This window comes from Ylistrum balloti, unplaced genomic scaffold (assembly GCF_031769215.1).
Source record: "Ylistrum balloti isolate Yb309-2 unplaced genomic scaffold, AGI_CSIRO_Ybal_v1 Utg370516, whole genome shotgun sequence".
Taxonomy (NCBI): domain Eukaryota; kingdom Metazoa; phylum Mollusca; class Bivalvia; order Pectinida; family Pectinidae; genus Ylistrum; species Ylistrum balloti.
The window spans coordinates 328,931-473,109 of NW_026782331.1; the positions used below are offsets into that span (position 1 = coordinate 328,931).

General features: G+C 34.9%; 2 protein-coding genes across 2 annotated transcripts; one reads left to right on the plus strand and one right to left on the minus strand.

The window, feature by feature from the left end:
• Nucleotides 1-16,308: 16,308 nt before the first annotated feature.
• LOC132555806 (potassium voltage-gated channel subfamily A member 1-like) lies at nt 16,309-21,172 on the minus strand. Its single transcript, XM_060220169.1, has 2 exons — nt 20,899-21,172; nt 16,309-18,140 (listed from the first exon to the last, which is right to left on the minus strand). Exons 1-2 carry the CDS (start codon nt 21,170-21,172, stop codon nt 16,681-16,683), a joined length of 1,734 nt encoding a protein of 577 aa, XP_060076152.1. The 3' UTR covers nt 16,309-16,680.
• Nucleotides 19,159-114,270, plus strand: LOC132555807 (U1 small nuclear ribonucleoprotein 70 kDa-like). Its single transcript, XM_060220170.1, has 10 exons — nt 19,159-19,667; nt 25,741-25,803; nt 30,238-30,292; nt 40,280-40,344; nt 74,832-74,894; nt 97,657-97,738; nt 101,924-102,025; nt 110,079-110,151; nt 111,214-111,368; nt 112,214-114,270. The coding sequence occupies exons 1-10, from the start codon at nt 19,524-19,526 to the stop codon at nt 112,576-112,578; spliced, it is 1,167 nt and encodes a 388-aa protein (XP_060076153.1). The 5' UTR covers nt 19,159-19,523; the 3' UTR covers nt 112,579-114,270.
• Nucleotides 114,271-144,179: the final 29,909 nt, after the last annotated feature.

Sequence of the window (144,179 nt, forward strand, 5' to 3'; positions counted from 1 at the left end):
GGGGTGAAGTGTATTGCACCATCACACAGCCATGATAGAACAAGATGGTGTGTTATCTCAGCTACTTGTGAAACACACACCATCTGTGGTAGGGATCATATTATTGTGCTACAACAGTCTGATGCTTACTGCCAAATCCATGTATGTAAATAAAGTAAAGTTTTAAACCATCAAATGTGTACAAATTTGTAACCTGAAGCAAAAAAAATGAACAGTTTAAGTGTCTGTCTTAATTACATTTGTGAATTAATGATTTTATCATCCTTTATAACCACACAGTGAGTATATCCTCTTAATGTTTGCCCGTGTTTGTTTCTTTCAGCTATTGAATTCAAATTCCATTACAGAATTTAATGAAAATGGAACTCAGACACATGTATATGAATTAAATTCTGTCTGATTGTTTCCATTTTACTCCAGTAAGTTTCTAAATTTTCAAATTGGATACCTTATAGATTGCTAACACAGAAAGTATAGAGAAATGAATTCAGCCCTGAATGTAACACTTGAAATAAATGAGATTTTGTATTGGAACCATCACTGTAAATTGATTCCTCAGTGGAATGTAGAATTACTTGTTATGCTGTGAGAGATATAAAATTATCTCAGGTTAGCAACACAAGAGAAACCTTCAGAACCAACCGTTTACAAAGGGAGTAATATTACCGAGTGTTTTTTTCAACAATAAGCATATACATTTCAACTACAAACACATTTGATTTGGCACAATCAATTTTTACAGCAATATGATTTTTTTATTTGCAAATTAGCCCAACAAGGAATTAGTGCACTTACAATTATTAGGGCAATCATTTTCTGGTGCAATATTTTGATTATGAAAATATCAAAATCCCTACTTAGATATGTACATCTATAGTGCAATATTAGGGACCTAAACTTTTATCAAAATTTTTTATTTTCATTCAAATACACAGTACACAACAAGAGGTCATATATAACTTTCTGTACATACAGTATATAACAATCATTGCATAAAAAGCACATGCAGGAATACCTTGAAAATGATGGCACAACATTATACAAGTATCATCAACTTCAATTATTTCATTTCAATGGAATTCTCTCATTTCTACAGAAACTGTGACAGTTGTGATTTTGGCTTATTACCAGACACAGGCTTATTGCTGGATAAAATTGTCGGAATTTCAAGCGAAACTGGAACGAATGTGGATCAAACTGGCTTATTACCAAGCATGGGCGTATGATGCCTGAAGAATATGGTATTGAGAATACAAAATCTTTCTCCATATTAAAGTAATGTTCACTAAATAGTTGTCTACTTTCTAGGTACAGTTGCTGTATCTCTTTTAAAAGCTATTTGAAGGAGTTGACTTTAAGACTTCCTGTTCTAAAAGTAGTTTGACCACTCAAGAATATCTGACTACCACACACAAATTAAAATTGCCTTTTCTACAATCAAGTTGTTACTTTTTCTGTCTAATTTCAGAAGGCTGTACGTATGTATCCTGTTTCCATACATAAATAAATATCTTTTTCAAAGGTTATTGGTTGTGAAATATTGAATGATTATTGTGATGTAAGAGAATAATATGTGAGTATTTGACAGTTGGTTGATTTTCTTTGCTACAAAATCTCTATAGCTGCTAAACAAAACTGGTTCTCGTTTGCTGCCACTGTGTTATTGGATGTTGCGGACATTACAACCTGTCAAATTGTATTGATTCACGCCCCAACATACAACAAGTGGAGATCAATACCGCTGTTTACATTATATTCTGTCAATATTTTGTACATACAGAGGTTAAAATGAATAAATATAAAGGCATTAACGGCCGAATCGAAGAGAAATAAAGAATTACATTGAGTGGCAGCCTCAGTTCTAATTGAGGTAATCACATGTATTAGTCATTCTTCTCATTTGTAACGATACATCATACCTAACACACAACACCAGGAAATCATTTAACAGACATACATTTTGATATATGACTTCAATATATGCATATTTTTACACAAAAGACCATTGATTTATCAAAAAAAGTTCCAGTATGAACAGATTTCAGAATAACACCAGATTTGGATACAAATAAATTCTCATGTATACATGATTCTACATTTTACTAAATTCACTTCAAAACTCATTTCAGTCATATATCAATTAAATGAAAATGGATTTGACTTTTGGCAGGCATAAAATTGTTGTGACCTTGAATTTGAGAGGGCAAAGCATCATTTTGACCTCTTGACTGGACTGTACTGGACTGGATTGACTTCGCTGTTTTTGAGAATGGTTTGTCATTCGGAGTAAATAAAATTAATTTGACCTTTGAAGAGCTGGGAATTGGACTCTGCAGAACTCTATGGTGTACAGGACTGGTTTGACCTCTGGACTGTCTAAGTTCGGTTTGACCTCCAGAATGTGCAGCATTTAACACTGATAATAACCAGTAATTGGGCGGAAAATGGGGAACCACTATTATGCCAAACTTGTCTGAACTTCCACCTTCTCTGACAAATGTCAAACTTAAAATAGGATATATGATGATAGTCAGGCTACCAAAAATCAATCTCACTTTCCTTCCTGACATCCTACAACCACGTACATTATCTTGATGAACTCCAATGTGTATTTATAAACTGTACTTCATTGACAAATGACCTCTGCAATCCACTATTTGTTGACTTATCTATGACCTTTGACTTTAATGACCTATACATCTCTAATGTCATGACCTACAGTCACTATGTATGTAATATCCCAGTTCCTCTGTATGCTATGTTTATCATTCCATGAACAGTAAAGATCATTATTTACCCCAGTATATGAGAATAACAAAAGACTGGGAATACAAGAATTTCTGTATCTAAGTAATATTAAAACCAGGCTGTCATCTCGTCTCAAAACTACCTACATCATTATAAATCCTGAAGCACATTACATTATACTAACAATACTCTACATTGTGAGTGAGAAGGTGACAGTATAGCTAAGTATGTTAAGGAAGAGAATGTTTATTCCCACGTATTTATTGATTCATTATGGAAATTTCCTATATATATGAACATGTATATAAAATTATTGGCTGTATGTAAGGCACGTAAATACACTCAAAGTCTAGGCTGACGCTCGAAGTCTAGGCTGACGCTCGCAGTCTAGGCTGACAATCGAAGTCTAGGGGCTGACACTCGAAGTCTAGGCTGACACTCTAAGTCTAGGGGCTGATACTCAAAGTCTAGGCTGACACTCGAAGTCTAGGCTGACACTCGAAGTCTAGGCTGATATTACATGTACAAAAGATTTTTTAAAACCAGCCTTTTTGCATTCATATTCTGATGAAAATCACAATAGTGGTTCCTGTATTCAAAACAAACATAACTGTAATGGTTACCATTACCATTCCATGATAATATGCTTATTATTAATAATGTGCTAACAACAGTACAAAAGTAAATGCAGTTCATGAAATCATAAATGTCATTTGACAGTTTGAACACTAACTTTATATAAATTCACTTTGCTCTTTGTGACAGTGAATTATTTCAACATGGTAATGAGTGACTGTTAGTAGGTTCTCATATTCAAGATGCAAGTTTGAAACTTACAAATTCAATAGAAACCTTCTGGAATTTCTTGATTTGAAAGACATTGAATAGAATTTATGTTAACAATGAATGCCAATTGAACGCAAAAGTTATTGCAATAGATTAAAACTGTCAAGCTTGATATATAAAGCACAGATTTTGTAACTACAGTAGTTAGTTAACAGCTATAATTCATAACAATTACCGAGACGTCTTGACTAAGTTCACGACCTACATGCAAATTGCTATTTAACGGATTTTTAATCAATATGAAAAAAGAATTCTATGCAGATCCATTTAAAATATCAATTCTGAAGAATTTACACATAAATATGATATGTCCAATAGTATGGTCAGAATACAATTTTTGCCAATGCCAGCTGGCACAGATTTCTGTCCCAGCATAATGATTAGGGCCAGCTCTGTACACTGGGGAGCAAGGTAACATGAAATTAGCATACCTACATATACTGAAATATAACACGTACCGTAAATACCCTTAGATAATCAACAATATCCTGCAATAAACTTTGCATGTCTTAATATCGAAAAAAAATAACATGATCCATCATCTGTAAACAGGAACGACATAAATATTTTTCAGTTCTGATGTACCCAAAATATTCCAGTAATTCTGTGAATTGAACCAACAGATTTTAGAGCTAATTACTATCACCGAGTGCTGCCAAATGATCCACATCAAATGTGTGGTACATTTACTACCTAATGCTGTGCTTGATGCTCATCATGATCAGTAGAGCTGTGTTTGAATGGCAATATATATATCTCCTATATCTTATCAGGAGCAGACATATCATAACAAACTATACCAATCATGTGCGGACAGATACACTGGTATAGACTCATCAAAACCTTCAGTCTACATTCCTCTGGGCTGCAACCATGGAACTCCCAATGAAGCATTCCAAATTTTAGAACTCCAATTCTTATTCAAGGAATTCAAACTGAAACTCAAATCAAGATATTCGGAAGCATCATTGAACTTCTCCAGTATTGCTGGGAGCAGACAGACATGATCCATTAAAAAAAAAATACCGATACTCCGATAATACAAAAAATCGGTTATTTACACTGAAACTCAGTGTATACAGGAGTTTCAGTGAACTGTGGTCTTGCTGGGCTTAGCTGATAAAGTAATGGTTATCCCTACATAGAACAAGTCAAGACATACAAATAGATCTTTAAGTGCAGAATCTCAATTTGTCAGGACTGCCTTTTAGAAAACAAACCAATTCAGCTGATGATAATGGATGTTACCTGTAATAACATGGGGTGTGGTACCCTTAAGTTGGCTCAGTATCATCTGCAAGCCATCCATTGTTAACCTACCATATTCATTCCAGAGTTAACCCATGGACAAATATATTGCCTCTATGAGGGAAAGAGAGGTTATTAAAGGGCTATGACATCAACAATAGCTGACATTTCCAGTGAAAGATTGTAAAGATGACACACAGGTGAATAATAGCACATAGTTTTAAACAGCACCAAGTAATGAAAAGGATTCAGTGATGCTAAAGGCCTAAATTTTAAAGCCAAGGAAGAGACTAAGGAAAATTCAAAGTATTCAAAAGAAAAGTCAAAATCTTTATAGGGAGGTGTCCCAGCCCCTTAATTCAACAAATTTCAAAATTTTCATATTATTTGATAATTTTAGAACAATGTTAAGTACATGTGTATATAACCAACAGGTACTGGGTTATTTCTAAAGGTACTCATAGTCTACTTGAACAGTTTCAGAATCCTTGTGTTTAGAAAGTGATGCGTAACTTTGGAATTTTTTAACATATATATTTTTTATTATCCATATGCCAGTTTCAAAGAGCCTTTGATAAAGGATGTTTTATATGTGTAAATAGGGAGATTGCAATGATATCTATACAGAAACTCACATTATTTTTTCCCTAGAGACAACAGAAAATCACAGTGTGACTATCCATACATAGAAACCATAGGCATTATATCTCAACTGGTGTAAAATGACAGGAGAGTCAAGTTAACATGAGACTGGGTCGAATGATGACTCAAATCAACTAATTCATATATACAAGTACAATATATTTACTTACAGAGGGACAGAACACAGTGGAACAAATAAACATCCTTAATTTCAATTTTCATTTTTTGCATTTGCCTGTTGGAATCTGATGCCAGTACTCTTTGGTACCAATATTCATTCAAAAATGGTGTTACCTATAAAAATTAATCAATGTTTTCGGTTCTATGTCCTCATTGTGAGTTTTGTTAAGTCTGAAGATGATCTCCAGATTCCCCTGTATGACATCTAATAGACAAGGGATCAGGTTACTTTTCACTTCCTTTCACATCTATTGTTAATATACAATTATACAATTACTGTGCCGTAATGTCATTACCAGATCAATATATAGCCAGACGTTTCTGTATGGTATTGGAGTTCTCAACCTTGTCTGGAACAGAGAATCTCAGGGAAGACCTCTCTGGGTACCAAAACCAACCTCCATAGTTATAGTGTCTTATACCCACGGAATAGAACATCTCTTTATAAATTCACCTATTTAATAGCTACAATAAAAATATATCCCTTAACCATCTGCATTCAAAATATATCCATTTAACATCTAACTTGACATGAAATGCTTTTTCTATTTGGCACTGCAATCAAAGCCAATGCACAGCAACAAAAATCTCCAGTTAAATGCTTAAAATGCTAGAAAATGGTGAAAGTATACCACATTTATATCAATAAATAACTGAATGTTTCAGATTATATTAAGTTTATTTTTACATTAGTCTGCACAGTAAAATCAACAGTATCTGGTATATTTATCTACCTTTTATATAGGTAAATTGCATAATTAATACAATGAGAAATAACACTATATGTATCTAGGCATTATCACCAAATGTAACCTGTGTATCTTTTGAAAGTGTCAGCAAGGCATTAATGAATTCCAATAGACCATGAAGATTTCTAGTTTTATTGCTACACACCTAGAAAAGGGTGGAAACACTAATTACCTACACTAATTAGTGATAAAGAGAGCCCCCAGTGTGATCTTTAATGAAAGTAATCTAGAAACTTACTGCAGTGAATGGATCTACAGGGAAAGGAGAATGACCCTTGGGTCACTGCGGATATCATGTATCACACTGATGTGTTGATAGCAATTTTGGTTTGTTTGCTAGGTTTACCATCCATTGTCCAGCCAGGGTCATTTTAAGGCAGGGTCTTTTTGTTTTAGCTGGTGACTACCCCAATGAACAATATATGGGAGGCCCATTTCTGCACCATATTTTTGTAAAGAGCATTTTTCTCTTATTTGCTTTTTCTGCATAGAGATGTTTACAATAAACAACATATTAAAAGACACAACTTTCACTCACACTACCTCACATCCTGGGAAGAATAGATTTTTCCTGTGAATGAACAAGTAGTACTACAGGTCTGTTACATAATATATAATGTGGAAAATATTTTTGTATACAGTTGATAATTCCAAATTCTTTTAATGATCATTATTTCATTGAACATTTCAACATTACTTCATTGAAACATATTCGAATGGACTAGGCAATAGATCTCACAACTGACTATGGCCTTGCTACAAGTACAAATAAATGCGAACTGTGTTTAATAATTACTGATTGAGATGAGCCAGAGTTGTACATCACACCAGCTAAGATGGGTGGTGCTGTCTATAGAGTTTGAAACAACTGCATGCAGGTTTGAAGGCATTCATTCTAACACCTAAATAGAGTCTTAAACTAATTATATATAGCTAATTAAGAACTGCTCCATGTTGAATCTGTACCAGAAGTACAAAAAATATTAGTCTGTACTTGATTTAAAAGCTGTAAAGAACACAACTGGGATGAAAATAAACATTTTTTCTTAAAAATGGTTTTTGCTAGCTAGGATTTGAATTTTTAATACTGATTATATAGTTCATTTCTTGAATTTGTTTTGATTTGTGTATGTATGTATGTACATATATATGTATGTATGTAGTATGTATGTGTGTATGTGCATGCGTGCGTGCGTGCGTGCGTGTGTGTGTGTGTGTGTGTATGTATGTATGTAGTATGCATGTGTGTATGTGCATGCATGCGTGCGTGCGTGCATGTGTGCATGTGTATGTATGTGTGTGTGTGTGTGTGTGTGTGTGCGTGTGTGCGTGCGTGCGTGCGCGTGCGTGCGTGCATGTGTGCATATATGTATGTATTGTAAAATATACAAACCTCCAAAAGCATATACCAATGCCTCCACACCCTCATCATCACCCACCACACCTGAATAGTTGTAATACAGCTTTTCCTAATCACCATGACATGACACTTGACCTCTAAGTAAAGAGTGATAAGGACAAAAAGATATCTACAAAGATTGAATGTTTTTTGTGTCTGTGTATAAGTCAGTCAAAGACCAATTTACTTATACTATTGACAAAGTGGTCTTCTTACATGTATAATATGGTATGAATCATATGCAAGTGAGAGGTGATTTGTAAGTTTGGTGATGGGGGTGTATTATGGAATCTAGGCTAAGAAGACCCCATGTGTTGATGATGACCATAACAAAAGGTCAAGAATCCAGTGCTATCTGGTCCACACTGATGAGGGAAGGTCAAGAATTCAGTGCTATCAGCTGCTAGATGATCAAATTTCAGAAGACTACACCCTCTAATGATAAGGAGGATGGTACCAACAGAGATCACGAGATCAGTAAAGCAATACACACAAATTTCTACTGACCACTTTTCTAGGGAAAATACATTCGTTTCTCAATTCCGGTAATTTCACCCCTCAACCACTCCTCCTCCCCTAATAATGGACATCTTACTCATGTTGAAAATTTGGAAGTATTTATCTTCTGGAAAATTGACCAATAGTTTACATGTCTATTTATTACAGCACTACAATTTGAATTGCACAGATCCCATAACCTTTATATTGTGGTCTGTGCAATAGAAATTGCAGCTTTATTATCCAGACATGTACCAACTTCCAAAAGTTTTTCCTTGCCCTTGCACATTAAAGCTGGTCTACCGTTTTGTTAGGATCTAGCTAAGACAAAATATCTTTTCTTTGTAAATAGGGTCTATGTACCATACAATTATGTAGAATTGGTTGTGAAAAGTTTTCAATTTGAATCATTGTATATGCATGTCCATGCTACATGGGCAAAAAAAAATGTCTGCTGTGTTTATCTGAAATTACTAACATAACTCATGCATATAAGTAAATTTGAATCTGTTTTCTCTGCACAAATAGAAACAATTATCTAAGGCTCCTGTATAAACAATTTCCAAGGTTTTAAATGGCAATGGACAAAGATTTTCAGACAACAAATAAATCTTTGACATATTAATTACATATTTACAAATGTGTTTTATGATTATATTTGATTGGTTTTGCATCATACATTCCTCCTTCGATTGATGCCAGGTGCCACACAACAGTGACATATATTTTTTGTAATTTTTAAAAACGATTTTGATTATATTCAATGTGTGTTTTTATCAGATGTATAAATTTCTTGTAGCCCTCTCTTCTGCTAATTTACTTGACTACACGGACATAATCAATTCATCTTTGCCAGTAAATCAATATCTGATCCAATAAATGATATTCAAGAAAATTTATAACTATCAAAAAATATAAATGTGTTTTTCATTGTCAAATATTTGATTGGTAAACAACATCAACAGTTGATCAACATCAAAATATGATGAATTAAAACCAGTTATTGTAATATCTATATATATGTTTACACAAATTAGTTGTTTTTCTTACAAAAGACAAACAAGTTGAAAATTAAAAAAAAAAATCCTTATCAACTTATCAATGGATTGCCACAATGATTTCACACACTATGAGTATAGAGTTTGGCTTATATCGACTGATTCAATCAAGAAATTGATGTTTATGTCAAAACAAGACCGATAACATCCTTGGTTATATATAAAATAAGACATTCCAATGATCCTTTACAATCTTATTCAAGGTCATTCTACTCCACAGTCTCATAAACTGATTGGAACTTTTCCTAAAATGCGATACATGATCCTGACCTAGAAAAGCCATTTGCCTAATCATTAAATGAAGCATTTAATATGATTATTTCAGTAAAAGTCCTTGACTTCACCAATTGTTATAAAGAAAATTAATTGAAAGCTAGCTAACTCACATTGAACAGTGATAATCAGGAGTTAATCTAAAATGTGGGGATTGCCGCGGTGCTACCCATTGTGGAAAAAGGGGAGTAACGTTTCTCGTCTAATTAGAGTAATGGAGAAATTTTGGACAGCTTTCTTGGTCAGAATTCAAATGATGAAAAAATGTGTTTAAAGTAATCCCTGCATAATCAACATACAAAATTAGATAATTCCATACAGTTTAATGATAAAAGATTATTTTTTCAGTCTTTCCTAGTGGTGTGTCTTTAAATAAATGTGCTTCCTGTGTCAATTACTACTGTCCAGCACCGTTATTAGGTCCTACATGGTATATACCTCCCCTGGTACAGGAATGTAGCTGTACTACCTGAGGTAGAAGTCTGGTGGTGTATATACCTTTACCAAACTACTAGATGTTTCCCACATGATATTCCATCTCTACATCATCTAAATATAACACCAGGCCAGACTAGGCCTCATATATTGTTTTCAGTCAACAATCTTCACATATCACACAGAAGACAATGAACATAATCGGGTATCATTATACCTGAGCTCAGAGTTTCCCCAAATCTGATTTTTTTTCCTTTGCCATTCTACAATGATATGATCCCAACATAATTGTATCACATATGTTATGATAAACAAACCAGAAACACACAAATTATATCAAAACATGATACAGTTTACCAAGCTAGCCTTGCTCCTTCCATATCAACTTCTCTTCAAATTCTGCACATGCCCTACCAAATAAACTTTGCAGTGAAGACCAACTGATCACAATATTTTCCAATTATTATCATATTCCATTACAACCCCCCACCCCACCCACCAAAAAAAATACTACCAAAACCTTCCATTTGGATTTCATTTCTTAACTTTTTACAGAGATTATCATAACTGGAGTTAAGAAGTGATTCAGTTGATTCCTAAATAAGCATGTTCAGATTATTTAGGAAACAGAGAAGGAGGATTTCACTCACTACAACAGTACCTTGCAATTGTGAATGCAAATAAAAAAAGACACTCTCAATAATCCTAGATTTCCCCATAAATAATCCTAGATTTCCCCGTAAATAATCCTAGATTGCCCCATAAATAATCCCAGATTTCCCTGTAAATAATCTTAGATTGCCCCATAAATAATCCCAGATTTCCCCATAAATAATCCTAAATTTCCCCAGAAATAATCCCAGATTTCCCCGTAAATAATCCTAGATTCCTTGAATGGTGACAAAGTAAACTGTTCTGAGAATGGAATGTGATAACATGTTTGGACTGAGAAATGTTGTTACATCAAAGATTATTATTATCAATGAATTTTTCAGGCTTAAACAAGGTGTACTGGTAATGTTGTGAGGTATTTTCATATTAAGTGTGTTTGGCCTGAATGTGGTGTGTTGATAATGTTGAGCGTATAACCTATTCATAAGTAATGCTTGGCCTAAATGAGGTGTGTTGATAATGTTGAGCACATAACCAATTTCTGAGTTTGTTTGGCCTGAACAACATGTGTTGGTACTTATCTTACAATGTGTATAGACAAAAACATTGCCTAATTGTTGACAGTTTTGGGTCAAAACCTGCAGAACAATGCTACAAATATACAGATAAAATAAAAGATTATTATGAAAACCAGTTTGTTGAATGACATAATATGACATTCACCAAGATTCAATACCATAATTAGCCTTCAGCCAGTTAAGATACGATATATATCATATATTTGTATTTATCTTGTTTACCACACCAGAGGACTTACTGGTAAGGTAATTAAGCACTTGAAGGAGAGTAACAAATTAATCATATGTAACAGAGGTAATTATATATTTCAATGACTACACTACCATTCACTACCATTGGATCTCTGGTTTACTAGTCTTTCGCTCAACTGATCAAGCTTAATAGAAGATCTCTCTAGCTGAGTGGTATATAGTGGCTAATATTTACCAGGGTTACCTTCTCTGGGATCCCCCTTCAATAAAGAACTTGTCCTCACGTTTCCAAGGGTTACATTTTCACTTGTGGGGCATCATTGGGGCATTGCTAAGTATTTTTGTTGAGTCTCTACATATGAGCACCAAAGTAACAGTAGGTACTAGTTATTACAATGTTTCATGTAGGATTCATACCCAGAACCACTGGTTTATAAGTCTTACACTCAACTGTTCGAGTCCAAAAGAAAATTTTTCTTACTAATATACTATGATTTGTATTTACCAGAGTTACATATATGTCATCAATTACATAATGTAGTGAAACAAATATATACAGAGGAAATCTAATTCTGCAAACCTTTCAGTAATGTTCACTATTTTTGACGTCCTTATTGATAAAGAAACACAAACGATGAAGGGAGACAACTCGTAACAAAGGATTCCAAGCAGAAATCTCCAATTGTATAAAAATATATGTGCAATGAAATTCATTGGAAAAAAAGGCACTCATACCCTTTCTGGGTCTTAAAATTAGTCATCTTCAACACAATTTCTGTAAAGAAGAGGAACACAAAGATTCAAAAGTTACTATAGGTAGCACAGCATCAACTTAGTTTTGTGAAGAGTGTGATATTGTATGGATGACTATATGGCCCATATGTCCTGGACATGATCTTATTGACAAACCCTTCATGACATGAGTATTGGATGGCAAGTATTCATTTATATGCAAAAACATGACTGTTGAAAGAGCTGACCAAAAACAATCAGAACACATCATATTGTCTACAAGTTTGATAAACTTGAAAACGGTCTGTTGATAATGGATTGTATAATTAATGGCTGCAAAGACCGAATTGCATATCTGAGTTGCATAGGGATTAATATTTCCTTATACGGATGGTAGAGTAAATAAGTCCCGCGCAAGTAAATTGAAAATCCACACTCATTATTATATAATGACCCAGCGCCCCAATTACCAGCTGGTTATGCATTACAATTTCTAGATATTACATCATTAATATTATATATTCATTACACTGATCATCTCCCTAATCCCGACACCAACAGGTCCATCTTAAAATACCAAATAACCTTCTTCATTTAGTAGAAGTACACAACATTCCTGTTTGCCTAAGAGCTTATATATATATATATGGAGGCAAATCTTCAGACAGACCAACATTCTATGGAAATTCTGGACACATGATTGGATCAACATTTACCTTGTGTGTATGAAATACCTTTCAGTAATCTTTAGACAATGGGTGGCCTTCAATATCAAAGCATGCTCAACTATTTCAAAATAACCTTATTGTCAAATTAAAAAAAAATCTTCATAAATTTTTAGTTGTACAGTTTTGGAAACTATCCAATTTTTTCATAATAAAGTCAAAATGTGATATGAAAAATATGCTAACGTAAAGTACATTGTACAAAATATTTATCCCCAAAACTAACAATGCTTTTTAACAATAATATCCCGGTCCCTACCACTTTTAGATCATAAGCCGACGCGTACGTTAAAATCTCCACATTCATTGCCACTTTGGTCTTGCCAAAGATTTACTTTCAAATTAATTACACTGTATTATGTGTATACAATTCTTTTCAAAGTATTATGGGCTAGAATATTTATATTATGTATTTAAGAAAGTCTGTTGTTTCCATTGTGTGTACATTGAGAGTCCTATCCAGAATACTGTAACTCTATTGAGATGTTTACTATGCTTTACAAACTTGAAAACTCATTGTTAAAAAAATACAATGTCATTTAAATTTACTATGGCACTGGAATTGAACAGAAATATTTTGTACACAATATTAATATGAGAATACCTCTAGACAAATGTGTTCATCAATATGAGTCTGGGTTTCAAAGCCATTGATAACTCAACATTCTACACCTTTTACATGTATGTACGGTTGTGTCAGTCGATATATATTGAGTTTTTTTAAATATAGTTCTGGAAGGTTATGTTTTCAAGAATTTCAATATATGCGAGAATCAATTTTGAATGTTTGTAAGGTTATGCTGTACACAAGCCCCGTAATTGTTGTAATAAGTATAGGTATTGAGGTATGGAATTGAACTTCACCTGTAAGATATTAAAAAGTCTGCTTTTATTTTAATTTTCTCCTTGCTTTTTAGCATGGACCTATCCAGTAAAATACAGTAAAATACGATGAGGTATTGTAAAAGCAAAAATGAAAACTCTTATACAGAAATCGATAAAAAAAATATATATATGTATATATATATATATATACTATATTTATTTTTTGTTAATGATAAATATAACCATTACTTGTAGCTTGGATCTTTTGATTTTATTCTTAATACCCTCTGCACTGAGCTTGTCTACTACGGTAAAACTATGTTTCAATACTTTACACACAACAGGTGCCCCTTGCACAAGAAAGATGTGTGTAATCTCTTCAACTAACTGCACTTGCTATACAGTTTGTATACTCCACAAGAAAACTTGTTGCAGGGTATTTCTTTCAAAACTTCAAAAACATTTGAACACCAAACAGTCAGAAATAAAATGGTTGAAAATGGATTTGATGCAGCAACAGAAAAATATGATGTTTTATGTATGAACAATAACTAATCAAGCCACGTAAAAATGACATTTGAAATTTAACTGAGGAAAATTTGAATGAAAAAACTTATTAGATGAATCAAGGTACCAGCACAAACAGGAAACTAAAAAATAATACAAAACTTGTTTCTGTGATTAAATACCAAATTATAATTATCAGTTTTCCACTTACAGGTAGAATATCAAAATTTAGTTCTGTTGCGTCAATCTAGAACCTGACTAACACATAATCAGTATTGTAAGCACATGAACAGATGGTTTTTAATGCCTCATATCCATATCTCAGCTGACATTGTCGATTACAAATGTACTCCAAGGTTTCTGGTTTTCCACCACTATAGTTGATGAAATCATCTTTAGATACTAGATAAATGAATAATGAGGTATGAATTAAATCCGATCGAACTCTAGATTTGAATTACAAAGGCATCACAAAGATTCCCGATCTGAATTACAAAGGCAAAATAAGACATGATTTAAAAACCTTTTTGACTTGGTTTCAAAAACAGTATATCATGTGCATACAAGTGTGAAGGGTATCACACAACTAGTAGGTATGATAAAAGTATACTCACCCCTTTGATGGAGAGATAAAGCTGTTGATCTTTAGGTGCGAAGATCTCGTTCATATATCGTTGTCATCACTGTATTGTTGTTCTTCTCCGTACTTCCATGTTCTATCTTAACCTTTGCAGCAAACGGCAGTTTTAACTTTGTATTTAAAATATATTGTTCTTATGATTCACTAACAGACTGACTGATTCTTTGAAGGTTAAAAAAAATGTGGGAAAAAAGTCTTAAAACATATTATGTCTGTAACTCAGACATACGATTATCAGTAATACATTAAGATACCAAAATTAAGAAAAAAAAACTGCATAGATTTAATATAGTGCATCAATTTCCACTATCCTTAATAAGTGCAACAAAGATGCTATTATATATATATCTATATATACGGTATGTTACAACTGTTTTTGGTGTTCCCCCCAATATTCATAAAGTATGGAATCAAATGACCGTTCTTTGCATTATCTATATACAAATGCTTGATATATATATGAATGTAATATATATTACATTTTCATAAGCTCTTCGATTGGGAAGCACAATTCTTCAGCACTCAGTTTTCTCCATCTATCCAAACATGAATCCAAAGACTGTTGACTATGTGTATTTCAACATGTCAAAACACTCCATTCAATTTCTTGTTTTTTAAATATCCCGTTTTGGAAAGATGTCTTAATCTATTAACACACATCCTTCAATTTGAATCTAATTCTTGTGAATTCCATTCTTTATCATTAATCCATGAAACTTTAATCCAAAATGACACAGCATCTTTCAAAATGTGAACAATGAAATTGCGACATTTTACTAGGAGTTAATACGGTATCCGATATTTATATCACACGGGAAAGATGGTTGGCAAGTGTTCAAAGATAAGAACAGTTGTTCTGATCGCAGGCTGGGATCTCAACATGGAAATGATGATGAGTAATGAGAGCTAATTAATATCACGTTGGAGAATAATAAAAAAATCACTGTATCTTGGTTGCAGGCTTGCAAAGCACATACATACATTGTTCCACCAATGATTTGGATAGGTCTCCTCAGGAGACCGTTTGCAATCGCTTATGGTGTTGCAAGTTTTTTCCACATAAGTAATTATACATATGTAGTAACCTCCAGGTTAGGAGAAGGGGTTTGTTTCCCTCGGTAGTGCAAGTGTCATGTACATTAATCTCCACTCTGGAACGGAGGGAGGAAGGGTATAGGAATGGTAACAGTTTGGTTATTTGTTCATGGTGTATCGACGCAAGTCAAATGAAGACCAGTCCAACATCTTAACGTATACAAAACACATCTTCCACAGTAAAGAGTCTCCATGACAGTACTCTCACATCAGTTAATCCATATGAGAAACTGTCATACCTCCATAAAACACATTATCATAAAGGGTACCGATTGAAACGAGTACACTTTGGTCAAATGGTAACATCACAAATAGATATCACGTGATTTAGATTCAGGTTGTTGTAGAATTCACTGTCTGTCTTAGATGATGGTTTCCAAGATTTTTTGCTTTGTTTTTTCAAAAGTCTTGAAGTTTAAAATTATTACCTAAGTGGACAACCTGCGGAATAACACGTTCGAAGAATACTTCTTCATGGGTTTTCTTTGTCTTAATTATATTTCTAATCGCTCAAATTTACATGTCTTAAGTCAATTCATTCTGTAGATTTTTATTTTGAAAGCTGAACTTTTTTGTTTTACTACTATTCAGTGATATTTGGAGGGAGACCATATACATACTAAAAACATATTCTGTTCACCATACATTCATAACGACGGTTCCATCTCATCACAACGTCCGAAATATATAGGCTTTAGTCAAACATCTGTTTCAATACTTAGGTTGTTTATGCTGGAAGGATTGTTCACTTTGCTTGTATGGTTTTCTTTTGTTCGGTCGTTGCTAAGGTTGAAGCTACTACCTTCCTCCATTTCCATCATATTGTCCGAGCCACTATAATTAGAAGCCAGTGAATTCTTCTTGCTGTTTGAAAAGTTTGGACAGGATTGAACATGATGGTACGAGGACTTATCATCTCCTTCTGTTTCTCTGTGATAAAAGTAATTAAAGTTGGACACAATAACAGGCACTGGCAATGCAATGGTCAACACACCGGCAATGGCACACAACGAACCCACAAGCTTACCCCACACTCCTATAGGCCGCATGTCACCATATCCAACTGTTGTCATAGTGACAACAGCCCACCAGAATGCGTCTGGTATACTTCGAAAATGAGTATGTTCTGCATCAGCTTCAGCAAAGTATACTGCACTTGAGAACAAAATAACACCAATAAAAAGGAAGAAAATGAGCAGTCCAAGTTCTCTCATACTGGCCTTTAATGTCTGTCCCAAGATTTGAAGACCTTTAGAATGCCTTGATAATTTAAATATTCTGAAAACCCTAACTAACCTTATGACCCTCAAAATGGCTAACGACATTGCCTGGTTATTGCTTTTGCTCTCATCTGCGATCACCGTACCAAGCGTAATAAAGTATGGAATGATTGCCACGATATCAATGAAATTCATAATATTTTTGAAGAAACACAGCTTGTTGGGACAGGAAGCATAACGTACAAGCAATTCAAATGTGAACCATATAATACAGCATGTTTCTATGATGAAGAATGGCTCATTGAACTTGGGAATATCATCTTCCTCTATCTTTTCTGAGGTATTTGATCCTGCTGTTTGGTTAACTAACCTGTAATGTTTGAATTCTGGTAATGTTTCTAAGCAAAAGATCACAATCGATAAAAGGATCACTAGCACTGAAAAGATTGCTATCAATCGGGCTGCGGTTGAGCTTTCTGGGTACTCAAATAGAAGCCATACCCGTCTTTGGAATTCATTCTGAGGTAAAGGTCTCTCTTCCTCTTTAATAAATCCTTCATCTTCCCTGAATTTTTCAATTGCATTATCACCAAGTTCATAAAATTTCATTTCCTCCGAAAAGACATCCAAAGGAACATTGACAGGCCTCCTGAGCCTGCCCCCACTTTGGTAGTAGTAAAGAATTGCATCGAAACAAGGTCGATTCCTGTCGAAAAAGTACTCATTTCGAAGTGGATCGTAGTAACGGTTACGTTTTTGAGGGTTACCTAATAGTGTCTCTGGAAACTGGTTGAGTGTTTTCAGTTGAGTTTCAAACCGCAGACCACTGACGTTTATCACCACTCGTTCACAGCACTCATAATCACTGCCGTGTCCCTGTGGACCCATACCGTCGTCATCATCAGAAGGCTTTGGAAAGGACCTGGAATTTTGAACACAATCGTGATTGTTTTTCGACAGAAGTGGTCGTTGTGAACTGTGTATGACATTGTAATTAGGTGGACCCCCATTGCCATGAGGATCAAAACCTACCATAGCAGCCTCCATGATGATTTTTGATTGGTTTTCTAAATCTGTCACACAAAATGCTTTAACTTTCACAGTTCAGTGTTTTAAAGTTTGTATATAGTTACAGTTTAAATTACATGCTTGGTTTTAACTGTTCATTCATTGTTAACGATGCTTATGTGAATGACACGACCAGTTAATGTACTGAAAATGCCAAACCCCACAACATTGAATGAACATATTCATATACCACTGTCTGCAATAATATTTACCAAAAAGATCTATAAAGATGGGCGATCAATTAATCTTGATCACAAATATTATTGAAATTCGATTCGCCGGTGAAAAGGAAAACAAACCAAGCATGTCACAATTGTGGAGCAGTCTTACGGTAAATCATCACTCCGTGTTCCGTTATAAATTCCGATCCAGAAGAATTAAAAAAAAAACATTAAAGATGAAAATCATCAAACTTTGCAACGATCAGTAATGCCTGTCGTCATACAATACATAGCTATGGTAGATACTAGTCCTGCAGGCAGTAAGGATAGCACAATAGTGTTATTTCTGTACACAAGTCAGTCTAAATGTCAGCTTCGTCTGCAAACACGATAAAACTGTATCTTGGTAATCGAGGGATTTCCCATCAAATCCGAATCAGTAGTGGTGACTGTTATTCCTTTTGTACATGCATGGAGGTAGTAGGTTTGGATACGCATGCTAATACTCAATCACAATTAACAACAAACCGTAATTCATGCAAAGTTTTCGCCCACTACCTCCGTTCTGTTTACCCTAGGTTGACACGAATCTTGATAATTCATGCACATGTGTGCTAGTACTGTCAAATCGATCGACCAATGAAATTTGGCGTAACAAAGAAGCTTGGAGATCTACCGACAGACGAAAATAACTTCTAACAGGTGCCTTCAGTTCCAGCTAAATTATGTTCAGTACATGAATATTTATATGGCTATCCTACTTTTTGTTTCTGATTACAAAACACACGATTCACCGAGTGAAATATACAAATAACATTGGATTAAAATATATTTATCAGATCAGTGTTTGAGAAATTATTTACTGCGGACGGAGGCTTACCACATTCCCAGAGGTACGTCATCAAAAGCTTAGACAATTTAAACGTAGCACAGACGTTGTGTGGTGCTGTTTTCAGGGAGAAGGTAAAAAACATGTGCAGCACAAAAGCCCGGTGAGATGCGTGGAAAATAATTGATTGTGAGGGTCGATAAAGGAAACACGATTTGAAAAAAAACATTAACAACTAAAAAGAAGCAAAGCATCTCAGAAAAATGACTGCATTTTTGCCACCAAATCTACTCGCACTTTTCGCCGCTAGAGACCCAATAACATATCTACCACCGGCTGACAAACAAAGCCACGAGAAGAGAAGAGTGCCTTATGGCGGAGTGGCAGTATTTCTTAACGAGTTTGAGGTAAATTTACATTGATATATATATTATATTTTGTCATGGCATGAAATCGTCTTAACGTTTAGAAATAATTTCACATAATGTTTGTCAAACATGTACAATGCTACACTTACAGTGTTTCCAAAATGGCGGACACCAGGGTTGCCATGATAATTTCAGCATGTGATCTGTGTGCCAAGTCGAGTAGCAAAATACCGAGAATAGTAATCCTCGATAGAATACACAAAATTGCAATCAGCTCACGTCATTTTAGTGCACAGCTTTGTTAAAACCAGCAGCAACAGCGGTGACACACAATCAGTGTAGTGATGTATACCATCCCTGTTCTGTCCTCTTACATTTCCAACAGAGATTGAACGAGATACATCTTTCCGCATCGACTCGCTAGTACACCAATGCACACCAGAAAATCAGTAATGGTACACTCCGCTCACATCGTTAATGTTTACATTCTCTTTGGTATCTGTGAATGATAATCTAAGAATGGGAGTCGCCTCTTGTCACTAATTGCAAGCCTCTGCTATCGGGGCCGAGCTGATGCCTGTATGTATAAATAATTCACACATTCCTCCTGCTAGCTTAGCATAATTTAATTGAACCTTTCCACCTTTGGAGAAATTCTGATTGATCTCTCCTCCACATAACAATAATCCCAGGTGTTTTTTAGCTGGTACTACTCTACAAGCTCTAGTGATAAAGTGGAACGCTCCTACAGATTTCAGAATAGTGGTTCGTGTGTGTTATTTGTAGTGGCAAATTTGTTTTAACTGGAACAGTTACATGTACACACAAGTAACAGAGAAAGAGCCCAAAATCAATGGTACAACCTGCAATGCGCAATTACCACCTCCAAATGGAGGTACTCGGCGTGACACACTAACGGCTCTAAAATTGATTATCTGGTGCATGTATATAATGTTTGCTCTTTGGTTTGAACAATGTGTACAGTTATTGAAGACATTTGGTTCTGTTGCAATTATCGTTGGACCGGAACACGTTCTAAAAATGACCCAGAGCTGGAGGCCAAGAGGGATAGCGTTTTTCGGTCTTTGGTAAAAGATGTGGTGTAGAAACCAAAGCTAGTTATTGATCTGTTCTGCCAGAAAAGAAAACAGCTTACAGTGCATAGATTAACCCACTAATTACTTGTATTAGGTGTAAAGACAGAGATTGGAAGCAACATGAAAGCAAATAAAATGAGTAGGGTTTGGCACTTACCGTGGATATGGTTGTTGGTCGAGCAGTGGCGTGGTTGTGTCGTCTTTTGAGTCCAGACAGTCATCATTATTTAGGTGACAATTTTTGTTGGCAATGTCCTGTGTAATGCCGACGACTATTATTGCATCACATTTTCCATTGTTTCCTCCACCTGTACTAATGGTGTCATTATATGAAGGCGGGTTGGAGTCGGGCGAGGAGACTGGCGGAGATGTTGACACGTCTTGTCTTTGAGATTGTTGTTGTTGTTGGTCTTTACACGTTTGTTTTTCAGTTGATTTTTGTTGCATTTTGAAAATATTTGGAAGACATGTTGATTTACTACTATCCTCACCTCCTCCACCTCCACCTCGTGAAGAATCAGAAACTGAACTCGACCTTCCACTGTTGGGTGCAGATTTACTTCTCCGTATCCGTCTTGCTGCCTGAACTCTCTCTAATCGTTGTGATTCAACAGCGTCGAGGTCTTTAGGCTGAGGAAGAAATACACAAGAATTGACAGCTTTTATAAATGAGTGAGATTGGTAAAGTCCAGTTAATAAAGTATGCGACTTTTACCTGCTTTGTTAAGCTACTGGTGCCAAAAGACTCGGAAAGTCTTATTAGAATAGTACTGAAGTATACTTCAACTTGAATGTTGAGTGAGAGTGTGTGTGTGTGTGCATTATAATGGTGTGTACCGGTCTAGAGAGAAGGCGATATATTGATTAGCCCCAAGTAAAGAAGGAAAGTCAAGTGAATTTTATAGATCTATCCGGTGGCATGCATTTGTTGATGTCTTCGACAAATTTAATTTATGTTGCATACATTAGGAACATCTTTTTTTTAAAACAGAGCTGTAAATGTGAGGTCTAGAGGACCTAGAATCATTGGTCCTATGTAGAAAGGATGCTTATGTAAATAAGGACAAGGGTATAGGTATATTTAGTGTGTTAGGATGTAATAATGATATGTCTGTCTTCTGGTAATGGGCTATTGATTGTTAATCAGCATGGATATAGCTGAAGCAGTTTTTCTAATGATAGTGTAATGGTTAGTAGTGACCCCCTCATAACATCCATATAGGAATACATATTTTAAGGAAAAATGCTTTGTGATGAAAAGCAGAACAGGAAAAATTGAAATACAAATTCTTAATATTTCAATCAATATTGTCTAGCAGCTCCTGTGCTTTGCTCATGATTGTTTAGTCAATAGATGCAGACAAACATATTTAGCCAATGCAATTGACAACATAAGATATTTTATGCATGTATGAGAAAGAACAAATGCTATCATATTTCTTCATCGACCTCACAACACACTACAGGAATACAGGTATATAGACATTTTCTAGTTAGAAGTCAAACAGGTGTTCACATTGTTCTTTACATTACCTGTCACATTCTTTGGACAAGAAACATTAAAAATATCTAAATAAACAATGTTTGTTGAAATGAATAACAATTGCAGTTATGTAACATTCATTGCTGCAGAAATTAAAGGAAAAATTAAAATTTGACAATTCAAAATATACCACCTGTAACCTTATAATTGTCGATTTATGTCTCTAGACATCAAATACAGAGGTTTAAAGAAACATCTTAGATTACTTGAAAACAGTGATATTTTTTTTCATTACTGTTGTTTTTGTGTGAATTGATCTGAAAAGTGTTAGGGATGAATATTTGATATGATCATATATTTATGAATTTGGAAACAAAATTTGAAGTTTTGAGGTCAACATTTATAGTATTCATTACTGTAAGTCAGCTATTTGAATGAAAATTGTTTCAGGTAAACTTGATACAAATCATTTCAATGTTTTTTCTATGGAATCTATAAAATGATAACCATTTGCACCATACATAATAGAACACAACAACATTGTACTTTGATAGGGATAGTATGTCTATGCAGGTGTTTTTTCACTCATCTGGAAAATGGCTTTTTTATCTCACTTTGGGAAGAAACTTGATCAATAGGGAGAAAAATTCAAGGAGTAAACAATATCTGTGAAATAATTTCCAATTTGGAATGGGTCCCATATTCATCCACACTAAAGAAAAGCCCTCCAATAAAGGTCACTCGAGGAAGCAGAGAGAGGTAGTCCTTATACTCAGGTGGCCTTTATATAGAGGGTCAATCACTTTGAATTGCATTACATTGGAAACCAAAAAGTGGCCTTACAGGCTGGTGGCCTTTGTAGAATCGTGATGTTAAGGCAAGTTTGGGTGTATACAATTTTTTTTCCTTTTTGAAGTCTAAACACTGATTTTGATCAATAGCTTGTAGCTGATTTCTTTACATAAATTCACAACACAACCATACATTTCCATCCCAATTGATCAATTTTCTTCCCGAAATGAGACAAAAAGTACCTGTCCTAAACTAGTGAAAAAACCCATTACAGCTGGCTCGATCAACCTTTTGCTCATCAGGTAATGGTGTAAGGACAGTGGTGATAGTTTGTCATTATCTATGCAATTTTTTTTTTAGTCAAATCTCTCAAGAATTCTGGTAAAATAATGATGGATTGTATATCATCACTGTCAAAACCTTTAAACACAAAGTTATCATCGCATTGATTGATGATGCTGAGTACTGAAGCCATGATGGCTTTATCAGTGATACCAGTGACAATTTAAAATTCTCGGTTAATTTATTCAAAACTATTTATAGTAAACATATGCTGATTTTTCATTGGTTTGAAAGTTGGATATTTTATATTTAGATTATAAAGTGTGAGAATAGGGGGCGCTGTTCAATCATACAATATGCAGCAGCGATAAGCAACAGTCAGTGTGACGTCCAGAGGCTTGCAGAGATCATGTAGGGACATTCAGAGTAGTTTACATGGGAATGGTGCAGAGGTATCCAAACGTGCTTGCATGTGCCTAAAGAATACATAATTAAATATGTATCTAAATTTCAGCATGTAATTAATATACCAAAAAACACAGAAACAAAAACAAATTTTTGGGGTGATTGCAGATCTATTACTGGTAAAACCAGTATGTTGCTATCTATCTGTCACACACAAAAACACATACAAATATAATACTAAACTAATGTTTAGTTGAAGTAGGAGCTGCACACATTATATAATGCAACAACCTTTTAGGATGGTCTATAATGTGGACCCTGCCAGTAACTAAGTAATATGTAAGGGAAACATATGTAGGTTTACACGCCCTCCATCTGTCTTTTTGTCCTGCCTTTATCAGGCGGTGCAACTGAAATGGGCTTTCATTCATCTTTCTATCAGTCCATCTATCCAATGAGTCACTGTACAGTACACCCTTTCTTGTTCACCACTAGGACTGGTGTTGATGTAAGGTGAGAATTCATTCATATGATGAGCATTGGTCCAGGTTGACCAATCAAATTAAAATGTTGCCATATTGTTATTGGTGAAAGTGATATCACATCTTTGTACATGTTGTTTTTTACTCTTTGAAGTTTCTGAACCTAACAAGATTAAAATTACCCAATTAAAGAAAGATATCCAAGTAAAGTTGAATATGAATGAGAGACCATTTGATCAGACATTACCTCCATGGAAAGTCAAAGAGGGTCTAATAGGTTCCAAGCCCCTCAAAACTGAGATAGACCTCTCAGCTCCCATGATTTTCCCTGCACCTTTAGGAATGGTGACATGTTATGTTCCTGACCTCATTTTATAACTTATAATCCATAGTCCATTATTGATACTGAATAAAAGTTGTTGACTCAAGACATTTTGGACTAAGGATATCATGTCATGTTTCGCCTTATGAGTTACGAGATGTTAATTCCAGAATACCATTGGTCAGTTGATAACTACCTACAGAAGGCTTTTATAGGGCCAAAACTATTTAGGTCAACAAAGTCATCATTATAATTGTATCATACTGAGGTTACTACTAATGAAGGCCTTGATATTATAGTTCCTTTATGCCACCCTTTAATTGAAGAAGCCTGTTTCGCTGATGGCTTGATGCTTACATTATCTTCTATTTCATACCATCTTGTCCCATTTGTTTTATCGCAGCACTGTACCTGTTGTTTATCTTACAACTTGCAGATTTGTAGTAACATGTTCTACTTTCTTGTGATACCTGGTCTCCAGTCTCCCTCTCCACTATAACACACAAACCCAATCCACTAGTGTATCCTCATTTTTTGTGATATTACTTCCCTTCCTCCCAGTGTTTATAGTATTTCTGCCTTAGAACTCTCTGGTACTGCTAGGTATTTACTGGTGATGTTGGTTTCACTTGGTATTTACCTGTGATGTTGGTTCCCCTAGGTATTTACCTGTGACATTGACTCCCCAAGGTATAATCAACTTCAGTGTTGCCCCCTGCTCAAATATAAGATGCCTCCCTGTTAGGTCTTGATGTATTAATGTTATTTGTACTTTTTAAGTTCACCGGTAATAATATCAGTACTTACCTTATTGGACCTCTGTTAGTTACCTATGTCACCCCTCCCTCTGCTGTCCCCACCCTTTACCCATTCACATTGTGGAGACAAGTCTCATTCCCTGTTTATAGGATGTGTTTAGTGTTAAGGTACTTTATAAAGCTTTATCAGTTCTTATTCCATGTATACTACTTGATCTGAGTTGTTGAGAACAGAAACATCCATGATGTATAATTTGGAATTTTTTCTGGTGAAACATTTAAATGATATATTGTCAATGATTAAACAATGTTTGTTAACTCTGACTAGTAACAGAGGTGTCTTATTTTGAAGTATACTTGGGTGTCCAAACTGACCGTTTTTTGGGTACTGGAGACTTTTACAGACCTAATACCTTATTAATGTTAATCCAGTTATAGATGTACTAGAGACATTGTTTCATTTAAGGTTTATATTTTCTGTATTTATACAGGACCCCAAAGACACACCACCACCAACACGAGTGGAGACTAAGGATGAACGGAAAGAAAGGAAGGTAACAACACTTTTATCATCTTTTGTAAATTTTTTGTAAAATTGTGTCAGGATTAATAAAGTTATGATTTGATATCATGTTGTTATTTCCAACCTCAATAGGTTTTCAGCTATTCATGTATGTAATTGCTGCAGATCTGCCTTCTTTTAGATGTATGTATAAGCATGAAATAATGATAAGATAAAATTGCTTTGAATTCAATACATAGCAGTGATACTAAAGATTGCAAAGTTCTTAGTACTTTCATCAGTTTGTCTCCTTAATATTAACAATTAGTAATAGGATGGCACTCTCGCATATATTTTAACAGTAAAGCTAAAAGAGAAGAATAATTAAAAGTAGAAAGAGGAGGGGATGGGGTGCATCGGAATCGAAAGACGTGTTTTGTGAAAAGAGCATAAAAAGAATTACATGACTGGAGGGTGAAATTTGTTGGAATAATGTGATTAGTGATCACAAATATTCAAGATTATATATATCTATTACCGGTGTTACAAACTCACTTGATATCCCTGGGTCAACCCAATATTTATACCACCAGTGGGTGATTCACCCATTTGACCTATCAGGTTATCAAATACATTGCATTTTTCCTTCAAGTTACATTGCTTTTGAAAATAACATATATTAGTAATTACAGTTATGAACTCATATTCACACGCCGGCCATGATACGATGCCAAACATCAACACCTGTGAAAATTATACATGTTAGAACATACACACACTGCAGCTTCACTAAAAATATCTTAATATCCCTATAATCTATTTATAGAAAGCATATTTTGTAGTATGAATTATTGGGAATATCCGAGAGTATTACTAGGCTATAATGTAATAGGAGACACCTACCTGTTCATTAACTAGACAAGGTTGTCATGACCTACCTGTCTCTGCTAGTCAATGCTGTACATCATTATCAGGCTCACCAAGTACTTGTTGGTGCTCCTGTTGGCAATATAGCTAGTGCAAAAGTAGATTCCTTATTGTAACCAAAAATAACTTTTTCTCATAAAATTTGGAGCAGGCCAATATCTGGTGTGATCATTAGACTGTTCTATCACAATTCTTAAGATATCTAGTTTAGAAATCGGGCGTTTGTGAACAAAAGGTATATTTTTCATGCATAGTTTGTTTCACAGATCTTTGACTGAGAAATTAACCTTATGATAATACTGATACTGGAGGTTGAAGTTGCACATCTAGCTTGATAATGTAAAGCCATTTTCTCCTCTGTTATCTTAAACAGATATGCGCAGGGGGCCAGAAATGTTTTCTGAATCCCTTACAACAGTCTGTTTGAAATAAAAACTTTCACATGTCGATGTTAAAAGAATCGTGGCAACTTACCTCATATAGACCGGCCCATATTTACCAGTGATTTCCACACAGACAGCTTTTTGATTAACTCTAATTTCCAACAGAAATATCTCAGAGACAGTTATGTGTATAAAGAAAGCTGATAAAGTCTCTTAGATTTTCCAAGGTAATGACTTCGACCGTCTTCAACTTAATCATAATGGGTTGGTTGATGACCAGCGAAAAATTTCCTACGTTGAAATATCGAAGGGTATGTTGGAAGGTAAAATTGCAAAACAAGTTTAGATACTCTCAGCATCCGAAAGAAAATGTCTTGCGCAGACATGAAGAGTTATACTGATCACCTGTAGTATATATCTGTCGAAGTTGTGTGTGCATGTATAAATATATATACACTGCAAGAAAATGGAGGAATCTGGTTTCAGTTTTTTTTACAGAGAGAATAAACAGACTCATCATAAATGTGTTTGTACCATCACTGTAACATTAACCAAATCATTGAGTATGTATACAAACCTACAAACCAAAGAGACAGACTTGTGAGATTTTTTCCCATTTTTTTTTAAAGGAAAAATGAATTTAATGACATTTGATATTGAAGAATAAAAGAAACATATAAACACCTGTAAACCTGACAAATGTTTTAGCCACAAATGTATTTGTTGTACTTCAAAAAACGATTTTCAATTTACCTGAGAATCAATTTGATAAAACATGTTGATCCAAAGACTCGTTATTGATGTGTCTATCCTGTGCAAGATGGTAGTAAACTAGTGATATTAAGGGAGCCCAGTTAGGTGACCCAGGAATACCTAATCCTTTATTTAAACATTGGTCTTTAAAGAACAGGTTTAAAGATTTTACTTTGTAAACAGAACAAAAGTTTGAACACTCATTTTTTTTTTTTGAGTAAAATTTCCGTTAGACACTTAAAACTGAAATGTGTTCCCTGACACTGAGTAGTGAAATCAATCCGATCCTCATTCTTGAAGAGTGTGCCATACAGCCGACACCGCTACCTTACTACACAAAAGCTTCCAGTAAACATTTTTGTTTTGATTAAAGTGACAAGCAAATTATTGTAGTTATTTATTTTTACTTTTTATTGTAAACAAATGTCTGAAAATTTAAAACACCATGATGAATAGCTGCAAAATATGTTTAAAAAATGTTTTGAGTTCAGGAGGTTCACATGTTAATGGGATGATGCTATTTAAAGCAACATGGTCAAAACAGATCTATTACTTTACAATTAAGTTACTGGAACTTTAAAGGGTTGGCCTACCTGATGATGTTTACTGTTTCATATCTATAAATAGCCCACAGAAATTGTCACCGTTCATTTTTTGAAGACAAGTTGGATCTGTTTATGGACATAGTACGTGTGTAGGAGTATATCTGGTTATTGATGTTTGCATGTTTTAGACGATAGAAGTGTTTCTAAAATAGTTGTAAGGAGTGAAGTATAAAAGAATGCTTATTCTGGTCCATGTCTTTAAATTGAAGAAACCACACTCTAAGAGTAAAATATATTGGTAGTGTTAGTGTTATTTATGCAAACATTGAAAACAACCACAAACATTAGAAATGATACTCTTATATACATGTTAATACCATAAACTATACTTAAACATTGTGTAACAGTTTTATAATTCAATATTATATCTCTAAAACATAATCATTATCAATTTCATAAAATAAATTGACAGTTTTAAATATAGATCTATATCATAGTGTGTGATATTCTGTTGTATCATTTGTTCATTAAGTACAGACTTATACACCAAGTAGAGTATATATATATGATAATACAAACAGCCTTATCATCACAATACCTCAAACTGCTTTACGTGTATAAAATGTTAGTTTATTAAGTCATCATTTGTTTAAGATTGAACAGTTTAACAATGCCCTTTGACCTTTCGTAAGCAACATGTGAAAATATTGGTCCATATATGGTCAATGAAGCATAAAATGATTTATTCAGATGCAGCAATAAATGTAACATAGATGATCATTTCAAGTGCTACATGAAAATAAATGAGAAAAAATAGCATCATGATTGATTAAATACTTAATGAAACTTAAATACATTTTTATCTCGTACTCATAGACTTCAAGGACCCTGTTTGATTTTAAGTTTTTTGTTTGTCTCGTCCATATTTTTCTTCAAACATCTGATCTCACTTAAATCGAATACTAGAATAACTCGGAAGTTTTCCAACAGTCCAGTCAACTTTGAAATAACGAAATTTGACTGAACAATGTCTGTTACATCTTGGTCTGATCACACAGTGAGATGTCGGAATACAATGGGCTAGACCTGGATGTATAGGAACCAACAATATTCAATTCATTTGGGTGTATTGCCAATAGAATAGACATATGTAGCAAATCCAATAGGAAAGTTAAATTGTAAATAAGACAGGAAATCTTTAAAGGAATTGCAAAAGTCGAACAAGAAATTCCTGTGCATCCACTGAGTATTGACTTTCTCAGTGCAAATCGGAGACCAGAAGTAATTCTTAAGATTCTTTACGATATGCTGGTTTAGTCTGTCGCAGACATAAGACTACTTTCCACTTAGGAAGCATTGGTTTAAAACAAAAAGGGAAAAAAAATGGACATAATGCTTTTGGTGAATTCTTGTTTCTGAATATGGGCACTTTGTGATGCATTTAAAAATTTGCCAACAAAAATTTGAATTAGTTAAATAATTTTTTTTTTTGTGTCGTTCCATTCCATCTTAAAGAAAAAACTTTATTCCTGATCAAATTCCTTCTTTAAAGATGATGGAGATGTTTTCCCCAGTTTTATGTTAGCTTCACATGTTACTTTGAGAAAAAGATATAAAAAATATGAAAGGTTACTGATATGATATGTCAATAATGATAACTATTACAACAGTCTGTTTCACAAGATGGTGGAATTGGAGGTGAAGGATAAAGCATAATATGATGGTGTGTAATGGCCACTGAATAGAGTTTCAATTCTAAATGTTTACCAAAATGTTTACCTATGTTTTGCTGTAACTGTTGTAGATATTTGATGTGCTCTGATATAAATCTAGTTTTGAAAAACTGCTATTACAATGGAAACATCTATCTTTTGACAGAGGAAAGAGAGGGCTGAACAGATTGCGTACAAGCTAGAACAAGACCTGGCTTTGTGTAAGTATACAGACAGTATATGGCAGTGCTGACCAATAACTCTCTCCTCAGGAATCACATTCACAATTTTGTCAAGACAGTCCAGACGTCTAATGGGACATGCCAAAGTTGGCCTGACAGATGACTACCACTTCTGATTCCTACAGATCAAAGAACCACAAAATTCGACCAAAGCATTTACAGGCAAGATGTAACCAGACTATATTGAGCATCTCCATCTCTCTGCCACTTCTGACCGCAACCATTATACCAATCTATCTGTGTAAATTAACATTGATATAGCAATATAAAAGCTGGATATATTCTTCTGTTCCAGTTTAAATGCTGTTGTCTACTACAATCACGATACATTGTCATGTAGTAAATCTTATCAGTTTTGGTCAGTGATATTGAAATCTTGTCAATAAAACAAAAAAACACACATTTTTATATAATGATAGATTCAAACAAAGCAACAGATATGTTAAGTTATTGATTTACAAGACAATCAAAATATAGCCTTTGAAAATATCCGAAGTAAAATTTGAATTTATTTTCTTAACCTCTTTAAGTTGGATTTAAAAGATCTCTCATTGTCAGACAGAATTAAGTTTGTTGTTCACATCTCAATAACAGGGGCTGTTCTTCAATAAAGCCATCTGTGACACTGCATTTCAGTGGGGAAAAAAACTGCAATTCTCAGTAAATGTGCTGAGGGCAGGGCAGCTTCGTAAATATACAAAGGGAAGCCAAGCTTAGTAAATGTATAGAGGGCAAGCAAAGCTCAGTAACTGTATTGAGGGAAGGTCAACTTGGTATATGTATAGAGGGAAGGCCAGCTCAGTATACAGGGCTCTCGATCTACCAAATTTGGGGCCGATATTCAACCCCATTCCCAATGCAAAATAAATAGTATCTTTTTTTCCCAATTTAGACCCCAAGTTTTCCCAATTCTGAGGAAAACACCATTATTTTTCTAAATTCTAAGGGCCCCGGGCCCCGGGCCCCAGTCCCAAAATGGGGTGTGAGAGCCATAGTATATATATACTGACGAAAGGCCAGCTTGATAAGGTGCTTTGTACAGAGATCACACTATTCTGATTATGTATTAAGGATTGGGTTGGGCACAGTCTAATTCTACAATTGTCTTCTATATGAAGACCCCAAATGGTGGTTATCTGTTCATCAAGAGTTTGGGTAATTACATGATGATCTGTTATAGAAGTAAGACATCATCAATACATTTGCTTCCCTCAGACTGTGTCATCGCCCTCTGACCTTTAAGTAGTGATGTCTTGGTAGCCATTGTTATGGGTTGAATTGCGACTTGGCTTTCAAAAATCCTGCTGCATGGAATGGAGAGAATTAGATGAAGATATATCGACAAAAGTCAAGTCTGTTAGATTATGGGGAGAGTTAAAGAAAGATATTGACAGGAGTCAAGTCTGGAAGATTGCATAGTTGAGTATTTGTAGGTAATTGTCTTGCAATGCGTTGCAGTCTGTCTCCTACTGAATTGTTAGTGGTGTGTGTATGTATGTGCTGTCTGTCTTTGTTGCATTGTTCTGAAGAAGAAATAGAACTTGTACAGTAGTAGCTGAATCATTTAATAGAAACATTTCCACAAAAAACTCATAGTCTCCCCAGGTCATGCTAGAAAACGAAAGCTCCGAAATCTGCCGTCTGCAGCAACTTTTGTCTGGGTGTAGAAGGAATTCATTGATTTTTCACCTCTCTGGGAACATAAATTCTTCTTTGTTGACAAATAGGAAATATTCTTTATAGCTACAATGCTATCTGTTGCGCCTTGTCGACATGGAGAAAACAATGGAGAAAGGAAACAGATTGTCTCTCTCCGCAGAAACAGGTTGACCTCAATTTGTCTGATTTTCTAGTTGACATTTTACAAGTAAAACTAAAATAAGAGACCAGCTATTATAAAAGGTGAAATGATCTGTAAAAACATGATAGTGTATACATTTCATTTACTACTGAACAACCATAAGTAATTCGGGTAATGAAAGGTAAAGAGTGGCACACATTTTGACAAACTTCGCTTATTATTCATTGCAAAAAAGTCCATATTAGTGTCTATCACATGTCCAACATTAATATAAACTTTCCAGTTGAAATAAGGATTCTGGAAATCAAGTGACTATCCCTCCTGGATTATATAGCAACACTCTTTAACCCTTTAGCACTTGTCCCATAAATCTAATAACACCTGTCCTTGATACCGTTCAATATATCCAATACAACTTATACCATCTGTCCCTATATTTTACCATAATCGATTGATTTAAAACATTTTACCTATACCTTATACAAACAAACACACCAATCCCAATACCTTACCTTAAATCCAAAAATACCTTAAATTAGGTCAAAATTTCAAATAAAATCTAAATATTTCAATATTTATTTTAAATGTCCATATTTCACAATATCCTTCACATTTAAACTGAATAAAATTTTAAAACTGAACTCATTACATATGTTTGACAATATTTTTATTTAGATATCAGTTAATTTCATTACTGGCCCCCATGGCTTGTACAGGCCTTCTTAGAAAAAACAAGAATGACTTTAGGTCTGAATTTACCACAAATATCAGGCAATCTTCAGATCAGGCATGTATTATAGAGAAATTTTTTCAATAATACAAAATCAACAATGAGAGTTGCCATTAAACTTTGAGGATCGAATATTGTAATTAATACTTTTATCCCTAATCCAATAAACTATTAACTTGTTCAATTTTTTGGGAAAATGTGAGCTTACATTATTACACGAAGGATTATTCTGAAACAAGACATGAGTCAATGCTGTTGTGATGGCCTACCTACCGAGGTTGATAGGCCTACCTGTACAAGTGTAGAATACATTGCAGCAATACCAAAATGATTAATACAGATACAGATCAGTTTCAACTTTTTAAAACAAATTTGATTGATAATGAGGTGATATGAAAATGATAGTCAGTGAGACGGTGAGGTGCGCTGACACTGATTACAGGTGTGACAAGATAGGTATACTACCTCTGGCTCGGGTTCGACCTGAACGTTTGTTAATCCCTTCATGGCGGCGGCAGAGAAAAGGTCTCTAGCGACCCACTCTGGAGAAACTATCGCGTGATACACACACGCTTTTCACATCGGAGGAGTTGAAGGAGCACACTTTTTGATTACGTTGCACTAATAGAATATTCAGCTCAATATATTTTGATCCAGCTTTATATTTTTTTAACTACCATCTAACCAATGCTACATAATACAGATCATACAGAAACCCAACTACAGAGTCAAATATCAATTGCTTTACCTTACCCGATTTTCCCAATAAGATGTGTGTCTCTTTTTACAAGGAAGCAATGATCTAGCCTTTCCTTGCTTATCGATCGGAGAATAGGAGATAGGTCTTAATTTCTTTCTTTTGTTTTTTTACGATAGTTCTTTTTTACGTGCAGTAAGCATTTTTATCGGAGATCAATTGGTCAGGAGGCCTAACCCTCCTGATTTCCTTGTAATAGATATGTATGTATGATATGTTGTTTTGGCTAGCGAATTAAAACTTTGTTTAATAAACACCAAGACATGGAGAAATGATAAATCAATACTTGTTTCTGACTACCGATAATGGCCTTGATTAGGTCACTGAAGTTCGGAGAAGTAATTAATTTATATCTAAATAATAGAACATTTGGATCCTAGCAATGCGGAATACTTCTTGGCCTTAAGTATGGAGTCCATAGCTAGGGAATTATATTCATCTGTCATGTTTGTATGGAAGATTGGTGATTGGGATAGAAGACTGAGTCGGTCAAGCTTGATTTAAAGACCAGTTAGACTGTATATTATAATGTATGTCTTCATGTATCATGATACTTTATTTATTAATGCAGTTGTTGTTGTTACCTGGGTTTTTTTTAGTGTCCTTTGTGTTAAATTTAGATACACTTGAAATTTAAGGGGCTGTATTTAAATCAAATCTTATTTATATAAAGTTACATTTCAAATTAGAAATGAAATTTTTAATTTAACACATGTATCATATAATCAAATTTAAATTGTGAAACAAATATATACATATATATGTCAGAGAGAGATAGTGTCATTATGAAAGAGGGCCTATAGTCTTGATAAAAAGAACTAGTTTGTGACTGAGAGCCTCCCAGGATTTGGTTGATTACATATAGGTTTTGGAATCTTCATAGCTCTTCTGGTCACTCGACATTGTCTCACTAATGAACATCAATGTTCTTAGAACGTTAACTTATTTGTGAGGGATCTAGAGAGCCTATTTGGTTCGTTGGTTTCAGGTTTGGAGAATTTTAGATCTTATCGCAAGGTATAGTCTTAATATCCACATTTTGTGAGAGAGGGCAGTGCAGTCCAATATAGTATGTAGTGAAAAACTACAGGCTGGTAGAGAACTTTATGTTAACAGAGGACATCTGGTTGGTAGAGGACTTGAGGTTAACAGACCACATCAGAATGTCATGTTAATACAGGGCATGAGGTTCATAGAGGATATGTCATGTACAAGCTTGTTAACAGGCAAGAATCATTTTGCTGAAAACAATTTGTTTCAATGTTTCAGTTCAACCAGAAAATGTTCTAATGATGGGAATCATTCACTCAAATGTTCTGGTACATGATGAATAGTTTTGTTTGTCCCCATGGCAATTAATGAGGCTTATGAACTATGTCCTCTTATTACTTGCACAGGCTAGTTCATTTTCTAATTTAGGTGACGTTGCCTCAGCCACCGTCATTAATTTGCTACATGTTTGGTTAGATTTGAAGCCATATTTGATTGTTCCCAATCAAACCTTATGTGTATGTACATCAGTTTCCATTATCAAGTACCATTTGTACGTGTTTGTTTCAGCTATTAGTACTTGCGTCATCTGGTTGTCTTGACGGCTAATCATGTCGGACAAACTTGAGTGAACTGTCACGGTATCTTTTGTTATATACCCAGTTTAAATTTTTATTGAGAAAATGTTCAAATTGCAATTATAAATAAGTAAATTAATGCAAAAATTTAAATAATTATAAACCAGATGAAATTGCTAAATGTTTTTGAACTATAAATAGATGGACATGTCTAATATATATATAACGGGTATATATATATATATTTTTTTTTATTTTTCACAATCTTGGATTCATATTAACCATTAAAGGCATAATATCATATATTTTCCAATGAGATTTGTGACACGATGTTCAAATGAGTGGGAAAGGGCAAGCATTGACAATGCAATTACTTCAGAGTATGACCTTGATGTACTTGTTGGCTCACTTGTGTTTCTTGATTACATGTAGAAACATACAGCAATATGACACACTAGAGGAGTTCAAAATTAATGTAGACATGATTGAAATTTGTAGAGATGTACAGGATGAATAAGGCTAGAGGCATTCAGAATGAACATTGGAAAGTAAAGTACTATGGGTGAGCTATGTAAGAGAGTTTGTAAGTACTGTAGCCATGTGTTAGTACAGGGTTCCATCAGCCTATTTACTGTAATCTGCTCCACGTGTTGGCCCCATCACTATACAGGCTCCTCATACCTAGCATTGCTTAGTATTTGTTTTTGGCCCGGTATGTTGTCAAAAAGCGCAATCCCAGTCTTTTTACCTTATGATCATGTTATACTTACCTTTTCTTCTCTCAAAAATGGAATAAAGAATCACAAGGCAGCTTCAAGGTATATGTATATAACAGGTCCCCAGCCCCGGATTCTAACCCTCCAGAAAAAATAAGTCTAACTATTATAGAAAATCCTTTGATTTAAAACTTCATTAAACTAATTAACACTAGTAAAATGCAGAATGTGAAACGGATGTTGGTGGGGTAAGATTTAATTTAAACATGATGCTTTGTAGTTGTTTATAAAATAATCGTTAAAGAAGAGGACTTTTGTTTTCTGTTTTAGAAAATTTTAAATTGTGAAACCTGAAAAACCTGATCATTGTTGTTTTTCCTTTTAGTTTGTAGCCTGTGTATTTTCTGAAGTCATTTATTATACCTTTAAATTCATTAAAACGATTATCAAGTACATGACAATTAGCTATAGGTCTTTGCTAGTTGTCCAGTTTAACCATTGTGGTTCATGGAAAAAGGGCCTGTAGGTAAACAAAAGTCTGTTCCAGGTGGTAGTTCCCAGGTCTCTTAGGGCTGCCCATCCATAGGAGTTTGCTAATGGATACTTTCAGGCTGACGTCAGGCGTCACCATGGAAACACTTAAACACTGGGCAATACATAGAAATATTACATGCTTGTATATCTTTATGTTTGTCCCTGTGTGTGTATATCATCCCCTTTGGTCTGTGTCTACTGCCTGGCAAGGCGGGCACAGTTTGACAAACAGCACTAGGTAGCTGAGCATTGATTCAATATAAGCTTTGGTGCAGCTCATATTTTGTATATATATTGATTGGTAGGAAGAAATCTGCATAAAAAATATGCATATGAAACAAAATGAGATTTAACCTGATATTTGAATCTCTCTTTTGATCTTGACATTGTCTTTGAAAGAGAAAGTTCAGAACTGTTCTAGTATATCAAACGTTTGATAAACACTTTCTCAGTAAATCAACAACATTTTGGTGAAACCAAACTGTTTAGAAACAGAATGAATCTTCAGTAGTGACATCAGTGTATAAATGGAAGAAACTTTAAATTTAGAGTTACCCGGTGTCCACCTTTGACGAACTGATATAGAAATCCAGAAATCTCTTATTTCTGTCTTAAGCAAGTGTTTTGTAACTTTGAAGACTAACAAGAGTCAACAACCACAAGTTTGTGTGACCTCTTATGTTTATCTCCATGGAAACAACCTACTAAAATACAATAGATGCTGAATTTACAACAGACTGTATTGTACAAAGTAACTTGACAATATACTTTATTGATCAACTGTTTACAAGCTGAGCAATAAGAGGATTTCTGTGATATTGTGACTGTTAGGAGATATCACGTGATGTTTATCTAATCCTACCACATGGACTTTGTAAACCAAATGTCATGCATATTTGTACTACATCTTGTGTGTATATGTGGTGTTTGCGACAGCTTGAAGATCAAAATTTTCATGAGTTGGACTTTAGATATGTTGTATACATCACACAACCTTTATTTTTCTGATTGAGAGATGGGAATTATGATCCTTAGATTTTAACTTGTATCATTTTTCTAAATTTTACTTTATTCATAACTTTTCAGTAATTAGGGTAATTACTTCACATATCTGTGTAAGTACATGTACACGTACATGCAAAAAACACTTCTTTCATCACCTTGCCTACAACTTTATATAAAAAGACTATTTCGAAATAAAATTTCAGTTGTGCAGTTTTTAAATTGCTGCGTCTAATATCCTAGTCAAACCTCTTCACTTAACTACATAATTGTTACATCCTTGTCACTGTGCCAGTTCCAAGAAAGGATGTCACTTTCAAACTTGCCTGCCAGTAAACAATGAATGGCCAATCTACAGTTTCTACTGTATATAAATCTAAATGTTAATGTTCCCATTTGTCCCCCATGGTGTTGTCCACATTCTAGCCAAATTCCAGCAGATTTGTCGACATCCTATTACTTGTAATGGCTGCCTCCCCCAACTTTAGCCTACCAATACACCATCACAGACTTGCTCCACCTCAACAGGACACTCCACCTTTCCTTTACCTCTTCTTGAGCATATGGTAACGCTCTAAGGAGCACTTTGTCTAATAAATCTACTCCCAGCTATCTGTATTATACAATACTTCATCTGTTTGTATTTGTTACTTAACGCTATTGTCGTTTTATATCATTGATAAAATTTTTGCAAACCCATCATTCCACGATTTATTTTACTTGTTTGAATTAAGGTTCAATTAACATATTTGAGTTTTCTTGTTGTTTTGCAATCACTTTAAAGGCAGGATGAGACAATATCACTGAATATAACAACAATTTTTGAAACCCTGGTTTTTTCACATATTTATCCTTTGTGGATCTGTGTGTAGTAAATGCCAGGGAGAGGAAAATGTGACTAAAGTTCAGCCTACTTTGTTTCTTAAGTTGTCTGATCCAGAATCACATAACAGCTGGAATCTTCTATCACAATGACTGACATTCAATTCAATATCAGGTCAATGTTTCTCAAGCCCAGACTGCTGTTGTCTGCATTTTTTTTTTAAACTTTTTACCATTAATTAAACTGATAAGAATTCAAATTACCACTAAAGATGCTTTATCACCGATTATGAAAGAGAAAAAAAATATTGTAAACTTTCAAAAAAAAAATTTTTAAAAAAATGGAATCTGTACTGTTATCATATGAAAAGTATGAAATTTTTGAAAAAATGGTGATGAAGAATAAATCAGTTGACATGTTAAATCCTTATTTTAAATAAAAACAATAGTAAAATTTTCAAGGTGAATTTAGGTATCAAAGCTTTTTCAGGCAAATGAAAATATAAATGGTTCTACAATAAATACAAAGAGTAATGAGAAGAAGCTGTTGTAAAGTGTCCCTGGTCTTTTCACATACTTTTCCTTTATGGAACTGTGTGCAGTAAATGCCAGGAATATAAAAAAACTGTGACAGAATACAGACAGCCTTGATCTATATTGGCGTTCTAATTCAGAGTCACAGAACAGACAAAAAAGTATTTTTGAAATTGCTAGAAATGAAATCACTAATGGAATTGACAAACTTTTTAAAAATGACAAACGGTAATGGCAATTTTCATTTATTTATAATTGATGATTGATAGATTTAAAAAACGAATGAAACGATGCAATAAATGGATTTGTTACACAGCTCCCACTGCAAGATTGTATGTTAAACGGTAATTTGTACTTGACATATAGATACACAAGATTGCAGTCAGGATACGTTAGTGAATATGAATTGTTCCATTTCTATCATTGACTCGGATTTGGAATGAATATTATGGAGATAAAGTAATTGCTATTTATATATAAGGACTGAAACTAGATCAAACATTGAATTGAATAGCAGATATAGAGCTTCATAGATCTAGACCAGCCTATTCTGAGCAACGCAGCTTTCTGATAGTGATCATAGTTAGAATGTCTCTGACGACTGTTGTTACAATCCTATCAGGAACGTTAGGGAAATGGATATTTGGTTGTGAAGCATAGAACAAAGACATTTGATAAGACCTGGGTCTTCATAGAACTGATACAAGGTCTAAAGGCTGGCCATTTTCATTTCCTATATAGTGGACATGGTGTCTATTTGTATTCAAATTAATTATATCTTCATCTTGAATAATGCACCATATTGCTACTGAGAACTTGCTGTAGGCTGTTCTCCCTTAGGAATAATGTTATGGAAGTATACTTCTAGTTTAAACTGTAAGAGCCACACTTGTGTATGAGTTCTGGAGGTGGGAAGCAAAATATTCTGACCTGAAATATCTACCCTCTACCCCCCCCTTGCCCCTTTGTCATTTGAGGTATAGATAAACATTAAAATCTCTTTCTCGCAGAAGGTTCATCATAATTTCATATAAAATAAAAGCTTCACTGTTTATGAACATGTAAGACAATGGTAACCTTTACCAGTTCCAACAGAGAACAACAAGGGAGCCGGGGTCAGTAGTTCATCAGAATACAACATATTTACCTATATCCGTTTTAATCAGGGTTATTCTTGCTTGTGAATTTATACACAAACTGTCAACTGACTAATATGTCTGACATTTAGATGAAGGAACGACCAAAATGCTGACTTAGAGACACAGACAAAGAGTTTTAATAGATATTCAGTTGAAACAGCTGTTAAATTTCATTACAACTTAGTTGTAATTCAAAATCATTGAAATTGAAATGTTATCAAAAGTAAATCTGATGGAATGCTTTTGTTATATAGATAAAACTTTTTTGGAAGAAAGTAAGATTGAAAGGTAGTGTTGTCATTGATGACATAATGTTTGTGAGGATTATTTCTAACCATACTAACGATTGTTTTTATTTTATAGGGGATCCAAACAACAACCCAGTATGCACAAACGACCCATACAAGACCCTGTTTGTTGCTAGAATTGTAAGTTGAATTTTAAAAAAATATCAAATGTACTCAATATAGTATTTGATTTGGAGGGAAAATGCTCAGCCTTTTATCATCAAAATCAGTTCCCTATGAGTTCTGGAGGAAACTTCGTTGTTTACGAAATTCTATTTTTCTCTCTTGGCAACACTTGGCCTTCTGAAAGGAATTTGAAATGCAATCAAATCTTCTGATTCATATTATCATTACATGAATACTTTTCATGGTAGAAATCAAAATTTGAATGTCCTTACAGATGTTTGGGTGCTGAGATTTTTTTCCCTGCAAGATGGCATATTCCTTATTTGGTATCTTGTCTTTACAAAGGTTGTCTCTAAACATTCAGAGTCTATTCTTGTATTCAAAAGCTAGGACATGTTATAAAAGATGTTCTAAACCTCTTGTATGACTTCCCTGAAGCAAGTTTCAAGGTGTAAGAGTATTCTGAAACGTACAAATCTTTAGAGAATGTCATACAGCTTTTCTGGTATAAGGGGAGACAACCTTTGTACATCTAGCTTGAAACAGGTAAGTTTTACCTAAGTTCACCTATAGATATATTGCAATATACTGGTTGGCCAATTTAGGAATTCCACAGCCTTAGTTACAAATTTATATTGATTTTTATCACTGGTAATTGAAGTAAATCCATCTTTCTACTCAATCAAATAGTTGTTCCCTATATTGTAAACTAAGCAGTTAGTATTTTGCAATATACTCTTTTCTTTCATTTTTTAAATATGAATGTAATATTTTCACATTAATTGTATAAGCATGAAGTAATACTCTTGGAAATAAAATTTTGATGAAACTTTCAGAAAACGATTTGTACTGTCATTGCAAACTCTTAGAAACATTGTTTTAATTTTTTTCTGCATGCATGAAATAGACTTTTAAGATACTTTGAATAAAAGTCTTAATTAAATCAAATTCCATGCTGTCAACTGATTCCTAAATTCCTGTATTTTCCTATAATTTGGTTCAAAAACATATATTTTGAGTGACCTATATTTTTTCTATTTTTTGAAATTATTCCTATATTTTTCAGGAAATTTGTCGCCAATAAATGTAAAGGTTGCAAATATTTCTTTGATACTGCTTTTGGCTTCTTTATTTTACATGTTAGAAAAATCTGAAGTCTTTAACAACATCACCAGCCACCAGAAAATGATTCAGTGCATCTCTTTATCACCTGTATGGGCATCTTTCAAGACAGTACAACAGGATATTGGCCTTTTAGGTGCCCATTCAGATGATGATGGTGATGATGATGAGCTATTCAGCAGCTCTCTGCCTGGATTGTGATGCTGTTGAAGTGAATGGTTACTTTAAGGTAGTTTTTAATCATTGATTAATATAGAAACAGTAAGTGAAGGTAGGAATTGTTAGTATAAATGCCTTTGAATAAAACGATTTTCGTTCGGAAAACTCCAATATTCTGCCTCAAAACTAGCAAAGAACTATATTTGTCGGAAAAATTATTCCCATATTCCCCCTATATTTTGAAGAAGACTTCGGTGACAGCCGTAAATTCACCATATTATTTTTCTTCTATTTAAAAAACATGAATGTTAAAACTGGAAGGACTGCATAGTTATCACACAAATTTTAGTAAGCAAAAAAAAAAAAACAAAAAAGAAAAATTCTAGAATACAGATTTTCAAATTTAAAATTATTGTCTTCCTTCTACTTCTGACTGGAAAGTGGTCCCTGTTCAATGGGACATACCATAAAAAAACATTTCATATGCTTTTAAATTGCTCCTTTGGGATAGAATCTTGTGTGTTCTCTATTTCAGTAGGTTGGTGGCTACAGAATTTGTCTTAATAGATTTCAGCTTGGAAAGGTCATATGAAACTAATAGCCCTGTAAAGGCTACAAGACTAGGTGTCAAGGGGAACATTTAAGGAAATTTATGTGTAGTTGGAAGAAGGGTGTGAATATATGTGGCTCCTCCTAGGAAGCCTTCACATTAACAATGTACTGTACATGTCTACACATTGTCAGCGTTAGAGATATTGGTCATGGGTGTTGCACAACTAACATTTCAATGTTTTGTTAACTCTTATATCCAAAGAAGACTAAAGCCAGGGTTTCAAACAAAGAATAACTATGTGATTGACAATATCTTGACAATTTTCTTGGCAAAATGTGTATGGGAAGGGAAACAACTCTTGTAATTCTGTTCAATTGGAAGCACCTTTGAAGATTGTAAGAGATAACAAGCGTAACTGTACAATGATTTTCTGTAAAACCATGGACATTTTCTGTAAAACCATGGACATTTTCTGGATTTAATGACAGATCAATACAATTGTTACACGATCTCCAGGTTGATGAGCCAAACTGATGACATTATCACATCAAATATTTCACTTAATATCACATCAAACATTCACTGAAAATGTTATCACATTTAGTATCATCCCTTGTTCCAAATATGTGCACAGGGGACTTTTGTTGATTTTTCTTGCATTGACAAACTAGCTTATAATTTTTTTAGGGTTGGAAGAAGGGATTTAGTGGGGGAAGGAGTGGGGGGTTGAAATTTCACAGAACTCCAATCCACTTATGTCTGAAGATTACATTTATGGTATCTGTACACAACCTCGTATGAGCAGAGGAGTGCTATTTTTCCCAGTCATACTCAGTCTTGTCCAGCTCTGGTAGACAATGTGACCTGGTAAGAGATATCAGTTTAATAAACTGTGTTAAGTGATTTTGTGATCATTGTACTTTATCAGTTTTCATTGTGGCTAAACTGCTCAACATAATTTAGAACTTCGGAGCAAATAAAGTATCCTAATTTAGCATTCTTTGACCAATTCAGAATTCCCAGACTTGTATTCTCATTCCTGCATTCCCACAGGGTATGATGTTTATTCATATTGATATTTGTAGATGTTACTTTTTTTTTACCAAACTATAGCGAGAAAAAATCTATTTCATATGGATTTATAAGGTGTATTGAAAAAAGTGGTTCATTTTTCTGTTCTGCATTAACCTGAAACATATCTTGGAATCGTAGGCTTCTGTTGTCAGTATAGATAGAATCTGTAAACAGGGATGACTGGGATATGTGACAGAGGTGGTAACACAGTGTTAGCTAACATACAAGCCTGTATTGATCCTGGTCCACACATATACTGCTGTATTTTTATTATAACTAGCTTCATTCTGCATTATTTTCTGTGGTATCAAAAATATCTCATTCTTCTTTTTTGTCTATTTTCAAATAAAACATGTTTTTTGTTGATAGGAAATGATAAGCTAACATAAAATGCATGTTTTTGATAAATACTTTATACATAGTTGAAGAATATAATGTTTAGCAGAGATGACAATGCTTGGCATTGTTTAGAGATGACAGAACCACCTACTGACAGGAGGCTGGTTATAGCTGACATTTTAAGCTCTCTCAGTCCGTTATATATTAATCCTTGATAAAGAGGATATGAGGATATGTCAGTCTAGGACCCATTGTATGTAAGCTCAGATAATTCAATACATCCCTAATACATAGGGTAATTGATAAGATAGTTTACAGCTTCAGTCTCATCACAACTTATAATGGATTCCAAATTCTCCTATCTCCATTAGGGTACATTTATTTGTGGTATTTAACTGAATATGGTAAGTCAGTTGAATACATAAAGGATTTGAAATCATTGTATTAAATAGGATTGTTTAAATTTTTTATGCTAACCCCAAGGTGCCTCCCTAAACTCCAACATGAACCAATCAATTATACAGTTTCCAAACTTACAAGCTAACCCCAAGGTGTCTACCCATCTACCAACTAATTCTACAGTCTCCCAACCTCCCAATTTTGGTGGGATGTCCAAGGGGCTTTAGGCAGTTTGCGTCCACACTATTACAAGGAAGTTTACACCAACATATCACAACCTTCAAGAAACAAATGTGCTGAACAGGTACACTCACCTTATATACACTGTCATTTTATGACCATAGCTGTCCTTAAATGATCATAGGTTGTCCCAATGACCAAAGCTATCCTTTAATGACCTTAGGTTGTCCTAATAGAGCTGACTTAGGGTTTAAAGTAGAGCTGACTTTGGGTCTAAAATAGAGCTGACTTTAGGTCTGAAATTCAGTTGATCTAAAGATATGACCATCACAACCACCAATTCAAAACAATCAGCTCCAAAACATAATGCTGATATTTTAAATTCATCTCTAAAATTTCTATTTATATTGCAGTTGCAGAAATTTACAATTCTCTGTCAGTTTCAGATAATAACTAAATTGTATTGTTTACTGAAATGCAAGATGGAGATACATGTTAATGACTTGATGAAATTTCTCTGGTATTGTTTAATTTAAGGGACTCTATATCTGGTGTCCCCGGAGAGTGCACCATCAAGCATTCAGCAGACAATAGCAATATTACAGGGATCATGTTGTTGTTGTTGATGTGATTACATCAATTGGTTATTCAAATGTTGATGCTGTGATGGAGCACATCAGCGTAACCATCTCTGATATTGATTTGTCTCGCTTGACTGGTGGTGTGTCGCTTCCTACCTAGTCACTAGAGATGGATGTCATGAATAAGCAACAAAGTTGGTCGTTTGTTAACCATCGCTTACGCTCTTGTTGCTGTGCTTGGCTGACTAAACTGCCATAGTTATTACCATCATATTGAAATTAAGTGTCTGAGGTTGGCATGTGTTTGTATGTATACAGAATTATGTAAATTTTTCATGCAGTTTCCACTATGGTCTAGTATTATATAGGTCATCATTCAATTTGGACCGTTAACAGCGTTAGCTATGTGGAATCCTTTTAGCACAGTCAAAATGAAATGCACTAGCCATTTTTATATAAAAGTTTTAACACACATAATCTGATGGCTGGTCCAATCAGGACAAGATATTGTCTGTATGGTCATCTCCTGCATACTCCAAAATGTTTGCTGAAAGGAAAGTGTTTGTTTAAAGATATACAAATCAATATTGATTGTTTGAGTTCTGAAAAAAAACTCCCAAATATTTGAATTCCAACAATATAAGGCCATTATTGATATGTTTGCAGTGTAACAAGACTAATTATACAGACATAGGTGTAGAAATGTAAGCTTTCATTGAAGCATTGATTTTTGTTTTCAATTCTTTGTCATTATGGTCTAGTACAATAGCAGTAAAGGTTTGGACAAGCTTACAGTTCAGTTTGTACTTTTAAACTGAATTTAAGAATAGTTAGGCTTCACATGAAAAATAAATACTTTTATTTAGAATAGGATAGATACAGAAAGTATCATTTTGAACCAATATGGTATGAGTTAGTCTTAGAAGTGTATTTGTCCTTGAACAAGGTTGTTCTATCCTTGTCTTTCTAGCTGTACAAATAGGAGAATTTGTTTGCTGAATTTGTCACCCCAGGAACAACCACAATCATTTTGAGGACAGGTATCTTTGTAGTTAGGTTTTGGATACCTTGCTGAATATCATACGAGAGATCCACCATAGTAAAGACTATTGTCCAGAAATACACCTAAGACAATGATTTCAGAACGATACATGATCTTGCTTTCCTGAGAAACTTTTAACTGCTCTGTAGGATCCGACCTTGATCTTCCACCCAAGGTTATAAAATCTAATTCTCTGCTGAGGTATTGTGGCCCAGTAACTGGTAAGACTGGTCAGTTATTGTCTCTCATCGAACAAGTCTCTTTACCGGCATGGACCTAGCCTAACATTGCATGCTGAACCAGGGGAAGAAAACCTGACACAAATATGTTTCACCATATAGATTGACCTAAATGTTCAGAGGTTTTATAATTTTGGTGTTATATGGGGAATATAGGCTCAGACCATAGTGACAACCAAAGGTAATGAAATCAGGTCACACACACGCAGATTACTAAGTGACATTACGATGGAGACTGGACGATAAAGATCCAATAATGCTTTCAATTTGACGTGCAAATATTTGTTAAAATAATTGATCATGTTATAAATTGATGAGAAATCCTTTCTATCTCATATGTGATTTATGAAACTCGTTCAAATGAAAATTTCTTTCATTTCATAAAAATTTTTATTTGAAATTGATTCATTTTGTAAACGTCATTTCAAATGGAAAACTTGTACAAGGAATCTAGATGTCCAGCTTAATCTTATTGAAAAAGGAAAAGATATTGAGAGAGAATTATATAAATCTGACAATGACTTTTCATTCACATTAATTCCTGCATGTTTGCAAAAATTAACAAACCGGGATATAACTCCTTGTCTTAAGTTAAGTAGACATTGAACAGATGGACTTGTTTTCTCTATACTTCCTGGTTCTTTGTCCCTAATGCTTGATTTGTTGGAATATTGTTTATAACAAAACACCTGCTACATCCCAGATCTCCAGTAACTGGTCTTCTAAACTATGTTTAAAATCACTTTGAATTGATCTGTGTTGTGTTTTGATTTGAACACTGACACAAATTTAATCAAGAGATTGAACAAAAAAGTCTTTAAGGGAAATTTATAGACAACATTGTTTGCCCCTGAGAGGGGGGACACTATTTCAAAAAGAAAAGGAACAAATTTGTCAGGAGTACAGGAAAAAGTGTATCATAAATTTAAACTTAAAATGCTTAAATTTCTTGAAACTTGAATATTCACTTGCGTGTCTTTTGTACAATCTTACAGACTCCATCTCGCTCAAAGCTCTCTGCCTCTCTTTCTTTGATCTTCACAAGTAACCTCAAACATTGATATAAACAATGCTATATCTATACTTAAAAGAAAATTCTCTTTCATGCCTATCATTTGAAACATCACTTTTGTGTTTTGTAGATTGACTTAAACTGTTACCACTTTTTTTGGCAAATCTTATTGAGACGAATCGATGGCTGCTGCCAAACTTGGTCACTCTACTGGTTTTATGCTAGGTTTTATAGTTTGTCTCGAAGTAGTGTGTCTTATTTGAGGAAGATAGGCAAAATAATTTGAAAAACCTATATTTTGGGTTTGATAAAAGGATAAGTGCAGCCATATGGATACTAAAGTAATGATGAATATCACATCTATGATAATTTTAGTATTATATCCTGAAAATTTGTTAAAAATTTATTTGAAAGTCTTCTTTTTGACGAAAACTGAAGTAAGGCATGCTTTCGCATTTTGTTTAATCATGTTTGCTCTGTGTTTTTCGTGTATTCTGTGCCACAAACACAAAGACAGGAACTCCCTAGTGTATGTATGTTGAATAAAACTTCCACATTACTTGAGGACTAGCAGAATCCTTTATCAGCAATCATTATAACAGAGTGGACTTAATGGCTGGAGACAGGGAAGGGCACATTGCTTTGTCTCTTTGAGAAATCACAACTTTAACGCTAGATACGAAGATGGCTTAAGAAAAACATTTTACTTTACGGATAGTTTCAGCAACATTTCTGGTTCGTTTTGACAAGAACATAGTAGTGTCTTTGATGTTCATTAAATGAATTGTCATACCAGCATAAACATTATATTTTCCTGGAAACTAATAGATGTACTTTAACAAAGGAAAATACATTTATCAAACTTTTATTTGAAAAGTTGTTATTAATAGTTTAAGTCAATAAGTAGTTAGATAAAAAGGAATTTTCAGGAAGAAATGTCTTGAATTGTTTTCATACTCGATATATTTTTATGATGAGCCAAGATTTCTTTTTGAATTCACTGAAGATTTCAGCTTATCAGTTTCAGAGGTGTACCATTTCAGACCAACTTAGATTTAACTGATTGGAATTCAGCCTTACACTTTATATGATGCTGGAGTAACCTTTAGAGTTTAGTAAACTCTATTTTGTTTAGGTTTCATGATAGCTTGCTTCAGAGTTTTATGAACTCCATTTTTATGACTCCAGATCGACTCTCAGAACAGATTTAATTTGAGCAAGGTTTTCATGTTTAATGTAAACACAGTTATTAAAACCTCATGTAGTTTCATCTTTTAAAGTCTCATGTGACTTTTTGTGAGTCAAGTTTTTAAAATTTCACTTTTCCAACCTCCCCCCAGTCATACAAGAATTAAAAAAAATAAATACAATGCTTTGTATTGAGCTAACTCACCTCACGCTGATTAACCACACGAAACATGTTTCAATAGTTGACAACTGAAAAAAATTGACTGTGAAAAAGGCTAATCCACAAAGATATAGCTTTCTACACCTCTGGTATCCATGATCAATAGCTATCACATAGTTACTGAGAATAATCCATGACCATCTCTGTCTGTCAATCTAAGCCATTTGCTACAGGCTGTATACACTAAACCATTTTTTGGTGGTGGCCGTGGACTCACCGTCACATACACGTCCTGTTTGCTAATTATTGTGTCAATCCATAGCCAGCCTGCTCCTGCTTTGAATCTTGGTACTTCAAAGTTTATCAATTTTCATTAAGTACGCTTGACTAGTAATGCATTTTTGAACAGCAGGTGTCAACTATTGTGTTAGTGGTCCCCAGTGGCACGCGGCAACTATAGTTGAAGAGGAATGTCATAGTGTTGTGTGGCACAGTCCACTTGTCATCCATAACTGTAAGGTAAACACTGCTTTGTCTCTGCCTGAAATGTTATTCAGCAGTAGTATGTTGTCGCTCAATCTGTAGAGACCTGGAAAACGGGTTGTATTCAAATAGAAACTGTATACCATTCTTGCAGCATTGCAATTTAAATGTTGATGTATGCAAATTACACAGGTATACAGATGTGGTAGAAGTAAAATGGGCAAATTATACCAGGTACATATAAACTTTCCCTTGTTGGGTTATCAGCCCCTGCCAACGGCGATGTCATGCCTGAATGTCAATGTGACATTAATACAGAAGCGACCAGACAAAACGACAGCCTATCCAGTTTATAAAACATGCATACAGAATGAACCGGTGAAATTCACCACACATTTGCAATAATCTGCCATAGTAGATAGCGAGTATCTACAAATGTGCAATATTTTGTGTAAAGCCCTTCAACTATTGTTAACTTGACATTGGATTTAATTAACGATGTGACAATTCAACTCGACTATTATATATGGAAGTTGTGAACAAACCTTAATAAAGTGCAAATTCCATCAGGTTTTTGTAGATGTGTTAAAGTACATCTAGCGTTCTAATGTACTTGTCAATATGATTGTATCATCCTTAATTTTATGAAATTCCATTATTCATTGAAAAGAGGTGAAGTTGAAATCAGTAATGCTGATAACTATATTGATTTTTTTTGTATTAGTCGTAGTGAAAGAACCCTTTTATATGGTGTCTACTTTTTATTCCCAAGCCACGTTACATGAAGAGACGTAATAGTGTTTGCCTTTTCCATCAGTCTCTCATGTCAATGTAGACAGTGTTCAGTTCGAATTGATTCTGTAGATCTCCCCAAGTTCCACAGTCATCAAAATTTCATATCTAATTCATTTTTACTTAGTTATGCATGTAAATGAAGGTCACTGTGACCTACTTTTTCTTGTTTGACTCATGTCTGTTCAATTTGGCACTTTCAGGTCCATTTCTGGAATCGGACGTTTACATAGATGTTTGTTTTACAATAATTTTCTACGACATTCTGTCAGTAATATATTTAGTACAGATTTTTAGCCTATATCATATCCCGTCCAGTCATCGGAACTTCTTCTGTCCTTAAACAAAGTGGTTTTATCTGTCATTTACATCCCTTGATGTTAGTTCCAGGAATAAATAGATCAGATCTATGGGAATAGAATCAGAAAATGTATCAACTTTGTTTAAATGAATTTGAAGAACATTGGTAAAACAGTTAAGTTTGCAATTTTGTGGTAACAACCCCCCCCAAAAAAATGCAAGCTGTACAGTTATCACTTCAAAAGTGAATTTTATTTCAGATATTGCTGACAAATAGAATTGTTTTCTCTCATGTAGGTATACTGTGTCCTCAATCCAAACTTCATGTGTCAGACTTCCTCAAATCTGAAATTGTGACCTTTGCTGTCAAAGTATAACACGAGATCCTTAACAGATGATTTTTTCTTTCATGGTATACTGAGAGTTGTTGTTCATCTCGCGTCTGTGAAGTCTTTATCAATAATCAAATTGTGCCAACGTTAATTTCTTCCCTGATGGCTAAGGATACGATGATCACATGAAACCTTCATATCTAACAGAGGAGATAGTCTCTGATTTATCAGTCAATTGAAAACAATATTGGAGTCCTCAGAAAATATTAAAAAAAATTTACACTTCAGTTTTTAAAAAAATTATCTTATGCATATACATTTGTAGAAGAAAAAGACTTTTATAGCCGTATGTAGCTTGAATTCTCTTTGCCTACAGTCATTTTGTGTTTATTAGCCCTGTGTTCAGCATCTTGTCGTATTTTTGATCATCGTAGACAATCTTGTTACCCGAATTACTTGATACATCAGCTCTTGTGTGATGATGCGTAAAGCTTATATCAAGTCTGCGTATCCAACATGAATACCAGACTGTATATTCAACATCAACATCAGTTTGTGTTACCAGTGACAAGATCTGCTGTATATATAAAGTCAAAACCAGACTCTATTAACAAGTTCTAAAACCAAACTCAATTTTTTTCATTTTGTCTCTTTGTAGTCCTGTGTATAGAGTTGCCATTTTATGACAATCTCTTTTTCCTTTTGGTTTTAAGAAAATTATTTATTCAGTAAGAGTAAGGTTTTTGTACCCTTGAAAGTATGTGACTTGCGATTGTATATATAACATTGAGATCAGATGATTTTTACGTAGGTTAAGCAGAATATGGTGAAATGTAGTGATGTAAAAGACCTCTTCAACAACAGTGTATGTCAGTTGTTAGATTTTGTGACAAAAATAAACATCTAACTTACATTTATGCGTTGAGCCTTTTTACAACGAATGTTTGGTAATGTTAGAGACATAATATAGATAGAAAAGATACACTGATATTTTGAAATGCAATTTTAATTTCAGAATTTTAAAATAGAAATCTGTGATGAATTTTCTTTTGAAAATAAAATTTTCAGTTTTAGAATAATGCTGTAGATAATTTGGACATCATTGTTTTTGACTGTCTTGACTGTCGTTCTTACTTGTATAACAATGCCACCCAACATAAACTCATTGTGAAAGTATTGTACCTGATAAAATGAAGAATAAAAGGGAGAAAACTGTGCTAGACTTGTGCAATGTTGTCACTGAAACCAGTAGAAAATTGATGGTGTAATGTGTGTGACAGAGTTTCGTAGGTTTACACTGCTGATCAGGTCACTGACCCTATCACTTTTAATGACTTCATTTTTGTGTGAGGATACAGAAGGCTTTAATATTTAGGTAGGTTTCACTTAGAACTGTGGGAGTATGAAATATTTTATGTTATGTAGAATTAAGGTTTGTTATTGATTGTCTACCAATTTGTTATCCTGTGGATGATACTGTTGTCTGATATAACAAAAGGAGGTCTTGTTTGCCAAGCTTACCTTCAAGGACACAGCCTAAAATTTTCCACAGATAAGGAAACCAGTAATTCATTTCTCAAGATAATACTTATATTATGTGATTTACCTAAAGTATATTGGTGAAATGAAGACGTTTTCATTCTTAAATGTACACATCAGTAACCACTACAGAATGAAATCAACATTAAATTTTTAAAAAAAATAAATAAATATAAGGCTAACTCAAAGTATGCCCCAAGCAAAACATCATTTCTTTCATTAAATGATGAGATTTAATTATATCACGACACAAAATACATAAACATTGAAATAACCTTGATTGATGAGTAAAGGCTATAAGCTGCCTTTAGTAGTTTGTCTGTGGATTGTGTGGGAGTTAGTTTCCCTATATTAAATACATTACTAACACTGAAAAAATACCTGATCAATATATCATTCTTAATCAATAGGTGATAGTACTATGTCACAGATCAACAGGTTACTAAGTGTGCAGTGCACATTGATATAGCACATATCAAATTGCAATGTACTCGTTTGATCTTTCCTAAGTTGTAATCAATTTATTTGACCCACTTCTCAGATGTAGATAAAAGTTTGGAGCTAACAACCTGGATGTTAAGTAAGAGAAAATCTCATCTCTGATGCTATTTCGGGCAACACGAGTGTTGCTGACGTAAATACGAAACTGTCAAAACTGCAGATATTGGCAACTAATTACGGATCCTATTTCCTTCCTCAAGAAAAATTTATTAGTTTAGTGTGGAAGAAATACAGATCCGAGACTGTATTAAAATGTTCTTTCATTCTACTGCTTGAGTTTTGTCATATTACTGCATGTTTAGAAGTTAGTTTTCAGCTCAACTTGGCACTGTCATGGAATCTCCGAATAATATAGGTCCTTATGTAATGTCAGTGTTCTGTAATGAACTACAGAAGTTTTCTGTACATCTCAAGCAATATTGACAGAATTTGGTTGCCATCTACTGAAGACATTTAGGTATTTTACAGACCAGAATGACGGTGACATTTGAAATCTTAGGAGAGCAGTCATGTGAGGGACAGATAGGCTTCCGTGATGGAGCACTCATTTTATTTTGAATATCTACAATACAAAACGTTGCCAAGGTTACTGCTTGGATCAGAAAGCATCTGTTCTGATCAACATAGAATACTTTCACATTAGAACTTGATTTCCTTTTTTCACGAAAGCTAATGACAAAATAGCTATAACTATAGGACTTCCAATAGTGCTTTGACAATAGGGAAGGAAGCATTAAGATTTGGAAGCGATTCCGTTGATTTGAGAAAACTAGTGGGTTATATAAAAACGCTGAAGCAGTAATAGTATATTTGAAGAGGTATGGCAGGCAGTGCTTACTCCTAGGTTATGTAATACTGTAATTTGATATACGGTATTCATTCTAATAATCCCATTGGAAATTATAGATTGGGGCAGAATTTTGAAGTTGGTGGATCACAGTTGGAAAAACTCTCCAAATGTTTTTTTTTAAATCTAGGGAATATTCAAAAGAAAGGGAGTTTATTGGAAACAAATTTTCAGATATTAGCCACTGTTGGCAGCAGTCTCAGAAAAGGGGGAAAAAATCCAGGAAATTTTCCAAAGAGAGAGAGAGTTTATTGGAAATAAATTTTCAGGTATTAGAGATGACACTGAGGTCAAGTATGGTGAATTAAGTGTTAGCGTTGCAAGGTTAAGGTCAAGAATTTTTCGTTGTTGCCTAGATTCTACTAAATATCTTCAGTAAAAATTATTATTATTTTCACATATTAATAAAATGGGTTATGGAACAGGTCTGTTGATCCTATTTTTAAGCTTTCTGTAGTTTTCACAATCATATTGTACCCATTCCTTAGCAGCTTTTATATCAGGGATAAATTCAACTTAAGGGATACACTACACCACTGTGTGAAAAGTAGGTCACCATGAAAAGTAGGTCACCATGAAAAGTGGGTCACTACTACATACTTTCTTCAGATTTACCAACTTTTATTTACATTATTTATTATTATTTGTATGATGTTTATTTTTTATTTATTTTTAACTAGAAATGGTGTAAAGTTATGCTTTAATGTTTTCTGGTTTGCTGGGGTTTTTTTTGCCCCTAAAAGTTAAGGTTTTGTAGAGCTGTTCAACATGTTCCAAGTTGTCAAATAGGTTTTGACTTTCTAGTTCCTGTTCTGTCAGCTATGATATAGAAGTTGAGATTTAAACATGGCTATGATAAGAACAAAAAAGAGAAAACTTGGTGAGTATTAATCCATCAGAAACACCCACACCTAACCTTATTATACAGAATCATATCCCCTCCGGTTTTCAGCTGGATTCATTGATGAAAATAATAATTCTCCCACCTCATCCCTGTCACTGATACAGGTTGAGATATAGCTACACAAAAGATTAATGGTATTTCTCAGACTCGGTTACAGTTTTTGTGCTAGGTTTGCACTGACAGAATTGTCACAAGCAACTTGCTCCCCTAGGGGTGACAGTTAGAATCAATAATTACTGGCCAGCTTTTATTCTCTACCGCTTTGATTTGTGAAGCTTCAGGCAAGGTAGATTTTGTTGGACATACTTTTCCCCCCCAACATATAAACGACCCTAAACACCCACTCACATGAAATATTCTATCCACCCTAGTATCCCCTCTTAGACTACTCCAGGTATTGATTATAATGATGCATTTGTGGTCTGGAGGGATAGCAGGTAACTTAGAAAATCTGGGATGGTGCGTTTATTGGTCATTTGATGGAAGGTGGTATGGAGGTTTATTGCCTTGTCAGGTGTTCTGTGCCACTAGGAACACTTCATTGGGTAAACATTTGAGTATAAATTGTCCTTCCATTAGGATTATATACATCTAAATAGAAATTTGTGAAGATCTAGTATTGTAACTTGTATTTATTGAATTTTAAAAGGAAATTATCTTTGATAACCTGGGCAATTAATAGATACTTTAATTTCTTTGAGAATTTAAGATGAACATGAAAATTTTATGTGATATATCAAAGATTTGTTTAAACCTAATGGGTAATCTGATATTGTTTAAAACTTAATAAAAATGTATATATATTTCACAACATGGTGCACAACCTCATTCCATTTGATTGATCAAAGAGAACAAAAAATGCATGAACGTCCCTTGTTACTATATTTGGGTACAAACTGGTCTAACAACAAGGAACATTGTTCTGACATCAAGAATATGGGAAAACCCCTTGTTGCTATATTTGGGTAAAAACTAGGGGTTGTATCCACCAAGAGCGCTGGGTTTGGGTTGATATTATGCCTTAGCAAGGTGAAATTGTGTAGAATCGACCAATCAAGAACAGGGCAAAAAAAATATCAGTCGAATAATAATGATTATTATCAAGTATAGATGTTGCTTGATCAAAAGGAGAATTTAATGAAATGGATCTAATGAGGTTTGCATAAACATCATTATCTGGTGATAAAGTTCATGCCTGGTATTATGCCCAGCTAGATCTTATAACTTTTCTTCATTGGAATTACAAACAACAGTGTAATTCATAATCCTGGAAGATCTCCTAACTTTTTGTCAGCTACTATATGTTGACCCCATGGGCAATGTAAAGGATATTCACAAAATTTTAAAATGATGCTCTTTTTTGGTTAATGGTTAATAATATCCATCAGCAGGTACAGTGAAGATACATGGTAAAAAACAATGCCTGTGATAATCTAAAAAATAATGATACTTCAGCAGGCTGTATTTAGTAGCCTTTTGGGGATTTAGATCATGTGTCATTACACAACCTTGAACATACTGGATAGCTAAGAAAGATTTTATATGCCCACAGATGGTTTCTTAATATACTGTTGTATTGAGCAGAGTTTAGACACAAGACATTTCTCTGTCTGTTGTAGTTGTATCCATCACTTACTTTATTAAAGTGGTTTTAGGGCTAGGCCAGTCTCTGTTTGATTATGACATTGTGTCATCCTCTTGTAGGTCAGCTCCCATGGGAAGTGGTGTTTATTTATGGGTCAGTGACATATGTCTGTATGGTATCATATTGGTCAGTAGGGATAATGTCAGATCCATTCAGTCATACAGACCTGTGGTTATATATGTTCTCTCTGACCTTGTGTTCATTAAATCTACCTGTTTTGTGATTACTTCAATAAAATTTGTCAAAATGGTAGAGGACAAATGTTTTTGATTTTTCTATATACACACACTGGTGTATCCTTTTGTTACCATGGCAACATTCTTAGAATAGGTTTTTTAAAGTACATTGAGATTCGTAGATCTGTAATAAGTCTGAACTAAATTAGATATAGAAATTCTTTCAAATGAAAGTCATCATTGAAGAATCTTTAATTAAATGTGCAAATTTTTAAGATACAGAACTCATTGCCTTTTTTGGTGGTTTGACACACCTTCTATTGTCAGTTTGAATTTACACCGACTGAGCTATATGGAAAGACCAGGACTGAGACAAATTAGTTGGTAATTGATTTGGTCTTAAACCTGATCAGACATCTTAACTCTGCATCAACAATCAACCTCCAGGCTTGTTGGGAAGGTCACTTATAATCTGCCAAAGTCTGGGTATTATTTGCAAAATATAAATCTGATCATGACACAAATAAATCAATAATTTTTATTATTGTTTTAAATCTCATTATATGCTGTGAAAGCTAAAATCTCTACCATGGAAAGGAATTATGTTTAAGAAAACAGCATCTTCGTAAGGATTAACTTTATTTTGGTATCTCTTTTATAGTGCGGTTACGTCATAATTTTCGGCATTGAAGTATGAAACCTTAGATATTAGACTTTACAGAGTTAAGGCCCTTTGTTTCCTTTTCATCAAAGTGTATATGTTTACCTTCAACAGCCAGATTTTGTACTTTAATATTGACTTGCCATATATAGGATAATCCAAATGTTGAAGCCAGTCCACACTACCCAGGATTTGCATAATTAGCTCTTCATTATGTCAGAGTTGATCACAGATTCGGCCGCTTGTGATACTAGAGTTGATTGGTTACGATAAATCTTGTTAAGAGAAAGGTTTAGAGAATGTATCAGACAATCACATATTCAGATATATGGATATATACAGATATATGTTCTCATATACAAAAACTCTACTTATAAGGTAGTAGAATGGGAGCCAATGGACTATGCAGGCAATATTCCTGTCCCTGGAAAGTTGAAGAAAGTCTGTTTAATTCACATTCCCTCAAATTTTATCATGTAAATGAGTTCCCAGATCTGATTTACATGGCTTCCTTACCAGGGGTGGCAAGCAGACATAAAGGTAAGGATGTAAACCAGCATTGACGAGGCAGAGTGGCAGTTTTTGAAAATTGTTTTGTATCCCAAAATAGCATTATGTCTTGGCTTTCAATGACTTGAGCAATATGCTAGCTCTTAACTTGTCAGGAGATATGTACATTGATTAAAACATCTTGTAATGCTTTTTATATTTACATATTTATGTTTGTTGAAGTTCCTTTCTTGAATTCAAAGCTTTTCACACAAAACAAATACAAAGCACTAGTGATTGACATTTTCTTGTCAGTTCATTTGTGTGAGAGGGAACATGAGTGGAATAGGAAGCCCCACGCTAGAGGAATTACACAAATGTCAGTAACGTTTGTAGCAAGTGACGTTTGGCAAGTTCCATTTTTAACAAAAAATGTATCAATTCCAGAAAAAAATTTTTGCGTATCAAGTATATATCTTTCACCAACTTGTTCCGCTGTAAGACACTTAAAATATCTTTCGAAAGTTGGTAGCTTAAGAGATTGAAGTCAGTTCTCCAAGGAGAAACTGATTAAGATTTACAACCAGGTATCACTGGTCATATAGTGTTGGTTTAGAATCCGGGATTTTGAAGTGCACATGGGTGTAGGAGGGACACAGTGTACATGATCTCATATGTCTCCTTAGTTAAGTTGTAAGAGTGTGGTAGACAGTTTTGAGATACAAGTTCAAAGATTATAAACAACTTTTAATTATGGCAAGTGAAAGGATTCTTCCCATCATCCGGTATACTGGAATTGGAAACGACACGAGAGTGAAAAACAAATATGATTAGAATATTTAGAAGATTGAGTACTCCCTGAAATTAAATTACTACATGTTCCACAGATTTGTGAAAGAAATCTGCTTAATTTTGTAACACTTAACTGATGGTGGTGGTAAAATTGAGTTTTAGGGAGATGATGGAGTTTTAGGGATATGATGGAGTTTTAGGGAGATGATGGAGTTTTAGGGAGATGATGGAGTTTTAGGGAGATGATGGAGTTTTAGGGAGATGATGGAGTTTTAGGGATATGATGGAGTTTTAGGGATATGATGTAGTTTTAGGGAGATGATGGAGTTTTAGGGAGATGATGGAGTTTTAGGGAGATGATGGAGTTTTAGGGAGATGATGGAGTTTTAGGGAGATGATGGAGTTTTAGGGAGATGATGGAGTTTTAGGGAGATGATGAAGTTTTAGGGAGATGATGGAGTTTTAGGGAGATGATGGAGTTTTAGGGGAGATGATGGAGTTTTAGGGAGATGATTGAGTAAGTGATTTTCTTGTTTGTTGGCTTCTTAAGATATTGATCAATAAAAAAAGTGAAAACAAGAACAAAACAAAAAAAGACCAACTTTTTCTGCTTTTGTTAATGCTTCATTTTAACAGAAATCTTATCAAATGGCAACGGAGAGAAAAATCAGTCTTGTTTTCAAACTTCTATTAGAAAGTCTCGCATTAAATTCCTGCTGGTATTTGACCTAATTTTTGTGATGCAGAAAAAAACCCACATAGTATGGTGATGTTTGTCACTAATGTGCTTTTTACAGTATCTTCTGACAAGAGCTAGACATTAAAGACTTAGAAGGTCAAGGTCAAAGCCATTTAGACCACAATAACATAACAAAACAAATTTGAATATTTTAGCTTTAGATAAATTAAATTAGTTTTGATGGTACCATTAGATGGTAAGAAACACAGCCATGTGTGAAAATATGTACAACAACCAGTATCTGGACACAAGCCTTGATGTGAAATTGACCTTCGTTTGCCCCGGTTATAAATGATTCTTACTGTGAAAGGAAATGGTGGTACAGTAAACAGACATATGGATAGACAGTAAAAGATCATGTCTTGCAATCATTATGGTCTATATAAATTGTGTTAAAACATATCTAATGATGCTGCAGTGAGATGTTGACTACCAGATTTGGAGAACTGGCAGGAAGCACTTTTCTGTATCCATGGCTGAACAGTAGATTACTACAGTGAATTTTATTCCCAGGAACCCTGATACATCATGTCACAATAGAATTTGACCACTTAGTACTAGGGTATCAGTGCTAAATATCTAACATTTAATTTTCTGAATGCTGAATTAAATGTTCTGAGAGAATGATACAAGCAACATAGAAGAATTACCCATTCCATGCTTCAAAGCAATAGTGATGTATGACCCTCAAGGGAACCATTTTTGAATGGCATACATTTTCTGGATGTGAAATATGGTATTTGTCATAAATATAAAAGCTATCATAAATATTTGAGTATGATACTCGATTCCTTGGTAAGATCTATGTTCTACATACAAAAAAACAGGCTTAGACGAGTATCATTGAAGGAAGTCGTATGGTTGGTTTATGTGCAGACAAGTCAGTTCTCATGCCAAGTGGAGGGGTTATGTTCTGGATTTCTCTGTCAATTACTATAGAATAATGACACATGGATTTGCTGCATTAACATCCGGACAAAGGCAATGAAAAAAGCAGCCATTCCAATAGTATTATATTTGGCACAAAATTGGATATTTTGAGTAGCAGATGTAGGAATATGGCTTTTTCTTCAGGATATTGGTTACAAAGATAAATTAAGCTGGAGAAATGTTTCAGTTTTTAATTAAAAGCAAATGATAGAGAGATTTTCAAACATATCCCTTTGTAAGTGACTGTCTGAAGTATTTGTCCTTGTTAAGGAAAGTAGGTCAAGGTATACATACTGTACTCTAGAGGTTTTTGAAGTCTATTTACTTTTGTAAAAATGATTTGTTCTCATTAAATGTAGCTAGGCAATGGTCCAAGTTGAAATGCAGAGATATAGTAAATCAATCGGAGAGCTGTGTTTTACGTAGACCACCCAGGTTAGATGTTGGTACGCAGCATGCTATGTCCGTCCTGGTGTAATTTTCTACCTGATGTAGCTTGCAGGTTACATAAGCATCCATAATGGCTTCTGTCACAAGACTGATTATACTGTCTGGGCAGGATCAACCGTCTTAAAGGTGTGTCATCATGCAGCCCTCATATTATAAGTTATAGCACCATTCAATTAGTGGTAAAACCCATCCTCTACGGCACTTTACTTAAAAAATTCTTTGACTCTATTATGCTCATGATAGCCAAGGAATATTTTTCAGTGATTGATATCAAAAAGATCAAGATTTCTCCTTAGCTGAGATATCCCTGTAAGATTGGTCTCCGTCATATCGGTAGTGATGTTACCATCTGTAACTTCATTATTGAAAGTTACTCTTGAAACTATTCCTGTAAATGTAAGTAAATTGACTAACAATTCCTTAATGCATTGATATCTTAAGTACAGATACAGGTCTTCACGAGGAATAATCATGGAGTTATGAGGTCATCTTCATAACACCAATTTACTTTCTAAAAGACTTCCTGGAAATTACTCATTATTGTACACCCACACCCTCCAGCAAAGCTGTAGGGGGAAGGGCTTATACTGGAATTACCCTGTCTGTCTGGATGTCTGTCATCCACAAATATCGTCTGGAGTACTCCTTCTAAAATGGTAACCGATTCCAATGAAACTTCATATCAATATAAAGGACCATTTTGGTTGCCATGGCAACTGAAAATTGTAAACATGTTTTACTATGAATGGCCATTACTCAAGGTTATTCAACAGATTTCATTATTTGACCAAGTTCAAGCAGTATAACTAATTAAAACCTATATCAGAATACATTGGGTGTTTTGGAAACAGTTGTTATGGCAACACCATCCTGGCCTCGGACTGTTCAAAATTGAGATATTATCAGATTTGGACCAAATGTGGTGTATAAGGGGATATCAAATATCACAGTATGTGTTTCATTGCCATGACAACAGTGGGTATTGCTGAGGAAATTGGTGCAATGGTTAGGGATGGAAGGGGACATCAATATTCACTTGGGAAGTGAGTGTAGTGATTGCTAGGGGAGGGTACTTTTTGTTATTACTGGAGGGACAATTGCTTTGGATGTGAAAAGTGGACATGACTTGGCTCCCAATTCATGATATATTTTGTGGAGCATGTGCATCGCAAGATGTGTTTTAGATGGTAGCTCATGAAACTTTTCAAATTATCATTGCGTTCGAATTTAGTTTGAATAATTATTTTATAAATATTAGTCTGCAACTCTATTCTTTAGAAATTTGCTCTAGATATATGTCCAATTGAAATCTGCATTGTTTACTGCTTATACACTGTAAAGTTACTGTAGAAATTAAAGAATGATGTTTAGCTTTCTAAATGATATATGCGAGTGCCTACTGGTGATAACAAGCACCTGTTGATCCCTCTGGATCAATGGATTGAGAGGAGGATGTACTTGGAGGCAGTAGTGTTACCAATGTATTAGAAATTATCTTTACAATAACAAGCTGCCTTCACAGTAACAGAAGGCTTTGACAAGCATCTGTTGTAGATATGTCAACCTGTAGTTCTGATAGAAATCAATAGTTGTGTTCTGGTAGTAACAAATGGATAATCATGTATAATGACCTCCTCCTACTTTTAACTCTCCCACCCCACACATTATCTCCCCCTCCCCCATACTCTGTTAACCCTGCACCCTTCTTTCTACACACACTCTCTTTCTACATTATTTCCATCCTTCGCAAACCTCCTCAATATGAACTAACTTCCCGTCTCTGCCATGTCTATCCTCTTTCCGCTTTTCCTCCCTCACACTTTGCCTTGCCACTCCTTCTATGTAAAATTAAAGGTAATAGCCTAGTGTCCTCAAGCACAAGATGACATTCCGACTGGACTTATCTCTAGTAAGTACATATCAGATGAGACAATGATTGCAGATGATATGATAATGCCCCACCCCCAGCTAATCACTTCCCTTTCAGCGATCTCATTATCTACCCTTCATCCTCAGTTGGACATACTACGTGGTCAGTGGTAATATATGGGTGTGTTGGCTGTTTTATATAACGTAATTTTGCTGTTGGTGTTGATAACATCCTCCCTCACTATAGAAATTATCTGCTTAGCTCATGACCCTATCAACATGCCAGATTAAAATCCCTTCACATGTGCTACATGGTATTTTTCCTTATGTGCAAACACTATATGAGAATGGCTTGTACTTTTCATCAAATTGATATCCATTTGTTTCATATCTAGCTGTTCCTGCAGACTTCAAAGGTTCACCTTTAGTGTGATATACCACTGTATGCCAGGTCACAATAATCTACAACAGCCATAACTTTAGCTCCATTCCAATCAAAATGGGATTGCGGGCATGATATTTATTTTACAGTCATTCCTATAGTCTCATTCAGTACTGTACTTTTTCAAAGTAATGCTACTCGCATGCACCAGTTCACTCTAACTGGGCAGTACGACAATAGACTGGTCTAATCAGCACTTACATAGCTAGGGACAAATTGAAAACTATTTTTTGTGATCCTTCCCAGAAAAATTCTAAAAATAACATGCAAATCCTTAAGATATTTACTGTTTGTATATGGAAAATTGAAATGTTCCAAGCAGATCAAGTAATGCCAGACTCAACTGCGTCACTGTATTAAAGAGCCACAAAAGCTTCTGGTGTTACACTTCAGAAGTGATGCTTGTGTCTTTTCTAGGACAGAAATAGTCACATCTATTGTTAAGTTCACCTCTTAATTATATAGATACCTGTCTTTAAACACCAACTGTCTATTAAGAACATTATTTGTTTTGTAGAATGACCTTTGTGGACAGGTTTGATTGTTAATGAAAAGAATCGTACAATGTTATGTTCAATTAACAGAGGCAGTTGATGTCTCAATGAAAAACTGTTCACTTCAACTTAAAACTTTATTATTATTTTTTTTTTTAATTTGATGGAGAATGTTTTATGTTGTAAAGGAATAGTGAATTTTCTACTTATATACATAGGTGCTGTTCCTGGTTCTATTGTAAAATATATGACAATGCCAGCATTCTTCAGCCATGTCTTAGAACTACATAAAGAAACAAATAAGCTAATGTAATCATATATTTCAGTCTAACCTTTGCTATGTTTCTAACGTCGTCATATAGTCAGCACAAAGTAGCAAGACCTGTAGAAATGAGTTGAATTCACCGTCAGAATGATTACTATGAAGAGACAACCAAATTGGACGTATACAGAATCTGTTTTTACCTTCATAAAATTTTCGATTGTTTCTCTAGTCTATTCTATAAATATATTGATTCGAGGGAATTAAAATCCATGACATGTCATTCATGAGACTGTCAATGGAATAGAGTAGATTATCAGAACTACAGACCTGGTGTAATGTTATAATATGTTTCTATGGAGATACAGATACCAGGCTTATGTATAACGGGGAAGGTCATTCTGGAGAATATTGCTTCTTAAGTTCAAATGTTATCAGATTTTCTTTTCACAATTAAACAAATTTAATTTGTGAACAGTGTACACTATCAGAATTGCTATCAAGGGAAATGAATATGTAGCCAGAAAGCAGGGGTTGGCTAAGATAAAATCTCAAAATAGAGTGTTTTCATTTGGCTTGAACCTTCTTAACACAACAAAAAACTAAACATGATTGTGTGAGTAGTGATGGAATTCGGATAGCTAAAATGAATGCTGTTAAAACGCTATTTGTATTGAGCTAGCTCAGTAGCATAGAAAGCTGTAAAACATTGATACAACTTTTACAAAATACAGGAATAAAGTTTGCCACTGACATTATATTTTTGTTTGCTAAATATTTTTTTGGGAAAAAACAAACTTTACTGCCAGGTTTCCATTAAGGTAGTAATACTGTGATAAAATGAGTTGTGATTCTATAGAAATAAAAGTTGTATTGACAGTGATGTCAGAGAATATCTTACCTGTGGGAGTGTCTTTATCTGACCTTTACTAATTCCCAAATAGTAAATGAAGACAGACAATATGATTAGGGCGAGAATTTGAGCTGATGTTAGGAGACAGTGGGAGGATCAAATATCAAGGATGACAATCACTGAATTATCTTTTTCTTTATTTCATTGCGACATTTTAACTCTTAATTTGAATCCTTATTCATGTTGGATAAAGCCTATTGGGGTCAGGCCTGTTCTATAGAACATAGTGACTAGGGCATCAGTGCTGGATTACTACCCCCATTTTATCCTCTCTTACACCAATGTTTACGTACTGTCAGAGTTCCGAGACCTTTCATATGTTTCTTTGGCTCAAGTTTACATCTCACACATGGCAGCTTCACGTTTTTCTCCGGTGATTTGTGACAAGTTCAAAAAATATTTTATGTATAAAGATTTGATAGTTGTCTGTGTATGTACATACATAGAAACATGTTATGTTGTTAACATCCACCTTCTTTTACGCCTTCATTCTCTATACTATTTCAACAATGTGTTCAGAACAACACATGGTATCAATTAAAGACTGATACAAGAAGGTGCTCTTTCCACACATTAGATGGTTTCCTGGTTTCTTAAGAAATAATTTCAGCTTTGTTGTCATGGTGATACATCAGCTTTGACAAGATTTAGAAATTAATCTGTAATATACTTAAAGTATTGAAATCATATTTTTTCGGAAGAAAGCAATTATTTTTGTGGGAAGAAAATAAATAATGACTATTTGTCAGTATACCTACCCCAGCCCCACTTCCTCCTCCTCCTCCTCCAGAATATGGAATCATTCCTCCTGTGTTTTGTGTCGATCCTGTCGACCGGTTAGAATTATAGATATGGCTAAGCCCTTGCATTGGGTTAGCTTGGAATAACGAGGGATTACGGTCCTCTTGTCTTTGTTAGTGACATGTAAATTATCCTTGATAAAGAAAACCAGTAGAGAAATTTCTAATATGAAAACTATCACACATATTGACTAGGGCAGAATTTACACAAAAAAGGAATTCTACAAGGACTTATTGATGGGATTAGCACTCTAAATGAAAGAAAATCCACTCTATAGATGGTTGTGAAAACGACTTTTTTTTTTTAAATCCATAGAGCATAAGATATATTCACATTAGACACTGTTAATCCATTTGGAATATCAGTTTTACAGAGAAAAATCACAAAGAGAACATTTATATTTGATGTTAATCCATACGGGTGGACTCCGCGTGTCCGTGGAGAATGTGACAGACGTGTGTACCACAACGACAACTTGTGTGAAACAGAGGTCGAAGCTGCACTGGAGCACGACAATTGACAAGAGTTGTACAATAGCAGAATTAAACACTGTCAGATCTATGGCTTCCATGTCCAGTCCTCTGTAATTGATGTCACTTTGTATTACCAGCCTGTTAACATTTTGTTAGGCTGAATTGAAGTTCCATTAATAGAGCACAGGCCAGGTATTTTATCTGTGTGTGCAGCAGCGATCTGCCTGCGACGGTGGCCACACTGGAGGATTAATTAGAAGGGATAGTACAATGAGGTGGTGTTTCCTGCTGTATTGTTCAGTTCATTCTATCTATTCATTAAGTATTGGAATCATGTTGATTTATGTTTGCACATATGGAAAGGTATCGGTTGTAGTGGTCTATCAGGAACTCATTCCTGGCAGTAGGAGGGGGCTACTAGTATGTTGACACATCTCTCATGATTTCCCAGTGTGTGGCTTCTGGATGCTCTACTCCTTTCTCTACACATGTTGTACTTGAAGGTTCCATTTCCTAGTGTAAACGATTGTCCAGGATTTATGCTATTGCAGTTTTTCCGTATCACTGACATCGTAGAGTGTCCTAGATCTGTTGGGTTCCCCGAGTTTCTCTAGTGATATCTAGAATTTTGGAGTGTCCAAGATTCTCGGGCTGCTCCAGTTTCTATGGGTGTAGTATTCGAGATTTAGAAAGGATTGCAGATAATGAGTATCCAGTTTCAGAATCAGCTGGTGTGTGTAACGAAATGTCCTGTTTATATAGACTAGACCATTTGTGTACTAACCTCTGTGCACCACTAGCAAGCTAAATACTGTAATCTTTGATCAGGCAGACCGTTATAATTCTAGCTATTTATGATTTAATCAGGTTTATAATTATAGGAGATTATGTGGTCAAGAGACGACAGCAGCAAATGTGCATGAGACCTGATAGATATTTAGCAAAGGGGATTTTTGTTTGGTGATCTAAAATTAAACTAGCATAACAAAGACTTTTGGACCTGAAAAATTCTTTTTGTTAATAATCAGTTATTGTTAAAAATAAAGAATCCTGTTTTTGATTAATAGTCTGTTTTTGTTTATTGTCTCGTATCGGATTACCATATGGTAATTTCTTGTTTTTCTCCATTAAAACTTAGGACAACACCAGATTTATACTGTCATCGACTTCATTATCTCTAAGTGGCACAGTTAGCAAGTTGCAAAAAATCTGAAGTCTTGTTAGAATAGCCATTAAGCTCCCCACCTGCCAGAAATAATGTTTCTCAATCTAAACATGTAGAATGAAATGTGAGGGAGTCTGGTGCGCTACACTGGTACTTCCCAGAAGCCTGTCATACTGCTGCATTAACAGAAACTTGTCAACTGAGCATATTTTATCAGTTCTGTAAACAGGTTTATTTAATTGGCATTATGACTAAGTACCACCAGTTAATTCAAGGATGATTTGGTTGGACACATGCAAAGCAGAATTTCTAAGGTGCCATAATTTACTATTAAGTCTCCTCTGAAATGTGGACATACTTGTGTGAAGTCGTTATTGTTCATATTAATGCATTAACTACAATTTTTGAGGTAGAAAAAAACACTCAGAAACTACAGTGTTGGTCAGAAACTACAAGGTTGGTCACAAACTACAGTGTTGGTCACAAACTAGTGTTGGTCAGAAACTATAGCATTGGTCAGAAAGTACAGTGTTGGTATCATTTAGCATTTGTTGAAACCCACTGAAATCCTGGGGATTCGTGGTGTTTGTGTAGATATTGTTCTGTTTTGAATGTCAAGACATATTGTATTTTCAATTTAGGAGCTTTCCTTTCACCCATTTATATTTATCTTAATGTGTTATTAAATCTGAGTCATATTTCTGATTCTCAATAAGCTTTCTATTACCATTTCATTTGGCTAGTCATAAAATGCACTGAAGCCTTATCACATTTAATTGTGTTACACTGCTTTCTGGAAATATTAAAAATTATCTTGAGTGTGTTTTTGATAAAGATTATCTGGAAGCGGGTAGCATCAATAGTTGTTTGTGCTAGTAATAGCTTTGATGTTTAATTATAACATATTAGAATCAATATGGAAGAATAATTGGAAATCTGCTGACATTAGCAGAGATTATCTTCTGCTGTAACACTAAGGAGACATGTTTTCTTAGATCAGTTTAACATTGAAACTAACGCAAAATTTAAGGATTTTATTTGAAGTCTTCATTGTAGAAATAACTTGGAAATATTGCTGTAGGAGGTATATAAAATGAGGTGATAGATATATCAGTGTTTTTGGGGGGTTGTGGTATGCTGTTATAGCTCTGCAGGAGTAGATGTAGGGGACAGTGAGGTTACATAGTCTACTGGGGTCGGAATGTCCCCAGGGGTTGATGTTTTGGGAAAAACCAGACAGATTAGAGATAGAGGTAATATTCATTGGCTTAATCAAAGGAAGGTTACCCTTGCTTATGTCAACAAGATTCATCCTGGTAAATTGATCCTGTATCCGGTCAGTATTCTAGGCTCAGTGTGGGGATTCTCTGGAGGTTCTGAGATAGAAGGGAGCAGGGTAGGGGGCTGGGGGTGGGGGGGGGGTCATTGTTCACAGGTTATCTCACTAAAGCAAGAAAGATATCAAACTTCTGTTATAAATAGAAGCTTTGGAAAGAGATAAAAGTTGAACATATCCATATGACCATATGAAACAACAAAATGCCTTTTCCTGCTCATCTATTAACCAGGTAGAATTCATGGCTTTGAAAAAGGCAAAAAAAAAAAAATGGGGAGAAATCAGTAAGCAAGATATTTTCAAATTCCAACTAACTTGCTTTAGGTAAAATATGTATTTTGATTATTCACAAAAAGTTTCAGGAGGTTCTCAAGCTCCACATTCTTTCTCCCAAAAACTGTGGTCTTGATTGATGTAAAGAAATGAGGGGTTAGAATGGTAAACAACTTGGGTTTAAAGTCTATTAAAAGAAGTACAAACTGAAGGTGTTCTCAAATTTTAAATGTCTAAAATGCAGCTTGGATGAAATTGTATGTTTTACACTCCAGACAATTATTACCTTACCACAGGAAAAATGTCTGTTAGTTAGGAATCTACCACCAAAATCGTGTTACAATGACGAGCTTCAAACACATAAACTACAGAATGGGAATTAAAAGTTAGAGTTTGGAGTGGATCTTAAACTTCATTTGAAGCTTTTCTTGTAGTGATAGAAGGAAACCTATTTCTGTATTTCTCCGTTTTAATGAGAAATGGTTTGAAAGTGGCTGGAAGGCCAAACAAAACAAAGAATTGTTTTGGGTTTCTTTTTTGATTTTCATATTTTTATGCTTCCTAAGGAAGTTATTTTGACAGAAAAAGATGAAATAGGGACTTAAAGTTTTGTACCCTTAACCGTCTATAAAAAGACCGCCTGGCTGCCGTAACAATGTTTACATGAATGAGAAAGCATTACCTGTTGTTTGTTCAGCCTTGTTTTTGCGCCTATCTAATGAACACTGCTCGGTAGATGATTAGCACTTGAGGAACAATGATGCATAATTAACTTCCTACAAACTAATTAACTCTTTAATTAAAACATGGAGGGTTTTCTTCAGTTCTGGTAAAAAATATTTGATAGAATTCAGAATTGATAGTTTACTGTAACATAACACTGAGGATGTTAAAACTTACATACAATAAATAAGGATTTTACTTATATATATCTTTAAGACAAAAAAAAAGGAAAACAAAATTGTTTTCTAGCAAAATATCTAGAGAGAAGATTTCTACAATTTGGTTTTCAAAATAGGAAAAAGTGGACTTTTACACTTTCTTACGTGAAATTGAGAAAAAAAAATGTCTGAAGTTAAAATAACATTGATTTGAATGGTTTCCCGTCAATGCTGGCGCAATGTAAACTTTAACAGAAGTGTGTTATCTTGAAAACTGTGTTTTACTCTTTCTGTAATCACGTCTTGAGACATCACACAAAATGCTTCTGTATCCTTTATGACATCTTGAAACATCAAAGAAAACATGTTTGTGTTTCTCGCCAGTTAGACATGGTGTTGTGTAAGAATTGGCTGATGAGATGGGTATTTAACCGATAATAAGTATCACAGATAGAGTAATAAAGTGACAACAATATGGCAGACTCAGATTTTACAATCGATTTCTGAGGCATTGATGATAAAAAAAGCAGACTAGAACTATCATAAACTACTAAATATATACAGTTAAGTGCAGTTTGTCGTCAAAATAAAAGACAAGATTTCATACAAACTGTACACATTACGAATAAACAAGGTCAGTAATGAATGATAACTTATGCATGATTGACACCGTGAGGAGATCAACAGTCATACTTCCTGTCATTTTACCAAACAACTTCACCATATTTCCATATAGATATTCAGTAAAAACATTTCAACTTATTTCATATGATAGATCGCATGTCAAGATATAAATATCACAAGCACTGCACAGTCTTAATCACCTCTATATTTAACGAGCACGAACGGAGCTATGTCCATTAATGTAAATAAAAGACCTACACGAAGCAGCTTTTTTTAGTGACCACAAAGTTTGAATTCAGTAAGTAAGGCTAGTTTTGTTTTTGCCTGCTTCCAACCAGAGTAACTTGATACAGGTTATCAATTTATTCTGGAATCTGCTGATAAAAAGCCTTGTTAGCTCCTATATAGAATAAATTGTATATTTTCAAATAGAGGCGGAAAAAGCAAATTAAAAATCAGACAGCAAAATTTCAAGGAATTGAGCATGGCTACCTGAAGACAAAACTCAAAATATATCATGGAAGTTAGAAATTGGCATTTATTTTACAGTAGAGTTTACTGTTAAAAACTAAATGTATGTTGTAGCTTAAATTTTTAATGCCAACATTTAACTAACCTGATCACATCAACCTTATTACTTTTTTTTTTTTTTGTGCAGAACTGTTCTTTTCAGGAGTTAAGTCATGTTTGGGTATCGCAACATCCTAAATGCAGAGGAAAAAAGCTTTGTGTAAATGATAGGTTTAGGTTGGTATTGGAGTAATTGATGTGTGCGAAGTCGCTCCTGCAGTTGTGGCAGAGACGACCACTCTTAAGTAATGGCTCTACTGGGGCTATATTGTGTGATAGCTAGTGTGCATTGTCTCCTACTCAATTGGTCCCACACACAGGACAATGATGACGTCCAATAAAAACCAATAGGAGTAATAGTGACCTCATGACAAGGTTAGGTACGCTTGGCAGAAGGAACCTATCAAGGATGATTGTCAATTGTGGAAAACAAATCTTGTTTTAGAACTTGTTGGTGTCCATGGTATCAGCTGTTTTATGGCTGTTGCTGGATTGTCATGACATTTCTTTTTTTTTTAAACAAATGATATTTAAGTAACCAACTGATGTCATGACATCCCAACAGCAGAAATGGAATTGTCAGTGTCATGACATCTCAAAAACCCTAATGCCATGGTTACTCAACATGACTAACTGAAGTCATGGAAACTTAACACTGATGTCATGACCACTCAAAAAGACTGATGTCATGACAACTCAAAAAGACTGATGTCATGACAACTCAACATGACTGATGTCATGACAACTCAACATGGCTAACTGAAGTCATGGTAACTTAACAACATTGATGTCATGACAACTCAATGGGATGAAGATAGGGAACATTAGATCAAAGAGAACTGGTATTAAAGAAAAAGACACTTGAGTATATGAAAACTAATATTGGCTTTACATTTTTCATTATTTATTAATAAGCAATATATTCCAGAAGGACCCTTTAGTCATGATCGACTTTTAATTAAGTTACACATGTTGCCTGGGTTTTTTTTTTATAAAATACTAATAAATACCTTGTATAAAGACAGTTTCTAGCAGAAGTATTTCTCTTAATAGGTGATAAATGTGTAAATGAAGCAAAATGCTTCAATGTAGATAAAATTGAAAGTTCATGGAATGACCACAATGAGACATGTCTTCATAAAGTAAAGGTTCCATCGATTGTATTAAGTTAACCGACTCCCATAAGGCCAGACACCATTCTTCTTTTGATTTCAGAGGTGCATGCCTCTTGGCTGCTATGTTGCAAAACATGTATTGAAGATTCAATTTGTGAATTTAAGAAAGTATTATGCTAAAGACGTTTACATGTTGTCTTTGATTAAAAAGGGAAAAAAAGGAGGGAATGAGAAATATTGGGAACAGAAACAAATGTATTAATTAGGAGCACTTTCTTTTTGCATCATGTCTTCAATATCTTGATAGAAGAGTTTTGTTTTGGATTGATATCAAGATAAATTTCCATTGTTAGCTGTAAATGGAAGGAGAATATCTTGACATTTAATTTAATTCAACAGACTATTCAGTCTTCTTTACAGATACAAACATTTTTCTTCCTGAAATTACTTCATTTTGATTTGATTTATTCAAATAAATTTCCTGCCTTGTTTCAGCACAAGGATTGACCATGATAGTGCAAAACCTCTAGACATTGGTTTATGCAATATGTGTACAGTCATTTTTTTATGATAACTGATAGGATAAAATCGAAATAATTGAAAACAATTGCTGTGGATGGCACATTATATGTATGCAACAGGAGAGACTTTGTTCAGACAAAAGTGTCATTTTTATTAGATGAAACAGACAAAAAAAAATGTTAAAATTATCTAATGATTGTGTAATCCTATATGTCTGAATGCCAGACAAGATTGGATGTCCACTGAGGGTGTACCAAGACCACTTTATGGCCAAACTATGGCCATCCGATCCTCATCATTGGCATTATTGTGATAGCGACTTGTGTTTTATCCAAGCTGATATGTAGACATCTGATAGTAAACCATTTTAGAGTAGGCGATCAAAAATGCACATTCTGCTTCCTGGATTGGTAATGAAAACGGATTTCTAATCCTTGCAGTCACTTAAGGATATATATGCTACCATATTTCTGTGACATATGCAAAAAGACTTAAGGGTGTATGCTATCTCACGGTGACGTAGAGACTTAAGGATGTATGCTACCTTGATACTAAGCTTCTTTTCCATAAAGAGTTCGACACTAAGAAGTCAAAAATGTATATTATTAAGGCAGAGTTAAGACCTGACAACCTGTAAGTGAAAAGGTCATTTAAAGTTTGAATCACAAAAAAGTGTCTGCAAGTTTGAGCAATCCATGTATCCTTGACTTTTTACAAATCATATTTTGCTTGCTATATTGTTGAAGTGTTTTAAAATGTCTGATGTAGATATTTTCCTAATAAATAATTTGAATTTCCTGTAGACAGGAAGACAGGAATTGTTAACTTGTATTTAGATTTGAGTGATACCGTTGATTAAGTAGATCCTAAACACATGCCTGGTTAAAGATAAAAGGTTATGAATAGAACACATTATTCTGTATATTCTGTCACCATCCTGTCTTTTACCTCATCCCCTGAACCCAGTGCTTGCTGATAAACCCTTCGTTTTGTCAGTTCACTGAATAAGAATGACATAAAGTGTACATCGTCTAGGAATTCGCAACCTCCAGGGATACAAGTACCAAAATAACAAATCTACAATATTTCAGCAAAGGAAGAACAAAGTTTTCATTGATCTCTGCTTTAGCTTTAAAATCTGAATCTGTAGGTATATTGCTAAAGTTTTATGTTGAAAGTCTTGAAGGGATTTGGTACAGATAATATACTTATAAAACTCCCATAAAGGAAATAGGATTAGCATGTAGGAAATTGTCTGGTGTAATGCATAGAACGACAGCCAGGCTTGTCGTCCTGATTGCCGAGTGTGTTGTCCACCATCACCTTTTTTTATGGCCTTTGATATTTTACAGGAATCCTTCAGTTTGAGGATATAAATGCTTTTTAGTTTTAAGAACTCTGTAGAATAAATATTTTAAAGTCCTTGAGAGAAAGCCGTTTTAGAGAAACAGTTTCCCTCTATCTGGACCCAGGTTCATTAGGAGTAGGCTCTTCAATTTACCATAATGTACATATGGATTTGTTATATAAGGTTAATTCATCTCCGATAAAGGTTCATTAGAACATAGCCTTTGTTTGTACTTCTATGAACATCACCACAGTCATCAACCACATAAGAGGTCGAACATGATAATTCAAGGTTATAGAAAACAGTCAAGGTCATGGTTGAGTGTTACTGACAGGCATGTCTTATGAAAGGTTAAGGTCATGACTGAATGTTACTGGCAGGCAGGTCATTTAAAAGGTCAAGGTCATGGTAGTACCATTTGACCTATATTTCATTGATAACTATAATGTGAATTTAGAAATAAAGTGATATTTTTCTTATCAAAGAATAAGCTTCGAAGATAATGAAAAGCTGCACAAGGGCCTTTGATGGTGGCAAGTGAACTTGTATCATTCACAAGACATTATGTATACCAGTGTGATCTTTGCTAATGTAAAAATTGGAGTAGTAAATGAACATTGTCCATGCACTTTCAACCATGGATTCGATCAAATGTTGATGTATTTAGTGCCATACAAATTTTATCCCATCTTCATGGAGTGAAATACAGTTGGATCTTGTTGTTAATGTAGTAACATGTCATTGTACCTGCAACAGCCATCACGTATGTTTTCAACCAGGGGTAGGCACAGCTGTTGCCTTATCTATTTGTATAAACATATGCTATTGTAGTAATAGTGTCTGAAAAACTAGAAATGATAAAAACAATTTGTGTCATTAAAGAATTTTTTTTTTTGCAAAAACAGCATCTTCAAAAATCACATCAAATTTTTGAAAATCAATGTGAAATTTTTGGTTGAATATTTCTGAATGAGTGTCGGCATCTTTTGGTGGTAAAAGTCAGTCAGTTTACTGTGAAACATTAAGTTAAATGTCCTATAATTGACATTTGTTCTTGCATTTTTTCCTGATCTGTCTCTTTGTTTTCTTTGCTGCACTAAAAAAGAAAATGCAGTAATCTTCTCAATTTGCCATTAAAAAAAATCGGTCAGTTTCTATTGACTGCCAAATGCCAGACCTGGACACTCGGTGATAAATGTCTGGCTGTCATGCTATGGTGACTCAATAGGGGCACTTAGCTGTTGTAATGGGCCTTACAGACTGAGAAATGGCTAAGATATTCACAGCAAGTCTACTCTCACTAGCTTCATTATGTAAATGATTGTTCGGCCAGATATACCTATTAATAAGGTTCAAATTCTGATTGGTCCAAGGTAACAAAGTTAGTGTATTCCAAATATCACCTGACTGGATGAATGATCACGAAGATAGCAAGTAATAATATGTTCAGTCAGGTGGAAAAAAAGCTATTTTGATATTGAGATAGAAGAAAGAAAATGATTCAAAATCTGTATGGTTGGATAATATTGAAAATGTTATACCTACTGTAATGTGCATCAGAAATGTTAGTTACCCTCAATAAAACTGCTACAAGACTAAAACTTTGTGGTTATATAAAGAGTATGGAAAGAATTTTGTGAAATGCTTAAAAAAAATACATCTAATTTGACAATATATCATTTAATTTTAACATTGTATAATATAAACCAATAATTGATGTTATGCCTGTAGTTCATGTGGCTAACAGACAAGGAGAAAAATTTATATCTTTTTTTTCTCTTTACAGAATTTCGACACAAGCGAATCCAAACTGAGAAGAGAATTTGAAGTATATGGACCCATTAGAAAAGTGAGTACAATTTTATTACATACATGAAGAGATAAACAAGTTGCCCAATTTCATGTGGAGAAGTTAGTTGTTTACTGTTTTTGTTCCCCCAACCTCTCCCCATCCAGTTCTTTTTTTTTTTTTTTACATCTTTAGAAAGGATGCATGGCTGGTGGTCTTTGATGAAATGCTATATATATTATGCTAGATTAAAGATTTTCTGGTCAAAACAGAATAAACATTGGACATAAAAATGTGGCCATCTGTATTGCTTGCTGAACCTTCAATAAGCAGATATCATCACCTGTGACCCTCACAGATTTAACCAAATTGTTATTGGTCTCAGGACTGGTCAGTACTTGTCCACTTCACTGGTCATTTATCTCCCCTTCGGTAAGATGTTATTTATGATAATAAAATAGCTGTTATATTCTGGTCTTCTCTTTTCATGATATTTCTGATTGATTTATTCGTCAATTTGCTCAACAAACTTAAAAGTCGTTATTTTCTCAACATTGATATGCGATAGGGTTCTTTATCACTGAAACTACCTGTTTACTTACAGCCTGAAGTGTTTGCTTTTATCATACTGAATCAACATAAGAAAACAAATACAAAGTTTCCATGCTACTGTGGCAGGCATCGCTTTCTCACAAGATTTATTGTGAAATTAAATTCTAATGAATATTTATTCTTACAATTAAATATACGCCAAGAGGAATAAATAGGAATTATTCTTCAGACGTAATATGATAAATGTCAGGTTCTTTAATTCCGTCAAGATAAGAGGATTAAAAAAGGTATTTCTCATCGGTGGAAATTTAAAGTCATTGTTTATCAAAAACTGTCATTTTCATCAGGGACAGTATTATTTACATGATGCATGATAAAGAAGAACAGTTTATAGAGATAAGCCGAATACAGACTGACATGTATTATTAAAAAATAGTTATATGTGCTTATTATCAGTTTATATTTGAAAATTCCAAATGTGTCAACACTGTTTTGGAGTCTCTTTCATGATGTAGTTTGTTAAAACCTGAACTTGGTGTAATTAAGTATAATGAATGTATGCTGACATGGTGATGTTGGAATATGTTTGAAGGTGACAGCTGTCAGATAGGAAGGCAGGCAGTAAGCTTCATTCACACTGACCTTCACCTACTTGTTTATTTGCTACTATGTGGAATGAAGATCAGGCCTTGTGTATGAAAATATTTATGGTGGAAGATCTGTCTTCCCTGTGATATATGGATATCGGCTGGGGACAATCTTTAAGTTTATGTATCTGCTGGTACACTTAAAATCCAGGACATTGAAATCAAAACAAAGACAGGAGCTTCATATTCTTATCCATGCAGTTTGAATGTGTGAACAAAATAGACAAATTTACCATTCATTCAGAAAAATGGTTTTCTTAATGATAAGTTGTTACCCGTTATATCTTCCTTTTTTTGATCTCCGTTATTCATGTAACGATATGTTGCCAATTACATTCATAACCCTATAACTGCAATAACTTCTGGTGGTAGCACTGTAAATGAAAGTCTCTGAAATTATGAACTCCTGCAACAATCAGTAATTTAAAGAGTTCACAAGTTTTAAGGATGTATGCTACTGTATATACTGTGTATATTTATTGTAACTCATTTTTAAGAGAGTTCAATGACAATTGATTTATAATTTGAATTGAAACTGAAATGATGAGAAATTAGCCCCACATTATGGATAATGTAAATTTAAAATGAAAATAGATAATAATTAATGTGAATAGCATTGCCTTAATGTTATTTCATGCAAGATTATTCTGGATTTACGAACTTAAGGGAGATAACTCTAAAATCTAAGGGAGATAATTTTGAGGAAAATAAAAATAAAAGCTTACACATGATAGGACTTGACAGATTAGATACTGTTGTGGTGAAACTTCATTCAAATTCTGATCAGGCAGGGGATTTGAATAATATTGGCACATTGATGGTTTGTATGGTGTTTCTAGTGCCTAGACACTGTGTCCTAAAACATATATCAATAAGGACAGATCTTTTATGTTTCCATTGGCAATTTTCATTATCTTCCGAAATATTCTTCTTTATCTCTTGTTAGCATGCAACATGATAGAACTTATAAATACAATTGTAACAAAGTACTAATGGTTGATTCCTATGAATATAAAAGGCCAATGCTTCATTCCTGATGGTGGCAAAAACAATGGATGTGCTTTACATGAAAACCCAATTTTCTCCATCACTTGCGACAAAAGGTTCCTCTATGTTACACTATGTCATGTAGATATTGTGTCTAATCTTAAGTGGAGATTCCGTATTGTTTACGGCGGGAACGACACTGGGAATCGAGAGGCGATCAATGTCTCTAGAGTGTTTAGCTTCTCTGAAACCTAGTTACTGGCTATTAATGTGACTGTAATGATGCCAATAGGACCCTGCCAGCCTCCGTACCAAGCTTTGTTATGGGACACATGTCCTCCAAAGGAAGAGGACAGTGATCCTGCTACCTTACCAGTTGTAATATAAACAGAAACCCAAGTACCAACTATATATATGGTACCTAACATTGATTTCTAATACATAACGTTTCGTAATTTTTGTGGGGTAATGTTTTTTTTGAGACTCATAAGATTTATTGTGTGCCTATAAAAAAGACTAGAAAAGTTATGATCAGAATAATTGTTTAGGGAAAATAGATAGTTTTAAAACTGAATTATTTCTTTATTCAAATAAAAAAAAAGGGGGGGGGATGATACTATATTATATGGAAATCAGAAGCTGAAATGTTTTCGTATTGTAAAAAGTGTTATTGGATGTACAGTGTCCAGTTAGGTATAAGTGACAAAAATGCCCATTACTAAACACACTTAGATGAGAGTTTCTAAAACCATGAAATTTTCTGAAAAACCCATCGTGTCGTTTGATTCCTGTACTGTAAGAGAAAATGGCTTTTTGTCTTGTGATTGTATTTTTTGGAAGTGATTTAAAACATTTTGGGTTTTGGCTGTTGTGATGATGGTCAATGGGAGGTGATTGGAAGCGTTTAATATGTACACATGCTACAATATGTTGATGTTGTTTGCGGTTTGTCCTGCCTGCAGACATATCTAGCCAGACCAATCAGGATCTGCTTCAGTCTTAATGTTGCACTCTATTGATTCATTTGAACTTTATGTCAATACGAAGACAGGGCCCATATGTCAACTTTATATTAAAATAGGCAAGAAGAGGATGTGTCGGTAATAAAGTTGTAAGTTGTTAAGAATTTGAAAATAGCAAAAACAAAGAGATAAAATGATGGAAGTAGATATGCTGTCATTCTCGCAATGAATTTAACACAGATTAAATTAAAAGTGAAAATCAATTCCTAGAAGTGCAGTTAACGTTCATTCTGGTAATAAATAGTTATTTTCATAGCTTTTGGAATGACGATATCATTTTGTAATGTTAATGTCCTGCCTTCAAGCAGATTTAAGTGAAATTGTAGGTACAAGGTAGATATACAGATGGCAGCCAGCAGTAGGACGTGTGGAGGTAATGTGATAATGGGATCACATTCAGTAGTTATTTGTGTGAAGTACATCTGTAAAACTGAGCAAATTATACAATCTAGACCAATTGATTGGCAAAAACGTGATGTGATATTGATTTTTTTCAACAGAATTTTACTGTAAACACACTAAAACTCGGAGAATTGGTGTATGTCAATCCTGGAAATTAATTTGTGTGTGTTCAGAAAACACCTTGGGACTGTCAGAACTCGGTGGTCTGTTGCGAAGTTCAAGTTTACCACTATGGTTGGTCTGCATCCCTGATTTCCTCTGTGTAAACTCACTACTAGTTTATGCAAGAAAAATTTGCGTCAGATAGTTAGATTTTTTATGGAAACACACAATTCAATTGTCAAGGGGGAAATAATCCAGTCCTGAGGGAAATAATCCATATCTTACTTCATGACCCTGTTGAAAACAAGTTATTTCATGCCTGCTAGATTTCAAATGCTACACATCTTTGATGTTATTTTTGAGTGCTACTGATGTCTCTCAGCTGCAGGTCTGCTTAGCTGATGCTAAGTAGATCTATGATAAAAAAAAACACTCTTGCAAAATAATTTTGCATTTTTCCCTTCTCATTAATGTGTCGATATTGGAAATTTAGAATATGGAAAAATTGATAATAAATTTTGTGATTTTTTTTTTTTTTTTTTGAGATAATGTTGCAGTATTAAAGAAGGTAATTTTGATTTTGTGTCCATTTCTGAGGGGGAATCCGTCATTCAAATGTTTCTTTTTCGTCTTTATTTTCTAAAGGTAATATTTGCGGAAACAACATTGAAAAAATGCAGGCTAACAAGGTCTGACATGGAGCTGAACACTATTAGATACAGCTTACTACTGCAATCATGTTGCCAATTTTAGAAACACAATCATATTCCCAGGAGCTAATGTAAAACCTGCTTTCAGTTCTTATCACAGTTCGCAGGTTACAGATGACAGGGATGTGTACTTAGTGCCTATAGACTTCTCAACCAATATTTCTCTTGGAGCTGATCTGGATCAGCCACCCAGACATATGGTTTGGAGGTGATGGTGAACTTCTCAAGTGTATCTTTACTGGTATATAATCAAATCCTAGACAGGAATGAAACACACATGTAGGCTAATACTCTAAATCATTCACAAGCTTGTATTCTTTTTTGTTAAAAACCCCATGTATTTCTATGACATTTACAAGTTTGTCTTCTGGGTTATTAACAAGCTTTATTCTAGGTCATTAACATGCTTGTAATACTGTGTCATGGAGAACCTTGTAAATTATCATACATGATTGATATACAGGGCAGACAGCAGGGATTGTGCCAACAAGAGGATCACATTTTTCTCTACCTTCTCCATGCCTTTTCTCATTTCTTCCTACATTTCCAAAGTGATTACATCTGCTAGTGTGGTTCTGCCTTTTAATTGCTACTTTCAACACATTCTGTATCATAACAGTGGGAATCTGAAGTGGTTTAAATCTGAAATGGCACCAGAAGATCAAATAAATATACAAACCAAAGTTCCATCTTGTTTTATACACTCAGTGCACTTGTTTCTCGTTTGCATGGAGTTTATTGGACTCTGGGCAGCCTTTCTGTAGGATTGGCAACCATGAAGCACAGTAAATCATTTTCTGTCTTCACGTTTCTGTACTTGGTTAGCATTTCAAACATATTGTCATTATTTCTGTCAGTCTGGTTACTGTTGTATCTATTGTGGGTCGATGTAGATATGACTGCAAAGGCCAATGGTATCAATAGGATCAGACCATTATAGCAATGAAGAATTTCAATATGACATCGTGAATTTGAATTTCTTTTTCATGGTGTTAACAGGAAACAGAAATTTCACGCAATTTCCTCGAAACAAAAAATGAATTTCCTTGCATAGTTATCAAACCGAATTGTCACAGAAATGCAAGCTTGAAATCCAGTAATCAATTTGTTGTTAGAACATTAATTCGATAAAGCGTGTAAAAGAACTAGCTACATTATGAAAGGATTGACTGGTTCCAGTGTTTGAAAAGATTCTATCGTTGGTGAAGTTAACTACAAACGGATGTTTACTGCAGCTTTCAAGATCTGAGTGATCAGTAATGGTAAAATCTGTTATGACCATGTGTTGTACCCCAAGGTAGTCTTTACCAAGTTTATAAATGGACTGGTATTTATGGAACATAAACCTCCTGTGATCATTTACAATAAACACAGGATCCTCTTTAATTCTCTTCACTTCCATCAATGCTTCTGTCAATTTTTGTCGTAAATAGTTCATGTTACATGGGGACTAAAAGGACTAGGAAATGTATATAGATTTGTATCCCAGTTAGGACCTACTTGTTTTATGGTGTGTGTATTTTATGTGGGAGTCTGTTATTACATCTAGGATCACTTTGGGTCACTACAGCATAAGGTTAAATACATTGTACTTATGCTGAGTACAAAAAAGACACTCGTACTACTATAAGGAAAATGTCCCATAATTATTCAAATAGATGACCCATGTTTATTAAAAAAAGACTTTCACAACAACAACAACAAAAAACCACACGCACAGAGAGAGAGAGAGAGAGATGCAAAGGTATCGGTGTGTCTGCAAAACTAACGTACAAATCACACTGTCGAGTAACAAGAGATTTCTGTTTTAACAAGGTAAAATATTCAAATTTTATAAGAGAAATGACGTAATTATTGCAAAACAATTCAATTTGTTTGAGACTGAAACGATTTGTGTCTAAGAAACAACAAGAAAATAAAGACACAAATGGAATCTTAATTCAGAATAAAAATCATGGAATCAAATCCACAATATAAAAAGAAACCAGGAAACCCTAGAAAAAGTACAAAGAAATTAAATCAGATGTTCTGGTGTCTTTTTGCTTCATTGGCAATTCCTACCTTGTAATTGTAAATCTTTGTCAATTCAGATAAGCAATTTCACATTCTTGAGTGAGAATAAGGTTAAAAACAGCGGAACCTTTAGACATTCTACTGGGCATAAATGACGTCTAACATCATAGATAATTTTTATACCGTCACAAGTGTACAACTCATATTCTCAATTATCCTTAATATCACTATATCTTCTGAGAATATGTATCAGGGCCAGGGTTAAGATGAGCAGTAGGAGAAAACCTATTGAATGGGAAGCAGACTAAAATTATAAAAAGGTCACCATGTTGGTTTAAATTCCAGTTTGATGTCTAGAGGGAGAACAAATCCTTCAGGAAGTTATCTGGTTTTGTGATTAACGAACTTGTGTTAATTTGATGATGTTGATACATCTGTGGCAGCAAGATACCTCATTACTGTAATGTAACTTCCTCCTGTACAATGAATATTGATGTCTCATTAAGTTGTATTTTTAACCGTGGCATATTCTATCTCTCATGGTTTTGATTGTGGTAGGTATTCAAGGGAGGGAAAAAAAAGAAATAAATTGTGATTAAAAAACAAATGTATTCAAAATCCTTTTCTGGAATTTATTTTTAAACTGGCTACATAATTGTTTCTCTCGCTTTAAGTAAATACTTGGCAAATCTCTGTAGATATGATTTAAGTAAATACTTAGCAAAAATAATTTTTAACATAAAACACTTGTAAATGCCTCCTTCGCCATTTCTAAGTCCTTTCACTTTGGTAACTGAAAAAGCACTAGGTCAGCTGTTTGCTGGGTTCTGTCTACAGTACTTCAGTGCTGTAACCCTGACATAAACTTGAGTTCATAAGAATGCTTATACAAATATATCAGCAATCTCCTACAAACACGCTTAACGCATCATTCAGCTCACATTGGTTTCTAGGACATCAAACAATACCAAAATCAAGACATGGATGAATGAATTGCATTCAGGAATTGACAGCATGGTCAAAATTTCATCAGATTGACGGGAACAAGGCTATTCACCTTTGTAGACAGATGTTTCCACAAAACACCCACATAGTAGGTTTTCAGGTACAAGGACATTTGTCATGAGGTAGGAAGTAAGAGGAAAGGAATGTGGGACACTGGGTCATTGGAATAATTTGGTTGTGCTTCATTATATACCCAGCCAAACTTTAAATAGAAGAACCCTTCACTACAATAACTTGCAGACAATTACATTTGAACTTTTCAAACATGTTATTTTTGGTAGAATTTTGTCTAATGGATGATTGTATGACTTGTGTGTTTTCATTAAACAACTTGAATAAAATCAATCATCTGTCTTGTATTTAGAGCTGTAAGTCTTCAAAACTGAAAAGATTTAACAACCCCTTTTCACAGTTAATCAATTACAGTCTTTTCACACAGTAAAATTTGACAGATCTTATAATTTAATTTGCATTTTGTCTGATCATTACTGCAAAAAAACTTTCATGACTGGATCCCTGTCAATAGTTGTATTATCCAGACAAAGAGTGTAGTTCTCAGCTATCTTGTTCAGTTCAGTTACCTTAGTGAATTGACGGTTTGGTTACCTTATAGCTTAAGTGAGTCAACAGTTCAGTTACCCTAATGAGTTGACAGTTTGGTTACCTTATAGCTTAAGTGAGTCAACAGTTCAGTTACCCTAGTGAGTTGACAGTTTGGTTACCTTATAGCTTAAGCAAGTCAACAGTTCAGTTACCTTAGTGAGTTGACGGTTTGGTTACCTTATAGCTTAAGTGAGTCAACAGTTCAGTTACCCTAGTGAGTTGACGGTTTGGTTACCTTATAGCTTAAGTGAGTCAACAGTTCAGTTACCCTAGTGAGTTGATGGTTTGGTTACCTTATAGCTTAAGTGAGTCAACAGTTCAGTTACCTTAGTGAATTGACGGTTTGGTTACCTTATAGCTTAAGTGAGTCAACAGTTCAGTTACCCTAATGAGTTGACAGTTTGGTTACCTTGTAGCTTAAGTGAGTCAACAGTTCAGTTACCCTAGTGAGTTGACGGTTTGGTTACCTTATAGCTTAAGCAAGTCAACAGTTCAGTTACCCTAGTGAGTTACGGTTTGGTTACCTTATAGCTTAAGTGAGTCAACAGTTCAGTTACCCTAGTGAGTTGATGGTTTGGTTACCTTATAGCTTAAGTGAGTCAACAGTTCAGTTACCCTAGTGAGTTGACGGTTTGGTTACCTTATAGCTTAAGTGAGTCAACAGTTCAGTTTCCTAGTGTTGAGTCTTAAGTGAGTCAACAGTGTTACCCTAGTGAGTTACGGTTTGGTTACCCAGTCAACAGTTCAGTTTGGTTACCTTATAGCTTAAGTATAGTAGTCAGTGGTTAGGTTACCCAGTCAACAGTTCAGTTTCCTGTAGTCAGTGGTTAGGTTACCCAGTCAACAGTTCAGTTTCCTGTAGTCAGTGGTTAGGTTACCCAGTCAACAGTTCAGTTTCCTGTAGTCAGTGGTTAGGTTACCCAGTCAACAGTTCAGTTTCCTGTAGTCAGTGGTTAGGTTACCCAGTCAACAGTTCAGTTTCCTGTAGTCAGTGGTTAGGTTACCCAGTCAACAGTTCAGTTTCCTGTAGTCAGTGGTTAGGTTACCCAGTCAACAGTTCAGTTTCCTGTAGTCAGTGGTTAGGTTACCCAGTCAACAGTACAGTTTCCTGTAGTCAGTGGTTAGGTTACCCAGTCAACAGTACAGTTTCCTGTAGTCAGTGGTTAGGTTACCCAGTCAACAGTTCAGTTTCCTGTAGTCAGTGGTTAGGTTACCCAGTCAACAGTTCAGTTATCTGTAGTCAGTGGTTAGGTCACTCAGTCTACAGTTTAGTTACCCTAGTGAGTCAACAGTTCAGTTACCCAATCAGTGATTCTGTTACCATGTCGACAGTCTTGTTTAATCCAATCAGTGATTCTGTTGTCAATTCAATAGTGTCTTTTATCCAATCAAAGAGGTCTGTTTGCCAATGCCATATAATTTTCTTATAATTATGGATTTGACTTGATTTATTCCAATTGAAAGATTTTGTGATTTGATGAGAACCATCTCCATATCACTTATTGATGTGCTTTAGAGACTGGTATGTGAAACTTTAGCCTTGCTGTATCTTTTATGAACTTTTGCAGTAAAGATAGTTGAATAGGCCATGATATCTTGAGGTAGACGGAGAGATGTCGTGAGTTATTCCCTTCTCGTGTCTAGTTGTTAATAATTGGACCATGAGCAATGCAAATAAACTGAGGAAAATATTGATTTTAATTGTTTATTTTTCCGTTATCTAAGATCAGGATGCTGCAGTTTAACTAATGCAAAAATGAAACGATATTGAGCCATACAAGTCAATTTACGGTGCCTTTATAGATACCGTGTTTCTCAGTGCTTGAAGCGTTCTTGTTTTCTGATGTTTCATGCTATGTTGATCCAGATTCAGGCTATGGATTTGATTGAGGAAATCTTACAAATTTTCATTACACTGTTGGTAGAGTTAAGAACTGAAACGTAAGGAGGACGTTCCAACTGCTGGTGGCTAATGTGTAACACTCTGACTTATCTTATTTCTCTATAGCACCACTCCAATCTTGGTCTTGTATAGTATACTTGTTAAATTCCTGAATACAATGATAGATCTCGTTGTTACCAATTGCGGGAATACTGTTGAATCGCAAATTTTCGTCAGCATTTGATTCTTGTCTTTCTAACACCTGAGTGACGAAGTTGGATTGAAAACTGATTGCTATAGAATTAATTAACAGTTGTGGTTTACCAACATAGAATTTTTCAATCATTCATTGAAGAAAGAGTCTTTTGTCACCTTTAAAAATTAAACTTACAAAATTATAGTGTAAGTGCACTTCCTTGTATGAAATTTAAGAACGACTTTACTCTTAGTTTAGATTCCCAAATTTTAGACCCCTAGCATCATGATCACTGACAAATTCAGGTCCTAGAAGGATGAAACAGCTGTATGATGCTTTTTAAGTAATTATTTCGGTCTACTAGTCTCGCACTATAAAGGTATCATTAACATGTGAATCTTCATACAATCATACTATACATAAATAAGAGAAAAAACAGATTTGGGAATCCCTGTGGTTCTGGGATGATTTACATTCGTGCCCACTGCCTGGGAACACAAAAACAACAAAAACAAAACTTTTTTTGTCTGTCTCATCTTAATTTTGAACATTTTTTTCCTCGGTCATTTAAGGTTGATTATCTGCATAACTAAATTAACAAGTATCAACTTATGATAACATCAACCAATCACAAAATAACTAATCAGAGTCTGGTGTCTAGTTGTGATTGAGGTTTAACAACAACTGGACATTTACTGCCAGGCCACCAGACCACAAGTTGAGAAATGATAGGGACCTCTTGCAATTTACTGAAATTAGCCGCAGTCTGTTCGCAGACGATATTTTGCTCTCTATATTAGTTCAATTCCATGCCACTTGTCGCCATTACTAACTTTGAACTATACTTATGAAATAACATGAAATGACTGGGTGAAGTTTTCTCAAGTCAACAGACACTTTGTCACCCTTTCTGATTGGCTGATATATGCTGATGTCTTAAGAAATAACTATTCTAGTCAATCATATATTGTTTTACAGCAGAGAAGGAACAGATTCATCATGAAGTGTACAACTCATTAGACTCACTTATTCAGCAACTAAATGAGTAGAAAGCTTTCAACAAGTTGTAGTAAAAACTGTACCCTAATTGTTAATGGAGAAGAATGTTTGGCAGGAGCAAAGCAAAATCAGACCAGAAGCAAAATCAGACCTGACATTTTTATTTCATTTGGAGATGTTTGGAAAAAATTTTTTTTTAGTCTGAGATAGTTAACTTGACTAAACATGTTGAAGGTAAATCCGAGTTATGCATCTAAGATGTATGTATTGATGGAGGAACGTATGCATGCACTGACTTCCTTGTGTAGATATGCCAAGTCCGATTATCATCAGGGGAACACAGGGCACCTGTTGGTCAGGAGGTCCACTTCATTTGAGTGTTGTTAATTATAAGTTATGTGTTGAACTCAAGTAATAGTTCAGGATTTCACAAGTTGTTGGAGCATCAATCAACAAGTGCTGATGAGACTGATCAGTGTTGAAGGCCCTCATCGCCCACCCGCAGTAATTTGTCATTGTTAAGACCAAGATAGTACACAGACATGGTCTATTTATCAGCCTCCTTTTGATACAGGGGGTACTTGAAAGTATGAACCATTTATCATTGTTAGGTCTAAGAAACTAGTTTTACAAACATTCATCATTAGATAATTATCAGACATATTACACAGTGTTAAATATACCAGTCTGTCTCTAGAACAAAGCTTTCAATGGTCAGTGTATTGGAGGGCCACTTCTAAAATTAGTTCTGTACCCTACCGAATTTCTGACGTTTTACATTGAACATGTCCCAGTCTGGTTAAACTCCGTGAGCTGTTGACGTTGGTAGTGTTTACAGACAAACCCAAAGAAAGACTAAGCTGTGGCATACGGCCAGAACAATTTAAACGATACCTGCAACATATTGGAAGCATTCAAATATGTTTATAAAAATAGATCCTTTATATTTTTCCAGCTTTGAAACCATTCACTGGCTGAATTCCATCTTCTGTGATGATTTTGAGATGGAAAGGTTAAAAATAAAATACTGATAGTTCGTTAAGAAGGATTAAGAATACAAAAGATAAAGTCAATAGCTGTATGGCAATTGTCCAGAATTAAAACAACTATTTTGATAATGTTGGTGTAGGTGTCTGTTTTGTAAGGGAATGCTTTATAAATATCCCTTCCTATTTCCAATTCATGAATGATGATTGGTCTACTTCAAACGGATATTTAATATACTATTTTAATGAGTTTGTTATCTTTGTTTCATCTGGTATTAGCATCAACTCAACACAAACACCCACACACCTCTTCTGTGTATTGTTAATTATCAAGGTTTGGCTTGATAAATTGTTTGAATCTTTGCACAAATCCTTGTGGTACTTAAAAAGGTCAAGGTCATATGTAGGTATAACATAGATGTAAAGTTTGTTAAGTGTAATAGTCACAATCTCTGTATTAGTAATAATAATTGTGTAGGGGATAAAAATAATGTGATTTCAGATTCGTGACAGAAAAAAAAAGCAAGAAAAAAAATTTCCACACTTGATAATATAGAAATATTAATACACATACCTCGTCATTTGAACTACCTCCGCCTCCCTTAACTCCCCAAAACAACAATGCGTTCACTCTGCTGTTGGTATGCATAAGCTCAGCAGATAATCTCATGTGGTCACAGGTCAAAGCAAGGGTCAGCACAAATGATGGCTGTGATGGTCAATATTACTTCATTACTGGGAAGAATTATCACACATGATCAGATCTATAACTACTTAGTCCTGTCGGGAGAGAAAATTCCATCTCACGTTTGATAGCTGATAAACATAACTATTACAGTCTGGTTGTTGGTTAAAAACACCTTAATAAAAATTTTCTGTATTTCTCCTGGAAATGTAGTTATATCCCATAATTAAGTATCAGGAGAGTTTGATCCCCTGGTAAACAAAGTTCTGAAAACTTTTCATTAATATCACCTGGAAAAGATACTTAAGCTTCACATCAGTATATCACTTCAAATGAATCGAGTTCTTCATTTATCCATCCGGTTAGCACAACAGGAATATAACCCTCCTTCACAGTGCAGGTTTTGCATCTTTGGGTCATGAACACCTGCCGATCATGGTTGTGTGTATTGTACAAGGATAGTCAGGTGTTGTAACGACAGGTATATGCATCCCCCTGGTAGGTATTTGTGTGTTACTACCGCTTCTGTATCTTTACAGAGGTAAGACATTCATGTACATCTGCATGTCGCCAATTCTCCCCAGTAATTTCGGGGGTGGGGTGTCTGTCTGTACCAAGTCTGCCAAGTGCTTAAAAAGTTTCCCAGCAGGCTTATCCTGGGGTAGGCTATCAAAACCTCATGTCATTTTAGTATCTCCAGGGCATCAGGACTCTCAACCTTAACTAGGGATAGGTTGTCAGTACCAATACAGTATATTAGGGCATCAGGACTCTCTACCTTAACTAGGGATAAGTTTCAGTACCATTACAGTATATTAGGGCATCAGGACTCTTTACCTTAACTAGGGATAGGTTTCAGTACCAATACAGTATATTAGGGCATCAGGACTCTCTACCTTAACTAGGGATAGGTTGTCAGTACCAATACAGTACATAGGGCATCAGGACTCTCTACCTTAACTAGGGATAGGCTTCAGTACCAATACAGTAGATTAGGGCATCAGGACTCTTTACCTTAACTAGGGATAGGTTGTTGAGACCAATAAACTATATTAGGGCATCAGGACTCTCTACCTTAACTAGGGATATGTTGTCAGTACCAATACAGTATATTAGGGCATCAGGACTCTCCACCTTAACTAGGGATAGGCTTCAGTACCAATACAGTATATTAGGGCGTCAGGATGATAAAGTTTCACAACTTCCACAAAGGAAGCTTAAAATAAACATCAGTTAAGAAATAGAAAAATAAATCTGTAATTGATTCCATATAGAATCAAGAAATGAGAAAATTGAGAAATGTTTTTCTTCAATACAAATGATAGACCTAAACTTCACAACAATTAACCAGCTTTGTTCGGAGTGTTTGAAGGTGTTTTAGTGATGACGTCTTGCAGATTTATGGCATTTGGCACAGTAACAGTGATATAATAGTTCTTTAGCATTCTGTGTGTACTGACTATCTAATAGTATTCTAGCAGTTCTGTACATGTGAATACTTGTTGATTCGTGTCCAAGGCTTGTGCAAGTCATTCGTCACTCATTAAACAGGGATAGGTGCAGTAAAAACATGTATACTCACACCTAGAGGTGTCGGAACACAAGGTAACAAATACTAACATCTAGAGATGTCAGGTCCCATGGTAACAAATACACACACCTAGAGATGTCAGGTCCCATGGTAACATATACACACACCTAGAGATGTCAGGTCCCATGGTAACAAATACTTACACCTAGAGATGTCAGGTCCCATGGTAACATATACTTACATCTAGAGATGTCAGGTCCCATGGTAACAAATACTTACACCTAGAGATGTCAGGTCCCATGGTAACAAATACACACACCTAGAGATGTCAGGTCCCATGGTAACATATACTTACACCTAGAGATGACAGGTCCCATGGTAACAAATACTAACATCTAGAGATGTCAGGTCCCATGGTAACAAATACACACACCTAGAGATGTCAGGTCCCATGGTAACAAATACACACCTAGAGATGTCAGGTCCCATGGTAACATATACACACACCTAGAGATGTCGGGTCCCATGGAAACATATACACACGTCTAGAGATGTCAGGTCCCATGGTAACATATACACACACCTAGAGATGTCAGGTCCCATGGTAACAAATACACACACCTAGAGATGTCAGGTCCCATGGTAACAAATACACACACTTAGAGATGTCAGGTCCCATGGTAACAAATACACACACCTAGAGATGTCAGGTCCCATGGTAACAAATACACACACCTAGAGATGTCAGGTCCCATGGTAACATTCTAACATCTAGAGATGTCAGGTCCCATGGTAACAAATACACACACCTAGAGATGTCAGGTCCCATGGTAACAAATACACACACCTAGAGATGTCAGGTCCCATGGTAACATTCTAACATCTAGAGATGTCAGGTCCCATGGTAACATATACACACACCTAGAGATGTCAGGTCCCATGGTAACATATACACACACCTAGAGATGTCAGGTCCTATGGTAACAAATACACGCATCTAGAGATGACAGGTCCCATGGTAACAAATAAACATACCAAGAGATATCATCTCCTGTGGTTAGATTGCCATAAAAAATTGCCATTAAAGATATAATTGATATGTAATATAAAGTACAAATCCCAAACAAAACATACTCATGCCTTCTTAGAACCTGAAACATTGACAAAAAATATTGAGTTCAAAAGAATTGTTTACAAATAAGTCAGATCTATTGTGACACCAGATTCTCTAAAGCTGAAAACATTCTCTGTCAGTTTAGCCGAGATGGAGAATGCTAAAACATTCCTCATTTTGCATGGTACTGATTACATGTACGGCTGGTGTTGATATTTAGGGCCGATTTCCGTCTTCTTCTTGAGACTTTTTACATGATCCGTAGTATTTGCCTTGAACACTGGTTTACTGGTGTGAGATGCTGATATGATCTCTCTTTGTTAGTGAAATCAATGATTTTCCTGTCTGCCTTTTAAGATATCTGTGCATTTTCATCGTAAATATATCAAAAAAGTTTTATAAGATTAGGTTTTGTTATTTGGCATAAGCTCACTTAACAGTTAAACAAGATGTCTAGTCTACCAAAAGTAAAAAAAAAGATAGAAGGAAAACAAAACTTGTTGAGATTAAAAGCAAGCAGGAAGAAATCTCCCAGGAGGAATATTTCTCCAAGAACAAACATCCATACATGTGTATATTTTATATGGTTCCATCTTCTAGGACTATGAAATGGTTTTTTTTTTTTTTTTTTCGCTTTTGTAGTTAAGTTTTTTTTCTTCATTTTTTGTAGTTAAGTTTTTTTTTTTTTTCATTTTTGTAGTTAAGTTTTTTTTTTTCATTTTTGTAGTTAAGTTATGATAAAACGGCAACAATAATATTGATGGTATTAATTATCCACATAAATACATATGACCCTACAGGGTTTTTACCTGCAGAATTGATCCTTGTTGCTGGTTAAGAACGTTTAATGAATTGCAGATGGGTGATGTGCTTTTTGCTTAGCTTTGGCCTATCTTAACTAACGTAAACAATCACAGCATCTAGTAATTGTAACAAGTAATCCACTATTTTATGAATAATTGTAGTTTTTTTTATCTCCGCATAAGAAGAAATGTATTGGTTGCATGGGTAGCACCAGGAAGTGTATCTCATATATAGCTATCTCGTTTGTGACTGTGATGAATTTATTATTGCAAAAAAAAAAAAAACAGAAAATGTCATTTGATATTAACCCATAAAACTTGGCACAGGAATTTATTTGATCATTGCTTGGAAGAATTATTCTGATCAAATAGAAATCAAATTGATTGTGTGGACTGTCCATATTTGAATGTCGCAGTTGAAGATCCAATTAAGGAATGAATCTGGGCTGTTCCACCTCACACACTGGAAATACCATCAGGAATATTCCCAAATAAAAAAAAGTGTTACAAACAGAAAAGCATAAATGAAATTTCCCACCCAACTTGTATTTCTAACAACTGTACATATTGCTGCAATGAATTGTACAAAAGACAAACTTAAGTGAATATATATGTAGAGCACTTTTCAATACAAATTTAGAATTGTATACGATGTAGTCAAAAGATAAAGCTGTATTGTCCTTCTAAGACTTGTCAGTGGTGATTGGGTCCAAATGTGTTGAAACCTTTGAAATGACTGTACAAATTAAATCAGCCGAAGTAGATCCCAAAATATGGACCCATAATTTCGATTTTTTTTTTTTTAAATGTACATGATAATTTTCAGCAATGTGGCTTTATTTAAATGAAATGTAACATGTAGGGTTGGTATGGCAAATAGATGATTCAAATTTAAGAGAATTCTTGTTAGGGAGAAACTGTAGACACTAAAAGAAAAATATTGAAATTTGGAGTATTTTTCAGGAATCTCCAGCAGAATTGAGTCTCAGACATCTTAGAAATTTTAGGTAATAGCATTCTCAAGTACCAAATGAGGTGATTCAGTACTGAAAAAAAATTTGAAGTTAGTATTTTGGCATGCCACAGTATATACAGGTTTTACTTCTAAAATTATCAGACATATGAAAATTGTGAAATTTATTGAATATTGGGCCAAAGTGTCTGATTACAAAGGGTTAGATAATGAATGGTTTGTAGAAGGATGAAATAGTGTATCATCAGATGGCAGTGCAGGTTTGAATCGGTTTCATCTCATTTGTATAGTTAGATAAATAATAAGCATTTTGATGAAAAGTAATATGTCTGCCCCAAAGTACTAGGGAAACATGCTCGTTTCAGATTCATTTAGCTAACCAATGGACATCCTGCATTTTATCATGTGATCGACTGATATGTTTTTAGCGGAGATAAGCCTCATGTTCAAACAGATATTGGAAACGATGACATATTTATCATGGGTCCTATTGCTTTGGCAAGGTTGCTCTGACAGGCATTTTACAGAAACCAGGCGAGGTGGCTTACGGATGATCAAGTATCCTTTTATCCTGCTCCATGAACAAAGGAGAGTGACCGTTCCCTGTAAAACACAGCCACTGTAGCCGGAGTGTTTGTAGACCTGTGTCAATATTTGGGGACTTTGTAATTAGAAGCCCGAGTATCTGAAACTAGGACCGGGCTTAATGATGGACTTATTAATATTTGTGGTGTTTATGACAACACGCATCAAATGTGTACATAATGGAGCCCTCAATTACTGATAAACTGTATTGTTGTAATAGAGTATGACAGGGATAATTTCACTATTATTAAATATGGCCGGGTAATGATAATGTAAATACTATTCAACAAGACTACTATCAAATCCCCTGACACAAAGCCTCACATTTACCCGTACTGATGGTATATACACAATTCACACATCACAGTATCAATTTGGGTAACATTTGGTTTTTTAAACATATTGTACTTGTTTTGTCACCGGAGTTTCTGGTCATAATTGTATTTAAATGAGGTCATGTAGGTGGTAACAGAATAAAAGTGGTTTCTAGGCTATAAATAATCAGAGAATCACGAGGATGCATTACATTGGTATTTCAAAACAAGCGATTTCATGGTATGGGTTAATGCCTTCATTCATTTGAAGCTGTGATATCACATGTCATGATTACGCAGTCAGAACTATTAGACTTTAAATAATTTTGCTTGGAGGGGAAAAACGCCAGTAATTGGAAGATGGATGAGTTCGTGAAGTTGTTGTTATCAGTAGGAAAAACCAGAACGTGATGGAACAGGATTGTCATACAGATCGATACAATTGAAACACACGAAAAGGTTATTTTTGTCAGCAGATTTTGCAAATTTTACTAAAAAGAAAGAAAAAAATCAAGTAAGAAATTGAAAAACCTTTGAATTGTGATTTTTTTTCTGCTTGTTAAGTCCTACAGGAAGACATTATTTATTGTAAAGTTTTATAATCTTTTAAGTTGAGAATATTACTTTAAGGGTGTATGTCATGCTATCAACACACTATCACATAATTTTTTTAATATTTTCAAAAGAGCTTAATGTTATACATGTAATGAAACCAGAATGCATACTAGGTTTTAGAAAAGTATTTGACAAATCGATAAATTTCAATGGAGATTACTAAGTAAGGTTAACATAGTTAACATCTGTTTTGAACTCACCACGAAAAGTCTCTATATTTGAGATAATTACTGTTTTATTTCTGTGTTTAGGTTATAGTACATCGTAATGTCTGGTGAATTTATGGCCTGGTGTTCTGTATTCTGTATGAGAATATTAGGGAAACCACACAACTGAAACACAGGATAGCTTCTCCCGTTAAACCTGTGGCTATGAGTACATGTAACCTGTGTTATTTGATAATACTTGAAACATGCTTACTCCATTTAATGATAAAAATACAGCACTTTCCATACATTATTGTCTTGTACCAGGAAGATGAATATGAACTCTCAACTGCATTTGACCTGATGTCATATGCTTCGTAGTTTGTGTTTATGTATTATTTTTATATAGTCGAGCTTTGTTCTGTCAAATGGAAGATAAGTTTTTTTATTGATGGCTAGGCCACTATAAATATAAGACTCAGAAAACAGATGTTTTTATTGTGAACTGACACATCTAGGTGATATATAGGTGGAAAAGTTAGAAAAAAAAAAAACACTAATGATAATAATTCGTGAATTTAAGCGCGAATGGATTCTGGACATCATGCAAATTGATCTGAAGCTGTTTACACTAAAATGCTAAATATTGATTTTCTACAATTAAGGACAAGCTAAAGTTCTCATGAAAGCATTCATTGAATTTATGCCTCATCCTTGGAGCCTGGAGATGGTGTGCTTATATGACTTCAGTCTTAAATGTCAACTTGGTCTGCAGAAAATCACTTGTGATATTTATATGACAGATAGATGAAACTGCTGTTAGATTTTTACATAAATAGCCGTCAATTTCAAGGATATCCCTTTTCATCATCACTTGAACGTAAACGTTTATCAAGATTAAATGTGTATCAAGTTCTTTCAAAAATGATTTGAAATGTTTCCAAAATACTCATAAATCTAAAAGAATAATCATATAAAAGTAGAAAATGATTTCCTAAAGTATCTTTGCTATTTGTGGATAAAAATCTTGGTAGTAAAAGCCTTGGTTTCATAACCCCAATATATCTTCTTTTACTGATAAGGAGTACTCGAAGGTACGTGAGTTATCGGTATTACGTCAGACATTAGAGTTATCCCCCTTGTAATCGATCCAAGAGATTATTCTTTTCCATATTTTAAAGTAAAACACCCATGTAATTCTCGTGTGTTGGGAATAATGGTCGGTAATTCTTTAGACATGATGATATTTGCTGTATAGATCAAATTCTCATAAGATAACAAAGAAAATTATTGGGTTTGAGGTAGAAAGCACAGCAGAGACTACATATAGCCATAGAGAAATAAATCTTTGTGTATGATTATAATAACTAATCACACTATTTAAAGAGAGAGAAAAAAAATACAATCAAAACTTGTACAAATTAAAGATTTGTGGAGGTCTTTTGCTGAACGTCCAACACATCTACATTGGTATATGGTGTCTATAGTGATTTAAACTTACATCTCTATCTGACACTGTTATCATCATTTCAAAATATCTCAAAAGTAATCAAGTCATTGAAAATTAATTCATATATGTTATTTGTGTGTCTATTGGATATGATATGGACAAGGATTTCATGTCGTCAGTTCTGCTTTATCGTTATAAGACATTTTAAATTGATTTATGGTTTGAAGTATTTTTGAAAGATTTTATTTGGTTTTACACATAGTCATTAAAATAATGAGTTGAAATTAAATGTTAAATGTTTTACAAGGAATTTTAAAAAAAAAATCAGAAATTATACGCTGTGTTCCTGTATACAATGATACCAATGCATAAACATTCTTGCTTAATACTTTAGATGGCATTGCACAAAATATGATCCCTGTACCTGTGAATTAGCTCAAACCAGGTACAGTCACAAAATATTAACCCTGTCAAATAAAACACTACTCTGTATGTGAAATTCAACAAATTACAGAGAAGATATACTGGTCCCCTTGCTTTTAGGACGACAAATTACTCCCCGCTCCTCTGGCTTGCTTGCTAGCTGTTTGAACTGCCAATTTGGATTATCCACATTGAAAACAAACTACATGCTGTGAAGTTGTAAACTACATTTACACTGGTAGTAATTCAAAATGGTTATCTGTAAGAGTATAATTGGTAATTATCTTCCTCCATATTTGGGCTAAATACAAACCAGATGGAATAACAATAATGGATCAACCTGCCACCCCTCTCTGTGTGGATAGATCCGCCTAGACAGTAAAACAGGACGTGTCCACTTTGTCATTGAAGGGGTGACCAAATGTGAATTATCACAAATTGGTTATATGTATGGAAATGAAAGTCCAGAGTCTGAACGAGCAGAACGGTGATACTCATCTCCAAAATCGTTATGGATGCCTCAAAACAATCACTTGTTGATATCAAGACTGGTCAGTAATCTATATGTAACTGATGACATGCTGCTGTAAACACCTAACAGCCTGGTGTGATTTGTTTTATATATCATTCTCTCCATACATTGCGTGACTTGTGCCTAACTTGTGATGATTCAGGCTTCATTTTCGGGGATTTGTAGATTTTTGCTTTCTAAGTTTGACAACAGTAGGTGGTAAACATTATTTGTATATGTTATTTTGTTCAAATAAATTTGGTCTCTGGAAAAGTTGCATATTGGTTGTCTTTTCAGTTCAACAAAATAGCCTTTCAGACCACATGGAGTTGGACTTTGGGTTTACCATGTAATTAGGAAAGGGAAAAAATGAGGATGTTAGGAGAACCATTGACAGACTGGAAAAGTTGAAAGTGTAGAAGTTCTTATTCCTAACTGTTTCTTCAAAATTGTTCAGTGGACAAAGGCTGGTGTTCCTTAATGGTCATAAAAGTTTGGTCAGTGGTCAAGACTTGTGTTCCTAAATGTCTATCATACCAATTACTGGTCAAGACTTGTGTTCCTAAATGCCTTTTCATTCAGTCAGTTGTTCATGCTTGTGTTCATAAATATTTTGTCAAGTTATGTCTTTGGTTAAGTCATTGGTCAGTTCTGATGTTCACAAATGCCTCGTCAGATTCTGTCAATGGAAAAGTCTTGTGTAACTGTGTGTGGTGTATGATCACTCAGAAAGTCTTGGATGTTGGGTTGATGTTATTTATCACTGTGTGCCATGCTGGACATTTTGTGTAATGCTTTAGACATAAATGTAATGCCTAATAGACATGTCTGGGTTTCTGATACGATGATGGAGTCAAATTTATTCAGCAGTAGCCTATCTGTTACACAAATCATAAAAGCAACCACTGTTGAAATTTATAGAGTATTTATAAAATAAAGCCCTGATTTTGCCTGTCTGAGGACACTTGGTCTGATTGTATATCAGCAGATAATGTATAGCTTTGTCACTGATGATTCTAGCGCTGTGTACATGTTCGTCAACACCAAATATTAGATAGTGTGTATTGCTTGTAACTGGTTGATGAACCAGTCAACACCAACGTTCACATTGTGTATATGTCTTAATAGCTATAAAACTAGCAAGCACCAAGTGTAACACATTGTCATACTAAATACCGTTAAACAAAATAAAAAAATTACTAATATGGTATCGAGACGTTTTTCTGTATTGGATAGATGAAAGGCATGTTGTGTTATGTAAAATCAATTACGTTTCATCGTTGTGGTAGATTTCTTCTCAAACTGACGCCATTTTCTAAGGAATGTGATTTCTTTATATTTCATCAAAGTGGATACAAGGGTAGAATATGAGAATACCAGGGATGGAATTTGTGTTCAAGGTCAAGGTCATATTACTGTTTGTAGAAAGTTGCAAACAAATTTGGATAGAATAGCAGATGCCAAACAGGCACATATTTCTTCATTTTCTTTTTCTTGAAAATCTTTTCTTTTAAAATCTTTTCTTTTTTCAAATCAGTTAATATGTTTTTTCTTCCTGTTTTTCAGATCTCCATGCTTACAGATAAAATAACAGGAAAGCCACGTGGTTATGCCTTCATAGAGTACGAACATGAACGTGACATGCATTGTAAGTAAGCCATACAATAGGCCAGATATTGGTACTAGGAATGGATGACGTGTGCTTCAAATGACAGGGCACTTAAAAAAGTCTGAATTATTCAAAATTGAATTTTGGAAGCAATCTTGAAAACATGTAAGATTTTAAAAATATTTAACAAACTTCATATTTATCAACTTCAAAATCAGTTGAGCGACTGAATATTTAACAATAGAGAAAAGAATATATTACTGCATGCTCTTCATGATATTACGATTTCACCATGTCATTTTCAATGTCTTTAGATCTCCAACTAGCTGTTCTATTCTTGAATGTCCTTTGTCATTGACTTTTAAATCAGAGATTCCAGACTGTTTTCAAGTAGGCAAATTCCCTGGTGGGTTGTAGAATTGTACAAAACATGTCATCCCTTCCTACAAATGTCTGGCGAAACACTAGCCTGGCTTTCACTTCATCTATTGCACCGTAATTATTGAGAAATGAGATTTGTTCAATGTTGTAATGGTCCAGACAACACTACCGCTATTTAAACTAACGATACATAGAAACTCCTTTGCCCTACGTTATCCCGGAGCACCACAAACCAGTGCCCTTCAGAGTTCACCATTCTGTTTTTCACTGGTGAATGTCAATGTTCCAGGATTACGTTGGACCATATTGTTGTCACCCATCCTATACGTCATTTGTGACAACTGGAAATGATGCATTATGGGTAAAACCCTAGACATTCTTTATAAATATATCAAAATGGTTGTGTTTTCTATGCTCTTTATCCAAGTTAGAATAATCTATAATTCAGGAACTTCTGTATGGATCAGTAATAAGCCCAGGGGAAACACTGTACCCAACATAATTAGTAGTGGGAAAGGTTTATTACGGGGCAGTGACATAGCAATTGTTTGTATGTCAATTTCCTGTAGATGTTGGTTGTCTTGGTAAGTATTCAGTTTTGACTGAGTTGTCAACCTAACATGGTTTGTTTTAAGGCCGTACATCTTGTAATGAACATGACAATGCATCCATGATCATTAGGCCCAGGGGGCTGTTGTTTGAGTACTCCAAATATAATATTATAATTTGATATTTTATACTTGAACACAAGCTGATCTGACACAAGATTTTTCCAGTTTGCCTGTAACTGTTTATTTATTTATTTTTTGATAAATCTTGCCATGAAAATGAAGGTTTTTAAATCGGACACTTCTTTAGATATGTTACCAATGAAGTATGATGTCCACAAAGTCCGTCATTAAATCAAAATAGATATCTGTCATCTAAATCCAGAATCTGATAACAAATAAAGAACAATGATGTAAGTTGTGCCAGACCGTTAGAATACTTTACTACTTGAGAATGATGACTTGAAAGGCGATAATAGGCTTACATCACCTGTATCAATTTAGTTATTTGGCTGATGGACAGGATTTCATTGGCTCGGTTATTCTTTAGAGAAAAGCAGAAATTGATATGTCTGTACACGATAAAGAAATAACTCCAGTAGTGTGCTGTAGTAAACATAAATGGGTTTACAAATGAATGTTGAAAGAGCATACATGATCCGTTAAAAAAACCTATACATTGGGCTGCATGAAGTATTTATCTGTACATAGATCATGAACGAGCAATAAAAACAGGGTTAAATTGTATTTTTTTGCAGTTTTAGTGCATAATCAATTTTCTTTTTTTGCATTCCTTACTTAAGAGTGGAATAATTTACAATTTTTTTACTTGTCTAAATTTGAAATGCTCGAACTCTGAATTTTGTAGAGGTATTTTTGTATTGTTTTGTTTTACATAAATGGTAAGTACAACATATAAAAAAAGTTATACCGTGTTCCAGTAAAATACAGTTAAATTGGTAAAGTACATCAACATACAACTATCATTTTTTAAAATTTATTTTTCAATTTCAATTTAGTATTCGTTATTTAAATACATATTTTATAAAGTGATATCTCCAGCAGAACTAATCCGTTTCCTTGTTATTTTCACTTCAGACAGATGAGGTGGTGAACTTGATGGCAATGCCAATCATGTTCCTTTGAAATTATTGCTGGCCACTCACTATAGGTTTGTATGGGAGTGGTAAGACATTTAGTCCCATTACCCTACAGTAACCTTGGCAACTCCCACATGACCTCTTCAAAAGTTCTATAAAATCATACATAATTTCCCCATTCCTTTGAAATTAAGTATATTTTTTTTCTTCAAATTTTTTTTTTTTTTTTTTTCGTTCTGCCGTTCAAGTTACTTCTTTCAAAGATTCCCTTTTTCCATGAATCAAAGATAAGATCTCAACTCTGAATGACCTGCCGATTAGTTTTGTCCAGTGATTCAAACCTACCATATCAAGTTTAAAGAATCTGGTATAGGATATGCATGGGGTTTTTTAAGTTCATATCAAAATTGGGATGAAACATTTAAACGTGTTCAGCTACGTACAACTAAAATTAGGTCAAGGCCACAGTGGTCAGACCTTGATGGCTGGTAATCTACATAATTGATACTGAATCATTCTTGTGGATGTTGATGGTAAGCAAGCTCTATTGTATTTCGGGATGGAATTACATCATTGTGTGTTAGAGAAGTTCTGCACCAGTCTATTTTCAAACTTGGTATTTATGGTACGTATATTGTTTCAAATCGGTTTCAAGCTGAACTTTGGAAATGTGTGTTAGAGGAGGATGGGATGGAATGGGATGGGGGTTGGGGAATGTTCATATGAACTGTCAGGTAAGACCTAAAACTTCGTGGAAGTTCTTCGGTGAAACCAACATGACAGATTTTACAAGATTTCAAGAAGTAGTGTCTTACTGCAACCGAAATGGAGAAAAGAAAGTTTGGTTTGATAATTTGAAAAAAAAATATATATAAATAAATTGGGTTGACGTAAGTATCTTTGGTAAGTTTTAAAAAAAAAAAAAAAAAACCATCAATATGTACCGGGTAAGTTACTATAGAATCGGGTAAGTTAGTAAAAATAAAAAACAGAATGGTAAGTTGTTAAAAAACAACAAAAAAAAAAGTTGGTAAGTTTTGAATAGAAAAAAAAATTGGTAAGTTTTCAATTAAAAAAAATCGGGTAAGTCTATTTTTTAAAAAAAAAATATGTATGGGTAAGTTGAAATTATATCGGGTAAGTTGGAAAATGATTTTGGAATCGTGGAAAATTTGCTCCCCTGGCTTAGGACATGGCTCTCTCCATCATGCCTGCCAAAACCTCGTCCCTGCTGTCTTCCAATTGTAAATTCAGCGGAAATAGGACGTCCTGCGTAAGTTTCCCGATAATTGGAGTATCAGTTGATGTTGTAGTTGTTATGGAATAAATCAAAAAAAAAATTTTCAAAATTAATCCCCCCCCTTTTTTTTTTATTTATTTTGGTTTCCCCTTTGAGGTAGGTATGCTTGTAAATCCCATACAAAATGAGACAAGAGTTTTGGCCAACAAAACACTGTATTAAGTAACAATAGTCATTTTGCTAATAATTGTTCATTGATTTCCAGGCAGTAGAATGCAGAATTATGACATTAAGGTGTGCTGAAGATATAAATGAAGCAAATTCTTCCCAAGAAAACAAGAATATCATCACTTTAAAAAAACCTGACTCAGATGTTGTAAATTTGAAATAACTCGTTAAAATTCTTTTTAATTGTTTGGTTGTAAACATTGGTAGGTATATAAAGGAAGGGTTTGCTTGGTTGATATCAAAAGCACCTGGTTTCATTTCAGCTTAAGTGCCAAACTGTACAACAGAATCAGTTCCCCTCTAAGCTTGAGTGAACTAAACGTCACCAACAGTTTAAACCATTTGGTTTCTTAGAGGGGAAATGATTCTGAGTAAACTTCCAAGGATTTTCGTTTAAATTTAAATTACAAAAGACGAGAATTATTCAACGCTAATAAGTTTAATCATTCCCAAACTTTGAGAAAAAAAGAACTATAGATTTGTTAAGAATGAAAAACGGATGGAGATTATAAAACTGTTTCGGTGTTAAAATATGATGTACCATGTGTTGGATGTACAGGTGAGTGTCCTTTACAGGTAAAAGATGCGACACGATTACCGTGACAGGAAGTTGATTACTTACAGTTTGGTACACCTTAAAACACTCCTATGAATACTGATGTGGTGTGACATGATGCCTTATACTTTTATTCATTTTGCATATTTTCTTGCTTCAAAACAAATTTAGCTGCCTACAAGCATGCAGATGGAAAGAAAATTGATGGACGACGTGTACTTGTCGACGTGGAGCGAGGGCGGACAGTGAAAGGATGGCAGCCTAGACGCTTGGGTGTGTACTCTTTACTTGGCTTCAGTGACAATTTTTCCATGAACTGTTAGTTTGTTCATCAGTACAATATCTTGATCAAATTACTTTTATCTCTGTTCTTTTATGTAAATCATAACGTACCAGACAGTTATGAAGAGAAATCCTGTTAGCTAGTGTTCACTATTACATTCTGTAGGGAAAGTGATTTGTTGATTTTTTCAAGATATAAATCTAGTTATGAAATTTTCATTATAATGTCTATATCCCAGTAAGCTTATGGTAATTTTTTTCCCCTTCTTTTGCCCTTTCTGTACAGATCATTGTTTGATGACCTTTCTGTACAGATCAGTGTTTGATGCCCTTTATGTACAGATCAGTGTTTGATGCCCTTTCTGTACAGATCAGTGTTTGATGCCCTTTCTGTACAGATCAGTGTTTATCAGTGTTTGATGCACTTTCTGTACAGATCAGTGTTTGATGCCCTTTCTGTACAGATCAGTGTTTGATGCCCTTTCTGTACAGATTAGGTTTTGATGCCCTTTCTGTACAGATCAGTGTTTGATGCCCTTTCTGTACAGATCAGTTTTTGATGCCCTTTCTGTACAGATCAGTGTCTGATGCCCTTTCTGTACAGATCAGTTTTTGATGCCCTTTCTGTACAGATCAGTTTTTGATGCCCTTTCTGTACAGATCAGTGTTTGATGCCCTTTCTGTACAGATCAGTGTTTGATGCCCTTTCTGTACATCTGAGGTTAATCATCTATATATTTTTGTCCTTAAAGCCCTGTTTGTGCTTACTGTTTGTAGTACATCTAACCTGTTTGATTTGCTAGACACATCAGACTTTATTTCTGTTTTGTGTACCTTGTAACTCTCGTTACACTGGTGGTAATACTGGTGAGGCAGCAATTCGCTCGTAGAAAGTTGCATGGTAAATTACGTATGTCTTACTAAAAAAAAGTTCATTTGTTCTGTTGAAACAGTGGATTTAAAAAAAAATCGGTGGATGTTTGAAACATTGAACCCATTGGATATAAGATTTAACACATCCTCGTCTGTGAACTACCAACAGATGGATTCTTAAAAATTCGAAAAAAGAAAAATGAAAGAAAAAAATGTAAAATGTATTGATGTCAGAAAAGACTTCTTGTAATGGAGACTTATGTGTAAGATTGTTGTCGGGTCTTTCTGAACTTGATTGAAGTACACACAATTTCTAAATTACAGAACAAAAGCTTTTACATTTGTATAAGAAGTCATATGCAGTAATGTTACATGAACTACTCTGTCCTTACACCAGTGACAGGTTTGATTATGGATAGAGGTTATAAACTATTTCATAAGTCTAGAAGGAAGTGCATTGATTTTGTTGAAGGGGCCTTTGATACGACAGCTGTCATATCTGTAAATATCCAAACACCACCATTTCTAGTATGGAATGTTGAAATGCAATACTTCATCTCTTCAGATCATGTTCAGCATTATATTTAATTTGTTCGATATTTGATGTCCTAACAACAGTTTAGGTATTATGAGGACCATTTCCAAAATCCAGAAATGATTGATCAATAAACAGACATTTTTATAGTGCTATCACACTGAAATGTCACAACCTAGGTTCGACATCATGACAGCCCAACTGTTTACATGATGCTGATAAAAGGCTAACCATAGCGCTGAACGATAAGTAGTAAATACCAATTCTGTAAACATTGCTTTTAAATCTCTTGCTCAGGTGTTAAAATCCATAAACTTCCTTTCTTGAATGATGTTTTGCCTCGTTAAAAGGCTGCAGTAGCTCATTGTGTTAGAGCATTGGCCTGTGGTAACGTCAGATTACTCAGGAAGCTGAGAAACAGAACAATTTATGCTAATACGGTTGTGTCCTTATGCAAGACGCTTTACCGGACAACATGCAGCTGGCCTCCTGTATGTTGTTCAGGAAAGTGACCACCAACTTCTGTATGGATACCCTGCTCAAAACGACCCTGGCTGTTCAAGGAACATTAAACCCACCAAACAAACATTAAAGTCCTTGTTTGAATACACATATCATAAAACTACATTTTCTTTGTAGTTAGCATGTTTTAGGAAACTTGTATCTGAAGCCTTGATAGTTTCGATGATTTATTATCACGGATAAAAAGAATCGGCAGAATCTCATTATTCTTGGTAATTTGATAATATTGCCTGTAATAAATTGTCCATAAATAAGAGATGTTAGAATTTCATTTTCTTTTACATTGTTTCCTTATATATTGATATGTAGGTACTCCAGACTCTCATGTTACAGAATTATTGAAATCCAGTGTTAAAGTTTGTAGTTGTTAAGTCCTGGCCATTGTTTTGATTAATCTACATTGGAGCAGGAGTGTCCTTTGTTTCCATAGTCAAGACAGAAATAATTACTTTAAGTTTCAATTCAAATTTTTTCATCTAAACATTTGAATTGACTTTCCTTTCAATACAAAAAGAAATTTATATTGATAATCTTACCTGCCGACACATCAGCATACCCCAATCCAATGTTTACAGCCCTGTGAATACTTGGGATACCAAAAAACATTGGCTCGTGTCTTTAGATTTCATCATCAAGAAAAAAACTTTTGTAAATCCCAGAAATACATTTAGTTTTATCCACAGATTATTGATAGAACAGGCCAAAAAATTTTCTTCATTGGAGCCAGATATCATCGAAAATCTCCGACGTCTTGTTATGGAAACACATTATGTGAGCTTTCCTAGGCTGTATACATACTTTTGTAAAGAGCAGACAAATAATTTTTCTGGGGTTCTTACTTCTATACAGGGTACAAATTGTATATTATCGGGAGGTCAAACTCTTTATATGGAATCACATCAACCGTCCGAATGGAAATTGAATTAATCAGAGTTGGGTGGTTAAGGATGTAATTGGCGCTAATATCGTATTTTGATAAATATGTGTGTAGGTCTCTTAGAAGAGAAGATTCTCTCGCTTTTTGGTGGCTAGCCAAAGATATTCAATGAATATCAATCTGGTGGTTAATCTTTCCTTGAGAAGCGGTTACCATAGGGAAGTTATACCAAGAAATATATTGTCATTGATATATATTCATCATCGCACTGACGACGTGACCTAGATTTTCTAGGTATTGCTGATGTCTCTATAGCAATGGCTGTATTTGGTTAAGATGTCTGAACTATTGTCTCCTAGGTAACATCAAAGCCTTGACAACAGAGGTTGTATCGTTGGTTTTGTCGAATTCTTTCCCTCGACATATTACTATTATTAGTTTTAAGATATGACACATTATAGGACTTGAGCTAACTACAACTAGAATGTTTTCAATGACCTATTCGCTCCCTTGCTTCACAAGTATACATGGCGTATTTGCTTTTTTTTTGACACTAATGTCAGTCCTACCATTTGGGAATTATATACTCTGTATGAAACTCTGAAGTTCTGACCTAAATATTTGTCACGTTTAAAAGTATGCGCTATAATACACACATTGTCCATTCCTGAATCACTGATATTTTTTTTACCAGATATTTAGCCGAAATAATGCCATTTCCGTTATTGATTTTTGCTAAAAAAAAATTTTAATCTTTGAAAATGCTATCTGATATATTCCTGAACACGTTTTTGCGTTTTAAAGAAATAAACACTAAAAAATAAAGACGAATAGATTAGACATAAAATCGCAAGAAAAGGAATCTCGTAAAAGGAAAAAAGTAGTTTCTAGAAATGCAAATTTCAACATTCCGGATCAGATGACAGAATATCATCACCTCCGTCTCCAGATTCAAGGTAGGGCTCTTGGAACCTGTTAATATGCCTAGTGTGCTTCCGCTGGGTCACATTTCTTAAGAAATCGGAAGTCAGCACTAATGGGACTCTGTCAGAACAGTCTTACTTGTCATCTGGGATTTCATAATTGGAAGCCAAATGCAGAAATGTTGTCGGAGCCCAGCAATATATAGGATGTGTGATGCTTGGTGTCACACCAGAAATAAACCTAGAGATGAGAGGTAGTTTAAGGTTTCTTTCTAGGTAACTCATACACAGTTCGCCTTGTTCGCGTTTCACATTCACCCATGTATAATATTATAATAAATGACTTGACGACTAGAGGCATGTCTTTTTTAGTGTGTGTGTTATTGATAAGTGCAGTATTAGGAAGCATTTAAGCTCACAGATGGAAATTGCTATGCAACAGCCATTGACAAGACAATGAAGCTTGCAAAAGATTCTAACAGTTCTAGATTGATTTGAGGAAATGCGATAAATGTAAAAAAAATTATCTTGACTCAGGAACATAAATGTCTTTCTTTTAGCATCAACTTATATACATTTTATGAGGAATTTGTAATTACTTTAAATTGATTAAATTAAATTAAATTAATTTAATGTCGAGATCCTGGACTTTAAAATCAGATAGATACTAGCTTAAGTCTTATCCATGTTTAAGTTGATTTTGATAACGGTAAACATGGGATGTAAGACACACATTATAAATTTGTGATTTTGATTCAAGTTGAGTTTAGAATCAGGGCCATATTTCAGGGGTCAAAGGGCAGAGGATTGAGAGTTTTGAATATATACATGTAGGGAAGATAATAGAGATTGAAATTGTCAATCAATTCTTCAAAATACATCTGCTGTATGTTTATATACCTGATCAGTAAGTCTGAAGTCATTGCAGCCATCTGTAATTAAAAGACACATTCAGCAGCAAGATGACTACAAGGCCTAATCAGGATATCAACCTTGTGCAGTGTAGTCATTGCTAATTACAGCATTTGAAACATCTGCACAATGTCTTGAATTGTATCTGGTTCGATTTTTTTTTTAAAAGAATACAACCCAAGGCCAACTGTTGCCATAATTATGTGACACTGAAACTTTGAAAAATTTATTTTGCACAATGCCTCAGCATTAGTTTGGTATTGACCAAATCAGGCTGCACTGATAAGGTAATTGGAAATTGATTGCGTCTTGAAATGATTTTTTCATGGATTTCATGATGTTAAATTTCACTGCATGCATATCACTGTTCCACAGATAGGAGCAAAACGCATGTTAGTCACATCTTAATGGGACAATCCATACATCGGGAAGTTCAGTAAATTGTCTTAGCTCAGGATAATGGATTTTGCCAAACAGTTTACTTTTAAATTCTCTAAAAGATTCGGATTTATTGTAGATATATCACAGTTATGTCTGTTTGTTTCCTAATAAAATGCCTTAACATGCACTGGGAAACATGAAACTGCACGTCTCAATGTTATAGCACAAGATGTCTGTAATTCTAAACTATCTAGCCCAGAAATCTATATGGAAATTAAATACAGCTCAATATTAGGAAATATCTTCAAGTAGCGATTATACCTGGTAACAAATGGTTATCTTTGCCCTATTGTGTCTGTGTTATTGAGACCCGAGTTTGATGATCATTAAATTCTACTTTAGGATGGAGTTAATAAATAGATCAATTTTAAAGTCTGTTAAACAACAAACTGTTGTTGACATGTAAACCATTACATAGGTCAAACTTCAATAAGTTTGGTCAATCACGTTTTGAGAGATTACTGTTTTTAATCCGCCCAATAATTCTTCTCTGGCGGCTTAAATTATAAGATTTTATGTTCAGGTAATGGTTGAACTACTGGACAATGCAGCGATGAACCTTACATGCGAGTCCTGTACTCATAGAATTTACATTATATATGTAACATGTTACATTACGGGACCCAGTGGTTTAAGCGATGAAGTTGAAGTGGACACCTGAAATTAAATTTTTTTCATTTATTTTATCAGTAATGTGATTCTTTGGTCATAACATTGAAAGTTATCCCTATCGTATCTAACTTTGTGTGTCAAAAATCAATATACGTGGGAACATGAATTTAAGGTCATCTCCAGCCTCTAGTTTGACCTTTAGTGGATAGGACTTTGCTGTCCTCTGATTGGTCAGTTTTGAATATATTTATCGTATATATGAACGACAGAATTATAAATTGTCACACTTTTAATTTTTCAAGGATAATTTTATCATTTTAAATTTGTGTTTAATTAGTGTAATGGTCCCTAATGTATCAATACAAACTGTCAGAACACTTTATCATGCAAGTTTCTCATCATCATCATTTGTTTTCACTTTCAAGCTTGATTAACATCACTCAAGTTACTTTATCTCATAAGCGAATTTGATCAAACTTCACTCAAAGGTCACTATAAAAATACCGTAGATGAATCATGTTTCAGGCTGAAAAGGTCAAGGTCATTCTATAGAAACATAAAACGATTTAGTGTCATTATCTTTAGAAATTTTTCAGACATTGAATTTTTGTGTCTTTGATATTTACATGTCTTAAGACATTTTTCTAGTTTTTAAACTATTATTGATGTTCGTTTATTGTTCCACATTAGACACAAGATAGGGTCACTCTGGACATGACGCTGACAGACAATCACATGTAGAGACTTTTCATAGAGCTAGAGATAATTATAATGTCTGTTGTAGGCTGTGACCCTCCTTGCAATGGTGGAAGTAGTGCCCTGTGAATAGTCTGGCTGTCTCCACATCGCACTGCCTTCATTAGTGTATTAGACCCAAGATTATGCAATATTGTGTTTTGTCACCATGAGAAAATTCTGTTGACGAGATATATATTGATTCTGCTTAGGCTTCTGTCTGCTTTTTCAGCCGTTAACAGGCAGAGATTTTGTTTTCCCAATTTCAGCAAGAACTTAATTCAAAAGCTTTTAAAAAACTTTTTTGTACACTTACAAATGGGAAGTATCAGTCAGGAATACCACTTTAGTAGTCAGTAACTCCTGGAAAGAGACCCCTCCCTCCCAGCCCCCACCACCACCATCATTTTCACCGGGAAACAACTGGGTGTTCACAATACAATTAAAAAATCACACAAATTATTCTATGTTCATGTACTTTTAAGTCTTCTGTCATCAGAAAGATGGCTTATCAATTCACACTTCATCTACGATTTACCAGTTTCCATTGAATAGTACTGGAGGGATCTTACTGAATTTCAGGTGTCAACAATGCATGTTACACTTGATCCTAATCATTTCCAATTTTAAAACTAATTGGAAAACAAAAATGGACACCTAGCATCCATCTTGAATTACCGTGATTAAGAATTGTTTAATCCCTTTCATTTTGCCAATTGTCTAGGTATGGTAATTACTTCTTTGGTCCTTAGTTGTGGATGTTGAATCTTGAAATTAAATAGAACAATAAATATGTTAACCGGTAGCCATCTTGGGTTGAACTTTGTTAATACTGTTTCTCAAAAATTACATGAAATTGATTCTTATTAAGATTAATTTGCTAGCTGTATTTATATCACTGTGAGATCAGATAAAAGAGAGGAAAGAAAGATCAGACCCATAGCAAGTAGAAACATTATTCCACGACTGACATAACAATCCCTTCAGAACCTCTCTGACAGGGTTAGAATATTCTCCTCAACAACAGACAAAATTTACACCAATAATAAGTATGGGTGTGTGCGGTAGCAGACATGTGCTTAATCAGCTGTTTGATACATGGATACAGTGAGAAGGCATTCACATCACAGCATTCAATATGCCACTGGTTTGGTGGTTATAGAGTGAAAATAACTAGCTTCAGGCCCATTTGTGTAGTCAGATCACTTTTTGTAAGGACACCAGAAAAATATGTGTGCTCTATTGAATCGGCCATGATTTAAGGAGGGAGTTTATAGAATGGGGAGAAAAATCCTGAGACACAAGGTTTAATTAATGAGAACTGATATTTCAAACACTCCTTTGAAATGATTGACAGGAAGTTATTTTTAAGGTGATTTGATATAAGCTGTTAAATCTCTAATATTCTTTTCTTCAACTTTAAACTACAACTCTTGAACAGTTCTTCCTTATATGACCGAATTTCTTGTTTGAAGGTTCTACAATTTGATTTCATATACCTTTTACTTGAAGTTTTATTTCATCCTAAACAAAGGGGCTTACTTTGTACTCAATACTTAAACTTGCTACTGAAGATCTGACAGATCCAGTGAGAGTCATGCTTGTGTGTTATAGGTGGAGGTCTCGGTGGTACCAGAAAGGGTGGACCTGATGAGAACACCAGATTTTCTGGACGAGATGAATACAGGTAAATCAGTTGTAACAGTGTTGAGTATTTGTTGTGTTACTACAGAAACAAGAATTGAAAGACATAGTTAAGGATCCTGATTTGGCCAAACGCATTCATTCTGTTGATACACCCAACCCGGCATTTGCAGCAGTATTGCTTCCTTTTTTTACCTAATGCGACACATGCCCACTCTGCTAATCATTTCAGTTTTGGTCAGGTTTCAATTTACTGAGAACAGAATCATGAATATTTGAAGTGTAACAATTTCTTTTTTTTCTCTCTCTTTCTCTCTCTCTCTCATTACAAAACCACCCCCAAATCGCTATTTGAAAGCTGCCAAACCTGACCATGTTGTTTTGTCTCATATACAGTAAGGGGGATAACTCTCAAAAATTGTGAAAGGTATTTATTGAGCAGATGCCGGAAATCTACAAAGTAATTGTAGGTTAGAAAGAAATTTTTATTCCAGGGGATGGAGTTTCTAGAAACAATAATTTATTTATTTTTTTTTAGGAAGGATTACTGGAATTTCTAGTATATAAATGATCTTAAATAAGTTTTCCTTCATATTAGATTTTATGATACAAGTCTTACTTTGCAAGCCTTGGTATAATCATTTGAAGTAACTTTAGATTATTTGAAACCATGAGCTAATACTGTTTTTGATGAGTTGGCAACTAGAAGTTTTTAGCTTGAATTTTTATGTGCTATTAACGCCATAAATCCTTAGTCCTAAATCTCTTCTGATTGTCTCCTGCATTTAGGAGGGATGTTACAGCATTTGTTTGTTGAAATTTTATTGATATGCATCAAAACTTTATTGTTATAACATCATGACTAAATAAGTGCATATTCCACATCTCTTCTATATTGTATGTTTCAACAATATAGTGCTAAAATTTTCATGTAATGTTTTTAAATTTTAACATGTTTTGATGTGTTTTTGAATTTGATAACCTTTTGGCCACTAAAATAACTTGTGTCTGAAGCTTTTAGTGTAAACTTTGGAGATTTCTGTTAGAAAAGTGTGGTCGCTGATAGTGAGTTGTGCATTTATGGATTTGATCCTCTTGTTAACAGAGAACGTGACAGTTCACGAGAGAGAGGAGGTGGAGACAGGAGAGGACGGCCCAGGAGCAGATCCAGGGAGAGGCGTCCTCGTTCTCGCAGTCGGGAACGCGAGACTGCAAGGAGGAGAAGCAGAAGCAGGGAACATAGGCGAGGCATGGATGAAGGTAAAATTGGCACAACTTTTTACCATAAGTATTTACATGTAGGTATGGTGGCCATATTGTTTTAGAAAAGTGAAACAAGGCTTTTAGTTACCTTACATATATGTATACTAGCATGTAATGTAGGTATTATCCAGCATCAGCTAATGACAGGTTTACATTGAAGGAGATATTTGTTAAACTACATCTAGTTTAGATATATTACTACACTTCAAATTTATCACCACTATATACCCAGAGTGATAAGTAATCATGTTGTAAGTGTTACTGGGAAATATTTATAGGTTCATAGCAATTGTTACCAGAAAAAAAGGTAGCAAAACCATTACGGCATTTTTACCATATCTTTATCCTTTGATCTCTGGAGGATGACACTTCTGAAGGCCTAGTATTCAGCAAGAGTTATCTTTCTTGTGACTGAATTGGTTGATTGGTTCTTCGTCAAGTACATGATTTTGACAACAATAGTCTATTTGGGGTGAGGAGAGGCAACTCTCACTCTGTTCGTTATTATAGTGTGTGGTTTTCTAAAGATCTAAATTTTATGTTGTCTGATGTTAAATGAAAATTGCTTGATGTTAGCACTCATTGAAAATATTGGTAAATTCTTCTTTCCTTTACAAGTATTATGGTTTGAGATGGGTAATCTACATATTTCACCTGTGGATCCATTCAGTGTGTTTAAAACTATCAGTTGTATGATAAATGCTTGGGAAAACTAATTCTAAAATGATTTAGAATGAAAAATGATACCATCAGTCAACGTACAGTGTTGAAAATCATTTCTCGCTTAAAACAGTACATCTCTTTTTAACAAAACTATTGGATAGTATTTTTTCCCCTTTCAGAAGAAGACAGGAGCAGGAAGAGGGGAAGAAGAAGTAGGTCTCGAGACCGCAAACAGAGGAGCAGGTCACGTGACAGGGATCGCAAACGCTCGCGTCGTAGTAGGAGTCGAGATCGCGGTGACCGCCGCCGTGACAGACAAGAAGGCCAGCCAGATGAAGTCCTGCAGGATATGCCCCTTGATTTTGATGGAAAGATTCACATAAAACAAGAGGATCAGAATAAGGGTTACCCTGATGAGGAACCCAACGGGTTCCCCCGGGAATTCCGAGAGGATGCTGAAGGGAGGCAGCCACCACAGTTCCCGCCACAAGAAGAGAGACCCCCAGAGGACAGGTTACAGGAAGAGCAGGCATACCAACAGTGAGGAACAGCTAGCAGATGATGAAACAAATTGAAATTACACTTCTTTTGTTATATCCATTCGGATCAAAGCACTTACATTTTGTGGAGACTTTGTCTTGTTACAGCTTAGACAGTTAATATGCTTGATATCACCTAAGTATTGTTTAGGGGAGTTAGTCCTTGTTTATTGGTGAACTCTTTACCTGTACATTCTGCAAGTTTTAAAGAGATTATTTGGAGTGGTTGTTGTATTGTGATTAGTAGCATTGGTGTGTACACTATCCTGAAACACATGCTAAAACATTACAATTTGGGATATGTGCTTAATGAGGCTTTTTAGACTTTTTATATCCAATTTTAATTTTTCAGAAGAACAGTTTGAAATTTTTCAACTCAATGTGACCAACACTTGTAAGGGATAAATCTGAATCGCAACCATAGACACTTTTACTATGTGTGTTTACATACATTTGAAATATTTTGCATGTCTCGGTTTCCTTGGTAACAGAATTTAGATTTTATATATATAGAAAAACTATAATATTGACATTTAAGCTACTGCATTAATTAATGACAGTTTAGCGTCAATTAATGAATTTCAATTATTGCACTTTTGGTCTGACAATCTGCCCAGGAAAGTCCAGAGTGAGAGGGCTTGAATTGTTTGTAATCAAAATAAACTTTGATCAGCTCATCATCAATCCACACCACAGAGCTTCTGTAAAGGTTTCCACATCTTTCATTTAGGTCTGTTATAAAGGAACATGTTGAGATTTGGGTAAATGATGGAAATTGGTTAAGAAACTGACTTAATTAAGGGTAAAAAGGATTGGAAATTTTAAGATCTTTTTTGTAAGGAAGAAGGAGTAAAATTTGAAAGCTAGGAATGAGTTTGATAGGGCAACATGATTTCAAAGCAATGTTGAGAAAGAAATCAAATCTGTAGCTCTGTGTCAGGCTACTCAAAGTTGTACTTTATAGTATAGGGAAGGATTCAGCTATCGAGGATAGTGTCCAGTCTGTTATGTTTTACCATTGTTTATAAATATAATATGTTATGCAATAGATGATTTTCAATCATCCTGTCTTGGTATATATATTGTCACAATCATTTTCATCATTATTACATTTGTGCTGTAGTCTGTGTCTATAACATTGTCATCAATCACTGTCATACACATCAGCTGACACATGCTTTGTATGTACTGCAAGCTAGACAGTAAATGCTCTTAGTGTAATTTTGCTGTACAGTGAACACCGTAAAATGCTGCCGGGGTGATGTTAATAAAAAAACATTGTGTGACGTTATACCGTATCACTTAGTCCCCCAGACTAGTGTGAGATTTTATTCTAGATATGTGGCATGTTAATGTCTCCTGGGATAAGCCTTCTAATAGATGTTATATCATGTATCATACGCTATGACCTCATTAGCTTGCCTCATTTCCATGAAGTTTCGGCTACATCTCTGTAATCATGTTTAGTCATTCATTTAACCACACAAAGCCCACTGGATCAGAGTTATGCAGGGGTTTTAGATAAAGAGCCATTCGTGTCAACTGGTACCAGTTGATATGGTTTGCTATTGAGTCGTAGGAATATATTGGAGGAAACCGATGTGATTAGGGCTCCAATTTAAAATTGTAGCAAATTGAGGTCATTTGAACATTCTAAATTATTGTATTGTCAAGTGGTGAATAAAGTTGTTCCTGTATATACTGTGTTACTGTTTTAAGTATAATAAAGATCAAACAATGGTGGGTACCAAGATCCCTCCAGGATCTCCTGTTGATTTCTGCTGGAAAACATCTGAACCGTTTTCAATGAAGCTTGGCAGAAACCTTGCATGGCGAAAGATTGATCAAAGTTGTAAATTATATGGTCCCCATCCCCCAGGGGCCTAAGGGGCAGTGACAAAAAGGGTCAGATTGACTGAAATTTTTAAAAAATCTCCTCAATACCCAAATATGGTAGAATCTAGTACTCTTCATGGATGGAAGTGTCTTAAGTTGCTTTAATAGATTCATAAATTTCATGACTCAAAGGTCACGCATTTACCCCTGGGGAGGGGGTAAATTTTTCTAGTTTTATGTAGGAAAATTACATTTTTGAGCATAATTTGTACATTTTCTATTAAAAAGAAATCTTAGTTAAGATTGTTAGTGAAGGATGACAGATCAATGTTATGCATATATTACCCCTGGCTGCCCCTTAGGGCTGATGGGTATGGCCAAAAAGGGGTTGTATTGACAGAAATTTTCTCGATACCAAAATATAGTAACCTTAAATACCCTTTGCGAATGTAAGACTCTTAAAGTCTTGGTGAGACATAATGACCGAGTGAGACCTGGTCAAAGTCAAATTAAGATGTTTGTAGAGAAATGTGTTTCCCTATTTTAAGATATGGTTCAAAGCTTGCTTTCCTAATGCTGTTTGACCAAAGAGTATACATATCAAAAATGTTTTCTTGTAGGACAGTCTCTAAAACATAGTCTTGTATACAAGATGACAGGGAAGGCAGTCACTAATACATTGTCCTGTATACTTACCGACAGGGAAGGCAGTCACTAATACATTGTCCTGTATACTTACCGACAGGGAAGGCAGTCACTAATACATTGTCCTGTATACTTACCGACAGGGAAGGCAGTCACTAAAATATTGTCCTGTATACTGGTCAACCGGGAAGGCAGTCACTAAAACATTGTCCTGTATACTTACCGACAGGGAAGGCAGTCACTAATACATTGTCCTGTATACTTACCGACAGGGAAGGCAGTCACTAAAATATTGTCCTGTATACTGGTCAACCGGGAAGGCAGTCACTAAAACATTGTCCTGTATACTTACCGACAGGGAAGGCAGTCACTAATACATTGTCCTGTATACTTACCGACAGGGAAGGCAGTCACTAATACATTGTCCTGTATACTTACCGACAGGGAAGGCAGTCACTAATACATTGTCCTGTATACTTACCGACAGGGAAGGCAGTCACTAATACATTGTCCTGTATACTTACCGACAGGGAAGGTAGTCACTAAAACATTGTCCTGTATACTTACCGACAGGGAAGGTAGTCACTAAAACACTGTCTTGTATACTTACCGACAGTAGTGCCTTTGGTTCTGGTCTTTATTATTCATCTGATGATTTCTTGAAAGTAAATTTATCTTTTATTATTTCAATGCCAGATGTAGAGAAGTGAGACGAGTTAGTAGATATAAAAATAAGGCCAGGTCACCGACTAAATAGGCCAGGTCACCGACTCAATAGGCCAGGTCACAGACTCAAAAGGCCAGGTCACCGACTATATAGGCCAGGTCACAGACTCAAAAGGCCAGGTCACCGACTAAATAGGCCAGGTCACCGACCCAATAGGCCAGGTCACCGACTAAATAGGCCAAGTCACCGACTCAAAAGGCCAGGTCACCGTCTCAACAGACATTAGCCTGAGTATCCCGGTTAATCTGGCTACACACGAGTTCAAATGAAAGAGCGCATATAAGGAACAATGCAATGGATTCCACCATCAAAATACTCTAAATCTGAAGGAGGGACACATTTGTAAAGGCAAATATGAGCTGCCCTCGGAGACTCGTCATAAAGACGCTAAAAATGAAGATATCGGCTGTCTTAGTGGGAGCAGCAATGCATTTTGTACTTCATGGTTCTGATACGCAGAGCCGAAATCTTAAATAAGTTAAATACATTATGTTTGATCGGGTGCTAGCGCAAAACAAAGCTCAGTGTGACCAAGCATTGAGTATTAAAACCAATCTGCCGTAAAATAATTTTCACAAATTAGATGTTCGTATTTCGTGTCACGGAGATACGGTTTGCGAAAATTGGGACCAGTTGGGTGTCAGTAAATAGCATCAACATGCAAGGACATGTCTCACATTTTATTGCAAAAAGTTATAAACAAGAACCAACCAGACACTAAAATGAAAACAAGTATAAATAAGTTCTCAGTTTCGATTGCTACCAGCAACTTGTTTTTTCTTACATCGATATCAGCGTCATATGACGAGCGGCTTAAGGTCACAGCAAGCAGGATTCTATTGCTTGGATGAGATTGATCGGTCTTTCATATTTTCTTGTCTGCGGCGAGGAGATATTAATACATCGACAGAACTGGTGATTACACTAACAAAATACGGGACAAACATTTAATTTAACGTTATGTATTCAATCTGGTGTCGTGAGACAGGTTTAAGGGATATATTGTACATAACACCGCGCATTCATAACCTGATGAATGATTTTTTACAGGGAGTAAGATCAAATATAAAGACATCTACGGGCTTCTGTCTGCTGCTAAACACGGACAGAGACACTCCATCATATCAAAACTCGACCTTACATTACCAGAGAAAACATGGACTGACTGTTGATAAATTAAGTAATTAGGTATCAGAAATTGCCGCGTGATGCTCTTATTGGTTTTTGAAATGAAATTAACACGACGTTGGGAAGACCTTGGATTGAATGATTGAACAAAAAATCGTAAATGGAGAGAGGACCTTGACAGGTTTAGTAATAGACCTCGTACAATTATGCCTTCAAATAATTATGTGATTTACAGAATAAAAACAATCATCATCATCATCATCATCATCATCATCATCATCATCATCACAATTATCATCACAATTATCATCATCTTCAGCAGCAAAACAGCGTTGCCGGCAGTTCAGCGATGACTTGAACAAAAACTAGAAATATCACGTTCCCAATGGAGACTGCATTGAGAACAGCAGAATCAACGGTTCTACTAACGAGCATTGAATAAGCCCAGCATCATAATGCATAAGGGAATAGATTATTACCTTATGAAATCATTATGACGACTATAGAACTTCTCATTATGTTCATCAATTGCATCTTTAAAAAAAACCTTGTTATGAGATGTCGCAATTACCGACAACTTGCAAGAAAATCGTGATATTGAGATCAAGACCTTCTCGAACACTTTCTTATTTTTCATGCTGTTTTCTTCAGTAGTGTTGCTCCTTTGAATGACAAAAAAAGTGACTAAGTATGATTGTTTCCTTCATGTTTCGCAAGACACGTTCGGAATTTTGTGGTAGGCTTAGTACCATTTGGTTTTCATGGTATCTCAGAGATTCTACCAGCAAAGTTGTAGACACGAACAGAATTTTGGACTTGTGTAGTCACTGCCTGGCTGTAGGTAACGATTTACTTAATTCATTGTTGAGATTCGTCCGATTAACAGTCAGTGTCATTTAAGGACGTGTCAGGTTTGGATGGTGGAGGAAAGCCGGAGTTCCCGGAGAAAAATCACAGCTGTGGCCATGTACCAGTCGACTGACCCACGTAGGTCTCGAACCCGCGACCGTGGGTCCACAGGCTAGTGTTAAAGTCAGGCAGACACTTTACCATTGGAGTTCACCTCTGGATAACGCGTCTGTAATTTAAACAATTGTCTCGCAATGCCGTATCGGCATTGAATGTTGCCACTTTGAGTTTGAGTAAATAAGAAAAAGTGTTAGTTTTGGGACATACACTTGAGAAGATGTCCTTTTATGATACTTTCTGGCAGAGACTTTTTAAAAACTATAAATTTAGAAGTCGCTTTAAGCATCACGTTCTGAGCTATCAGTTACCCTACAAATGAAAATGGACATCGAACAAGACAAGAATTGGTCATGGTAATGCTATATAACACTGATATAAAGGGATTCAGATAGTTCTACTGAAATCCTTGCTCTAAATATTTCTAAAAAAATGTTATACAGTCTTGGGTATCAAATCTGTGGAACAGTATTCAAACAAATCATAATTATTAAAATTCTATAATATGGTAATTCTGCGTGATTGCTGTGAAGACTTGGCTTATTTCAGCCACGTTGCTCTAGTTGACAGAAGGTGGCGTGGGAGTTGTCAAGTGGTTTGATTTGCCTGTTGGTATCTAATATTTCACATTCAGGTTTGCCATTGGCTGTCAACACTTATTTGCATTGCACGCCAACTTTTCGTGTTCTTTGTATTTTTTTTTTTTAATATCCAATTTCGCCTTTTTGTAGAATGGTTATTCATATAATCTGTCCCTGCTCCCGTGAACTTCACTCACAGAAGAATATTGTCCTTCTTCCGAACTCGTGCCCTCCACTATTTGACGACGCTAACCATGAACTATAATTGAGTCCAGAATACCAAATTCCACGCCGTCTCTCTCCTCCTGCCCCTATCCCTCCTTGCACTTTTAAAATAAATTTTGATTGAGGAGGGATTTTTTTATTTTTGAATTAAACTTTTTGACAGAATGGCGTGATACTGGGTATTCTATTATAAGCTATTTTGTCTCCTTGTTCTGTAAAATGCCAACTGGAGTCACTGTAATGCACAAACCTAAGATTTATTCGTTGGGATAATTTTTAAAGACACCAAATGGTGAAAAATAATCAAATTTCCTTCAAATGTCACGAGGATGTTTAGATAAATTCGACAGGTCGACCATTAAGTTTTATAAATGATTAGGTGTACTGGTAAAATCCCAGTTCTATATATAGCTATAGATGGGATAACCCCCTATGTTGTGCTGTTCTGAAAATTATCAAATGAAAATGTGTTGGGTTTTTTTTCATGTTTATCCCAGTTAGTTAATTGTGAATATTTGAAAGGATGTTTTATTGTGGAGGTGAAAAATCAAAACTTTGCTAAAGCTTGTTATTTATGAAGTCTGCAGAAATAGTTTGAGAAGGGAAAGCGCCTTGCTTGTTTTAATATCTACGATAATAATTAGAAGAGACCGACGTAAGAAACAAGCGTTTAGATGACGTCAGGTTGCTTCAGTCATGTCACTGTGTATTGACGTTTCAGAAAATCCATATTAACGGAAAACACATACCAATACACATTTACGTCACTCATAATAATCAAAATTCATACCCGTAGGAGCAAAATGCCTGACACGAGACTGGGTCCATGTTTTCCTCTATGATATCGTTTCCACATATGAATATGTCATAATAGATAGCTTCCACCGATCTAAGTTTGGACTTAATTACGGTGAAAAGAAGAGGCACTTTTACAAGAGCTGTCTTACCCCACTGACATATAAACAGTTTGTATTGCTGAATAAGGACCCGAATCGTCCCGGGAGGTTAAGTAATACCACTAACTGTGATTTTCCGCAAAGTTCCCGTGGGAAGGACAACAGAAATGTGTAGACCCAAGGACGGCCTCTTTAATGCAAACTCTAAGAATTCAATAAGATAACCGCCTGTTTTCCTTCTTTGTCACCAATACTGGGTTCTTCTGGGAAATGTCGGCCAACAGAAGCGAACGTCTTCATCATTACCGACGAACGTTGATTAAGTTGACTCGTCAAATAAAGACCGATTGTGATGAAATCAGAAAAAAATATTTTGATTACGAGAATATTTTTAAAACCCTCACAAAATTTAACGGATATTACAGCAAATATTCAGTTCTATTTAACCTTCCTTGTCAAGTCTAAAATCGCTTCCTGCGCGTGGATAAATGGTGCCAATGGCCGCCTAATCTCCTCTATTCGACCTTGAGACACACGTAATGTCCGTTGATAGAGACAGCGGTTTCAGCACTATTATTAGCCTGATAGGTACTTTAATTAGCTAATTTCAGAAGCTAACGACACACGGTTGTGTGTAAATTGATACGATTGCATCTCTCCACCAACACAAACAATGGCAACGATACTTGCTTGAATTTTACATGTACATGTACAAAGCATTCACTATTTCCGGTAAAATCTCGTATGGGTCACATCGTGGGAACAGAACTTTTACACATAACTTATCGTTTTAAATATATCCCATAGTTCCGCTGAGTCACTTGCATCACAATTTTCCGGTTCACGGAACACTGACAACGAAACGGCGGCGCCATTGCTTAGTGGCAACGGAGCCACAACTAGTATCACAAATTCGCTACCGCTATATCAAATTCTAAATACATAATGTAAATACCATCTTACTTCCCGTAATGATTAAACTTGTCCGATATCATAATTATAAATCTTATAAAAAGGACCAGATGTCATACAAATGACTTAAGAAAATTTTGAATAAGGAATTGTATTGCATGTACTACACATCCGCATGCACGCGCACACTGACCCTAATAATGGAATATTGAAGTTTTTTTTAGTGCAGTCAGGTATCGTTACCAATTATTCAACAATGAGGACCAGGAAAAAATTACTTAGTTATACAGTCATATATCACATCCCTAATATATATATAAAAAAACAAGGTTCAGACAATTTATCACTTACCGTCACCATCTTCTAGATTTTCCTGTGTGTATTTTATTCAACGATACAAATTCTACCCAAAGAATCCCTTACATAAACTATTGGCAAAACCAACCAATGACAAACGAAATGTCTGTATTTTATAAGGGAGTCTATATTTGTGATTTCCTAAGCACGATTTTGATTTAACAGAGAGTCATGTCCTACATTTGTTAGCGTGACTACAAAGAATGGGCGTGGTCGTCCTAAAATCACACCCCACGCATGTATGTCGTGGATAGCACGTAATGGCTGGAATTGGTCTTAATTGGCGCAAGCGTATTTTTGTGCACGCCGTACCGTTATTAATATCTGTAACGTTTGATTCAGTCTTCAATCGATGAACTTGTACCGAAGAAATAAATACGGATATATTTTCAATCTTACTTATCAGTAGTACGTGAAAGAGGACTTTTTGATTCGTAGAAGAACAACAATTTCCCATGTTGTGGAGGGAACATTGACAGAGATTACAATGTATTGACCAGCGAAGAAACTACTCATTACAATATACCGAATAACAAGTGTAGGAGTATTGTAAAATTAGACACAACAAGAAATGCCGAGCAGATCGACGTATTAACCAGAGAAGTCTTGGAGACAAACGGGTTAACCAAAAATAGATGTATCTAGGAGACCAACGGGTTAACCAGAAATGTATATATAGGGGACCCATTGGTTAACCAGCAATAGATGTATCTAGGAAACCAACGGGTTAACCAGAAATGTTTATATAGGGACCAACGTTTTAACCAGAAATAGATGTATCTAGAAAACCAACGGGTTAACCAGAAATATTCAGGTTAACAACAAATCAACAAAAAAAATATATCGGGGGATACCAGATAAACAAAAGCTGTCAAAGAGAACAACAGATAGCCATTGAGATAACTAGGGAGATAACTGATTAAGCAGAGATGTCTATGGAGACAGCTGATTAAACAGAGATGTCTAGTGAGACAACTGATTAAGTAGAGATGTCTATGGAGATAGCTGATTAAACGGAGATGTCTAGTGAGACATCTGATTAAGCAGAGATGTCTATGTAGACAGCTGATGAAGCAGAGATGTCTAGTGAGACAGCTGATTAAGCAGAGATATCTATGGAGACAACTGATTTAGCAGATATGTCTATGTAGACAGCTGATTAAACAGAGATGTCTAGTGAGACAGCTGAATAAGCAGATATGTCTAGTGAGACAGCAGATTTAGCAGTGATGTCTATGGAGATAGCTGATTAAGCAGAGATATCTATGGAGACAGCTGATTAAGCAGATATGTCTCTGTAGACAGCTGATGAAGCAGATGTATCTAGTGAGACAGCTGATGAAGCAGATATATCTAGTGAGACAGCTGATTAAACAGAAATGTCTATGGAGGCAGCTGATGTCTAAACACGTTTACCAGAGGCATAAGACACAATAGATCAAACGGAGATATTTCTGGCTATGGTATAAAACAGACATGACTTAGAAACAATAGATCAAACGGAGATGTTACTGGCTATGGTATAAAACAGACATGACTTAGGAAACCATAGATCAAACGGAGATGTTAATGGCTATGGTGTAAAACAGACATGACTTAGGAAACCATAATTCAAACGGAGATGTTTTGGGCTATGGGGTACAATATAAACGTTTTTGAAGTAAGTCGACATATTTTTGCTCCAGATTGGTTTTTAAACTATCACGTGACCTGGTAAGTATCACACTGTTATGGTAACGATAAAACGGCGACGAGACACAAGTGGAATATAAGTTCGTTTTGATGGGCTGGGTCCTGAAGCATTCGAAAACCCTCTAGGTTCGGCACTATTACACAGATCACATACTGATGATGTCCGAGCTGTTTTAAATAGCCAATCAACATGGAGACCACCAACCAAGTTTGGAAAAGAACGACTGCTTTTATCTCGTAGCATTTGATACAGATATAACACAAGAGGGAATTATGTGGCCATTTTATTAATGAAGTTCAGAAACAATTCTACATACATACAGACATTAATGCGATATTTAGTTTAATCCGAATAGTAATTGGTGGGGACATTTAAGGAACTGTCGGTTATATTAAAAGGCGCGCATGCTAGTTGTAAAACTGGTTGCTATCGAACAGACGAGTGATAATCTATTCCCGCCCTCAATAACAGGACATTCTGGCGACTATTCAATCAAGCACTAGTCATATTATCTGTGCATTCGTTGCTAATTTTAGCCACAAAATCACCTTTAAATTAGTTACACCTTGTTTTATCCCACTTGGTTTGCAGATGGCTTCGTTTTGGGACAAAAGTAGATTTTTAATCGGGTGGGGTTGTTTGGTTCTGGTGTTGCTTTTACGTCACACGAAAGGCACGTGCACTGCCCGTCTGTACCGAAATCTCGATACTGAGTGAGATGATATAGTTAGAGAAAGGACACCATATAAATATACACAATCTGATTAAAACCAAATCTCTAATTTCGTTTTGTTGATCTTTATCGAGGTATATAAAAGAAAGTTAAATGAGATATGTGACTTTGTTTAGATTTAAAGATGAATCACCGTGCTTCAAAATGCTCGTGTTCTTTTGTTTTTTTGTTTTGAAATCTGACAGCACGTACACTCAGAAATCGTATTATTGCATAAAACCGTTTTCAGTACTCTATACCATTTACACTTGCATGTCTCTAGACGCAGTTTACCAGCCACACTGTGTGAACTTGTCACTACCTATGCCGGTTGTAAATGCGCGTTGATTGCTTCCAATGTCCACACCGAAATTTCAGATCTCTGCCATTTAAACATCAAACGATGTGTTAAATATTTAAATATAATGTGACATGCTGAATGTGTTTCCAAAATAATAAATAAAAACATTAAACTAATTTTTGCTCTCGGAACTATTTTGCTGTCGTGGCTTCAGCAATAATGCTGAATGATGGGCTACCACTTCCGGTATGATACGGCAATTCAATTGAATTACCGATGTGCATGAGGTAATTCACATGTTTTATGAAAATCTGTGGTTATCAAACGCTGTACCAAGTAAAATAAGTATTTTCCCCAGTGTAAATTCACAACGATCCTTAATCTATAAAAACGGTGAAATTTATATACAGTATGACGCAATTTGTTTCCCAAAGCATTGTCTCATTCATGTTTTCGGCATTTAACCAATCATATTCTATTAGTTTCCCACCGTTTGTAATTATGAAATTTAAATTTTAGATAGTGATGCTGAGAAACAAAGAAAGTGTAAATTTTATTCTAGTGTAGATCCATGTAATTGAATAGAAACAATACCGGTTTATATTCGATTGAATTGTTATGTTTAGTCAGTCAAAACTTTGCACCGATTCGTCTAAATACTGCACATGGCATCATGTCAAACTGAGCAGAATGGCGACTTCATTGGAAGATATCATCTGAAACAGACAGACTTTCGGACGGTTGGACAGACAGGATCCCCATTACTATAACACATTTACGAAATGATGAGATTTTCTGATGAAAGCGTTTTATGGCTGCGGTGTCGTTTGCAATATTGCATTTCGTTTTCATTTTATATTGTAGATATCTGAAGGAGATAAGTGTTCTACTTTTATCACTTGACAGTAGGTGTCAATCTTTTATCATCAACAAATGTATTGAGGATGGATAACACACGACAACAGACGATAACACTTTGTTAGTGTGGGGGTAAGGTTGAAATTGGGTACAGTTGAAACTTTTTTTCTGTTATACCACGGATACAACACATGTTTACGATGTATTGCTAGAAGAAGCACTCAAATTGACAGAACATCAGTTCTCAAGCTTTTGATGTTTGAATAAATCAGGTTATCAAATCGTAAATGATGTAAAAAAAATTAAAAAACAGCTTTTGTTTCGAAGACCTTGAAATAAGTTCTGATTGATGACCTGATTATGTCACCAAAGGTCACAGGGTCAACTGTTGTGCCGTTTACCATGTGTACACCATGATTTAAACTGATGGTGATCTTTTGTTCAAGGTGAAGAATGAAGAAAATTACGGCATCATAATACATGAATACGGTGTCTATACACAAGTAGTAACAGTCAAGGTCATACGGAGATGGTGTCTACAGACAAATAGAAACATCCAAGGTCACACAAGGCAGTATCTACAGAGAAATATGAACAGTCAAGGTCACACAAATAGTTTCTACAGACAAATAATAATAGTCAAGGTCATACGAAGGTGGTGTCTACAGACAAATAGTAACATCCAAGGTCACACAAGGCGAGGTCTATACACAAATAGTTACAGTCAAGGTCACACCACAAAGACTGTGTCTACAGACAAATAGTCACATCCAAGGTCACTCAATGCAGTATCTACAGAGAAATATTAAAAGTCAAGGCCACACTTATAGTGTATACAGGCGAATAGTAACAGGTCACACAAGGCGAGGTCTATACACAAATAGTTACAGTCAAGGTCTCACCACAAAGACGATGTCTACAGACAGATAATAACAGTCAAGGTAACACAATGCGGTGTCTACAGACAGATGAACTCACTCAAGGCCAAACTGTAGTTATACGTTTATTTGTTCTCCTCGTTAAAAATCACAGATATCAATTAGATAATGACGTATAGTTTCATCACCCTGAAATGTTAAATCGGACACACTAGAGAGACACCCCACCTTGTCATATTACACAGACACTAAGCTTATTGATCTCCACCAACAACTTCTTTGGGTGGTCTTGTACAAAGCTAATTATCTCCCTTGTTTGGACGGGAACTCAACACAAAATACTAATTACCTCCCTTGTTTGGACGGGAACTCAACACAAAATACAAAAACAATGCACTGACGTAATTAATGACGTAATTAACGTAACAAGGAAGTAGTAGAGATAACAAGATGCCGTTTGTTCCAATGACCACAGTAGAGATGTATTTAAGTCATGTTCATATCCCCGAATAGAGGACAAAGAAATTAATGCTGATGAAAGTTCCCGCGTTAGACACTTTCTATAGACATGTAATGGGTAATTTTATTGTAGAGAAAGAAATTGTATGGAGTTAAAAGAATCATATTTCCTGTCCTTCCTATACTTTGCAAGAGACGTTATAAATAACAAAATTCGCGTTATGATATATATACTCCTGATGACCTCTCTGAGGTATTGTAGTTTTTTTAATGGGTATTGTAAAAGCGTTGTATGCCTATGGCTGTTATGAAGAATCTAGTTAGTATGCCCGTTTATGTCGCCGGAGTGTTTTCAGAACGACAGACCACCTAGCCAAGATGTTTATCTCTCGTGAATAAAAATTTCTGAAAAAATGTTGACACCAACATGACAATGCTGTCTGGCTCATGTTACATACGCTTTTTAACAGATGGATGTCCACTGCTACTGAAACATAACTTGGACTCATGACACAGCCAAATTTGGAGAAAGACATATCATTGTCAAATGAAAAAAAATCATATAGCGCCCAAAGGAGAAAATAAAAACGAAAGCGGTTGTGAAACAGAATCAACGTTGCTAAAACATAGGAACTGGTACTAATGCAGTAGTAGTAATAGTCCTAAAGGCCCCATTATCGCCAGCACGTCTTAACGTTCCCCGACTCCATATCTGACGTCGACAAAGGAACAACATATAGAGCTTCGTCTGACCTAGTCCTACCTAAAAGACAGGTGATTGGTGTCTGCCAACGACACTTGGCCGCAACGTTGAGTGAGAATCCCGTTTTCTAAGCAACTCTAAGTAGTCCCAGTTTTACCATTTTACAGCTTTGATTGAGAATCAGAAGTTTACAGAATTCAATTGACAAGCAAATATTTGCAGAATGTGATTAGCATGCAAAAGTCTACAAAAGGTAACTGACAAAGAAAATTTTACATGCAAAAGTTTACAGAATTTAATTGACTAGTGAACGTTTGCAGTATGTGATTACATAAGGTAACTGACTAGTGAATGTTTGCAAAATGTGATTACATAAGCTAACTGACAAACAAAATTTTACATGCAAAAGTTTACAGAATTTAATTGACTAGTGAATGTTTGCAGAATGTGATATGCAAGCAAAAGTCTACATCAGGTAATTGACTATCAAAAGTTTACATACTTTGATTTAGAAGCAAAAATTTACAGAATTCAATCGACAAGCAAAAGTTTGCATAAAGTAATTGACAAGCAAAAGTTTACATAAAGCAATTGACAAGCAAAAGTTTACATAAAGCAATTGACAAGCAAAGTTTTACAGTATGTGATTGACAAGCCATATATTACAGAATGTAATTGTCATTGATGAATTCGTGGTAAATATCGTGTAGGAGGACCGTTTACAATGTTTGATAGACATTAGCAACATCCCATGTACTGTTATAGCTGTTGTAGGTGATACAGGTTAGACACAAATGTTTATAAAAACCAATTCTGCACGGATAAATCACACCAGCCCAATGCATCATCAGCTGTTAATATCTGAATCCATGACGGATTTAAATTATGGGATGAAATATGTACGGAACTGAGTTTACAGACAAACACAACTGTAAATGATAAATGTGACTTCACTCTCACTCTCAAAATCAATACACACGTACTGATTCTAGATAAACTGCCGAAAAATTCTGATTTTAATTTTTATTCTATAAGTGTTAAAAAGCAGTAGGTATATTTTATTTTGTCAAGAAAGATACTACTGCGCATGTGCAAGATATAACGTACACCAAACTGGATCACCATAAAAACCACCTCTGGCTTCTGTCATTTTCTTGATTTAATTTTTATCATGACGGAATGAAATACTTGTCAAAAGATTAAAAACTGCATTTTAAAAAAGGATATCGACGACATGGGAATGTTTTGGGAATAGTTCTTGTGCAGATGCTGAGGGTGTGTAGTCAGAACGCCACAATCATTAATAACATAAATCAAAGGAACGCACTATGTTGTATTAGTAATAAATTGTGTTTGTAATTATTTTTCATGAAGAATGTAAAACATTGCTCTTTCGAATCTCGAATATGAAAGTGAAATTCACGATTTTCTACAGAGAATTTTCGAGAGGTCGTTCTACCTGATTTAGAATGTATAAGGAAGGTCTTGAAATTGAGATATAGGATGTACAGATAGAACAGTAGGGATCGTTTCTGTACTTTTATATAATAGAACACGAGCAGCTATGCCTGATTGAAAAAAAACTAATATGATTTTAGAATCTTGTGTTAGATTGCTGATCATCTCCAGTATCCTTACTCCGAACAAAATAATCAATATTTACTGTATAACAGATTTACTTTGCCACGTACAGCTTCCGACATTTTGTATATCAAAACTTGAATACATGAATTTATCACTGTCATAGGTTCGTCATTGAAGAGAAGGGACTAAAACGTTTTGATGTAAGTTCAACATTCGCAAAAGCAATCTGATGACTATGATATCAGAAATAAGACGATGACGGGGAAAAATATATACGTTTTTTTTTTAATAACAATACATGTACTTACTGACCTTCAACCTTCCTAATTTCTACTATACAACTTGCATAATATTTCCTTGTAGTTCCCTATCTCCTTTGGGAGATATTATTTTGCCTCATTTTGAAGAAAGCAGTACCCATTACCTAGAAAATATTAGCACATCGCCTTATTTGGAATATATCACATTAGTTCCTTGCCTTATTTGAGGGAGGCATCTCGCCTTATTTGGAAGATATCAATTCGTCGCCTTATTTGGACGACATCATATCAGTTCCATGCCTTGTTGTGTATTTGGATGATATTGTATTAGTTCCTTTCCTTTAGGAGATATTAGTACCTCGCCTTATTTGGGATATGTTAATACCTCGCCTTATTTGGGAGATATCAAAACCTCGCCTTATTAGTTAGATGTTAATATCTCGCCTTATTTGCGACGTATTAATACCTCTCCTTATTTGGGTGATATTAATACCTCGCCTTATTTGGGAGATATCAAAACCTCGCCTTATTAGTTAGATGTTAATATCTCGCCTTATTTGCGAGATGCTAATATCTCACCTTATTTGGGAGATGTTACGTCTTTGCTTTTTTAGAGAATAGATGTATTTGTGTTCTCTGCCTTATTTGTTTCTCGCTTTATAGGTAAATCTGCTTGAGTCTAGAAATAAAAATATCTAGATATCTTTATCGTTCATTAAAATATTTTTATTGTCATTGTGTCCAAACTTCTGTACAATGTACTATATTGAAAAGTAGTCATGTTGATAAAACCAGACTATGTTCACCGACATAGAGTTCTGTAAACGCCTGAAACGACATAAAGCTGAGGATAACTCGATCAGGGACCGTCGCTCGTTGTTGTATGATATTTTTAGGACCAATGCAGAATTGATTGTTCAAGATGTGCTTATGACATGTTTTGTAGTACACTATTGCCAGGCATACGACGCTTTTTAGTGATTAGGGACTGCGGTGGTGTTGTATAGCTGTGTGAGGAGCGTGACGTTATGTATATGTGATATATAATTTGATTTCATCATTGCAATAAACAAGGACACATGTTGGGTCTCAACAAGAAATATGTTAACGAAGACGGGAAACTCAGTCAAACAGGGATTGTGGTGTTCTGGTTATATGGGCATTTATGTGCATATTTATTAGTTAATTAATTAATTTTTTTATTTATTTATTTATTTACCAACTTCGGTTATTATTTTCCATTTGTTCGTATCCACGCTAGTTGCTACAATATTTTCTGAAATCGTGACGATGCATCGAATATTTAAATAAAATCATTATTTTATTTGTAATGAAGATTTACGTGATTGATTATAACATAAATTGTATTTTTTTTAAATTATGTTTAATGGACAATGATGAATTAAATTGATTGCGTCTGTATGACACCGTCACTTGAATGCTAATGATTAATTATGTATACCAACTAATTGTTATGTCATTGTCCCTATATTACTGTATCGTGGAATTATGTAACTCGTCTTTAAGGACAATGATGAATTAAATTGATTGCGTCTTTATGACACTGTCACTTGAATGCTAATGATTAATTATGTATACCAACTAATTGTTATGTCATTGTCCCTATATCACTGTATCGTGGAATTATGTAACTTGTCTTTAAGGATTTCGCTCTGACAGCATTCATCTAGATTTTGTGCTAAATATTAGTTAGATATGTATATACTTTAAGAAAGAAGATAATTTATCGATACATCAACTAGTATCGATCAGAATTTTGCATGTTAAACAAAGAATTCATCAAAAATTTATGAGTACTCAACTGACACTAGACGGCAGGAGACGGCCATTCGGAACTTCTCCAGGAGAACCAAAATGGAACTCTTTCACCACGCGCTCAAGACAATAAAAAGAAATTGATGTCTTCTCAGTCGTGTATACTTTTCTTCCCATAAAAAAGTCTTTCTGAACTATTTTAAGCAACGTAAAATGTTAAACGACTTCGAAAACGAGATATGTATGATGTCCTGTCGGTCAGCCCTGCATCATTCTACATTTACCTGGTTATGTTTTATTGAGTGGGTCATAATCAGGCACAAATGAAGTAAACTTGTGTTATATCAGTCACACATAGTATGTCATGGACAGGAAAAACATAGATATTTTTGTCCAGCTTACAATAACAGCATGTGAATACATGTGTAAACAATTTTGAAAACCAGTATATCCATGACAAATTTTAAAGGTGAACACGTAACTTTATCTGTTACGTCGACAACATCTGCCATGTAATGTCTATTCATGTCTATATTAGTAATGTCATGTTCCCAATATATGAACCGGGTAAATGACAACAAAGGTAAGAAATACATATATGGTTAAATAAGGTTTGCTAAATACGATATCATACACGGTAACATAGGCATTGTCGTTTTTCGTCCCTTTATGTTGACAATGTCGTTCATTTTGATCATGTATTTTGACAATGTCGTACATTTAAATCTTGTGTTTTGACAATGTCGTACATTTAAATCTTGTGTTTTGACAATGTCGTTCATTTTGATCCTGTATTTAGACAATGTCGTACATTTGATCTTGTGCATTGACGATGTCGTACATTTTGATCTTGTATTTAGACAATGTCGTACATTTGATCTTGTGCATTGACGATGTCGTACATTTTGATCTTGTATTTAGACAATGTCGTACATTTGATCTTGTGCATTGACGATGTCGTACATTTTGATCTTGTATTTAGACAATGTCGTACATTTGATCTTGTGCATTGACGATGTCGTACATTTTGATCTTGTATTTAGACAATGTCGTACATTTGATTTTGTGTTTTGACAATGTGGAACATTTTGATCTTGTGTTTTGGCAATGTCGTACATTTTGATATTGTGTTTTGACAATGTCGTACATTTTGATCTAGTATTTTGGCAATGTCGTACATTTTGATCTTGTGTTTTGACAATGTCGTACATTTTGATCTTGTGTTTTGACAATGTCGTACATTTTGATCCTGTGAATTGACAATTTTGAACATTATGATCGTGTGTTTTGACCATGTCGTACATTTTGATCTTGTATTTTCACAAAATGTTTTAACAGTTTTTACAATTCCTACGTTTTAATACTGCTACATATATACCGATGACCGATCGAATGCCATACAAATAAATACAAGATTTTGGTTCACACGGAAACTTCAGTACGTTTCAGATGACGTTTTAAATAGCTGTTGAGATGTCTATCATCAATGGGCATTATCGTCATTTGACCTTTGCTCTGAAGAAGAGCTAACATCTCTGTTGCTTAACCAAATACAAACCTCGCTTATAGCCGATTCCGATATTCACTTGATTTCAAAATGACTTCCAGTTCAAAGGAAATATTTTAAACGGCACTCCACATTCATGATGTATCTGAATCCAATAAATCGTATTGCCGACGGCGAGAAACAATTGATGCGAAAAGCAGAATTGCAATAGTCATTGAATATTCTCCGTGCTCACAGTTTAGCGAGATTGTATTACTGTTAACTTGTCCATGGCAGGTGTTTAACAAGTCAATCACTGACGTAACTCACGAACCGGCTTTGATCTCGGAAAGGTGACACTGCTAGGAGTCAAGTACATCACAAACAAAAATAAATACAAAAAAAACCTGGTGTAATAATGGTTGCTAGGGAGAAACGTTAATAGGTAATTTGACATTTCAAATCTCTAACATCGTATACAGCACGCAACCTGCAATGGGTCTCGAGGTCTCGACAAGGGATGGTCGATTGGCGATCCTGAGAATGCCATATTAACGCGCCACAGAAACATTTCCTAAAATGGTTTCAATGTTAACAGTATGTATGGCATTGACCATCCGATTTTACAACGAAAATAGCGAAAACCTTAATCCCTGGCAAAGTACATTGGGGAAATTCGGGATAGTTCGGGAAATATTTTTACGCAACAACTAGTAAATTTTGAGGACGAATAGCAAAATAATCGTGTTTAATTTCCCTCGGTAGATGCAAGGATGAGCAATTATTATCATTAAAACACTTCTACGTGGAGTTTGATACAACCGAACCGTTATATTAATCAAACTGTATCAAACAGCTGTTTCGTCCTTCTAGGGATCGTCACTGATGATAGAGACACAGTGTTTGTAATCAACGTGGCGACTGAAAGAAATCAAAAACGTTTGAAAGCAATATCATCAAAATATGGAGGTGCAATTGTTCCATAACTCAATAAATTTCCTATTTCAAAATATAATGGACCTGATAATTCCAGAATAAGGTCAAGTATGTATGCATATTCTGAACCGCTGTTCGAGTAAAACGTGACTGAAATGAATTTGGACTGTAGTCATATTGAGAGCATTCAGACACACAAGTGCTTTGGCGAAACAGAAAAAGGGGAAAGCAGCGCGTTCATTAAAACGACCATGAATACGAGAGACTTCATCCTAACAGGGCACCTCGGTCGTACATATACATCCCTTTGGTACGTCTAATGTTCTTCATTGCATCTATATCCGAAGTATTCTCGGGTATGTTATGAAAGATATTGTCGATATAAAATTTTAATATAATGATACACTACACCAACATGTGGTCACGTGACGTGTATAATTACGCGTCACCAGGAAGTCGAACCAGCACGTGATGATTTTTGTATTTCCAATTTTACAAAAGTGGTTAAAATCAATACCCTTCTGTATGGTAATATTCGCAATAGGATAGACATCCTAACAAAGCCAAGACAATGCAAATAGTATGAAATAGGGTATATATAATTGGGAGACGCCTTTATTTCCGCGGGCACGACAGGCAGTCATTTATCTGCCGGACACAAGTAGGACAATGTATGAAGTGACAGATCGGCATCCACTATCATTGACGTTAGCTATAATACCAAACCTGTCTCCTGGTGTGCATATGTTCGTTAATGCCCATGGAAGAATTCTACTTCCGGTGTCGGATATCACCGGATGTTGTTCACAGTGGAAGAACGAAGCAAACAAGCCAGTCCCCTGGTTATACACCTAATGTTTGAGACATCACTAACTGATAACATTAGGAAATAACGGAATTAAACAATGTTATCTGACCCGAACAAAGTATTCCCTGGGCGCGTGGCAATATAGCCGATTCAGATAGTCTGGGAGTTGCCTCCCCTGATTAAAACGCTATTACGTGTGATCTGAACCAAGATAACTCCGGTAGTCGTTAAATAAAGATAATGACGGCCGTACTTTGCTCACTTAATATTCGTAATTGTTTCATTGATACTAAAATTCAATTCAACCCCGATTGCATAATACGAAATAACATCAATGTCAAAGAGACTTTTAGGAACTATTTCGAAGAAGACTCTGCAGATTGTAACAATTCATTGTAATAATAGTTGAGTTTTGGGAGACGCAATTAAATCGTGCCTGAAATGTTATATTTTGGATGACATCACAGCTACTGAACCCATTTCTCTGATATTTACACGTTGTGACTGCAATTCTGCGTTCTAGCAAACATAAAATGGCCTAAAACACCAATCCATAGAATATGATTAAGGCTTTTCACTTATGCTTTTTTTCGTCGTGAAATATGTATATATATATATATATATATATATATATATAAATGCTTTGAGTATAGGATGTTGACAAACATAATTGACAAAAGATTTTTTCCAGTAAGCATGTAACCTCAATGTCAAACAGCTTGTCACTAAGTTTATTTGTTCAGGGTTCAGAATTTAAAAATTTGAGATCAAGGTCAACAGCTATAACACGTAGCAGGAGTTAAAAAGAAAAAGGGCACATTCGCTGAACTTTTACAGCGAACAAAATGCTTGAATTCGTACTCTAGTACAAGCAAACGAAATGCTGTGTTGATCAAAATCTTTGTCTAAATTTTACTAATATTTTTCCGACACCGCTTAGGAAATATACCCACTTTCAATTCCGAATATTATTTTAGATATAAGAAGTCATCGTTAGAATACTATTGAGTTTGTTATCTAAAGTTATATCGTGTTTGTCAACAGAAGTCAGTCTACAACTGTTAGTGAGTGTCGACATGAATATTATTGAGTTTTTCACCGGAAGTCAGTCTACAACTGTTAGTGAGTGTCGACATGAATGTTATTGAGTTTTTCTCCGGAAGTCGGTCTACAAATGCTAGCGAGTGTCGACATGAATAGCATTGAGTTTTTCACCGGAAGTCAGTCTACAAATATTACCTGCTTTAAGCTATCATTATCTGCAATGTTTTTCGTGGTTAGTGACAAACTCACCAGAAAAAATGAGGGCTTTGTTACAACACAAACTATTATGTAACCCACCATCGGAAATATCGTTTGACTGTTACACTGATATCTAGACGAGCACCAACACAAGGCCTTGGTATATCTTACTCCACTATGAATAATTTGTCACATAGTAAGCTGAACACACTTAGGGGAAACAGGGTTTTCGATATTACAGCTTACATTTCATATCATAACATTGATTAAAATACGGCAAGCACATGTCTCATATAGCGGTTCTATATAAAAAAAAAGCTTGATTAAAAAAACAGCGCCGCTGAATACTAGTCAAAGGTTGTTATTCTAAGTAAACAATGAACTGGACTGGGGAACGGGAATGCTTTTGTTTATTCAGTCAGAAATTGAATATTAAAGTCACGTGACTACGATGCACTCTTAAATAATTAATTGTTTGTTCTGCTATGTAATTGGTGAGTATTACGTCAACACAAAATATCTGAGGCATTTTATACGTCTTGGCGCTTACAGGCAGTGAATATTTAGATAAAAATATTACTATTAATTTTGGTAGATTTTCGCACCATTTATCACATCTGATAACAACGACGAATAATGCCGTTTCCAACGGCAACTACGGTATTGCGGTATACTCACATCAAACACAAAACAGTGAAGTATGTGTTTTCATGTATTGGAAAAGAGGTATGAAAACAGAAACTGAAATATCGTATTGTCTCTAGGACTTTTCAGCTTTTAAGATTGATCAACAAGAAAGACATCCCTTTCAATTAGTAATATAATACGTTTTCTACATTTGTACGATATCACAAACAATTACTTGTGCCTAAAACAGCTCTGTTGCCTTTTCCCACCAGAACGTTAAACATTAAATCACGCGCAACTTGCACTTATTTTGTGATCATGTTTAAATGTTGACTGCAAACAAAATGAATGAAACAAGAAGCGAAACGGAAAAATTCCTTTTAAACAATGCTGTCTTCCAACCGACCATATACAAGTTCTATTACGTCGTAAGTCACGCCAATTCCGAAACAATTTAAATGAACGCTGAAAAATAGGTAAGAGTAATTCAACTCAACAGAGATTTCAAATAAATATTGATAGCTACGGTGTAACTTTAAGTGAGGCACTCGAAAATTCGAATCAAAGAACTTAAACAATCGGGATTTTGAGATTTGAGTCATACTACAAATCATACAATAATACAAACTTGGATATCTCGAATAAACCCGATAGTGTATCATCGTACAACATTATTGCCTGAATGCTGTTTTACTGGAAAAATCCATGACAAAATATGATTAATAATTAATAACACTGTTATTGATATATTTACTCCGGTTTTAGAATGTTCGGGGATTTCTATTACGGACGAAACACTCAGAGTGCCAGTGAGTTCGTCTGGCTAATCTTACCATTACAAGATGTCAACCCCATTACTGAATGACGTTAGCAATTCAAAGCTTAAATTTATTATACACAGATTTTATTTTGGTTTCCTGTCATTTACAGAATATTGCTAAATCTATAACTGTCTGTTAGCCATCCCTCCACATAAACATGGCGACCGTGACAGCAAGCACTCAAGGAGTAATGCACGCGACAATGTCGTACTTTCTGGGCCATCTATGTGTTGTGTTCATGGATCGGAGTGTGTGATTGGAAACATAAAATGAGATTACAAGCTAACACAGAAGACATGAGACTACTTCAACAGGAATTATTTCATTGTAAAACCGTCGTTTGTCTGTCATATTCCAGTTACTATAAAACACACTAAACACTACTGCAAGATTTCATAACGAGAAAATAAGGAGACGAGAATTTTAGTTATTAACGTTGATTTGTGACATTGAAAACGAATCTCAACTTGTCAGCCAACTTACGTTTACAATTTTGCCAAGGTTCATTAAGTGATTCCAGAATGTATATGAACGCAACCTCATAACAACAAAATAGTAAAGAGTATTGAGGTTACCAGGGGTAGTTACAATATAAAGTTGTTACCCGGGGTAGTTACAATATAAAGTTGTTACCCGGGGTAGTTACAACATAAAGATGTTACCCGGGGTTGTTACAATATAAAGATGTTACCCGGGGTTGTTACAACATAAAGATGTTACCCGGGGTTGTTACAATATAAAGTTGTTACCCGGGGTAGTTACAATATAAAGATGTTACCCGGGGTAGTTACAACATAAAGATGTTACCCGGGGTTGTTACAACATAAAGATGTTACCCGGGGTTGTTACAACATAAAGATGTTACCCGGGGTAGTTACAACATAAAGATGTTACCCGGGGTTGTTACAACATAAAGATGTTACCCGGGGTAGTTACAACATAAAGATGTTACCCGGGGTTGTTACAATATAAAGTTGTTACCCGGGGTAGTTACGATACAAAGTTGTTACCCGGGGTAGTTATGATATAAAGTTGTTACACGGGGTAGTTACAATATAAAGTTGTTACCCGGGGTAGTTACAATATAAAGTTGTTACCCTGGGTTGTTACATTATAAAGAGGTTATCTCGGGTTTTTACAATATAAATGAACCAGAGATAATTACAAAATAAAGAGAAGAGAGCTTAAACAATAGAGAGGCTGCCCGGGGTAGTTACGATATAAAGAGACAAGAGGTTACCCGAGGTGGGTACAACATTAAGTGGGTACAGGTTCCCGAGATAGTTACAGTATGAAGTGGTTACCAGATGTAATAGCATTAAGAGGAGCGAGGTTACCCGATGAAGTTACAGGTGTAATGAATGGAGGAGAAAGGCTAGCCGAGTAAGAAACCGTATAATTAGGTTACCTAAAGGAACCAAAGTATAGAGAGGGTACAGGTTACCTAATGATGCCACAGTATAGAGAATATACATGTACTTACTGGCCTGCTGGACGTGACTGAGAATAAACATGTACTTACTGACCTTCTGGCTATGACTGAGAATATACATGTACTTACTGACCTTCTGGCCGTGACTGAGAATATACATGTACTTACTGACCTTCTGGACGTGACTGAGAATATACATGTACCTACTGACCTTCTGGATGTGACTGAGAATATACATGTACTTACAGACCTTCTGGCTGTGACTGAGAATATACATGTACTTACTGACTTTTTGGAAGGTGCCCGATGATATATATATGTATATATACCTTACATATTACGGCTAGTCAATGGCAGACATTTCTGACAATAAACATATACCTATAGAGCTTCTCTGGTGTGTCTGACAACACCATGTACATATGACTGGTGATATACTTGTACCTTCAGACATGTACCTACAGACCTGGACGTGGCTGACGACATACATGTACCTACAGACCTGGACGTGGCTGACGACATACATGTACCTACAGACCTGGACGTGGCTGACGACATACATGTACCTACAGACCTGGACGTGGCTGACGACATACATGTACCTGACGACATACATGTACCTACAGACCTGGACGTGGCTGACGACATACATGTACCTACAGACCTGGACGTGGCTGACCACATACATGTACATGTACCTACAGACCTGGACGTGGCTGACGACATACATGTACATGTACCTACAGACCTGGACGTGGCTGACCACATACATGTACCTACAGACCTGGACGTGGCTGACGACATACATGTACCTACAGACCTGGACGTGGCTGACGACATACATGTACCTACAGACCTGGACGTGGCTGACCACATACATATTCCTACAGACTTGGACGTGGCTGACGACATACATGTACATATACCTACAGACCTGGACGTGGCTGACGACATACATGTACCTACAGACCTGGACGTGGCTGACGACATACATGTACCTACAGACCTAGACGTGGCTGACGACATACATGTACCTACAGACCTGGACGTGGCTGACCACATACATGTACCTACAGACCTGGACGTGGCTGAAGACATACATGTACATGTAGCTACAGACCTGGACGTGGCTGACGACATACATATACATGTAGCTACAGACCTGGACGTGGCTGACGACATACATGTACATGTAGCTACAGACCTGGACGTGGCTGACGACATACATGTACCTACAGACCTGGACGTGGCTGACGACATACATGTACCTACAGACCTGGACGTGGCTGACGACATACATGTACATGTAGCTACAGACCTGGACGTGGCTGACGACATACATGTACATGTACCTACAGACCTGGACGTGGCTGACGACATACATGAACATGTACCTACAGACCTGGACGTGGCTGACGACATACATGTACATGTACCTACAGAACATGTACCTACATGTACCTAACCTGGACGTGGCTGACGACATACATGTACCTACAGACCTGGACGTGGCTGACGACATACATGTACCTACAGACCTGGACGTGGCTGACGACATACATGTACCTACAGACCACGTGGAAGAGTGCCCTTGACGACTGTCTGTCCTTCGTTTCAGCCAATATCCTGATCTAAAGTTACAAGTGATAACACTCTTGTACCATTGCATTGTACTGTAAAATCTAAATTCCAATACTGCGATAATTTCAAAGCGACAATTCCCTTTTGGCTGGTTTTCATACTATAAAACGCATTTAAGCGAGAAAGCTTTTAAACCTTCAATACAAAGTCTGTGTGTATAGGACACTAGGACAACCTGTATTGTAAGTTATAACGAACTGGTCTTAATGACAGACAATTCACTGATCCGCCATCATAAATGACGAGGTTTTATCAGCTTAGCTGAGGTTTGGTCTTGCAATCCTCCTGCGGTCTGACACTTTGTGTACGGTGCTGGGTAACTTATGCCATAAATATGACATATTTCTCAGTGGTTAGTGTGGTAATGCCAAGGGCTTCTGATTAAATATGTGGTTGTATAGAGAACTAGGTTACAACATGATCGATATAAGCTTGTTTCAAACAAACAAAAACTTTCGTTTCTCGTTACTATTTTCATGGGCTTTTTTCGATACATTAATTCTTTTTTATATTGCATGTGTTCAAAATAATCACGGAAGGGACATTCTGACCTAGACTTTTCAACGTTGACCTTCTGCAAGCTGTCGGGGAAACAAATGCATGCAGGTCTCAAAGCATTGCGGACAAAAGAGACACATTTTCCATCTAGTCAATACACATTGGTGATAAACAAGAGTCGCATTATTTATGCATAGTCCTGGCGAATGTCCTTCTTCAGCAATCTTTACGGGGCTCAGACTTAGATTCGGGCCGGGAACAGAACAACGCTTTTGCCAAGTAAACAAGCATGGGCGTCAGATACAGTTCTCTGTATCACACATCTTAAGTAAAAAATACATTTTTTGTAGTTGTCCTGTTTTCGCCTAAGTACACTTTTGACCTTGGATAAAAAGCTGATGTCTTATGTATTGTCTTGATTATATATTTAGCTTTGAATACAATACATGTGTCCTGTTTTTACTTTGATCATAAATTCACGTTTTGCAAGTTTTCTCCTGGTGAGCCAAGCACGCAGCGAAATTATAATTAAATGAAGAGCAGAACGATTTTCGACAGCTGCCTTGAGAAGTGGTGCTATAAAATATTGATGGATGGAAAGCATGTCTCGCGATGTCGAACATAGATATATACACATAGTCTTAGTCAGTCTCGAGACAGACATCAAACGTTCTCAGTATCGAGACAGCCATCAAACGTACTCAGTCTCGAGACAGACAACAAACGTACTCAGTCTCGAGACAGACATCAAACGTACTCAGTCTCGAGACAGACATCAGACGTACTCAGTCTCGAGACAGACATCAGACGTACTCAGTCTCGAGACAGACATCAAACGTACTCAGTCTCGAGACAGACATCAAACGTACTCAGTCTCGAGACAGCCATCAGACGTACTCAGTCTCGAGACAGACATCAGACGTACTCAGTCTCGAGACAGACATCAGACGTAATCAGTCTCGAGATAGACATCAAACGTACTCATTCTTGAGACAGACATCAAACGTACTCAGTCTCGAGACAGACATCAAACGTACTCAGTCTCGAGACAGACATCAAACGTACTCAGTCTCGAGATAGACATCAAACGTACTCAGTCTCGAGACAGACATCAAACGTACTCAGTCTCGAGACAGACATCAACCGTACTCAGTCTCGAGATAGACATCAAACGTACTCAGATTTGAGACACACATTAGATATTATCAGACCCCAGGCAGACACCAATCGCTCCATTTAATAACACGACGAAATGTTAAGTATTTTATTCTACACATGGCATCGGCATAAATTCTGTTGTAAAATCTCAAAGTGACATTTAAAGTCATAGAATAGAAAGCGGATATTTGTGAGGAAATGTATGACCATGACAAATGAAAATAAGGGATATTGTCAGAGACTTAGCTGGCGTCTTATAATACTGATTTTGTTTCATGCCAACGCATTTCCGGTTCCGGCAAAAACATTAAACATGTCTGGTGTCTATCCAATATTCGTTAAAAATATGCTTTTTCTCTTTCGGTATTGATAGCGTTTGTCTTTGATAATATCGTTTCTGTGTCTAGAGGATTCCGTTATCTTAAGTGTAAAGGAAGCATCCATTTATTTTAGCTGTAATGTGTTAATTGTAAATAGAATTTACTTAACACATTAAATGTAATATCTCCTGTGGTGACATATTTCTGGACCCAATATACAGCTTGTAATGTTAATAAAGAAACGCTGAGGAGACTTAGTCATAAAAACAAAAACTTATGTTCAGGTCCAGGCTAATATATAAAAGCTCGACAGAATCAAGGTCACTGTTACAAATCTCGACAGAATAAAGGTCACTGTTACAAATCTAAACAGAATCGAGGTCACTGTTACAAATCTCAACATAATCAAGGTCACTGTTACAAATCTAAACAGAATCAAGGTCACTGTTACAAATCTTAACAGAATCAAGGTCACTGTTACAAATCTAAACAGAATCAAGGTCACTGTTACAAATCTTAACAGAATCAAGGTCACTGTTACAAATCTAAACAGAATCAAGGTCACTGTTACAAATCTCGACAGAATCAAGGTCACTGTTACAAATCTAAACAGAATCAAGGTCACTGTTACAAATCTAAACAGAATCAAGGTCACTGTTACAAATCTTAACAGAATCAAGGTCACTGTTACAAATCTAAACAGAATCATATATAGAATACAAGTTGTCATTATGGTGTATGATATATATATAGAATACAAGTTGTCATTACGGTGTATATGATATATATATATATATATATATAATACAAGTTGTCATTATGTTGTATGATATATATAAAATACAAGTTGTCATGGTGTATGATATATATATAATACAAGTTGTCATTATGGTGTATAATATATATAGAATACAAGTTGTCATGATATATATGATATATATAGAATACAAGTTGTCATTATGTTGTATGATATATATATATATATATAGAATACATGTTGTCATTACGGTGTATAATATATATATAATACAAGTTGTCATTATGTTGTATGATATATATATAGAATACAAGTTGTCATTATGGTATATATATATATATATAATACAAGTTGTCATTACGGTGTATGATATATATATATAATACAAGTTGCCATGATGGTGTATGATATATATATAGAATACAAGTTGTCATTACGGTATATGATATATATATAATACAAGTTGTCATTATGGTATATGATATATATATAGAATACAAGTTGTCATGGTGTATGATATATATAGAATACAAGTTGTCATTATGTTGTATGATATATATATACAATACATGTTGTCATACGGTGTATAATATATATATAATACAAGTTGTCATTATGTTGTATGATATATATATAGAATACAAGTTGTCATTATGGTATATGATATATATATAGAATACAAGTTGTCATTACGGTGTATGATATATATAGAATACAAGTTGTCATTACGGTATATGATATATATATAATACAAGTTGTCATTATGGTATATGATATATATATATAGAATACAAGTTGTCATTACGGTATATGATATATATATAATACAAGTTGTCATTATGGTATATGATATATATATATAGAATACAAGTTGTCATTATGGTATATGATATATATATATAGAATACAAGTTGTCATTATGGTGTGTGATATATACAGAATACAAGTTGTCATTATGGTATATGATATATATATAGAACACAAGGTGTCATTACGGTATATGATATATATATAATACAAGTTGTCATTATGGTATATGATATATATATAGAATACAAGTTGTCATTATGGTGTATGATATATATATATATAATACAAGTTGTCATTATGGTCTATGATATATATATAGAAATCAAGTTGTTATTACGGTATATATAGAGAACACAAGTTGTCATTATGGTGTATGATATATATAGAATACAAGTTGTCATGGTGTGTGATATATACAGAATACAAGTTGTCATTATGGTATATGATATATATATAGAACACAAGTTGTCATTACGGTGTATGATATATATAGAATACAAGTTGTCATTATGTTGTATTATATATATGTAATACAAGTTGTCATTATGGTATATGATATATATATATAATACAAGTTGTCATTATGTTGTATGATATATATAGAATACAAGTTGTCATTATGTTGTATGATATATATAGAATACAAGTTGTCATTATGTTGTATGATATATATATATAGAAAACATTTTGTCATTATGTTGTATAATATATATATAATACAAGTTGTCATTATGTTGTATGATATATATATAGAATACAAGTTGTCATTATGGTATATGATGTATATATATAATACAAGTTGTCATTATGGTGTATGATATATATAGAATACAAGTTGTCATTATGTTGTATGATATATATAGAATACAAGTTGTCATTATGTTGTATGATATATATATAGAATACAAGTTGTCATTATGGTATATGATATATATAGAATACAAGTTGTCATTATGTTGTATGATATATATAGAATACAAGTTGTCATTATGTTGTATGATATATATAGAATACATGTTGTCATTACGATTCAGGCTTACTGTTTACACTTGATATCATGTTAAAAATCATTTCATTTCTCAAAAATAAGATAAATAAATTAATTAACTGTTTAACGGTTATGAATAGAAGGAATCGTTATTCGCTGAAAATATCATTCATCATCATCATCACCATCATCATCATCACCATCATCATCATCATCATTACTATAACGTAATTTTAATTAGACTCCCAGGTGGAATGGGCGTTTATGTACATAGCTAATTACTTAAACATACGGAGTCTGGTAATAGCGTTGGACTTAATTAGCAAAACCTTAATGAGATGTGTATTTACTTCAGGTAAGATGAATCGTGTGTTTATGTAGGGACTATCAACTTGATAAATGATTTTATGGACCCGTACTTCTGAAAATATGACATCATCATATCCCAATTATAGATATTTACAAGCTATTAAACACCCTTACTTCGATGGTTGAGTTAATAATGTTTGCATGCGACAACACATGCCTGTGTACATAGTTTTTTTAACGTGTCGTATGAAATGAAAAAAGAATATAATTTTTTGT

Excerpts from the sequence above, each read along its gene's own strand:
- LOC132555806 (XM_060220169.1), bottom strand. The coding sequence starts at position 21,172 with ATGCAACAAAAATCAACTGAAAAACAAACGTGTAAAGACCAACAACAA. Across the intron at positions 18,141-20,898 it reads AACCACGCCACTGCTCGACC|GTGTTCAAAATTCCAGGTCC; the intron begins AACAACCATATC and ends ACAATCACGATT.
- LOC132555807 (XM_060220170.1), top strand. The coding sequence starts at position 19,524 with ATGACTGCATTTTTGCCACCAAATCTACTCGCACTTTTCGCCGCTAGA. Across the intron at positions 19,668-25,740 it reads TATTTCTTAACGAGTTTGAG|GACCCCAAAGACACACCACC; the intron begins GTAAATTTACAT and ends GTATTTATACAG. Across the intron at positions 110,152-111,213 it reads TCTGGACGAGATGAATACAG|AGAACGTGACAGTTCACGAG; the intron begins GTAAATCAGTTG and ends TCTTGTTAACAG.